Below are 144,179 nucleotides of genomic sequence, written 5' to 3'. Positions count from 1 at the left end.
CATTGGCAAAGACTCCACCCCTAACTGGCTCATTTTCCTCAGCTTCCACTCTTTGTTCCTTGCTACCTCTAGTGCATCTTCATATGTCCTAGGCTTCTTTAGCTCCACTCTCCACCGTATATTCTCCCAAAGACCAGCCAAGAACCTGTCCTTCTTCATCATGTCAGGCGGGGGTACCTGTGGTGCTAAAGCCTTGCACATTCGCTCCCATGCCAATGAAAACTTACGTATGTACGCATCTACTGGCTCACCTTCCTTTTGCACCAAAGCCTGTACTTCTTGCCACACTTTGTCAGGGTCTTCTATCTTCACAAACTCCACTTCCAATCCATGCCTTAGATTGTCCCAACTCAATCTTATAGGTGGATCAGCCATACGCAACTCCTCTTCAAATGCTTTGGACCAAGCTCGTGCATCACTCTTCAAACAAATTTGGAGAAGGCGTAACATTTGCGTAGGGTCATGAATCTGGTTGCTAATGCAGGCAACCTCCATCTTTTCCAAAAATTCTTCCACATCTTCATCACTTCTTCCATGAAACTCGGGATAAGAGAAAGCCATGGCTACCCAAATTATGATGCTTTGAGAACCCCTTCGAACACACGTGCAAGAACCCAAAACTTTTCACTTCCCAATCCCCAGAAACTTCAATGGAGCTCAACTTTAGATAAGGACAAACACATGCACATCAAATGAGTTTTCATAGTTGATCATCGGAATGACAACAGGCAAAGGACATTCCAGGATCTCTCTCAATCTTCTTGGCCCAAACATAAAGACTATGCGCTGCTGGAAAAAGATCTTCCTGGACACATGAACATTAATCTGAATTCTTTGCGTTAAATGAAAAGGAGTGAACTGAGGGCCATTTTGATCATCCATTAAAGCCAACCATGAAGCTCCCAAGAAGGCACACCTGACTCAACCTCTGATTTTGCCAAAATTTCAGCAGCATAACAGCATAAATGGCTCAAAATACCAAAAAACCAGCCATCATAACTTGGGAAAATTTCAACAGAGTTTCCCCAGAAGTAGAGCAGTAGGAACCCAAAATATAGACTGTCTATGTATGCATAAACTGTCAACAATAGAACCCGAGCATCAAGTAGGACTCACTAGTACATAGCCTATGGCGAGGTCACGAAAAGGGTGCTCCAGCTACCTGTATCACCGAAAGGATCTCCACATTTGAGAATCCCCCAGCTCAATAAAAACCTCACGCTATCGACCCTCACACGAAAGCTAATGCAAATCGCGTATAGTCAAGTCTCAGAAATGACTATCTTCCAGACCAAGTCTCAGAAATGGCTGGGACTGCCAAATAAAACCATATATGGCTCCACAAAGGCGTACAATGGCAGTTTCCACAAGTAACGTACAATCCAACAGACAATGCGCTCAAATAGGCGCCAAGTGATGCATTCCCACAACAACTGCAAGTGACATCACTGTACTCCAGCTACCTGTACCTGTGTGAATCACCTGTACCTGTCCCTGTCCCTGTTCCTGTAACCTGTAACCTGTAATCTGCAATCTGCAATCCCGAATCTCGAAGCTTGAAGCTCGAAGCAGAAGGTACTCGAAGAAGATCCTCAGTGGGGGCGCCAAAAGAATGTGAGCGGGATGAAAACACACACAGCGCCTCTATAACGACCCGACACACACTCTTGGGAAGATACACACACACACTATGGGGCACCACTCGGCTTAGACAACACACCTGGCCGAGACAGGGAACACACCTCTGGAGTGAGAGGAGAGAGACTATCCACTTGCCCACTCCACACAGACACACACACACACACACACACACCCAAAAACCTCAGCTCAAAAGAGGAGGATTTCTGATGTTTAGATACAATTGAGCTTGGGCCAACACCAATGGGGCAAATAGCTCACACAATATGGGTAAAATAAGCCAGATACAATCACAAACTAGAGCAGAAACTTCGCTCATAGGAGAAACTTACACAGAAAAACAGCAGGAAAAGAGTGAGGAATTTGGCAAAATGGACAGCGCCATCGCGTCCGGAACGGCCCAAAACCCCAGTCTACAATGTCAAAGTGCTCAAATCCGACCTCGGATGAGCAGTTTACGGCCAAAACAGGCTCCAAAAACCCAAAAAACACACCTGCGGCTGTTCCTCCTCTCTTCTCCACGTTTTTTCTGGTCTTCTCTCAGTTTTTTCAGTTCCCACACTTAGCTTTTTTAGTTGGGCACCCTTGGCCTTTTAGATGACCTCAAACGGACCCCGAACAGGCCAAAAACTGACCTCGCAGTGCATAGTTGTCACCTTTTTGCATCATTCGCACACCTGGCACTCAGCTTTTTTCCAATAATGCATCTCGCCACCACGTGAAGTGGCCCCAAAAAAAGATCCTCATGATGACCCTTCTGCATAATTCTCACAAGCAAACACCCACGTTGTGTCCGTCCTCATCTGCGTGCAAATATTGACCTCGTTCGCCCTCCTGACGCCACTAGATGCCATCTGACGCACCTGCTGACCTCACGTCGTCGGCCCGCGGATAGCTTCCTCGAGAAGTTTTACGCGCTACCAACTCCTCCTTATTGTAGAAAAACACAATGGTACTAGTAACGATGAAAATCGATGCACTATGTACATGGTGTCCTACCTGTACACATGTGGGTCCCACGTAACCACCTGGCTCTGGAAAATGGGCAATACTTTATTTGATGCACCATGCATGGGTATGTACATATGCGCAATCCCTTGCTCCAAAAAACTCCTGACAACGAGAACTGCAACCGCGTGCCAATGTTCTCCCAAATTGCCTTCCAAAACAAACTCATAAATCTGGGGTCTCTGTCGAAGACAATCGTCTCAGACGTGCCATGTAATCGGAAAATCATCGTGATCATTCTATATTCTCGGGAGATAAAAAAAAATGAAATCCATTTCAATATTTTCCCAGGGGCGGGTGGGTATGGGTAAAGGCTGTAACAATCCCTGTGCCTTATGCCTGTCAAACTTGACCTTCTGGCATACCAAGCAACTGTGCACAAACTCTTCCACATCCTTCTTCAGTCTCCGCCAAAAGAAATCTCTCTCTACCCCTTTCATGGTGGTAGCAATGCCGCGGTGACCCGTAAAAGGTGGACAATGGCAATCAGTCATAACCTTTTCCCTCAACGGCTGTGTAACGCACAACATAGTCTTTTCCATCAAGTAGCCTTCCCGAAGGGAGTATCCAGCTACTGTCTCCCCATCCCGTATCCGTGTGAAAATATCTGCAAAACCTGTATCTGTGGCATACTAATCGACCATATCCTCGAAGCTCCTATGATGGATCGCGGAAATAGCCAGAACCAACGGTTTCCGAGACAAAGCATCTGCCACCACATTCTTCTGTCCCTGCACATGGATAATCTGGAAGTGGAACTATGACAAGATGTTCGCCCACCGCATCTGCTTTTCCGAAAGCTGCTTCTGTGACAAGAAGTAGCGCAAACTCTGATGGTCTGTAAAGACAATAAAATCCGCTCCGAGTAGGTAATGCCGCCACTGAGTAAGAGCATGGATAACCGCCAAAAGCTCTTTCTCATAAATCTGTGCTGTCATCTCCGGCCTAGAGAACAAACGGCTCTCGTAAGCTATGACATGGCCTTCTTGCATCAAGACCGCACCCAGACTACGACCACAAGCATCACAATATACTTCGAATGACTTCTGCAAGTCCGGCAAAGTCAAAATAGGTCCCGTAGTCAATTTCTCTTTCAATGTCTGAAAGGCAGTCACCTCTGTGGGTCCCCACGAAAAAGGTACTCCTTTCTGTGTCAAGATATGCAAAGGGGAAGCAACCTCTGCAAACTTTCGTATGAACCGCCTGTAGTACGAACACAGTCCCAAGAAGCTTCTAACTTCATGGACATTCCTCAAATCGGGCCAATCACGGATATTCTCTATCTTGGCCGGGTCCATTCGCACTCCTGCTGCTGACACAATGTGTCCCAAAAAGTGTATCTTTGGTAGGAAAAAAATTCACTTTTCTTTGCATTAATCACTAACGTGTGATCTCGTAATGCCTGAAAGACTTGAAGCAGATGATCTCTGTGTTCTGCCTCATTCTTGGAGAAAACAATGATGTCGTCAAAGAAAGTGCCAACAAATAGCCTGTACTCTCGAAAAATCCTTTCCATCATCCGGTTAAATGTCGCAGGAGCATTGGTTAAGTCAAAAGGCATCACCAAAAACTCAAATAACCCAAAAGTCGTCCGAAAAGCTGTCTTGTAGACATCTCCTGGCGCTATCCTGATCTGATGATATCCACTCTTCAAGTCAATCCTGCTAAAGCACGAGGATCCCTGTAACCTGTCGAGTATATCATCGATCCTAGGAATCGGAAATCTGTTCTTGATGGTGATTTCGTTGAGAGTGCTATAATCGATGCACATTCTCCAAGATCTGTCTTTCTTCAAAACCAACAACACTGGAGAGCAATACGGTGAAGTACTAAGCTGGACAAGACCCTTTTCCAAGAGGTCTTTCACTGAGTTCATAATCTTTTCATTCTGTACTCGGCTCACACGATAAGGTGGCCGATTCGGTGGTGTGCTTCCAGATATCAGATCAATGGTATGATCTTCAGGCCCTCTCAAAAGCAATCGGCATGAGCGTGGAGAAAAAAAATCTTGGCGTAAGCCCTTCATTTATCAAAGTCGCTTTCTCGGCTCGGTAGTCAACCACGGCGTAGTTCTTGTGGTACCAAGGGATCCCGAGTAGAACGTCACTCACGTGCCCTGAACACCCCTGTCATTGCAAACGAAGTTTGCCAATGCTCGGTGTAATGGCAACATCCCATCCGGGTGCCAGTCGAACTACCTCCGCCAGTGGCGTCAGTCTGTCGGGCGCAGTTCCAAATCGAGCCGCCAATTCCAAGTGAAAAGAAGTTGGCCTTGGCTCCTTCAAAAGAGCTTCCTGATCCTTCACTTTGCCCCAAAAAAAAACGGCAAAGTTTGTACTTTCATTCATTTGATTCGGTGCAAGTCCCACGCCATGTGGTACCAGTTTTGCTTTTCTATCTGCCTTTTCTGCCACATTCCTCAGCTGCTCTCGAACTCTCAGACCTGTCGTCGTCTTTATCATTCTGTTCTTTCTGTGCCTTATCAGGGCACTTTGCGGAAATATGTCCATGTTTCCCGCATTCAAAGCACTTCCCCTCTCTGATGAAGCGAGCTCTCTCCTCAGGAGTAAGCTTGGGTCGTGCATCCTTTTTTTTTTCTCTGGGTTGCTCTTTTTCATTCTACTTTCATTCCCAGAAGTCTGTTTGGCTCGTTGTGTCATGGCCTCATCTGTGGGGTAAGTCAGACTGCCAGAGTGAATGGCAAAGCCCCGCTTCGCATGACTCATCAACTCCTGAATAGAAGCTGACTTCTGTTCCAAGCAGTGATCTCGGATCTCTGTAGGTAGACCCAAGGTAAACCGCTCAATTTGTTCTCTGAACGAGATCTTCTTGAATGAAGAGGCGGGTAGAAAAGAGCTCCAGAAGCTTTCACAATAAGAATTCACTGTATCGCTCTTGGTCATCCGGAGATGGTTCCAAGCAGCTCGTATATCTCGCTCAAACTCTTGAGTCAACCAAGAAGAAATAAAAAGCCTCTTGAATTTCAGCCATGTAACTGGCACAGTCTTGCTTAATAGAAGCGTGGACCACCAAGTACGAGCATTCCCCTCAGAGTAAGAGGCAGCTCTCCGAATCTTGGAGTGCTCTGAATAGCGTCCTCCTGCGAAAGCGATGTCAAACTGCTGTATAAAAGACAAAGCCTTCGAAGCATCGGAGTATCCCGAAAAAGTATCAAACTTAAGTGCTTGGCCACCTTCCTTAAACTCTCGAACTTTCTTGCTTTTATCTTCGAGAAAGTCATACTGGTTGGCTTTGTAAAAATTCCTCTTGTTTGCATAAAAGTTTCCGTTGTCAGAGTCTGAACTGTCCGTAGACGAGTCCTCTGTAGAAGTGTCACTCACTGGGCGAGATTTAGCCTTCTTTGCCTTTCCCTTTCCGAAGCTTTGTGTCTTGCTTCGCTTTTTGCTTTTTTCTGTCTTCTTCGCTCTAATCCGAGGAGCTAGAAGAACTGTCAGAAGAAGAAGAAGAAGAACTGGGTACTCCTTCAAATCGAACACGCTTCTTCCGTTTCTTTGCCTTGTCAAATGTCATACGACGACCCAAATATCCCGGGAAGTCAGTGCCTTTCTTCTGCTTTTTGCCGTGCTTTTTGGCTTTCTTTTGCGTGTCAAAAAGCTGAGCAATCCGTGCATCAACCACGTTCTCCAGTTCCTTCTCCGTATATTTCTTGGAGGCAGAAGGTTTCTTGAGAGCGGGTTTCGAGAGTGGTGTTGTGGTTCTCTGCCACTCTGTCTGTACCTCTTCCAAAGAGGTCTGATTCATAAATTTTGCCATCTTCGGGTCCTTGGCAAAATTGAGCATCATCTTTGTTGCATCACCAATCAATTGACGACGCTCCATCTCTCTTTGCTCCGCCTGAGTAGGCCGAGGCGGGCCATACTCTCTGCCTGAATCTTCGTTGTGATCCCAGCCCGCATCTCCAGATGCAGAGGGAGTCGACTGATCTTTGCCTGAAGCCATAGGTGCCGCGGAAAAAAAATATTCGGGGATCGGATTTCCCGTAGAAGAGAAATCGGCCGTGCTCTGATACCACTGTAACAAACTTGGACACTCCAAGTCAAGAATCAACCGCGACAGCACCAAATAACCACTTCAAAACAATTCACAGATCACAATAGATTTGCACTGGCCCGGCGGAGTTCCGTGGCTAGAGATATTGGCCCCAAAGACTGGCGCCCCTTTCGGTATTTCTTTTTGTATTAATCAATCATCAAAGTACAAGAGAGCGGTTAGGGTTTCACTCTCAGACTCTGCGTCCAGATGCTCTGAGAAGTGAGGCCCTCACCACTAATTTAAAGGTTACAAGGGATGCCCAAAAGCAGAGCCCCAAAAGCTTTTAAAATCAAAAGCATCAGTTCTCTCTCTCTCTTAGAGAGTCTTTTCTCTTTTTTTTTTATAAAAAAAAAAGCAAAAGCAAAATTCGCGTCGCTCATCATTTTCCAAATTTTTTATTTTTATTTTTTAATATAATAATCCGCCTCCGCGATTTCCGGAATTTAGGGTTTTTGGCAAAAATTAGGGTTTGCAGGAATTTTAGGGTTTTTGGCAGAAATTAGGGTTTCTGCTGTCCGCCACGTCATCACTTTGTGACAGTAGGATTGGTAGAGAGGTTTCTCTATCCTTAGAGATCTCTTTTTGGGAGTTGCTTTTGAGAACTGATTTGTGTTCCGAGTTTTGAGACTTCACAGGTGATGTTTTCCATGTTTGAGGTATGAGTGTCCGTTTGCAGGTGCACTCCCTCTATACGAGGAAGTAGGAGCAGAGGAAGGCATGAGCCTCTGCAGGAGAAAAGCCTCTGTGGAAATAGTGCCAGATCAGCCCAAGGGTTTCATATGTTGAGCTTGGAAGTAGATCCATGGATCTGGTAGTGGTAGACTCTCGAGTTGGGATCAAGGAGTAGAAATTCTTGAGGAGGGACTTCACATCCACGAAATCAGAGTTGTTGCTAAAATTTCTATGGAAGAAGACCCTAGGAATAGAGTTAGAAAAAAATTATAGGGATGCCATGCCCTAAGTCTGAAAGATGAGTTTCAGAGGTGAGAACCTTGGTTCTTGAGGATTTTGAGTAACGAACAGAGGTTCCTAGGACTAGGGTTTTGCCCTGAGAATTGGAAGCGGAGGCTTTTGACTACAATCGATTCCGATCTAGAACGGATGTGGTAATTCGTTTGGTTTAAGTGCTTGTATAAAGACTTCTTCCCAGTTATTAAGATACTTTTTACGGGGGGACCAGCCCATCCTCTTGTCCCTAGTACTGTGTCTCTCTCTCTCTCTATATATATATCAATTGGCTTCAATACTAAGTGAGAAATCCTATTTATCAGAGTAGATTTGATATTGTGATAGTGGTATCAAAGCATTGTCTCCTCTCTTTCTCTGTAAACTTTGGGAAGATACGGGAAGAAGCCATTTCAAGTCAAGAGAGAAGCAAGCAGACGAAGCTTCAAGACTTGCAAGAAAAGCGCACAAAGTTTGGAAAATTTTTCTCTGTAGGAAGTTGACAAGGCATGGGATTCTGTGAGAAGGTGACACTAGCACGATGCTCAAGAACCTAGAGAATCCAACGAGCGGAATGCTCGAGATCCTTCAAAACCGAGAAGTGAGCCAAATTCTTATGTTTCCATTCAATGAGGTGTGAAAGAACTTTCCCTATCATCCACAATTCCACCTCACTCCTCTTTCATAATACCCATGAACATCCAGTCCAAAAACATAGCCAAGAACATCCACCATTTCGGGAAGGATGTAAAGGTTGTCTCTCGACCTGAGAACACTCCAATCAAGTTCGATACTTTGACGAAAGGGGAGATGTCCCGAAAGCTACCTCTTTCATTCGACAGCTCGAAGTTGCCTTTGCCGTCGACAATTTCTCAGAAGAGTTGAAGATGAGACATGTGATGAGGCACCTCAAGGGGACTACGATTACTTGGTGGTAAACCAAAGTTCTACAAGGAACTCAAGAAAGACTTGGATTTAATTTTTCTTATAAATTTTTTCCTCTACACTTTGAGGAAGGCATCAGAGAAGATTGGGATTGATTTTCCCAAAAGGAGCTCGAGCGAGTCACAGATTACGCGAACAGGTATTAGTTAGGAGGTATTCTGAACTTAGTAGAGTTGTGCGCAAGAGATGAGACAAGCGCTTGAATGAAGATGGGTTCGAAATAAACTTTTAGGAAATGCGGTTTCTTTATGAGAAAGCAAGTAGCTCTTCGTCAAAGCAAATGCTTTCCTGTAAAGGAGTCTATGTTCGCATTGCATGTGTGCATAAGATTGCATCCAAGGACTTCTGGGTTGTGATTGTGTAAGCATGGTTTTTAGCTTATAAGATTTTATTGAGTTTTGAGTAGGTTCAAACCATTTTTGAAAGTGCTATTAAGTGGGCAGCATGCAGATAAAAAAAGCAGCAAAAACCAATCATCCCCACTCTCTCTCTTTTTTAGCATAAGGAAAAAGCGTTCTCTCTCTGTAACCTAGGCACCCCCCTCTATGCCCTATTTCTGCCAAGGAGGACCCACTCTATTCTTGCCGGCTGCTAAAGACTATAACTGATGGGCTCAAAACGTTGAGGGCTGTAGCGCTGAAAATACTAGGTATTGCTGGTACTAGTATTGCGGGTACTATTGGTGCTGGTACTGCTTCTTCCTTAGGAGGTAACCTCCCATGTCCTTCAAGTGGGTCGGCAGCCACTAATCCAAACCCACAATTTTTGACAAAGGCCAAAATGTCATTTATTATTAAAACAACCTAAGAGACTGTTGACACGCCTGACTTAAGTGAATGTTCGTATGTCTATATGCTGAACTGGGTGTGCTGTGCAAGAGAGGGTATGCAACCATGACTTGCTTGGACGTGCACGTCCTTCTAGAGGCGCACAAAGTGCCACGCTAGGTCCTAAGCTAAACTAAGACTGGCGGTAGACTGTAGTAGTAGCTTGTCCACGTGGCTCAATCGTAGTGCGCACATGACACGAGAACCTTGGTTTTTGAGGATTTTGAGTAAGGAATGGAGGTTCCTAAGAATAGGGTTTTGCCTTAAGGATTAGAAGTCGAGGCTTCCGAGTACCACGGAGTCTGATCTAGAACGGACGTGGTAATACGTTCAATTCAAGTGCTTGTATAAAGACTTCTCCCCAGTACACAACTCTGAATCGCTATTTAGCTACTCTTAACACATACCACCTTTGTACACTTTGTACAAGCAATATTTATATACATCAAGGGGTCCAAAAGTACTATTTTTTTTTTCTCAAAGTCTTCGATGTGGCTCGCATCATTCGTAAAAACAGGCTATCAAGAAGTGCGTAGTGCAGCTAGGAAAGCATCGGGCCTTTGATTGTGTGGTTCAAAGCAAAATCAAGTGAATAGTAGAACCTTTAAAGCTAAAGACACACCAAACCCCAACCATGAAATTATCACTTCAGAAAACAACCAATATCAACTAAAAACTCTTGTATGTCTGATGATTTGGTGTAGCCTCTTGCACAGATACGGTGCTCTTTTGCCTTGATAAAAACCCTAAATATATGCTTCAATTCTTGGTCGTGATCATTTCATGGGAGCTTCAGAACTTCATTAGATAAGCCTAAGTGATTATTTGAAGAGGGGAAACCCTAATTAGTGGCCTCACAGACTCGAACATGAAGTGGAAAGAGCACAAGACTGCACTGGCACCTTGACTTGGAACAACCATATCTCCTTTGTTAGATGTCCGAAAGAGCTCATTTTTGGCTCTATAAACACATCCTCAGCTTGAGCAAGGACAGCACTGTCGTTGATGTGGCATTTTGAGCTATTTTATGCTAATTTTGGGCCTTTTTTTTTGGCCATTTTATGGCCATTTCTAGCCCTTTTTAACTGAGAAATGCCGTTTTTTGTCCATAAAATGTCCAAACAAGCTTGGAAAAATCCTTGAATTTGTGGAAACATCTTATTGGGCTCAAATTTCATGTTGAACCTCATTTTTCCACATGGAAAGCACTATAGAAACATCTTTTATGGCCACGCAAGAAACTTGCTATTTTGGCCGAAATTGCCCGCATTGGCAAAACGAGCGTGGCATATTTTAATGTGAGTGAGCATGCCTCAGTGTCACGTCAAGGGCCTCGCCTCCCAAGTAAGGTATGTACATAATTACGAACGTGGCGTCCGTTCTTGCATATATCACACTATGTACATTGTAGCATTTGGTCTCATATATCAAAAACATTAAGAGTGAGGTAGATATATTAGTTTCACATTATGCATGTGCCACGGCGGTATTGAAGTTCTTGATCAGCTTCTATTTCCTGATTCTATCTCATGGAATGCACTACTTGCAGATTGCACTGAACAGGGGTGTACGGATGAGACACTTAACCTGTTTACATCAAATAAACCTACCACAAAATTGACAAGGCCCTTTTAGAGCATTTATCTAAATGATATATGTAGGTATTGTTCAACCATGTGATGATGATTTCCAGTGCTTTATTGTCACGAGTTTTCCGTGTAATTCAGCCTCTCGAGTGCTAGGTTTCTCCTTCGATCCATCCACTACACCCCATAAGATTTTAGTTTTACTTGCCAAGTTTGGAAGCATGCATCCTAAAAATTTTTAATGTTTGAGAGATCCTCTCCCTAGGGATCTAAAAGATCATTGGTTAGTGGCAGATTATAATTGCGCAAATGGCATCACTTTATCCAATTTTCCATGATTTCTCCATCTAAGTGACCAACTTAACAGCTTCGCTTGGTGAGACACGCTCAATCACAAATGGACCGTGCTTGAATTTTGGGATGTGTTGTCTCATGGAATAGACCAATACGAGATTTCCTTGTTTGAAAATTTTAGGCAAGTAGGACCAACTGTAGCAGCTCCTTTAAATGCTATTGAGGATATGCTCAAGCAGATGAACAAAGTGATAAGCAATATGCAAAAACCTATAGTGAGGGTGCCAAGACAAGGACCATCATAAGAACAACCATTGGGACCAACAAGCTTGGTGGTTTGCCAAAGTTCTAGAGGGAGCTCAAGCAAAGATTTGGACTCAGTTCAAGGTCAAGATTTTCGAGCAACTGGTACACTTGGGGCAGCCATATGGGAAGCTTACGAACATTATCCTTAGGAACTAACGTGCCATTAACTTCTTCCGGAAGTGAGAGAGAGTATTGTTTTCATTTGTCTCTGGAAGCCGGTATCAGTAGAGGATGCTTTTCAGGCAATCTCCAGATTAGAGGGGTAGAAATTGGGCGCCAGATAGAGAATCTGCTAAAGTGAGAAAAAGGTGATAGGAGAGGGCCCTTTTTTGTGCCAGAATGGAGGGATGGGGGGTCAATATTTTAAGAGTCTGCTTTTTGAAAGAGGGTGCGCCCAGTTTTGGTCTGCCCTTTGCTAGCTGTGGGCTGCCTACTTAAAAGGGGCAGCCGGATACATTAAAACTTAAGAAATCCTATCTGTTAGCATTATGCTTGCATATACATTTTCGAGGCATCCCCGGATGCAATCTCGTGCAATGATGCAAGACATAGACTCCTTTGTGGAAAAGTATTTATTTCCCGAAATTTACTGAAAAAGCAACTGCTGGCCTTGTGCACGCAACTCTTAACTTAATTTGGAATTCACTCAAAATATGGAATATTCTTCGCTTGGTGCTCATGTCACCTTGATGTGATGCACCCGGAATTCCCGTCATTGTCTCTCAATCACCGAACTTAAAGAACAAATCCTTCAAAGAATTTATGGAACAAAGCCTTAGCGATGCTCTATGCCCATTGTTATCCATTGCATGAGGCATCAGTGCTGTCCGTTTTGGATGGTCCAATACTTCTTCTTGATGCTCTAAGTCACCCATTCAATGTGATGCATCAGGTGTATCCATTCCTAGTGGCCGAGCAGATATTCGTGTTTAATGTGCTTTCATCATTCCTCTGGAGTGATGGTGCTCTGTCATCCTTTCGATGAGGCATCCAGAAAGCCCTCTCGCTTATGGATCCAGTTATTCTAATGATTTCCGTTTTGGATGGTCCAATATGTCTTCTCGATGCTCTAGGTCACCCATCCAATGTGATGCATCAGGTGTATCCATTCCTAGTGGGCGAGCAGATATTCGTGTTCATTGTGTTGTCGTCATTCCTCTGGAGTGATGCAGTAGGAATATTCGAACTCGGATGTCTCAAAAAAGATTTCGTCTATGATGTTCTGTCATCCTTTCGATGAGGCATCCAGAAAACCCTCCCGCTTATAGATCCAGTTATCCTAATGCTTTATATGGAATACGCACCTAATTTAGCAACAGGGTCAGTGCATCTGTGTGGGAACTCCATCCCACTGTCTCTCATCTCTAATGTTCACTTCTCTTTCAGGTTCAAGTATTGTTTCCAGTTCAGTTTGTGATGTTGTTTGTCTTTCCACCTAGTCCGGCGATTTGCCAGCTAGACTTATACCTTGTTGATATTACATAGGGCAGAGTCGCATTACAAGATACAACCCCTTCAAGATCTCTATGAAGCACAAAGCTGAGGGGGCAAACCAATGGAGTAGTTTAGATAGTAAGATAGGTGCAGATAGTGAGGGTAGGAAGCTGAAGATGCTAATTATTTAGGATAGGGCTCCACAAATCTTCCCAAGACCTCCTACAGCCCTAAGAGATATAGCGCTGCCAAGATGTCATGCTCTGCTATCTTCCCGGACTAACTAGTGGCGCACACCACCAATGGAGGATACCACTTGACCACCATACTGAAGCTCTTGAACGCCAAAGTAGTGGTTGCTTGAGAGAGGTTTAACAACAGATTGTGCATCAAAATCTTCAGAAACAATAGGGCAAGCCAAGGAAGACCAAAAGGAGAGAGCCACCAGAACTTGCATAACATTCAAAAAGTAGGAGAAGTCAAGAGTTGACAGGGCTTGCATGGACATCAGCTTCAAAGCAGGACAAGCCTACCCACACTTCCAACTAGAAGGCCTCCACCAAACAGGAGAAAAACAAAAAACAAGCAAAACAACATACACAGAACGACCACACAAGTCATACACAGTGCACACCACCCATAGACTTGCCACACACACAACATGCATAAACCATTGAACTACAAACAGAAGGAGAAACTACAAGCAAGTGTGCAGTCTCAGCATCATTTTTCTGCATGAATCGCTGATTTGTGTTTTTTAGACATGCATTAAATTACTTTCCTATTCCAGCCATTTTGGTTGCTTTGCATTGTAGGTCCTCTTTGGTCTCAATGATGAGGAGCTGAAAATGCTGGATGATTTTGAAGATGAGGAGTACGTGAGGCAGATTGTTGAACCTCAGGTTCTGGTAAGCCTGTGTTCTCTTTGCATATATGGGCCTTGAGGATAACATTAAGGTGGTATTATTGATCTGCTGGTTATGCAAACAGGAAGATGGTTCTAAGTTGCAGTCATATACATATGTTTGGGCTGATATGGACGATGACAGGCTTTTTGGTGATTGGGACTATGAGGTATTACTCCCAATTTCTATTATGGGACATGCACAAACACAGATTTGGGAGGCTGTAAATGAATCTGTAGGTAGACTACACACATGCACACACACACATGCTTGTTTGTAAGAATGTACGTGTGCTAGTACATATGTATGTGTGCGCGTGTGCATAAATACATGCGTGCACGCACATTCACGCACAGGTATTCTGAAGTCAAGGAGTTTTAAGGCATAGGCAAGAAAATGTGTAAGCTAGAGCAATGAAACAGCTATCTACCAACATGGAAGAAAGAATAACCAACTTTGAATTGAGAAGCATAACTTATGTGTCTGCAATTAAAAATTAACGAGCGAAGCGAAGCACCCCCCTCCCCTCGCCCCCCCCTCTCTCCTGAGTCCCAAAGATGAGATCAAACTATCTCTCTTAGGGTGGTTCTTTACCCATCATTAGTGAAGAATCCTCCGCAATTCATTTCTCTCCCAACTATCCATTGGGGAGAAATCTTGCAAAGCGTTTTCTTTATTGGTCTTCCTGGCCACTGCTTTATTTGTGGCAAGAAGGGCCATGCTGTTGCAATTTGTACCCGTTGGAGGATATCTCCTGACAAGAGGCAGTACGCATCAGAACAAGAAGCACTTCAGGCAAATGGGGGGGGGTTGGAAGGTGTTAGTAGTGTAAGGAGAAGAAGTGAAGCAGAAAAAGGAAGGAGGAAGGAAGCGAAGAAAAGAAGATGACGAGCTCGTAGGACAAAGGCTCCAAAGCTTGTGTATAGACGCAAAGTTCCTGTTACTCTTCCCTCTTGAGATACTTCTTCGACACCTTTGCATGATCCACCACCTGATCCTGAAGGCACCGATTTGGACATCAGCAACAATTCTGAAGGCATCGATTTAGCTACGAGCGACAGTTCCCTGCTTTGGCAAAAATTGCTAAGAAGTCTGCTAAGGAGAAGGCTTTGAAGACCTCTAAGCTAGGAGTTCGTCTAGGCTTAATCCCCATTCCTAGCCTTGATTTGAGGCAACCTTGTACCTTAGATTGCCCTAGGACTTTTATCTTTTAGTGACTATTTATGGTTGATTCTCTGTGTGTTACTTTGATGTAATTTTACCTTAGGGTCTGTGCCCTTGAGCTTATTTTTTAACGAAAAGATGTTCTTTTCTGGAAAAGGAAAAAAGAATAACCAACTTTGGTGGATAAGTATGAGTGTTATTTTGTGAAATAATATGGATCCCGAGTCATTCACCTTTCTTAGCTGCTTTGCCACTCCACTTGATCATACATAACTGGCATACATCTTAGCATTTGAGACCTTTTCAAAGAAGTTTAAAGGTTTTTCTCACTTTTCAAAGCCCATGGAAACAGAGTGGGTGCTCCCGCATTATGTTGTTGTGTTGTCGAGAGCCAGATTGTTTTAATTTCACAAGTTTCTGAGTGAGTCATTCCCCAATCCTATGGATCATACTTTTTGTTTCATGTAAATTTCTAGGGACAAGTGCACTTTGTCCTTCTAGATGCAAGCTTGCTTTCCACCACAACCAAAGGGGTGAAGATGGTGCACTTCAAATTACCTTAGGTAAAGCTCAAACAGAAACTCGTTCTCAAGCGATTAGTAATGCATTCGTTTGCAACCATTGAATGAGCAAAACACATCAATTGAAAATAATGGCGTTGTACTTGGAGATTGAAGTGAGGAAGAGGATGTGGAGCAGGATGCTCTTGCACAAGAGAAGCGGTGGCCTTGAAAATACGGCTCTTAGCGCCTCAAAGGTATTTCTTTATTAGTTAGAGAAACAATTATTATTATTGTGAAGTCAACTCGTCAGAATTGGCCACATGTATGCTTGTCGTCACACCTAGTTGAAAGAGTGGATCATACACCTATGAAGTGCTCAACGGGAGGAGAGGTATTTCTTTATTAGTTAGAGAAACAATTATTATTATTGTGAAGTCAACTCATCAGAATTGGGCACATGTATGCTTGTCGTCACACCTAGTAGAAAGAGTGGATTGTACACCTATGAAGTGGCCAACGGGAGGAGATGACAGTCCCTGAGCTTGGGGCTTCTTGTCTCTTTTATAAACACTAGTTTGAATCATTTTATAGTTACAAATTACAATAATATTTCGAGAAAGTAGCAAATCAAGGGATTATGTTGGCTATTTGGGTCGAAAATCTACTTTCGAGCAGGCATGGAGATTCCAAAAACGTGTTCACTTTGAGAATGATCCCAATTCTTCTTCGTCTTCTTCAAGTTCTAGTTCGAGTTCCAACGAGGATGAGAAAAGACCGTCGAAGCAAAGAAAGCATAAGAAAAGAAAATTAGAGAAAAGAAGCACAAAAAGCATTCTAGTGGTCCTCTTCCGCTTCTCACAGTGATACCTACACTTTTGGTACCTTTCTAGCAAGAAGAAGAATCACATGTTACAAGCTATCTAATGGGACAACTTGGAAAAGAAGAAGGGGACTAAGGAGTTTAAAGATGGTGGCCAAGTAGGAAAGTTCGATACTTTTCAGGCTACCAAGATGCTTATCTAGCTCTCTCCTTCATACAATAATTTGACATTGTATTTTCTGGAGGCAACTTCTTGGAAGCCTCTAAAGTACAAAAGGTGGCATCTTTTCTAAATGGGAATGTTCACATGGTGGTTTTCTCTTCTGCTTATAGCAAAGTACGGACGAAGTGGATGAAAATGAACAAATCTTATTCTTCAATGTGGTTGACACATCAGTACGAGGCTGATGTGATCACATTATGGGAGATCGGGAGAACAAAAGCTAAAATTATTCAACTTTCCTTACACACACACACACACACACACACACATCAAAACCTCTCACCATCTCTCCCTTTGCCAAGTAAAAACAAATAGACAAGGACACCACACACACACGCACACACATAAGAGAATAGATATGATAGTGATGGCCTGTAAGAGAAGAAGATGAAGACACAATTTTTGCACATAGCTTAGCATAAGAGATAGAGAGAGAAATCTTGCAAGAGAATGGCCTAAAATTGTAGCCCCCAAACTCCACGGCACATCTTGTGGAGTTGAGTAATTAATTTTATTATTGACTTATTTAGGTGCCAAAAATTTGAGGCCTCTCTTTACACTTTAGTTCATGTGTGTTACCTATTACTTATTGCATGATCCTACAGCTTGGAACCATTTGAGGATGCAGGAAGATGGTACTTTGGCTACCTATAGTCAACGTATTTGGGATACTTGTTTGTCGGTTGCTTCTTTTCAGAAGGTCTCTTTTTTGGAGCAGTATTGTTGTGGATTACACAAAGAGATCCAACAATATTGTTCGAAACAGAAACCCAAGAGCATTTACCAACTCATGGAACATGCGATGGACAATTTCTCCATGTACTCAGACTCTTTGACTAATGCGATAGATGAGCAAGTGAGTTTTCTAAGAAAGACACTTTCAAGGAGAAGAAAGAAGGCAAGAAATAGAAGAAATCCACATGGCCTAAATTGATAGCGGAGCAACGTGCAGAACAGTACAAAGAGGGCAAGTGCCTATGGTTGTGAAGAAGTTGGGCATATTCTAGCTAAGTGTCCAAAGAAAGAATCAAAGAAGATAGTGAAGGCTGATTACTTGGCTAAACTGTTCACATATTTTCTGATTACATGGCATGCCTAAATCTATAGTGTCAATTGAGATCCTAGATTCATTAGCTTGTTTTGGAGAGTAGTGTGGGAGAATATAGGCACAACTTAAATCCTCTTCGTTGTCTTACCCACAGACTGATGGGTAGTTCCAAATAGTCAATCAGTGGTTTTGGATTTGTTGAAGTCCTTACAACAAGACTTATTGGGAGAAGTATTTGTCATTTGTGGAGTTTGCTTGCTATGACAATGTTCACACATCTACGGGGAAGATGCCATTTGAGATTGTTGAGGGTGTCAAAAAGATGTCACCGATTGTGTCCACCAAGGAGAAATTTTTTGAAGCAGTTCAGTAAACACAAGATTTGGAAACTGCTTTTGCTAAGGTGAAGAAGGCTTTGGAGAAGTCTCCTTCGTCTCAAGCACGGAGGCAACGGACAAGCATTGACGCAACTTGCAGTTGAAGGAGAATGATTGGGTGCTACTTCGGTTTGAGAAAGCACGCCTATGGAATGGAAAGGGTAAGGAGAATCTTTTCCCAATGCTTGGTATGCGATGCTATGGGCTGTCACGTGCACATGGCAGTGCTACTTCGGTTTGGGAAAGCACGCCTATGGAATGGAAAGGGTAAGGAGAAGCTTTTCGCAAAGCTTGGTATGTGATGCTATGGGTTGTCACATGCACATGGCTCTGTGTGCCACATGGACATGCTTCATCGACTTCCAAAGCCAGTTTTCCCCTTCTTCGTAGATAGGGATGTCTAGAATCCTAGGAAGATTAGCATCAGCAATTTTGTGAGCCTGTTTGTAGGACGTGCATGCCCGGACAAGTCCATTAGATTAGGTTTTTCAGTTTTGGAACCTTCTTGCATAAATGGTTTGTACACGCATTTTGACAGATGTTATTATACTACGGCAGGCATCTGGCATTGTGAGTGCGCGTGCGGAAGCGTGAGAGAGGAGAGAGAGACAGTAGACACAAACGCCAGAGGTGGTGAAGAGGGGGCGATCAGCCCCCCATGACTACCATGAGCAGAAGACCCTCAGTACAATCAATATATGATCTTTGTGAAATGAGAGATATGGAAGTGGGTACCCCCTGGCCCTATAAATAGGTGCCCAAGGGGAGGTAGGGCAAGGCCTGATGTAAATCCCCACGACCCAACAGAAAAATGATATATGGAAGTAAATGTGGGCGCCCGAACAAAGTGGGCGGCCGGTCCCAACCTCGTGCGGCCGGACCAACTACAACCTAGACTATGGGTGGCCAGCCCGGAGACATACTAGCCGCACAAGTATGCCCTAGACCTGTGAAGCAGCAGAGTGGTGTAAGTCTAACACCCCCTCTCAGCACCGGATGCTGAACAAACCGCATGAAGTCGAAGATGTGAGGCAAAGGATGAAGATGTTTGCTGCCATGTCCACTGAAGGACAAGACTCCACGAGTGTAGCAGCAATCTGGGGTGTCACGACCGTCGAGAAATCTCCGTGGTAAAGTGCCATCACAGCGGTGTAGCAAATTGTTGTACTCCGCTAATGCAGGGTGAAGATACTGCGTGAAGGTTCCGAACTGAGTATGAAAACAACTCCTTGTCATAAAAGAAGTGCAAATAGACCTGCAAGTGTCTTGCTCAATAGGATTTGTGGTGTCTGTAGTCAAACCGTCTGGAGAAAGTGGGGAAGCCGAGAACAGTCATGAGAATGACCGGAAGCTTGTCGATGCATGGACCTGTAACCCAATGTGGCCAGGTGGCTAAGCAGTGTAAAACTCCAGGAAGGCCAGATGTAGTAATCTGCGCCATAAACTCCTCCGAATCAAGGAAAGCCAGACTAAACAGTCTGCACTATAGAAGCTACCGTAAGCTGCAGCAGTTATCGAGGGACGGCATGGACCACCACTGAATGGTGTCGTGTCAGTAGGTAGGGTAATCCAAGATGAGGGGAAAGCCAGACTCAACAGTCTGCGCTGTGAAGAGCCTCTGAGAAGAGGTGTGGTTAGACCAAGCTGTCTGCACCGTAATCATCCTGTAGAAGTAGGGAAGCCAGACTGAGCAGTCTGCGTTGTGAAGATCCTCTAAGAAAAGGAAAGGCGAGACCAATCTGTCTACGCCATCTTGCTTGTATCTCTTGCCTCCAATCCTCTTGTGTCAACCAGAACAGAATCCATGCCAACAACGCCACCAAACCGCATCTCGGCGTGGCTCTCAATGTGAATGAGCTGGGAGTGGCCTACTGCCCAGATCGAGGGATGAGTCTGCTATAAGGTTACGGAGGGTGAGTGTTAGCAACTCTGAAGGTAGCAATTCAAATGATCAAGAGTGTAGAAGAGAAACTGCACTACCATCCAAGCCAAGCTCCGGGTGACTCCGGATGTAGTCCCGTAATGCCTGATCTCCCGCATCTCACGGGTAAACTCTCCAAGAGAGTCCAAAGCACTAAAGTCCCACTCCAGTCTGTAGATCCAAGCAATGAACCTGTCCAAGAAGAGATCCAAGATTGTCTCCCTAAGTCCATGTAGATGCTCCTGTGTAAGCAAGTGATCTGACGTGTCGAGGTCAAGTGTTAAGTGTCTGTCCACCCAAGATGGTGGTGTCTTCTATGGGAATGTCGAAATCCCATATGCCATGAGCATGGCCATATCTCGTGTGAACTCCTCGGATGAATGCATAGGTGTGTCCATAGCAAACCACAAGTCACCACCCCCTCTCGAGTGCGCAACCACTGAATGATGGCTGGAATGAATGGATCTCCCAAGGATTGTACGCCCGTAGATGATCAAGCGGATGTCGAAGATATCGTGTGTTGCAGCAGTCACTGAGAGACCGCATGAACCACCATCGGATGGTGTCCTGGCAAGAGGTAACTTCATCCTCTGTAAAAAACACAAGCCATGTGGCTGCCGTCCACCCAAAAACGCAGCTGCGAGGTGATGATAACGCTGCTGTCCAGCGATTTTCAGCGTGCTCGTACGCTCCTGGCAGGGTCCGGAGCGGTGCATAGGGGTATGGGAAGGGTGGTGAATCACTGCCATTGCCCCAGATGGGCTGAAAACAGAGAAAACAGCAAGGGGTAATGGCTGAAATCTGATGAAGACGGAGAGGATACTCGCCGGCTTTGCACTAGATGCAAAGCCGGGTAGGTGGTGGCGAGATCTGGGGTTCAGAAGTTGAGCGCTGCCCTCGTGGAACTAGGCTTTATAGGGTTCTTGGGGAACTTCCAAACAGTATATAAAAAAGGTAATTTAGGCTGGCACTTGAAACCAAAAGACTTACAAAAATCTTGATGTTTCAAGATAACCTCTTGCATCGAAAGATCACAATCATTGTAAGTCTGAGAGTTTACTTCACCTAACAAGCATTCTAAATCGAACTTTTTGCACGTAACAACAAAGTTATTAGAGCACTTATCTAAGTAAGAGATTACAAAATCACGATGAAATTTCCTAAGAGCATCACGATCAGAAGGAGATAAGCTATTCCTTCCTGAAGAAACGTTCCTAGAGCAAGATGCTAATCTTTCTTGAGGACTACAGACTTCCAATGGGTAGAAACACCTTGAACTCCTAAAGACTCCTCAAACTTTACTACGAAACTAGAAAGTCCTTTCTCTATGGCTTCGAGAACAACTTTTGTCCGTTTTTAGGAACACGTAAGAGAAGCGAGAAAAGTTCAAAGTAAGAGCACCATACGTGAAAGTGTGAAACCCTTGTATGCAGCAATAGCAAAACATGGCTTTGAGTCTTTTCATTGTTTTCCCATTGAGCACATAGAGGGTAATTTTAGAAACTTAAAGAGTTCTATAAATTAGCGTGGCCTCGAGAGTTGTTTTGGATGAGAACTTTGCATACTGTTTTCCCTAAAGGTTTCAACTTGGAAGGAAAGTCTTTTTTACGTAAAAATAAGACAATTTACGATAAGAAACCTATGCTTTGGCGAAGGCATCCCAAACCCGAGTTAGTTCTCCCTTCAAGTCAGTTTAAAGGAACTTGGATTCCTAAAGGTTCTTGTTCAGATCCACCGTCTATCCCTGAAATCAATCCAGTTGTTTTGCACAACACTATTTCTAGTAGAGTTCAAGGTCTTCCTAGGGCTTTAATCTCTAGAATTGAGAGTGATGACCCTTCTAAACATAGAATTTTTGCTTATAGGGATTTCAAACGGATATTGATTTACCTATCTAGAGCCATGGAGTTGGGTTCTTTTTCTTATAAATTATTTGAAAGATTTAATATAAGGATCCTATTTAAGCTCTTGTATACCCTTGAGAACCACTCTTATGACGATTTGGAGCTAAGAGAGTCTCATAGTACTCAACTTCGAGTATTGTTAGGCAAATTTCTGAAGTCCAAGTGTCCTAGTTTGAAAAATCCCTTGGTTGGAAAGAAAGATTTGTTGATAACTATCTTTACCTCCCCTGACTTGGACAAGATTGGATTAAGCTCTATTTTGAGATCTCAAGAAGCTTTGGATGCTCTCCCTCCTTGTGTGAGAAAGGTATGGAACCATCTCGTTGTAGCTTTCAAATATGTGAAAACTCTATGACAAAAAGCTTTCAACTATAGTGACATTGGACATAATCTTAAAAAGCAAGAAAGGTTAGCAATCTCAAGTATTGATTGCCCTTGTAGTAAAACTGCCTTTTCTTCTTACGTAAATGGAGCTTTGGGTCATGTAGTTACTGTCGATTGTTCTATTCTTCCTTTGGATTCCTTGAAAGACCTTTTCTCAAGAGGTACTAAATATAGGCTTCCTTCCTCAAATGACTCTTGCCTTCTCAAAGCCGTAGAGAAAGGAATTTCTAGTTTCGTGGTAAAGTTTGAGGAGTCTTTAGGAGTTCAAGGTGTTTTTACCCATTGGAAGTTTGCAGTCCTCAAGAAAGCTTCTTTGAAATTAGTATCTTGCTCTTAAGAAATTTCATCGTGATTTTGTAATCTCTTACGTAGATAACTGCTCTAATAACTTTGTTGTTACGTGCAAAAAGTTCTATTTAAAATGCTTGTTAGGTGAAGTAAACTCTCAGACTTACAATGATTGTCATCTTTCGATGCAAGAGGTTATCTTGAAACATCAAGACTTTTGTAAGTCTTTTGGTTTCAAGTGCCAGCCTAAATTACCTTTTTTATATACCGTTTGGAATTTCCACAAGAACCCTATAAAGCCTAGATTTATAGCCGCTTCTTGTAATACCTCTTTGACTGAGGTTTCCAAATGACTTAGTTATTGTTTCAAAGCCATGTTACCTAGCGTAAATGAATTGTGGAAAAATTTGCTAAAGGAAGTAGACGTACCTACCGATTCAAGTTGGATCTTAAATGATTCAGTAGGTGTGATTTCTATTATAAAGTTTTTGAACTATTCAAGAAGCCTTAAGGAGAAATCTTCTCCTTTATGTCTCCAAATTTTTGACTTTACAACGCTATATACGAAGCTAAATTTGGAAGACCTTAAATTTAGAGTCAAGTCCCTTATTTCAAAAGTTTTTGCATACAAGCTTGAGAAGGATAGGTACAAGGCATTGCTAGTAGAAAAGTCAACCTTGAACTTCTTATGACTGAAAAGTAAGAATGTAGATGTCGGCAAAGGAAGAAAGAGATTCACCAGGATTGTAGATGACATTGACATCATATCTTGGTTAGATTTTCTTTTGGACAATTTATATTTAACCATCGGCGACTCTCTTTTCAAGCAAACAATTGGTATCCCTGTGGGCACCAATCATTCTGTTTTTTTTTGCTAATTTCTATCTTTTTACTTATGAGTTTGATTTTATGGAGCGTCTTGTCCTTGCTAATACTTGCCCAATATTTTTGCACAAGTTATGCAATGTAAGACACTTTGTAGATGATCTTTTTGTTCCTGACGTTCCTTCTTTTCAAGATTCTATGTACTTGAATTCGAGTTGTGTAGGCGAAGGAATTTATTCTAAGGAGTTTTGTGAACTTAACTGTACCACAAATAGTGATCGTTGTGCCTCTCTAGACCTTAACATTTTTCAGACTCCGTTGGGATTAGAAGTAGATATCTATGATAAGCACCTCGAACTAGAACATGCCAATCTAAATATCATCCATATGCCTCACATTTCTTCGAACATATCTCTTTTAGCTACGTACGGTGTCATTTGCTCTTAACTATTTAGATTTTCTCGTCTTTGTTCTAGTAAATCTTCTTTTGTTGTTCAATCTTGCCATCTTATTTCTTTACTAGTTGAAAAAGGATACTCATTCAAAAGAATCATGAAAAACATTCGTTCATTTTTGCATCGTAGTAAATTTATTTTTAATGTTTTTTCCTTTGGAATATTAAAGATAATCAATAGTAAATTCAATAGAAGTGGGGAGCTATAAAGCCCACTTATTGTTTGACTTTTTAACACCTTATGTTGTTGTTTTGATCCCTAGCGCTTCTAGTATTTTTACTATAGCTTGACAAATGCTAGCCTTTATCATGGCTGAGTATGCCCATTACCTCCGGACCTCCGGAGGGTGATAGAAACTCAGCTCGTTGGTTTTGTAGAGTACGTTCAAAGCATGAATGACCTCTATACAAACGTGCACCTACTCTTGGGCACTGACGATGCGTGTAGGGATGTCATAGCTGTTGTCCAAGCTATGCATGATAAAGGTGATAATCTTATTCTTCCTGTTTGGACAAGCAGTGAAGTTGAGGTCACATATTGTCGAGTTTGGATCTTTGCTCTTGGTAGGTTTGTAGTAGTAGTATTCATTCTTCGATTTCGTATTTAGCTTACATGAGGACTTAAGATTGTGTTCCTTTAGAAGTTGTTGTGTGAAGTTTGATTTTTAGGATTAAGTCTTTAAAATGTCTTATCCTTTTTTATTTAAAGTTGAGTACTTATTTTAAGCCAAGTAAGTTGCTTCAACTTATTTTACGCATGTCTTTTCTAAAAACTTTTTTAAGTTCATAATGTTTTGTTTTATCTAATTTTGTTTCGTAGCAAACAAAGTGATTTAGTTAGTTTGTTTGTTTTTGTTTTTTCTTTTCTTTTCTTGTGTCCCTTGCTTCTATAGTTTTATGAGTGCTTTATTCCCTCTTATAATTCGTGAGTTCAGACTATTCTGAACTTATGAAGGATATATATATATATATATATATATATATATATATATATATATATATATATATATATATATATATATATATATATATATATATATATATATGGAAATATATGTGGGCGTCCGAACAAAGTGGGTGGCCGGCCCCAAACTCGTGCGGCCGGACCAGGTACAACCTAGACTATGGGTGGCCAGCTCGGAGACATACTAGCCGTACAATTATGCCCTAGACTTGTGAAGCAGCAGAGTGGTGTAAGTCTAATAGGCATGACGTGCATGTAGTTCTAGGTTAGAGGAATCCAACGAGCCATTCCCCGCGTCGATCGGATTCCCGGGTGGACAGATGCGCGACAGTTTCACCCAAACGGACACCCCGTGGCTCAATTTTAATAAATCAATTTATTGATTTATTTGTTGGGTAAGTTGGTGGACAATTGCCCTACCGAAGGCCTAATAAGCTTATAACTTGCCAATTTCACCGATAAAAGGGCCCAAGGAGTTAGCACTAGAGATCAATTGGAAAAGCGCTGAGTGAAGGAGCAAGAGCAGCCAGCGTTTTCTGATTTCAGCCCTCAAGCCAGCGTTTTCAGATTTCAGCCAGTGGCGCCCTCAGGCAGCAGCAGATCAGTCTAGCGTTTTCAGTTTTCAGCCCTCCTCCCCTCGACGGAACGGCTCGAAAACTGCTCCCGCATATTCGCGTTGCGGTCCGGTACTTCGGCAGCCCATCGAGCCTCCCCTTGGCCATTTCCTCGTCTGCATCGAGTGATCCATCGCTGTCCATCATCAGCATCGTCGAGGTCTGCGTTTTTAGCCCTTCATTTCTCTCACATCGGGAGTGCAAATCAGTGGCCATCTGCAATCCCACATCGAGAAGGATCCAAGGTGCATCAAATCAGCCCCGGAGGTGCCTCTTCCTAAGGAGTTACCGCGGCGATAGTCATCATTCGATTGAGTATCGTCTGCATTGAGGTATTGCATTGTGTGTACATTCCATTTATGCAATCTAAAGTGAATACCACATCGGCAACGGTGTGGGGGGCCCTTGAGAGGGTTGGTTGGGACCCCATTGGGTATCGCTCTCTTCTTCTCTCTCTCTCTCTCTCCCCCTCTACACACCTCTATTGCATTCTCTCAGCCCCTCTCTTCAAGGGAAAAATCATTGAAGCTAAAAGGAATCACTAACGCAAGGAAAGAAGTTGAAGGATTTGTGGAAGTGTAAAACTAGATCTTCACCATATTCAATTCCGTTGCACCTGACGTTGGTATCAGAGCTTTGAAGATTTTTCACTAATCAACTAATTTTTGGAATTTTTTTTTCTCCTTGTGTTTGAGTATGTGTTGTCGCGTTTTGCCCAAGGACGCTTCTCTCACTCAAGGAACTGCAAGACCTGCCATTGCGTGTAGGACCGTGCGCCTTGAGCGTAGAAAATGCAAACACTGTATACCGGTGGTTACAGTTGTGGTGCGCCTGCGAGAAGATAGTTGACTTGGTATGCGCGCTCGACCACCTTGACATTAAAAAATCCTAGCATCGATATTTGCATTTATAAATTCTTCGACATGACAAATCACACCTATTGAAGACATGGATTGGAAACCTTAAGATGTTGATTGCAAGTATGAGGATTTGTTAGCGGCCTATGACGACAAAGGAAGGTGCCATCCAGATCATCCTATGAGCTTTGGAGTCTTAGTATTGTTTGAAGAACCATCTCTCCCATCTGCTTGGAGAATCCCATCATTCCAGAGGAGGCATTGCATCGTCATTGATTTGTACACATCTTTGGTAGCACATTGGGTCCACGCCCTCTGCATTTCCTAGCAATCGGTAGCCATCAATTCGGAGCCAAAGGGTTCCAATCCGAGGCAACTACCGCAGGAGTTCGCAGGCATTGTGAGCCTACATTCGCAGCCACATCCGTTGCAGAGACGAGGATTCATCTAGAGCTTCCATCATACGGCTCTAGTCAAAGCTCCAAGAGGAGCCTCTATCTTTGAGGAGTTACTTGGCGGTTTCATGAGACATCATAAAGAGGACTTGCCATGGTTCGAACTTTGTGGGCATTCCAAAGAACATATCCATCTTCATCTTCCATTCGGCGTTGCTCTCGCCAATCTTTCCACGTAGGGGCAGGCTGCAGCATAGGTTGGCCGGTAATCTTTGTGGACATCGGCGTTTGCATATCCAACCATTCACTCTATGAGCATCCATGCGGTTTGCAGTTTGGTTCATACCATCCGAGTTGGGGCAACAAAAGTTGGCCGGTAACCACCAAGGACATCGTTGATCCAAGCCCGTTGTTTGCGAGTAGATGCATCATCACCATCCTTGTGTTTTGGACATTTCCACATCACCCACGGGAACCTCTCTCAAAAGTCTTCGTAGAGGACATCATCTAGAAGGAACTTCATCCAAGACCATCTTATGGCGTGCATGGAGTTCGGTACCAATACCTCACCTTAAGCAGGAGGGGTTGTCACGTGCACATGGCTTTGTGTGCCACGTGGACATGCTGCATCGGCTTCCAGAACCAGTTTTCCCCTTCTTCCTAGATAGGGATGTCTAGAATCCTAGGAGGATTAGTACCGGCAATTTTGTGAGCTTGTTCTCAAGATTTGCATGTCCGGACAAGTTCAGTTTTGGAACCCTCTTGCATAAATGGTTTGTACACGCATCTTGACAGATGTTATTATACTACGGTGGGCATCTGGCATGACGCGCATGTAGTTCTAGGCTTGAGGAATCCAACAAGCCATTCCCCGCGTCGATCGGATTCCCGGGTGGGCAGATGTGCGACAGTTTCATCCTGTTGCATGAATTTCACACCATTTAATTGTAGCTCATCTTCGGTCCACTCCCTGGCTCAATTTTAGTAAATCAATTTATTAATTTATTTGTTGGGTGAGTTGGTGGACAGTTGCCCTACCTAAGGCCTAATAAGCTTATAACCTGCCAACCTCACCTATAAGAGGGCCCATGGAGCTAGCGCTAGAGATCAATCGGAGCTAAGTGAAGGAGCAGGAGCAGCCAGCGTTTCTGCAATCAGCCCCACCATTTTCTAATTTCAGCCCTCAGGCCAGCGTTTTCAGATTTCAGCCACTAGCGCCCTCAGCCAGCAGCAGATCAGTCCAGCGTTTTCAGTTTTCAGCCCTCCTCCCCGCGACAGAACGGCTCGGAAACTGCTTTCGCATATTCACGTTGCAGTCTGGTACTTTGGCAGCCCATCGAGCCTCCCCTCAGCCATTCCCTCGGCGGCATCGAGTGATCCATTGCTCTGTCCATCATCGGCATCGTTGAGATCTGCATTTTCAGCCCTTCACATTGGGAGTGCAAATCAGCCCCGTGGTGGCCATTTGCAATCCCACATCGAGAAGGATCAAAGGTGCATCAAATCAGCCCCGGAGGTGCCTCTTCCTGAGGAGTTACCGCGGCGATAGTCATCATTCGAGTCAATAGCGTTTGCATTGTGTGTGCATTCCATGTACGCAATCTAAAGCGAATACCACATCGGCAACGATGTGGGGGGCCCTTGAGAGGGTTGGTTGGGACCCCATCGGGTATCGCTCTCTTCTTCTCTCTCTTTCTCTCTCCCTCTACACATCTCTATTGCATTCTCTTAGCCCCTCTCTTCAGGGGAAAGTAAAAGGAACAATCATTGAAGCTAAAAGGAATTATCAATGCAAGGAAAGAAGTTGAAAGAATTTTTGGAAGTCTAAAACTAGATCTTCACCATATTCAATTCCGCTGCACCTGACATGGGCCCTTCCATATCCATGAAAAGATCAACAATTTATTTTTTTGACTGAAGTTGCTAGTTACTTGTAGGATTCACAATGCTTTTCATGCGAGTCTCTTGATACCTTTCAAGGTTGAAGTGCGAGAGAACTGGGAGCTAGAGTAGCAACCGTAAGTGGAAGAGATAAGAGGAGATTCTCGTTCCAAAACAGGTCCTAGGGCACAAGGAAAAGAAAGTGAAAGGTAAGTTGGTCTATTGATATTTGGTCAAGTTCATGAGTTATTTAGGTCTTGATGCAAAGTGGATGGAGGAGGAGGGCTTTGTAGATACTCCTCGGTTACTAGAGTTGTACCTTGAGGCTTTTGGTTTAGCTCCAACTATTCTAGAAGTGTCGTCAAATCAATGGGTTGGATTTAAAGAGGAGTCACTCCACTCCTTTGTCACAGATTACCTAGAAGGAATGAAGTCAACTAATATCTCCTTGAGATTTTAGGGTATTAACAGGTTAGTATTCTGCAAAATGACTTTATGAAAAATGCACATTGAAAATGGAAATTCCTAAAAAGAACTTGTTACATGTACCCTCTCATTTGTGTGTGTTTGAGTATGTGTCGAAAAGATGAAATTACTACAACATTTTATCTGTTCACGTGACGGGTGAAATGAGTATGATAGTAACGAGGTTTAGTAGATCAAGACATTGGTGAAAAGATCAGTGCGGTCTATATGTGGTTGCTAAATAAGTTACAATCATTTTGATTCATTTCTGTCAGGTTACAAGGGCAGTTTAGCGTGGCGAGCGATAAGTTACTACCCGGAGGAGGAAACTCTGAAGAGAAGACCGAAGCAAGTCCTGCAGTACCTGGGCCTCTAACGAGAGGTACTTGGTCGTTGTCACACCCATAACTAATCAGCGAGATGGGTCTCTCAAGGACACTGCCCTAAGAGTGTAGATAATCGTGGCCTCTTGGGGAAGCAAAGCCTCACGTAGTCCAGAGGAAACTAGTGACAAAAGCGTCTGCCCTAGGAGCCTAGGTGCATAGTCTTGGTCGTTCTTCTTGTGCACTTCTTTGGTGTATGAGGGGAACGGCCGGGAGTGCCCAACCCAACTCCTAAAACAAAACAAAAAATTTCATATCTGAGATCTCAACGTGTTCAAGTTTTGGCATCTCAAGTGAACTGCCCAATGTGATCCCATTATTTGGTTTTGCTTTTAGGTATTTATTTTACTTATTTGTCAAAGTCTGGGTAGGGCAATTCACTGAGGTTGCTATATAAGCAACCCTCAGCCCCCATTGTATTATCATCAGCTCATTGCCAAGGTTGGTTGGTTTGTAGTCTCTCTCTCTCTCTCTCTCTCTCTCTCTCTCTCTCTCTCTCTCTCTCTCTCTCTCTCTTTCTCCCCTTGGTCTATACGCTTCCGCATCGTCGACTTTGACATGGTATCAGAGCTACGTGCTTGAAGGACCTTGGGCGAGCAAGGCAGCTCGGAGAAGAGAGCCAAGGCATGAAGAAGATGAGCTCACAGTGACACTCTGCCCTAGCGTTAAAATTAAAAAAAAACGTTGCATTGCAGTCTCCTTGGCGTTTCCTGGCGGGCTTCTCTCTACGGCAACGTTTTGAGAGGTGCACCATTGTGGCACTCAACGACGTTAGCTCCCACAACGACCAAGTGTGCTGCCGATATTGTTTTAGAATGGTGCCCCCAGCAATCATCCATCATCTGTAGCGGTGCCACCTCCTCCCGCTTGCGTTTTGAGACGCCCCACATGTCCAAGAGCTTGAGAACGACATCCACCTTCTCTCCTTCCTGCACGCGGCGTCTTGAAAGGCTGCGACTCCCCACGACCTTCAAGCTCTGCGCGACGACGTTCTAAAACGCTGTCCCCCAGCCACCTCCCCTCCCCTGCGTTTTAAAACTTTGTGCTTTGAGAACCTTGTTGTGCGCAACCACAAGCAGCCCATTTGGTCTAGGAGGAGACCTCCCGCCCGGGGTGGATTGTCATAAGTATTTCGAAGTGGAAATTGTGGAGACTCTATTGAAGAAGTCTCGAGAGGGTGTGGATTAGCTTTGGGCATTGGAGGAGCTTCGAGAGTTCGGAACCTCGGAGAAGGGCATCGTACGAGTTTTCCTCTAGTGTGACTTGGAAGCGGTGACGAGATTGAAGCTCAAGAGAGGGTGAGGAGCGGCTTGGGAGTATCAGAGGAGTGGAATTGCTTGGAGATTTTGTGCGGCATGGTGGATTTTTGCGGCCCTTGGAGTGCGAGGAGCAGAAGAAATCCAGATCTTGCTTGAGCGCCCTTGACGACATTGACCAAAACCAACTATCGGCTATGGACAACAGATCAACCATCTAGTTAGCGGCCTATGCATTAACAGAGTCCTCAAGGAAACCGACAAATTGTTTGGCTCGAGATTGTGAAGCCAAAAGCAAATGCACGAGTTCGCTAGAGGACAACGGCAAAGGCAAGCTTGACATGGATGGCAGTACCAGTACTCAGTTAGCTCCCTTGGTACCCACGAGGTACGACCATAGTTGTTATGAATGTGACTCGACGCTTTGTTTGGCTCAGGAGTTTGAAGCCAAAGGCAAAAGCATGAACTCATAGATAGACAAGGATAAAGGAAAGCTGGACAGAGATTACAGTAATAAAGATTTGACAGAGGTGATCGGCATGGCACACGTGGCGGCGCCACAGTGGCCTCGAAGTTAGATTTCTAGTCAAAGTGCAAGTGCCACCACTAGCTTCAGCCAGAGAGAGGCTTGTGAGTGGCAGAGGGGCAAAGAAGTGCTCCGTATAATTAATTTAAACCCTTGTGTTGGAGTTCAAGTTATCAGTGTTGGGACCGGTAGGTCAGAGTTCAATCTGGCAAGGAACCAATCAGACGTATCTAAAACACTATGGATGAGTGCACCAATCCTTTGTTGTTGGTCGGATTATGGATAGGATGTGTTTCAAAGTTCAGTATCTATAAAGTATTTTCGGACGTGATGTGTTCACAGTTTATGAATGGGGATTTTTGGACGTAGTGTGGTCTACAATTCAATTTTCTAAAAGGCAACCGATGCTCAAGATGGAATTCTTCTAAGGAGGAAAGTTGAGGGAAGCAAATCCGAGGTGTATCCAATGGAGTGTACAGCTGTTGGGGTGTCCATGGTAGCTTCTTCATCGACTTGGTCTCTCTATTAATGTCCACTATGAGCTGCAGAGAGGGTGTTGGGAGTTTTGGCATCTTAAGTGAACTGCCCAATGTGATCCCATTATTTAGTTTGGCTTTATGGTATATATTTTACTTTTCAAAGTTTGGGTAGGGCAATTCACTAAGGTTTCTATGTAAGCAACCCTTAGCCCCCATTGTAATATCATCAGTTCATTGCCAAGGTTGGTTGGTTCGCAGTATCTCTCTCTCTCTTTCTCTCTCTCGTGCTTTTTTCCCTTGGTCTATACGCTTCCGCATCGTCGACTTTGACACAAAGGGGATAATGATGTGAATGTGACGATGATTGTTTAGTGACGTGTTGTCTTTGTGCAAGAACAAGATTGACAGTCTAGTGCATGTGCGTAGAATCGGTGTCTATTGAGCTTTTTTCTGTCCTTTGTCTATCTCGCAGGTGTAATTGAGGGCTTTCAAAACCGACTTCTTTTGATAGAAGTTGAAGTTGTTGGGTTGGACTTCACGATTGTTACAAGTTGTCCACATCATCCTTGGGCTTGTCCACGACTTTGTCCTCATGTTCTTGCTTGCTAGGAGGAAGTGAATAATATTTGCAATGCTAGGTTTCTATTTGCCCACAAGGGAGACAAGGGTTTTGTGTAGCTTACGATTTGTGCAAGAGCTAATTAGGTAGAGAGTACTAGTTGTGGGATTGGGGGAGAGAATGGTTGTGTAGCCTTGAGGTTATGACATGCTTAATGAGAGTGAGAGGCTCCCAAGATCGAAGCAGGCTTGCAGCAAATCGATCCTCCAGCCTCTGCGCATCTCTGTAAAGATCCACCTGATGGAAGGGCTCCAAGGGCCTCCTGCATGAGGGACTCGAGCTCGAAGCTGCTGAAGCAACAACTCCTTCCAGGGCTCCTCCCCTAGAAGCAGTCCTCTGACAACAAACTTCCCAAGAAGGGTTGCTCTGTTGTGTTGGGTCTATGATCCCCAGCCCCCCCCCCCCGAGAACACGGTAAGGTGATGACCTGCCAGGCTACTTTGGCCCGGGCTAACTGGGTGTCGCGCCTTGACCAAAGAAAGTTCCCGATCAGCCTCTCTAGCTGGCTGATACTGGAGCTCGAGAAGATCCAGCAAGACGTGATGTACCACATAGTAGCCAACAGCACCTAGTTGCACTACAACTCTGCTTGCCAAAGAGAGCCGTGTCGAACTGCAATGCAGCAACTTCCTCCTAATGGGAGTCAAACCATCCTCCCCTAGACAACTACCTTGAGGGAGTGCTCTTATGGCCTCATGGAGCTCCTCTAGCTGGAAGGCAATCTCAAGTCTTTGTCGCATCTCCTCAGTAACAAGGCAAGGCATCCGTGCTCAAACTTGCTCTCTGCATGCATCCTGACGCTTTGACTGAGGCTCAACTGACAACAGATTACGATAAAAGTCAGTAGCAACTGCACGCATATCCTTAGGCTCTGAAGCAATTGATCCGTCGGGTCTCCTCAACTGACTAATACTGGTGTGCGCATGGTGTTGGCCCCACCGTCTCAAAAAACTCCCCAGTAACCTTGTCACCCACTTCGGTCCACTGACATACCTGTCGATGGAAGGCAAACTCATGACGCTGCTCCTCAATGCTAGCCAACTCCTGTATAGCTTGCTACATTTGCTCCTCCAACCAAGGACTGTTTGGATGTTGCTTCTGCATTCTCTACAAGGAAACAATGCCCCGTTGAAGACGCTTCTCCTCCCCTGGGTTGCAGCCAAGCGAGCTGCAGACTCCTGAGGAAGAAGCGACTAAGCTCAGTGAGTCCAAAGGCCACTCTACCAGTAGGGGTGTCCTGCATGTCCAAGCTCTCTGTTCAAAGTGCCTCCACTCGCTCTCTACGCTTTGGATCCAGCAAGATCCTCTCAGGGATGCGTAGCATCGCACCCCCCCCCTCCTCTGTCTGTCTGTCACAGCGAGAATCACTGGCGCATGGTCAGGAGGCGCATGGTCGGAAAAAACAGTCCCTGCCAGGATTTAAACAAATCCCCCCATGTCACAAATGTGGTCATTGGCGTAGAAGCGATCTATCCAAGATAGATTCACTCCTACTCTATGGTCAGAGCGAGAGAAACACAAGCTGTTTGGGGGCCTCACAAAGCTCGAGTGCTGCCAAACATCAAAAACACTAGTCATACATAGCCGCTCCCAAGTTGCCAACTCAGCCCCGTGCACAGTAGCATGGCCACCTCCAATCCTTTCAGAGGGGTCCTCCAACATGTTGAAGTCCCTGGCCACCTCCAATCCTTTCAGAGGGGTCCTCCAACATGTTGAAGTCCCCCCAACACACCACGCGACAAAGACTCAACAATATGAGACCAAAACTCTGCTCATGCACTTGCCACATTGGGCGTATATAAGTTCAGAAAACCCATGAGGCAACCCTGAACCTGCATAGTAATCCACTGAGCTCTGCCTGGGACAATAATACCTCCGCCCACAATGGCTTGCTGCCATGAGTCCGCAATAGTCATGCATACCCCTCCCTGGATACCTCCAGGTCCAAATGCAACTGACCAAAGTGTCTCATAGGGACCACGCAACATCTGACCACATCGTCTAATGTGGCTTTCACAAAGATGATGCTCTTGTAACATAAGAATATCAATCTCAGCACCCACAAGGTATCACTGAAGCTCTTGATGCAACCGACCCCTCTAGCGTTGAAACTGGGGCCCTTCTAATCCTTGCACATTCCATGAGACGATCCTCATGGAGTCAATGAGAAAAAACAGATCTTGCAGCAGTAGCCAACCTCGCTATCTTTGATGCCAGTTTGGATGGGGAGTAATCCGTATCCGAGCGACCTCTAGACAAACGCCTCTGAAGTGGCTGTCCCACCCAGGCCCAAGCCGAGCGTGCAGTTCGTAGGGCTACATCGTTTGTCCAAGAATCCTCATGTATAAATACATAGCAAGGGGGCTGTAAGTGTCAATAAACAAGTGCACCACAATGTGCCTGCAACCTGTTGCATCCGGCGGCGTCACACTAAACTTGGCTAAAGGCCAATCTATACCAGATTTAAGCCATTTGGAGTTGTCAAACTGCACTGGAATAGCCCCAATTCCATGAGAGGACCCTTGAAGGCCAAAATTATGCTCTTATTCAACACGTGCTCACAAGCATGAGATTATGTCTATAACTTGCAAGTGACTTGGAAACTACTCCTTGAAGGGCATTCCATTGTTTTGTAACACTAAGTACTAACACTTGGTTTTTACGAACATAAAAAAGGTCATCTCTACAAAAAGATACAAGAATAAGATTTGTTTGGATTTTTCGGCAAAACAGCTTGAAATTTTATGAAAATTTATGACTTAGAACTTAACTGAAATTCTCTCCATATCTCTACAAAAAGATACAAGAATAAGAATTTTTTGGATTTTTTGGCAAAACGGCTAAAAATTTTATGAAAATTTACGACTTAGAACTTAACCGTAATTCTCTCCATAAGGCTTGTATTTTGACATCGAAAAAACTTCAATGTTTTCTTTCCCTCATAACGAACCTATGGTAGAAGCAAGGTGTAAAAAAATTCTTTCTAGCTTGACAAATAAATTGCCAAAACTTGGTAGGAAAGCAAGACACTTTGGTGTCTTAGGACACTGAGTGTCCAATTACAGGACTAGTGCTATGCCAGAGCATGTGGGTTGGTGGGCTTACTTTGATGAGAAGGGAATTCCCATCTCAGTTAAGCACTTCCTACAACTTGTAATGTGGCCCTAGTGTAACCACCCATAAAAGAACTAAAAAGATCACACTTGCACTCGTAGACGCCATGAGAGTAGTGAAGTTCTGCCTTAGAGAATATTGGCATTGGCCCTCAAGTCAAGCGCCCTTGTGAGCATTTTTTTATATATTCATAAAGAGATTACAATTGTGTGCACCCATGCACTCGATTCCATTTACAATTGAGGTTAGGTCTCCTATTTGAAGGGCCTAGGCTCTAAAAGAAATTTTTTAAAGCATCCTAAAAATGGGCTCCAAAATCTTGTACTTGTAATTACTTCCCAAAAAGTCAAACTGCTTTAATAGCAGATCCCAAAAATCTTTCCAGACTCAACAGTGGCCGAAAATTTGTCCTTGCGTGTGAAGCTTCAACGCCAGCAATTTCGTACGCTCCCATGATTTCCACGATGATTTTTGGTGAGATTCATACGTTGCTCAGTTGAGATTTAGGTCTTTTGTCCAGCGGCCTCTTCTCCTATTCCATTGGTGCCATGGCACTGACTTGCTACATTCTTCTACTTTTAATAACTTTCCAAAAAGTCATATAATCCGGTTCTAGGAGGTCAGAGGTTGAGAGAGCTCAGAGAAGCAGAGAAGAGGAGAAAGTGACAAAGGCAGACTGAGAAGCCTTGAGTTAAACAGGTGTACAAGCACATGGATCCTCCACAAGATTCACCTCTTTAGGTTAGCTCTTCTTCGGGAGCGATACCTCTGGTTTCTCTTGGGTTCAAGAGGGCTCCTAGGGATATTGTTGTACCTTCATGTAGGTCCCATATAGATGATATTCCTTTTGATGTGCTCATGACATAGTATGAGGGAAAAAGAAGGAAAAGAAAAAACTGTATATATATATATATATATACACACACACACACATGCGCGCGCACGCGCACGCTTATATAGACGTGTGTGCGTGTGAGTGTGTGGGGAGAGAGAGAGAGAGAGAGAGAGAGAGAGAGAGAGAGAGAGAGAGAGAGAGAGTTCTTTATCACAGGAGTGGAGAAGATTGCACTTCGATGAATTCTATTCCATGTGCATTGATTTCGCCAACGAGATAATCCCGTCAAGACCAAGAGATTAAGGAAACTAAAGATGCTTTTGTAGTATTTATCAAATGCAGTCATACGAGCTCCGCATGGTATACATGGTTGAAGTACAAGTGACTCCCATTTTTTGCAGTACAAAACAATAAAAAAATGTGGTTGTAATAGAAGCAATGTGAAGGTGTGGGACATGAAGTTATGTTTCACTTCTGAAGTTTCTAAAAATGTTATCCATGGTTCGAGTACGAGTGATTTGGTGTTGTGCAATACCGAAGTGAGTAGTTATTCTAAAGCTTTAATTGATAGAAAGTTCTCATACTCCTCTCTTTTTGCTTTTGAAGCTTTGCAACATGTTATTCATGCGTGGCATACTGAGTAATCTACTTAGCTGATTTCTATTTTTGAAAGATTATGATTAAAAAGAGCTCATTAGCATCTAGCCAAACCCTATGCTAAACACCGTTGACAGCTAGGAACCTTATAAGAGAATTATTTTCGATGATGTGCTTGGCTTAATTAGCCAATAGTAGTGTCAAATTGTGGGTGACACCGCGAGAAAAGATAAATTTGTAGAGCATATAGGTGCAAGATCATCTACTATATCAAATCTGATTAGGGACCTTAAATGACATTTTATAGGTGGAAAAGAAATTGTATTGAACACAAATTGAAAATGATGGTTAAGACGAAGGCATACCCACAATGATTATGGTAGGACTTCTTGATATATGCATGATAACGCATTTAAAGGCGTTTTGGACACTTCCCATTTTCCAGCTTTGTTGATTTCCTAATAAAGACTACTAATCCCTCTTATTAGTTTGTGAATATAATTCTTGCACGATCTTTATGTATGAAATTGGAAGGATGAGCGCTGGAGGGCACCCACGTGCGCCTACAAGAAAATGGCCATGAATTTTTGAATTTTTGTTGTGAAGGTTTTGATATTGCAAAAGACCATTCTAATTTTTCTTGTTATACATTCAAGTCGTCTTGATGGTTATGAAATATGAAAAATATAAGCTTCCCTTCTCAATAATATCCCAAATTGATTGGTTTTCACTGTACAGAAACTTACAGAGGTACTTCTATGTCCTATTAAGCTAGTGTTAATTTTGGTAGCTTTCTATTATCTTCTTGTAGTTACACAAGCAGTTCTAAATCTTGGCTATCGGTAATTAAAAGTTCTCAAAAGAACATGAGAATGGACCTTATGTATCAAGGATAAGGGGGCGACTTGGTTGGGATGGTTGCCTTGATAGCCAATGTAATTATGGTCCTTGGATGATGTCATGGCTCAACATGAGCGTGACAAGACATTGTAATTTTATGGGTTGATTAATATAATTCACTCACAATTGTGAGTTTTGCACCAAAAAAAAAAAGATAGTCTTGGTTATTGTAGTGTTTTGTGTGAGGGTGTTTCAATGTTGCCACATAGCCCATCGCTCTTTTGATTGATTACATCTCTGTGAGCCCCCAATATTGCCTTTTTTACAATTGTATATCTCAACTATGGGTCACTTTTATTATGACCAATGGCTACTTGACAATGATTGTAAAGTTGGTTTGCTTTTATTACTGCCACTAGTTAAAATCTATCTAGATGGTCACTCTTCTGATTTGGGATTGGCAAGAGAGACATGCTCTCTCGGCTTGATTCCTTTTTTGACCAAGCCAATGTGTACAAGGAAGAGCCTTGCGTGGTGCTTGAATGACATCTTCCATCCAATATCACGGGCATGGGGTTGCATAGATGTGATTCAAGCATGCAAAAGCTTTAACTTGTCTAAATTGTGATTTTGAGGTAAAATTATTGCAACTACCACTAGGATCCATAACAAAGGATAAGCAAATAGCCACCCAAAACATTGCATAGACACATTATAGTCTATAGAGCGAACTTTTGATTGGTGCCTTTTAGAATTGGAAGACTCATATATAACATATTGATGTAGATGATTTTTGTTGTCTCTGAAACATCAAACTTACAAAGGGTATATCAATATTTTTGCTTGTAGTCTTGAATTTTCTCTCTCGTTGTGATGATCCCATCATGACATTTAGCAACACTCAAAAGGGGCAACCCAATGTGATGGTTTTTCAAGGGTAGAAGCATGTCAGTGTCTAAATAGTTGGTGTCCATGGACACCTGCTATCAAAACATGATGTTGTATTCTCTATATAGGTCTATATCCATTTCATACCATACTATATGTAGCTTGTCAAGACTAAAATCTAAAATTATAATGCTTGATAACTTTTAGTTTTCTTAATAAATAACTATATGCACATTTCAATACTTCGCTATTTGAAAGCACAAATAGCTATATACTATGACATGCTTTCCCCTTAAGCTTGAATCATAATTTACACTCGATTTCTAGCATCAATTTACTTTGGACTCACTCTGGTAGTAGGTACAACCCCAAATAAAAAAAAGAAGCTCGATCGAAATTCACATCCCACCTAAATACTAAACAAAAATGAGGGTGTTCTTTGTTTTTGCATCCATCTCTCTCTAGCTTTCCTACTTGTCCAATAAAAGTATTTACCTTTTCCTCTCTAGATTTGAAGTGGCAGTGCATTCAATTGGACCTCCAACTATATGCTTGTATAAGTAGGAACACATGTACCTGTGTATGTGTACGCACATGCACGCGTGCTCTCTCTCTCTCTCTCTCTCTCTCTCTCTCTCTCTCTCTCTCTCTTTGATGGGATTTTACAATACTACATCATGATGGGACCACATATCTCCTTTGTCCTTCTTTTTGTAGGGCCTCCCTTTGATTACGATTATAATTTATCTTGGGTCCCTCCCAATCATATCCATTGATGGGACTGCCAATTGGTTATTCACTATTTCAACCTACAAGGGTTTCTTAACATTACCTTTTTGTTCTTAATCTTGGTATTTGACTTATTATACTCTTTTCTCATTTATTTGGGGTATGTAAATTTGTTTGCTTCCCCTAATATTTAGGGAACCTTTTTTGTGAGACTTAAGGGAAACAACTTCCTCTATCTTTTTAGAAGCTCTTTTTGTTACTGTTGACCTAAATTCCCCTTCTTAGATTGTTGAGTGTTATTTGGGCTCATTTCTTGGGTTCATGTTATCTACTATTTGGTGCCAAGATGCATCTACCTTTGCCCTAGCCCTGCCATGTTTCACCTATCCATTGTGAGACGTTTTATCTCCTTATAGCTATCGACCTTGAGGGCTTGAATGTCATCAACTAAACATACTCACAATATAAGTGCTTGCATCTTCAGGTTGCTCTCTATCCCAATAAAACATATTTGATATGGTTGATTTAGCACTTGTATGCTTCCTTTTGGGTTAAACTATCCTCGTTGTGTCAACACGTAATTGAAGAATCTTATGTGGTTTTCCTTCTTATTCTTTAATCCAAAGGGTTATGAGGTTTTTTGTCATTGTCATGTCACAATCTATTTTATTTGATTATTGAACTATTTTCCTTGGTTTAGGATTTGGCAGGATATAAAAGAAGACCATGTGGTATGAGGTCCAACCTTGCATAGAATGGAGATGCTTATGATTGAGATTTTTCTTTCTTATTCTTTAATCCAATAGGTTATGAGGCTTTTATTTTCCTTTTATGCTTATTTTCCTTCTTAGTCTTAATCGAAAGGGTTATCAAGGTTTTTTTCATTGTCATGTCACAATCTGTCTTATTTGGTTATTGTACTATTTTTCTTGGTTTAGGATTCGGCACGATATAAAAGAAGGCCATATGGTATGAGGTCAATGCTCGCATACAATGGGGATGCTTATGGTTGGGATTTGGCAAGATATAGAAGAAGACCACATGGCATGAAATTAGCACTCACATATGGGGATACTTAGAGTTGGATATGAGTACCCTCTGATGAGAATATATGACTAAAGATAGGGGTAACCAAATAAGGCTAAACTACTCGTCTTGAATTGTGATTTTGAAAGAGCTATCTATTTTTCCTTGGTGGTGTGCTATGCCGTCTTCACAGAGGTCTAGGATTGATAAGTTTTGAAAAGTAGTGCTTACTCTACTAAGGCTTGGGGTTGACACCTTGCTTTAGTTGCTAGCTAGCCTTGTTCCTTTCACTACTAACTTTCTTACCACTCTGTTTCCTGAGCACCATGCTATTAAACCTTGTTGGGTATAATTGAGTATTATCATCTATTTTTTTGCTTCCTTTAATGGTTTTATTCATTAGGACATCCTCGAGCTCTTTTGGAGGGCCTTCTAGTAGAGAGAAAAAAGAAAGGACCAATGAGAGGAAGGCTAATGTTATATAGGCTAATTGTTCTCTACTTGCCTAGGATAATAAGCAAAAATTATTTTCCTAGGCATTCAGTGATGGATCTCTTTTTCAAAATTGTCACTTTCATTGGGGGTGCACAAGAAGGACTAGGAAGCTAACACTCTAAGTAAATCTAACATAGAGTGTTAGCTTTCGGGTCTTCTCGAGAGGGAAGTCACACCAATTATTGGACTTTTTTAAATTAACAAATTTTGGTGCATTTTGGAAAAAAAATCTATATATTTCTTAAGAAAATGGGGTTGTTTTATAACCAAAGCATGTACATATATGAGTTTTTTGAATACCCTTTGAACATATGTGATTAAGTGATTTCTTGTAAGTGACGACACCAACCATCCTTGTCAATTAATCAATTGAGTATTTACCTTCCGCCTCTATTTATGATGAATTGGTTCAATTTTACAAGAAGAAAAGAAATCTAGAGAAGATGAGCGACTATGGGGTGAAGATTAATAAAAAATAAAGAGCAATCAAAGAGCCACAAGTATAACTTTTTGAACTGTTTCTTTAATGGATTTTTTGAGTGCTTTGTTGGCTTTGAAAGGGAGATAAAACATCACGTCACTTATTCAAGATACCCTCAAATCACTCATCTTGCTCATGAAGCCTTCGAAACGTGATTGCTACAGGAAAGTTTCATGCACAATGCATAATTTTGAAAGGCCTTTTTTGTATTTACTTAGAAAATTAAAATTTAGTAACTTTCTTTCTACTTAATTAGTGGTTGAAGTGGACTTCTACTTGCATGAAGAGTGTGCAACAAATAATTACTTTATTTCAACTACTTGCGAGAAGCAAATGAATGTTTACATGTGTGAAATAACAAATGATAATCTAATCGCCTAAGATTGTTCACAATAAATAACTTGGTAATAATCCTATTGAATAGAGAGACATGTTACCAATTTACTTAGTTTGGACAACCTTAGGCATCCAGACTATGATTTGTTCAAAATAAGTAAATTGGTAATATAAAGAAAGGGTCGAGGATGCATAGAAAGATGTCTTTTCCTTTTCCTCTTTTTAGTGTTTCTCTTCTTTAAGCTTCAATAACTTGATACATGCAATTGGACCATGTGTTGATTATTTGTCTTCTACATGTCTTGTTAAATTGAGAGTCTCTTTTGATTTTTTCTTCTTGTTATTGCAAACTGACATAATACCATTCTTCATGAGAATTTTAGAGGAAGAGGTTATTTCTTGCGCTTGAATTGATTAGTGATTTATGCACGGGGAAAAACCTCCTACTGAGGAAAAAAATGCCTTGGCGGTCCTAAGTGTTCACACACATCACTACCACACATATATGGTAGCAAATCCGCCCTTGGAGTGATGTGCTGAACAAGAGCTGATACATAGAGTATAGGGAAGTTCCATGCCCTGAGGACATGATCAGTCCACAAATGGGAGTAAGACCAAAGCTTTGCGGAAAGCTTCAAACTTCTCACGAAACAATGCCTTTGTGAAAAGATCTGCAAGGTTGTCCTGTGTTGGCACATAAGCCAAGCTAATCTCTCCTGTTGAGAGTCTCTCCCTGACATAGTGGTAATGCACCTCAATGTGCTTTGTGCAAGCATGAAAAACTAGGTTACTCGCAATTGCTAAAGCACTCTTATTGTTAGTGTAGATAGTGTTGGCAGTGTCCTGTCCGAACACCCAAATCAGCCATAAGGCGTCTAAGCCATACACACTCAACCATAGTTATGAAGAAAGCCATGTACTCAGCCTCACAACTGGAAGTGGCCACAGGAGTTTTCTCCTTGCTCAACCATGATAAGCATGAGCTGCCAAGCATGAAACAAAACCCACTTGTGGACATTCGTGTGTCAAAACAACCAGCCCAAACTGAGTCTGAAAAAGCATGTAAATCTAGTGGCAATGATGACCCCTTGGGATAAAACAAGCCAAGATGTAAAGTGCCACTCAAGTAGCAAAAAATCCTCTTGACAACCTACCAATGCTTAGACCCTAAGCTATGCATGAATCTGTTGACCTCTGAAACTACAAAGTGAATATCCAGCCTTGTGTTGTATACATAAATGAGGCAACCAACAACAATTTGGTAAAGAGTGGCACTGGCAAGATCACCAGCATCATGAAGACTCAACTTCAAACCCGTTTCCATGGGAGTGGCAATAGGTTTGCAATCCTCGAGTCCAAACTTACATAGCAATGTCTCTATATAACTTTTCTGACAGAAGGCAATACCATCGTCACACTGCTTAAATTGTATACCCAAGTAATGATGCAGTAGTCCCAAATCTTTCATCTTGAAAGTAGCATTCAAATCAGCCTTAAATTCAACAATGTGTCTCTCATTTGTCCCAGTGATCAGTAAATCATCCACATAGAGAACAACAATGAGAAGTACATCACCCTCACGCTTTACACACAGTGTGCTTTCTGTTGGACTGTTACAAAAACCTCGTTTGACCAAATGAGTGTCGGCCTTCTCATACCAAGCACGAGGAGATTGCATCAACCCATACAAAGCTATCTTACATTTGCACACTTTATCTTCATGCCCTTTAAGACAAAACCGTGAGGCTGTGTTACATAAAATTCCTCAAATATATCACCATTCAAGAAAAAAGCAACAATGTTTGACTGATGTATATCCCAACCAAAATGAGTTGCCAATGCACATAGAAAATGGACAACAGTCATACGACAAGTGGGAGAAAAAGTCTCTTCATAATTTATGCCTTTTTATTGTGCATAACCTTTTGCAACAAGTCGAGCCTTATTGCAAGCAATCTGACCATCCGGCTTGCGTTTCAACTTGTAAACCCACTTTGTACCAATGGATTTTTTGCCAAGAGAAAAATCATAAAAGTCCATGTGTCATTTTCTATAAGTGAATCATATTCTGATTGTGGCAGCCATCCAATTTTTTGAATTCTGTGCTTCATCAAAAGATAGAGGTTCCTTAACATCATGTAAACTAAACAAAGCAAGAGCATCACAATCTGATGCATAAGATGCATGGTGAGAATCTAAACGAGTACGACTAGACAAAGGTGCATCCAATTTACTATCACACAAAGTATGCACCAACCATTTAGGCATACCTTTAGCATGCTCATTCTCATCCCTTTCCTCATCAAGTACATCATGTACATAAACATTAGTAATAGGCTGATCTGTAACATTTTTAGAAACCCCCATACGCTGTACATTTCCCTCATTGGAATTTATATCCAAGCAATGTCATGTGAGTTTACATTACTATCTCTAGTACATGACAGCAAGGGATGAACAAAATCTTCCATAAACACAACATCCTGTGAGACCAAGATACACTTTGTTTGCGGATGATAAAACCTGCAACCTTTGCTTTTAGCCCTATAACCAAAAGGAAAAACATTAAACAGCCTTATCATCCAATTTCTTGCGTTGCGTTTGTGGCACCAAAGCATATGCCAAACATCCAAAAACATGCATGTGCTCAATAGAAGGCTTTCTATCATGCCATGCTTCATATGGAGTCATAGACTACAAAGCTTTTGTAGGACACCTGTTTAGTACATAAGTGGCACACATGATGGCCTCAAGACAAAACAAATGCAAAAAAACTTGACTCTTGACCATACATCGTGCCATCTCCGTAAGTGACCTATTTTTCCTCTCAGCAACACCATTTTTTTGAGGCGTATAAGGCACTATACATTGGTGTTTTATCCCACGAGTAGCCAGAAATGCATTAAACTCATGAGACATATACTCCTTCCCTCGATCGGAACGGAGGGTGCCCATAGTACATTTCGAGACATTTTCAGTCATAGCTAGGAATTGTTTGAAGCACATAAATACTTTGAACTTTGGTTTAAGCGGATATACCCATGCATTCCTGGAGTAATTATCAATGAAAGTTACAAAGTAAAGGTAATTGTCCAATGATGGAGTTTGCATGCGCCAACAAACATTACTATGCACAAGCTGCAATCTGCATGTGGCCCTAACTGAACCACCTTTGGAAACTTTGAACGCTACATCTTACCTAAAATACAGCCTTCACAAACATGTTTGATAGGTGCTTCAAGAGGCGGCAAAGAAGCAACCATATCAAATTTTTGCAAACGCAGCAAACTGCCAAAATTTAGATGCCCAAAATGTGCATGCCAAAGTTTTGCATCTGAAATAGCCTTAGAATCCACGATTGCATTTGAAAAATTCTACCCACACTTGTCATATAAAGTGAGCTTATACAGCCCATGGCATAAAATGCCAAATGCAACAATTTCATCACAAAAAATGAGATCACGTATTGTACATCTATCCTCCATAAATTTGACTACAAGACCAAGTCTAGCAAGTGCAGATACAGACAATATATTCTTCTTGATCCTAGGTACATACAATGCATCAACAAGTGTGAAAGAATTGCCATTTGCAGCAACCAACACAATATTTCTAACTGCCTTAACAGGATAAGAGGCATTGTTGGCACAAGTGACTGAATTCCCATGAGGGACATCCTCGAGAGAGGTAAACAAGTCACGATGAGAGGTAATGTGCTTTGTAGCACCACTTTCAAAGTACCACACTTGAGCATTTGCAGCAACTGACGAACAGGCATCATGGACAGAAGGATCATAGGTGCACTCTGCACAAAAAGCCCATTCTGGATCAACATTAGCATCACAGTCTCCTTTCACAGAAGACTAAAAAATGAGCTATATTTGTAGTGGAACCAACATTAGTAGTGGAACTAGCCTCTTTGACCTTCAATGTAGAACAATGCTTGATCAAATGATCATTAGCTTTACAATTATGGCAACACATCTTCTTTTTGCCCTTTTCACCAAAATTCCCAGACGAATTGTTTCTATCAGAAGCATTAGGAACATGTGATTTACCACTCACAGAAGAACCTTGAGAAGTGGCTACATTGTTGTTACCACCTTTTCTTTGAGCAACAATAAAGGCCTCTTCAATTGCACGCTCTCTAGTCTTGCTTTTTCTGGAAAGTGACTCTTGCAACAGCAATGTGCATAATGCATCAAGGTTGAAAACTTCAGGATTTCCTTGGTTCATAAGTCTCCAAGTACTAGCAAAAGTCTGATAAGAATCTGGCAAGGCATCAAGAACAGTCTTCACAAGGGAACTGTCTGAAATGACCTCACCTGCAGAAATAAGTTGTTCATTGATATCCTTGACACCAGCAAGAAAACTGTCCATGTCATCTTCCTCATGCATAATCTTTGACTCCATCTCTTTATGCAGTAGTGCAATTTTTTCCTCATTGCGACTTGCATAAAGACAACCAAAATATCCCAAGCCTGTTTTGCAGATTTTGCTGAACGAATACGGGGGGTAATATTGTGCTTCACAGACAACGTACTTAATGCATGAGCCTGCGCTTCTTTTACATCCCAAGAAGCTTGCTCAATCGTAGGCCTAACAGCTCTAGCACCAGCAATCCTACCACCAAAACCTGCAACATCCTCAACATCGCCGACATCCTCAGAAACAAGACATACATCAATGTTCCAAATGCCCTTTGACGCAAGGACATGTTGCATCATGTAAGCCCACATAGGGTAATTTTCCCCATCCAATTTGTCCTCAGCAGACATCAAACATCTTAAACACATCTGTTTTGTTGTCAGTCATGGCGAATGCTGCACTGGATGTGAAAATTGTGCAAAAAAGAGGAGGAATACAGTGGGAACAATGCATGCTATATAGCACAAACCGTGGAAGATTGTATGAGACCTATTATGCAAAAAATGGCACTGACAGAAGTTTTGCACAAAATGACGACACAGCCTACACCGAAGGCCGAAATGAGCCCAAATTAAAAATCTGAGCAAACCAATCTCTACAAGCTACCCCATAATATTTGTTGACTTGTGAACACTCGCCAAAGTTCACAAAAATCAAAGAAAGTGTGCTGGAGTTGCTGGCTACTAAGCCCGGGAGGATGCAGCTTGCTCTAATAGCAATTTTTGGAATTAAAAAACACACACACAGCTTGGAGAAGACAAAGGGAGCTCAAGGCACACAACAGAGAGTGTATAACTTAGTGTGCAATGAAAAGATAAGTTAGCTCTAGAGTGATGGGCGTATATATAATGCACGTGTGAAAAAACCTCCCAGTGAGGGAAAAAATGCCTCGACGGTCCAAGTGTTCACACACATCACTACCACATGTATATGGTAACAGAGAACTTGGTAGCTAGTCGAGGTTAGGTATAAGGTTCTCATCTTGGGTGTTTTCGTTTAAGAAACTAAAAGAATTTTCCCCATGATGGTGATTCTTGGCTTGGTAATTTTTGGATAGTATGGACCTTCAAACTACTATAGTAGACACTTAATTGTTGATAGGTGGAGATTTTGCTCTAATTATACTTACTATAACTAGAGGGGATTATATTATGCTCCATTTGAATACTTGTGTTTGTTAAATACATAAACTATTGAATAAACACTTGGCTAGAAAAGATCGTTACCATCTTGGTCATCATTTGGTTTACAGATCATGCATATTGTTTGTCATATACACAATCAATTTTTAGGTTTAAAGTGTTTTCATATAGCAATATTTACTTTTTTTAAAATTTCATGCCATGTTGGAAGAGATTGAAGGATTATGAAAATGACTATGTCATTGTTGAAGCTCCCTATATGGTTTTTTATAACAGTTACTCAGGTTCCAAAGGAATTGTATCTATACAATGGATTGCATTTATATTTTGGGGATGAGTAAATATCTACATTCATCAAGATCTATGATTCTTATTTCTGTGGTTGGAGCTTATGTATTATGGTAAATACCTGCATCAAATGGAGTGTTACTTTCCTCAAAGTGCCTTTTTTTAATTGTTCTTTTTATATTATTCATAGCTCCTCACCCACAACAAGACCATGCAAAGACATGAAGAAGAAAGGAGTTGAAGATCATGTAAGTGTATGCGCATGCATGTACATGCATGTGCACACACGTGCGTGCGCGTACACACACACACCACCAACAAATTTTGATCTAAATCTTATATAAAAGAGAAAAAATTTAAAATGCATAGCTCTTGAGTTGCACGGTTTTAGCTCCTTATTCTCTATACACACACACACACACACACACACACACACACACACACACACACACACACGTGAATGTGCATGTGCACACACAAAAGCACATAAACACTCCCCAAAGCACAAAACATTAAGAAGGTAATTTGACTAATATCTTACTCTAACATGTATGTTCCAATGGAACTTAAAGATGCAAGCCCATAACATATCTCATTGCATAATGGAGTCATGGAAAAGGGGACATGTTGAATCCATGGCAGGGAAACACATGTTTTTAATTCTACATAATTGCACGTGTGCATCCTCCTAAAGCTACCACATTGGCTACTAAAAAGTGTTCCCATAATCAAGCCTAGGAGTAATTTCAGGCAACAGCCTCTTCAAGCGCTTGATTTGCAAGTGGAATATCTCTTCACACATCCATATTGTGGAGGTATAAACAAAGAAATTAATCTACTATGTATGTAATAAGATCGCTCCATAGGAATCATAAAGTTCAGTATGTGTTATATTCGGTGAAATTGCCAAGTTGATTGCCTACAATGTTTCAAATTCTAGATTGCACCTACCCACCTACCTTGGGAGAAGGATAAAAGATTGTACAATCCATCTCTAGTTGGATTGGGAAGTGAGGCATTTCCACAACCTACCTGGAAAATCCATGGGACTCACTCAACCTACAAAGCTATAGCTATACTAACATGGCTAATTGTACATGCCTATAGTATAGAAAGTTGAACAAAAGACAATTGGAAGCAAAGGGGCTGCAAAGAGTTGCTACCTACTAGATTTGAGTGGTGTGAGCTAGGCAATTCACCTGCATATGGATCCATTGTAACAATAGAATTTACTGAGCTCCTTATCTATGCCATTAAGTCTAGGGAATAGCCCAAGTGATAGTTAGCACTAGTTGTGGGCTAGCTGATAGTAGCACGATCACTATTTAGCACTCACTCAATGGTGATGTAACACTAGCTTATATACTAGTTAGCATAGCCATTGCTAGTTTAACTTGTTGAAAGCCCCCACTATGCTAAGAAATTTTGGTTCAAGTAGGTTTTTGTTAGATAGCACTTACTAAGCTTGCAAGATAATGTTCTTTGAATTCAATAAAGATGTCAATGTTTTACATATTAAGTCTCTCCCATACTTGATATTGGTTTCATATCCGTCCTCCCTTTCCCTATTTGTATTTTCACGCTAATTTTCTTCTGTCATGAGGCTAATACGGGCATATATTTTTGAGAGAAACCTTTTTAATTCAAGAGATAGAACATGCAATTTAGGGCCCACTATGCATGTACACAGAAAAAGTGTCTACCCGGTTTCATGTGAGTGTGCATCAAGATAAAAACTACACAGGACCCTCATATAACGGCCTATACGTTGTCTATCTATGGACATCAACTTGTTTTGCATGTGATGTTTTTTGAGGAAGACATAATTGGATGTCAGCATTTGCAAACCATCTTAACCATCATAATGTAAGATGTTTTGACTTAAGATGGAAGATGATGGCTTTAGATGTAGCCCGGGGGATTCACCATGGAAAACTTATCGCACCATGTAAGTGCAAGGGAGGGGTTTTTTTTTACAAGTTACATAAGCGTATAAGTTAGGGGAAGGTCCCCAATAATTTATCTCCCAAGCTTAAAAATAAGAGGGAAGTATCATATTTACGGGGGGAACCTGATTCGGGTTGATTACTTGTAACAATTGGTCACCGGTGTGCACTAGAACTCGAATAAATTTTGGGGAAGTTTTTTATCATGTCACACATCAAATTTTGCATCAAACCGGTCATAGATAAGGGCCGATTTGGAGCACCTCACGGGTTGATTTCCACCAGCTTTGGATGGGTTAAAATTGGATGAGTAGCCAGAGTGCAGGCTGATTGGGCACATACTTTGAAAGTCAAACTAAGACACATTGAGGGTACATCTAGTTATCAACAAAAGTGGTTCCTTAGTACATTGCCAGTCACTATGCTACACACTCTTTGACTAGTTTTACTTAGTGAGACCTAAATTCTATAAGTAAGATAGGGGTATGATAGTTTTATTCATTGATTTTCATATAAGCATAGAAAGGGGGGTCATAATCCCTAATATGAGTTTTATATAGAGGTTTTATCAAAGTTGTGCGCTTGTAGATTGTGTCCCATTTTGTACATAGAGTGAATCCCTCGGGAGATGATGTAGACACGCTTGGGTTGGGACCATTAATTTACACACACACACGTGTGCACAGACAAAGAATTTTTCCACTCCATTCAATTCTTTGCTGTATAATCTGATTAGCTAAAAATTAGACTTTATAGTAGGGAATAAATATAAATAGATTATAGCATTGTATGATATGTGATGCATACATAATTCGCATTTCTAGATTAGACGTGAGCCTAATTACTAGGTCTATTATCAAGTTATGTGGAGTGTAAGAAAAAAAGTCATGCTTAAGATAGCTTGAAACTAGTACTTATGTAGACTTAGCACTAGGGGAAAAGCGCCCTCTAAGGAATTCCATGCTATCACCTCCCCTCAAAAATTGGGCATCCAGTCATATTTTTTAGAACAATCTCCAAAATTTGCAGAGGTAGGTGATTTAGGTTCTACTCATCAAGAGCTATTTTGTGATATATAGGTCGATAGGTGTTGGAAGTGGGAGCTGGGTGCTACATGGAAGATTCCAATCTTCCATGTAGCACCCACCTCCTCTCACTTCCAGCACCTATCAACCATCTACTCTTCGTTGTAATTCCTATCCTTATTGACCCATACATCAGTGGATAGCACGTCATGTATATGGGTTGATAGGGTCTGGAAGTGGGAGGTGGGCACTACATGGAATATTAGAACCAAAATTACCAAGGTTGACTTTAGTGGCCATAATAGAAGCTTCCATGTACGGCCCACCTCCCACTGCCAAACCCTATCAACTCATATATCGCCATTCATGCTACTTTTGTATGTTGGATGCTGGGATGTTCGACAAGGTATGTAGAACAAGACACGTTGCTCTCATATTTTCCTCCAATATATGTCTAGGAATATAATCAAGCTTGTTCTTTCTCTTTATGACATTAAAAAAGTCTACAATACTACATGTTATTATTGACATCAAGTTTTAAGGAGGTTGTTATTGAAAGTAAGTTTCAAATTAGTAGGTCTTTATTGTAGTATACTAATAATAGGTATATCTCAACTTTTTTATTTTAGTTGGATACATAGTTATAATTGTGTGTATGTTTTTTGGTGTATAAGTGTTGCTTCTTATATTCCTAAGGGTGAAATTTTTGTAGAGCCTGGTATGCAATGGATAAAAATTGGTCTTCTTTATCGACACCTACAATATGCATTGACACAAAAGGTGTCTAACCAGGGTTTTATGTATAAATGTAGGTAACAACTAAACTCTTTGCCTGCTAGGTTCAAGAGGATCTTCCCTCTTGAATACAACTTCCTTTATTGTTTTAGATAAAAATGTTACTTGATGTATGCAGACTTATATTACACAAGTAGGATTTGATTCTAAAAGATGATTTGTTGTAAAAAGCATAGCCTTCTCAAGCCTAAAAATCTCTATCTATGGGAATGACTGGAACGAGTTTCTAACATTGTTGGTCCTTCAAGGCATTGCAGACTAAGACTAGCATGAAGAGAGGGAAGATGTAAATAATTGGAAACCAATCTCCACGTTTACCTTAAACCTTGTGTCAATCCATCAGAGAAAGTGCTTTCAAATGTGTATTATTGGTGATTAGCTAAAGCAATGCTTTATCCTAGAAAATGAAAGCAGTAAGGGTGATCACAAAGGGTAAGGGAACAAGTCAATGTGAAAGTAGAAGATCACAGATGAAGGGGCTTGCACATTGTGGACAGGAAGGAGAAAACCATAAGGGGGAGTTCGTATTGAGAGATTTTGGAAGCTTGTGATGGAGGTGATTCATGGGTTGCAATCTGGTTGAGATTTAAAAACCATAAGGGGGAGTTAGTATTGAAAGATTTTGGAAGCTTGTGATGGAGGTGATGCATGGGTTGCAATCTTATATCAAAAGATGGAGATGGCTCATTATAAGTGCAATTTCACCCCCACTAAAACCAAAGCTAAGCATCTCAATCATGTCTGCAATAAAACTTTAAACTTGTAGTTTTGAATCATGTTGATAGCTGCTTGGTTTGAGAGGCAATGTCAACCCACTCAAATCAAAGCTAAGCATCTCAATCTTGTTTGCAATTAAAACTTTAAATTCTCAGTTTTGAATAATGCTAATAGCTTCTTGATAGTCCCATTCCCCTAATTGGTATCAACTAGAAGAGGTATATGGCAAAGGCAAAGTGTAGGGAGAAACTATGCCCTTGTTGATGTAGAGTAGAGTGAAACAACAATTTCAAGATTGAGGGGTGTTATTGATGAGGCATCCTTTATTAGCTTTGATCATAAGACAATTGAAAAATAGCTATGGAAGAAACCCTTGAATGTCCTTGAACTTTGGATCCTTGGAGCCCAAACTTTACTGCTAATGAAGTCTAAAGATGAAAGGGTATCTATTGATAATATGTGTTTCCAAGTATGGTTATGGATTTTTTCCCTCCTCAATGGAATGTGCAATACAAATAAGAGCTTCATGACTCATGCATAGTGCTTAGGGCGAGTATGTTTGATAATTCATACATGCACTAGGCTAAGAAACAAAGATTTCTACTAAGGGAATGGTAGGATACACCTATCTACACTAGAAGCCTTTTGTGTACATATGAATTGTTATCCCCTTCGACTTGTGCTGCATCTATCTGGTGCACTAGGCTGAGAAGCAAATAATTTCACTAAGGGGAGGATAGGATACACCTATCTACACTAGAAGCCTTTTGTGTACGTATGAATTGTTGTCCCCTTCAAATTCTGTTGCATCCATCTGGTGCTAAGATAACAAGAGAGTTCGAACTTACTAAAAGATTTTATGTTACTTCCACCTTCATCATTATGCAAGCCTACTTGGAACACATGATACCCAAGATGCGTTACCTCTACCCACTTACCAGTTTTGCAGTAGGATCGTCTTTACATTGCCATTGTTGTGAACTTAAAGGTAATGACTTCCCCTCTCCATGTATGAATAATCCAAAAAAAGAAAGTGACACTTTGATATCTTAGACCATTTTTCAGAACGATTATCTTTACACCACCATTTTTGGAAACTTGAAGGTAATGACTTCCCCCCCCATGCATTGCGGATTCAAAATAAAAAGAGACCCTCCAATATGGGAAGATATTAGAGGGTAGAGAACCATATCATGACCCTTCAACATTGCAAGAGAAGGCAAGTATACGGGGGGAGGGCAATTTCCCTATGGTTTATAAAACTAGGTGAGACAACCTCACTACAATATATGTGTATGGTATTTATTATTATTATTATTATTATTTATTTGGGGGGGGGGGACAAGCATGGGTGTAAATACAACATGGAATTGCATTATAAAACTAAAGTTATGTAACATAACTTCCCATTAACATCCTGCAACACTTCTTTCTTTTTGTCAGGAGAATGAAAGAGCTTTCACAAGTGATGCACAACATCATGAGATCTGAGCTATTGCCTATAAAAGAAATCATTGGAGCATCACGATTGACTTTATTTGGAACTATTTTAAAGTAACCTAAATCTAACCTCATCGCATGCATGCTAAATATTACCTATAATAGTTTTTTGCTGGCACTAGTTTGGGAGTAGTCTAAATCTAATCTTGTCGCATGCATGCTAAATATTGTCTAATAGTTTTTGACAACTAAGAGAGAAAGAGAGAGACTTATGGCTTATGCACATATGTGCTCTTTATTTGCATCATTTATCAAACCATACCACCCTATGTATTTTTTATCCTGATATTTAGAGAAAGAACCTGTTGAACCAATCCAAGAGGCAAAGTTGTAGTGAAAGGTAGGAATCTTTAACAACATGCATATCACTTAGAAGAGGAGAACATACAATGTGATGATTCCTAGATACGGTTTAGTCACAAGAGAAGTGCTATGTATTTTAGATTTTTGATAGTAATTAATCAATGTCTTTTCAAAACAGCTCTACAATTGTTTTCGCTAACGTCCCACTATTAGATAGGTATAATAGCAAAAACAAACAAGGATTTTGATGCGTTTTAGAGAGAAATGCAGTTCTTGCAACGCAAGTTACCAATGGACTTGTAGACACAAGTACTTAAAACATGTGAAAACGAGCACAAGAAGAGCTAAATGTAGAGCAAATGGTCTCATGAATATAAATACACTACCTACAAACCAAATCTAAATGACAAATGTCCTAAAATCTAATTGAACTTTGAATTGATTTAAAGAAAGGAATAGATACAAGTGCCCCTAAGGTAGGATAGAGGCTATCCTAGCCAAAAGAAGGAAAGCATGAGGGAGAGGGTAACATCAAGCAAATGAGGAAAAAAGGAAAAGTATCTAAGGATAACAGGTCTCCATCTTTGCCACCTAAGGACTTTTTGAAGCTCTTTTACCTTATATTGAGAAGCATCAGAAACCATACCATAAATCTCCTCCATAACAGCAAAGAGAGAGGCACTGCTCAAGGGGAATGAGGAAGATGAAAAGAAGCTTTGTTTCTCTCCAACCATATCTGCCACAAGAAAGCCCCTCTAAGACAAGTCCATATGGGTAGATCTCAAAACCTACATTCTCCCAACAATAATGACTTCTAGGTAAGCTGAGCAATATCAACATGGTAGGCTTTTCGGAGCTCTCCTTTAAACAAGATATTGAGTTTGTAGTGACGGGAGCAAAGCGAACCCCGAACCCCCGACGGCCTCTAAAACACCGGGGACCGAATGGCGCGCCTCGAGCCTGTCATGGTAAAGCAAACAGGGGGCACCACCTAGCTTCAGCGGCTAGGACGCAAACAACACACCACCATAACAAAGTTTTCATCCAAGAGAGATGGATGCTTGGGAGTAATGATGAAGAGGAAGGGAAATGAGATCAAGTGAGAGAGAGAGAGAGAGAGAGAGAGAGAGTGAGGGAGGGGGTATAGCAGCTTAGTACTTAGGCACCACAAAAGGATGGCGAATCCGCACACCCTTCACACATACACAAGCTCACTCCAAACACAAGACTAGGTGGCGATTCCGCACACCTCACATGGGCAAAACATTGCAAGAAAACATACTCACAAAACCTCAAGCTTTATTTAGAGAATAAGGCGATGAAATGGGGAGCATAGGGTAGGGGAATGAGAAGGGAGAGCGTGGTAGAGCACATGGCGGATAGGTGGGAGTTGATGGCGAAGACTCGCACGAGGGTTATGGCCATCATCCTTCATTTAGTTTCGCTTCATCTTCCATAGCCCAAGGGTGTAGAGGTCATGCTCAAGACGAGCATGGTGATTGCGGTGATGGTGATGGTGTGGGTGTGTGTGTGTGCACTAGGCACACACAGTGCATAGTGTACTCTTTGGTGATGGTGTGTGTGTGTTTAGTGTGATAGTGACCCCTCTTTATATAGGGGAGGAGGGGGGAGGAATTCTAGAATTTAGAAATGAAGAAATCATTATCTACATAGGCCATGTGACTGTGGGCCCCACTTGTCTGGCTGTGTGTATATGTGCCAGAACAGCAGTCTCATGAGAGAGAGACTAAGAGAGAGAAATGGGTTGATGAAAAAAAGTGAGAGGTGACATGGAGAATAAAGTAATTACAAGAGGGGAGAGAGGGGAGTGTGTTCAGAGGTGAATCTGTGTGCAGATGTGTGTGAACACAAGAAAAATCAGGTAACCACCGGGTGGGGATGGGTTTGTGGGCACCTTTTTCAGTGAAACTGAGTGTGTGTGAGTGTGGGGGAGGTTATTTAGCTACAAGACAAGAGACATGGCGCCCTTTAGAGAGAGGGGGGGTATTTGGGTCATGGGATATGATAGGAGAGAGAAAGAGGGGGTGGGGTATACTATTTTGGAAGATAGGGTAAGTTGCATGTGAGTTAGGGTGCATTATTGGTGTGTTATAATGCATTATTGGTGAGAGGTGGGGTAGCTTGAGGGGAGAGAGAAAGGAGAAAGGACAAGGGGAAGAGAGAGGGGGTTGACCTTTTGAGTGGAGGAGAGGAAAAGGGACACACGGCGGGGCAACAATGAAGAAAAAGGAGGCAAGGTGGGGATGGGCTGCCCCGCATGTATGAGGTGGCCTATTTTACCTTTCTTATATATTTACATAATCATACTTTATTTTTTTCTTACTTTTTCCAATGTCTTTTATCACTCCCTCCCTAAGAGGGGGTTTTCATGGGGTGGGGACGAGAGAAGAGGGGTATGGGAGCTTGGCTTGTGAAAAGCCCCCATCATTAGCCCTCCCCTTTTGGCTAGAGGCATTCATGCTTCTAGCTCTGACTCCGATTCTTCTTCCGCTTAGCTGTAGGATCCGATATCGAGTTGCCTTTTGAACTAGCCATTCTATTTGGCCATTGGTGAGATTTCTGGGATATTCATGAATCTGTAACAGTTCCGGGTGATAGCTTGTTCCTTGGAATAGTGTCGGTTGATTAAAGGGGAAGCCCATGGCTTCCAGAACTTTGTGCCAATGTCCTCCTGGATTCCAAGTGAAAAATAGGATCATTGTTTGCAGTGTTCGAACAATAAAATTTGCATGCCAAATTGGATCAAATTTGTAACCACCAGTAGCGAGAGGGGAAATGAGAATCTTGGCTCCTGCAAAGACAGAACTGAAAATTATGATTCCCAAGAGTGTACCAAGAATCCACCATATATGGCCGCCTTGTTGGTGTGGTGAGCTCAAGTTTTCTTCAGAATCCTGCTTACTGCCATGACTAGAAAAAACTGCAAGCATATCATGCTTCTTTTGGGTGTGCTCAAACATGTCAGCTTCCTTTACTGGTGCTAATAGCAAGCCACCTACCTTGCGGCTTAAATACAAGCGTAATCCACTTACCTTTCTCCAAAAAGAGGATGCGCTATTTGTAAAAAATTGTACCAAATTGCGAATGAGGTCTTTATTCTTGCATTCTATTAGGCTTTTGTCTATCCATGGCTCCTTTGCTCTTATCTCCATGCTGATCTTCTCTCTATATGTTATAGCGGCTAGCCATAGCCATAGGTTTGATGCATCCCATGTAAACACAATGCTGTGTTGTGGAGGAGTTTGGAACATCCTTAAAAGGTTGGCAACATATTGATCATCAAACTTACTATGAACATCCTCACATAAACTGGAGGCATTACCCATCTCCAAGTTTATAACACCCTTCAGTAGACTAGAGGCATTACCCATCTCTAAGTCTATAACACTACACAATAAAGTCTTGCTCGGCTGCCAAGCCTCTGGAGAAATATCCAACTCCAAACCTTCAGTCATACTTACCTCTTCGTTATGGTCCTTAAGTGAAACTGCCTTGATGCAAGATTCCTTTAGCTTGCTACACTGTCCTGGGTCCATGGTGGTGCACAGGCTTCCGTTTTCAAAGCCCTCCTCTTTGCTTGATATGTTGTCCATCTTCTGCAAAGCCTTGCTAGCAGGCTGGTCTTCCTCTTCTCTTGTATCTTTCATGCCCTTTGCATTCCTCTTACTCTGACGAGGCCTAATCAACACTTTACACCTTCTTACCCTTACTACCCAATGCTGTCGATTGATCGCTTTGGTGCCTATTTCATCCAAGGTTAAAGATGTACTCACATTTGTAACACAATTTTCTTGACTTACCTCCCCCACCTGGGTAGCATCTTTTGATTCTTTAACCTCTTGTTCCACTGCTTCAGTTCTTTGAATAGTCTTCTTACTTAATCCTTCTTCTGTTACACTCATCTTGACCTCTTCTGCAAGACCAATGATACTTGGTGTGCAGGTACCAATTGGTGGTGGGCGTAGGATGATTGTAAGTGGTGATTGTGGTGGTGGTTGCATTGGTGACTGGCGTCGAATTGGTGTGATCAACTGTGGTTGCACGGCTGGTGGTGTGATTTGAACAGGTGGGATTGGTTGCCTGAGTGGCGGTGGTCTTGCTCTTGGTGGAGAGATCTGATTCTGTCTCCCCCCTCTATTGAAATTCTGCCTCCTCGGGTGTGGACAGTAGTACATTTCATGGACATCTTCCTCGTAGTTGTAACAATGGTACTCTGGGTTCTGCCTTCGTTGTCCTCTTCCTTGTTCTGGGTTCCTGCCAGGTGCATGCCCTTGCTGCACCAAATGCACAGATAAACTCTCTAGTTGGGTGGTGATACGACTCAGCAGGTCTTGCTCTTCTGATGCCTCCTGTGGTTGGACTCTATGATTGGCTGTTGCAGTAACTGGGGTTGGTTGTATCGAGCTTGTTTCCTCTGACTCGTTTACTCTTGCTTGCATGCGTAGCTTCTTGTCTTTAAGGCGGGCTACTTCGACTGCCAACTCATATGTTCCAGGAAACCTTCCCTTCACCTTCTCTCTCAGCGGCGACCATAGACCAGCAATGAAACGGTCCTTCTTTAGGAAATTAGGCTCTCCTTCACCTTCCTCCAGCGAGGCAACCCATCTCTCCCATAAGTCCACAAATTTGGACTCGTAGGTGGCATACTCCAGCAGGCCTCCCTGCTTTAATTATGTCAGTAACTGCCATAGCCTCTCCGAGGTTGTGCCTCCACCAAACCTCTTTACAAAAGTAGCCATTAACACATCCCATGCATTCTTGGTGGCCTGGGGCAATGCATTATACCAGGACTTGGCCTCTACTTTCATCAATAGAGGAAAAATTCTAAGTTGTGAAGCATCGTCATCTTTGTTGGAGACGATACAAGCAATGTCGAAATCATCCAAAAAGTCGGTGGTGAGATCCTCTCCCTTCTTTCCACTGAACGTGGGGAAAGAAACACTTGCCATGGTAGTGACTCAGGAAATTACAAACCTCTTTTTTTTTTTTTTTTTTACATTACATTAACAGTGCGGCTCATAGCAGCTTTTTTACAAGGGTGGGTGGATAGGTTAAAACAAGATAAAGATAGAAACATTAAAGGAATGATGGTAATCTAATATGGGGAGAATGATAGGGTTCGGGGAATTGAGGATTTCTCCTAGTACCGCCGCACCGAATAGGTGTACGATCTTCTGTTGGTAGAAGACTTTCCTATCTACATAGATATTCACATGCATATGCTGCAAGAATCTGAACGGGAATGCCGTTGGCCTGTTTTCCATCATGCACAGAGGATGAAATACTTACTTATACTCTTATCGTGCCAGTGTTGATGAGTCGGCACATCCACAAGAGGTCGTCGCCTTTCATGGGCTCTACTTTTCCTTCGTTGCTCAGCACGTACGGGGTGATGGCGACGTGTCTGACCACTCCCACCCTCTTGGCTAACAACAATTGCAAGTAATTTCCGTAGTCGGCGTGTTGCATGAATTCTACTCCATTCAGTTGCAACTCGTCCCCAGCCCACTGGGTTTCTCCCGTGGTAGAGAGCTTCTTCAGGATAAGTTGTACAGGGAGAAGAGGAAGATCCTCCACTCTCTTTCCAAAACAGCGAGAGCAGTAGCCGAACCACTCTTCTCTAGGACATGGGAATCTTCTTACCACTTCTTCTTCCGGATTGTCGAAGTGGATTGGTAGCACTCGCATGCGTCGTGCAAATCGGTAGGCGACCTTTCACTGCTTAGCTTCGGATGACTTCCTCTTTGGCAAACTGGGTACAACCCGGCTTTCTGAGCTTGAAGCACTTGCTTGGCCAGATGCTTCTCCCTTCGGGGTCATGTGTTTCCAGACTGGCTTATCTTCTCCTTGCCTTTGGCTCGAGCAGCCCCTTTAGGCCACTTTGGAGTTATAACTTTGACTGTAGTTTCTTTAGGGAAAAGAGGTCTCACCGTTTGCTTCCCTTCCTTGATGTGAATGACTTCTTTGCGATGAAAGTCGATGTAGATGACTTCAGCCCTTTCGCTGCCTTCGTTGCTGGCACTCATTGACAGTGTGCCTTGGTTGACAACAGTGATGGCACTTCCCCGACCTCCCACCTGATGCTCTCAATTTATAGTTAGAACGAGCGACACAAGATGGAGAATTTACCTCTTGAATGCTGACGACACTGCAGCCTGGCAGTAGCACCTCAATGAAGGCGGCTAGTGCCTCCTTCGTCTCTTCTTCTTCCGTCCTCCAGTTAAAAAATTCCTTCAGCCATTCGTCCATGATTGATAGTGGGCGTCACTTTCAGCATTGTAAAATGAAGGGTCTTAGAAAGCCCTCCTCAGTAGGGGCACCAAATGACGGGAGCAAAGCGAACCCCGAACCCTCGACGGCCTCTAAAACATCGGGGAACGAATGGTGCGCCTCAAGCCTGTCATGGTAAAGCAAACAGGGGGCACCACCTAGCTTCAGCGGCTAGGACGCAAACAACACACCACCATAACAAAGTTTTCATCCAAGAGAGATGGATGCTTGGGAGTAATGATGAAGAGGAAGGGAAATGAGATCAAGTGAGAGAGAGAGAGAGAGAGAGAGAGAGAGAGAGAGAGAGAGAGAGTGAGGGAGGGGGTATAGCAGCTTAGTACTTAGGCACCACAAAAGGATGGCGAATCCGCACACCCTTCACACATACACAAGCTCACTCCAAACACAAGACTAGGTGGCGATTCCGCACACCTCACATGGGCAAAACATTGCAAGAAAACATACTCACAAAACCTCAAGCTTTATTTAGAGAATAAGGCGATGAAATGGGGAGCATAGGGTAGGGGAATGAGAAGGGAGAGCGTGGTAGAGCACATGGCGGATAGGTGGGAGTTGATGGTGAAGACTCGCACGAGGGTTATGGCCATCATCCTTCATTTAGTTTCGCTTCATCTTCCATAGCCCAAGGGTGTAGAGGTCATGCTCAAGACGAGCATGGTGATTGCGGTGATGGTGATGGTGTGTGTGTGTGTGTGTGTGTGCACTAGGCACACACAGTGCATAGTGTACTCTTTGGTGATGGTGTGTGTGTGTTTAGTGTGATAGTGACCCCTCTTTATATGGGGAAGGAGGGGGGAGGAATTCTAGAATTTAGAAATGAAGAAATCATTATCTACATAGGCCATGTGACTGTGGGCCCCACTTGTCTGGCTGTGTGTATATGTGCCAGAACAGCAGTCTCATGAGAGAGAGACTAAGAGAGAGAAATGGGTTGATGAAAAAAAGTGAGAGATGACATGGAGAATAAAGTAATTACAAGAGGGGAGAGAGGGGAGTGTGTTCAGAGGTGAATCTGTGTACAGATGTGTGTGAACACAAGAAAAATCAGGTAACCACCGGGTGGGGATGGGTCGGTGGGCACCTTTTTCAGTGAAACTGAGTGTGTGTGAGTGTGGGGGAGGTTATTTAGCTACAAGACAAGAGACATGGCGCCCTTTAGAGAGAGGGGGGGGTATTTGGGTCATGGGATATGATAGGAGAGAGAAAGAGGGGGTGGGGTATACTATTTTGGAAGATAGGGTAAGTTGCATGTGAGTTAGGGTGCATTATTGGTGTGTTATAATGCATTATTGGTGAGAGGTGGGGTAGCTTGAGGGGAGAGAGAAAGGAGAAAGGACAAGGGGAAGAGAGAGGGGGTTGACCTTTTGAGTGGAGGAGAGGAAAAGGGACACACGGCGGGGCAACAATGAAGAAAAAGGAGGCAAGGTGGGGATGGGCTGCCCCGCATGTATGAGGTGGCCTATTTTACCTTTCTTATATATTTACATAATCATACTTTATTTTTTTCTTACTTTTTCCAATGTCTTTTATCACTCCCTCCCTAAGAGGGGGTTTTCATGGGGTGGGGACGAGAGAAGAGGGGTATGGGAGCTTGGCTTGTGAAAAGCCCCCATCAGTAGCAACTGAAAAACAACTGTGAGAGCAACTCTTCATGCACTTTGCACCTGCTACATATTCCATCTAAGACACCAATTATCTTGCCTTTTGCACATGTCCATATTCCCTGATGGATGATGACCCAAATGAGATAGTTGTGTTTGTGATAGACAAAGTATATGCGCATATGCATTTAAATCTGTAAGACCATTGTTTGGTATTCCAGGGGACTCCCCATTTGGTATTCATATTAGCAATCAAGGGTAGATCCATCTTGGAGACTTCTTCGTCAGCTGTAAAATTCTCAGACAAACTTTAGATAGAGAAAAGGGTTTCCCTTTAAAACACCTTTGCAAATTGACTTGAAAACTTTGCACCCTCTCTAAAACAAATTTAGCACAACCTTGGGAAATGTGGAATTGCTGAATCAATTCCTAAGCCAGGCTCCATCCCTATACACATCTTCCTAGATTCTAATGCGTGATTTGAAGCATTTGTATGCCCTCCGGACATCTACTGACCCAATGAGTGACCACGCCAGCCAAACTAGATAGAGTCTTGAAACCAGTACCCAGTAGAGAATGCACAGACCTTTGGAGGTAATCAAGTAGCTTGCAGTTCCAAGCATTCCAAAACCTACAAACAAGATCAAACCCATATGAGGGAGATTAGCATTACAGACTAGAACATCTTCTAGTGAAAGACCATTCCAAGCTTTGTAATCCCTAAGCTGAAAATTTTGAACACTTCTTTTGATCAAAGTTTCCCAGAAGTCAATATATTGAGAAGGAAACCAACAAGACAAAAACAAGATCAATGAGGAAAGTGGATAATGATTTATAAAAAAAAATCTTCCAGAAGATTAGGCCGATGGTTTTGCCATGAAAACATTTAAAAAAAAATATGTCCAGCATCCACTTTCATCTTTGGTTAAAGGAGACCTTAAATCCCATAGGAATGCCTTGAAACCTGAAAATCTAACCATCCTCAATGGTTTTTCATTTAGCTTGGGTGATAATTGTAGGGCATACACCTTTAGAGACCTTGAACCCTATTTTTTCATGGTTGATGACAAATACAATGGCCAAGCAAGAAAAATTTAGGCATTCCCAAAAGTTCTCAATTGACTATGTATCATTTTTACTAAAGCACTAGTATCACTTGCAAATTGTTGCAAACAAAGCTGATCAATAGAATATTTAATATTGATAGCCTTCATTTTACCCTATTGAAGCAGATCTTGGACCAACCAGTCCAATGCATCATAAGAAATAGCATAAAGCAAGGGTAGCAACAATGGGCATCCCTGTCTGATGGATTTGCAAAGAGGGATTTCTTTAGTCAAGGTTCCATTTGTAGATATCCTAGCACATGAATTGCCAAACAAAATGTGGACAAAGTTGATAAACCCTTTAGTCAAACCCATGTCATGCAAGCTTTGAAGGATGAATTCCCATTCAATTCTATCATATGCATTATCAAAATCAAATTTAAAGAAGATAAAGTTATGTTATGTTTCCTCTACATACTTTGGCATTCCTTCCTAGAGAGAGATTATAGAATCAAGAAAGGATCTTCCCTTAATGAAACCCTTTTTCTCTTTCATGTTGAACTGATCCATAAGAGGGCTGAGTCTTCTAGCTAAGGAAAGGGAAAAGATCTTGTAAACATAATTCAGACATGTTATTAGCCTCCAGTTGTACATATCCTTCCTTGAGCCTTTCTTGCAAATTAATTTGACCACACCAGCATCAATTGAAGGGGAGAGAGCTCCTACAGCTAGGGCTTCTTGCTAGACCATCATAAAAAAAAGGTGTCAAAAAGTCTTGCTAAAGACAATAGAACTCTTTAGGGACACCATCCATACCATGAGTTTTTCTAGACTTCAAGTTTCCAAAAGTTTCTCTTATCTCCTCTTCTAAAAGGGGTTGATCCAATAGTTGAGCCAAGTGGAGAGGCACTGTCTTCTTTCTTACAGTAGAAATCCTTGCTGTAGCATTTGTTATATCCCTATTTCTCAAAGGGAGAGGAGAGAAAATATTGGAAGAAAAAGTCCTAGTAATGTCAACATTTTCTGTATGGGAGGTGTCTTGACACCCATCTTTATTGTACAAGAATGGGATGAAATCTCTACATTTTATTTATTTTTAATAGTGAAAACATGTGAGGGTAAGGCTTATCAAATTTTTCAGCCCAAAATTGTCCGGTCCAAGCAAGGGCACCCTGGGCTTCTAGGAGCTTCTCTTTTCTTAGTTTGTCCTTTAGATTACTCAGCTCAGGGGAGGGTGAGTCAACTAAGGTATCGGTCTCAAGCAAATAAATTTTCTTGCCTATTGTCATCCTTCTATTAGACCTGAATTTCTTAGCCTTTTTCTTGAACCGAGTTAAAGCATTCTGAGCTTTCTTGATGGCAACATCCCATGCAATAAATGCATTCCTATGATAAAAAATGCATTTTCAAAGATATTATGAACTTTATCTTTGTTACCATACATATGTGGTAGTGATGAGTGTGAGCACACTTAGGACTACCGGGCGATTTTTCCCTCACTCAGAGGTTTTCCCCTAAGCATTGTATATACGCCCATCACTCTAGGGCCAACTTATCTTTCCATTTCACACTAAGTAATACTACTCTCTGTTGTGTGCCTTGAGGTACTTCCTCTTCTCCAAGCTGTGTGTGTTTCTCTGCAACCCTATTTCAAGATTTAAGAGAAGATAGCTTTAACAATGAGTTGTCCAGATGTGGCCAACCAACTTTGAAATTATGCTCCCCTTTATGTAGCTCAAAAATCAAAGGCTTATGATTAAACAACAAAAGAGAAGATTCAAACTTGCAACTTCTTGGAGAAAGTCAACACTCATATACACTATATCCAATCTAGCAGACCTAAAGCAGTCACCATGCTGATATTTGATCAAGTGAAACTAGAGCTTTCAGAGGCATTCACCACTGTGTGCTTGACTCTTCCTAGCTGTCCTTTTCCTTTCCTTGAATGACTTGACCCAATGCCTTTCATCTATCATTAGAGAGAGGTGACCATATTAAAATCACCTATCATCAGAAGAGGGTTAGCAAGCTCACTGACTTCTGCCCAAGTGGAGATCCTTTAGAAATGTTGTTAACTTGAAGAGGGAGAGTTTATTCTTTTTCTTGAGTCATAAGGATGTCCATTGAGTTCAAAGGTGACTAGGTAAGCCTATGTATTGCCATGCTCTTGCTGCTCTTTACTCATCTCCTTCAAAATTGTTATTGAATCTGACTTCCCCCAATTTAATAGTTGCAGATTTGATCTGAGTGGCACAGACACTGTGCATTAGGGAAAGTTTAGACTCAAATTTGGTCCTTTCAGTGCTAGACAGAGAATGCAATGCGACCAATGGATGGAAGACTATCGTAATGGTAGCTCGGATTTTTCTTGTTTTTATCTCAAATTTTCGCATTTTCAAAAAACAATTTTTAGTTGCATAAAAAACCTTAACACAAATATACGTTGTGATTTGCTCGAATCTTTCTTGTTAGAACCGAATATAGAACAAATGTACCATAACTCGCACTCAATGCAGTTGTGAGCACTTTTTCAATAGGAGAGACTTCATAGTATTCCCACTCATTCTCATTCATTTGCGCTCAACTAACTATTCTGCTCGCATTTGATTGTGTTGTGTTTGCGCTCACAAACACTCCCCCTCTCACATCTGTGTTGTGCATCTTGCCATAGAAGAATCACTAATGGAGAACAGAAGACCTCATTCGCAAGTATTAAGTCTGTCAAAATTTTCAACATCTTCGATTTGGACAATGGTCGATGTCTTTCCACCACCATTACAGTTGGAAGATGGGTTCTCCTGTAGACCAGGAAGAGAAAGCGCATAGGCAACGAGTTTGTGAACAGTTATAAAGGTAGGGTAAAAAACTTTCACTTATCACAAACGGGCAAAACAGACAAAGAGGTTTTCATTGAACACGCATATATGCACTCAGAGTTGCGTCTATGAACAACGCCGACAAGATTTCCAACAAACCGACCAAATTGTAAGTTTTCTTACATCCCCACAATAGATTTCACTCTTCACTCGTGTATTGTGCGTTTAACCTACCAGTTGTAGATGTTTATCCTTCCGATAAAGAAGACTCCACATTTTGCGCTTGGCTTTGGCACACTAGAATATCTCTTGGTTCCTTCGAAGGACAATCCAGAGTGGTCAGTCCCTTCATCTTAAACCTCTGAGTTTTTCAAACTAAAGCTCCATCAGAAAATACAAAAGTGCTTAAAGCCAAATATTGCTAGTCGATTGGTACGTGTTTCAATCTTCATGCCCATACATGTGTTCATCAACTTTTTCCATGATGAAGAGATTAGGAAGACTAGAACTATGCTACTCTGTAAGACAGAGAAATGCCTCTATTTTTCTGTACGAATTTTGGGATATCCATGATTGTGATGGCATCTTATGCAAGGTAAATAAGAAGTCTATTGTGTGTAAGTGCATAATAGCTTCTCAAAATTTCATAGCTTCCTTCAACTACATAAGGCGGCATCGAGTGAACGGTCATCTGGTAGCTTTGAACCAAGATTTAACTGATGACCTGAACAATCCTTTGAGTATGCTTGAGGTATGGTGTGGACTTGATCTGCTAAATGTTCTTATCATTAGAGGCAATGTGACTCTACGACAAGTGCACGAGGATTTGGAGAACGAGGTTAACCTCAGCCTGCCTCCAAAATCTCTTTTCCAATGTAACATGTGAAAGGTAGTATGTTTTGTATGTAAACATTAATGTTGTGTTAGTTATTTCCTTGTTGATTATCATCACCAAATATTGGTCTAATTTAATTGTTCGTACAGGTGCCTCAGAGAAAGGAGGAGAAGACATTGTGCACAAAGATAAAGAATGACCGACTGTTTCTAGTGCAATGCAACTCTTGATTGAAGAAGGCAGCTCACACAATATATCACATTGCTCTGAACTGCGAATATCAAAGAAAGTTGTTGACAACAAGCTTGCAATCTATATTCATGTGAAAATGAATTGTTAAGCAATTTCTCGCAAATAAAGTTTGAGAACAATCATCTTTTCAAAATTGACTCAGGTTTTCTTTATATTTGGTTTAATAATATACATTGTAATGTCCAATTAAATCCATTGATTAGTAGCTCTCATTTACAATTGAGGGGAGCTCTCTCGGGCTTGATTATCATGATTGGAATGTAAAGGCTCAGGAGACGCTCTGGGGGTTGGGTAAGGGGTTTGGAGTTGAGGAAAAGATTGTGCAGCGGCCTCGTCTTCCTCGATAAAATCGGGTATCACAAAACTACTAGAGGTTGAGTGGCCAGAAACACGAGGGGAGGCAGGTCTAGGCGCTTGGTCTATCGTTGGTTGAGGTGCTGCTTCGTATCTCTGAGGTGGAGGCCGAGGTTGTAGTCGTGGCAGCGACGGTGGTACGATAAATGCATTGGTGGCTCCTAGAGGACATGTCTCCACAAGATTGATCATATTCTGGATCATCGTCCTGAATGCCTCCACATGGACGTTCGAATAATTTTCCAGGTTCCTTGCCTGCAAATGAACTCCCTAGCTTTTATATATAATTCAAAGAAATCATGTGTGCAAGAACTAGATAGGGACCTTCCATATCGAGCCCGAGAGAGCTCCCCTCAATTGTAAATGAGAGCTACTAATCAATGGATTTAATTGGACATTACAGTGGTTATATAAGCACCAAGGACATCATCATCATTACTAAACGTGGGATATGCATGTGGTGACGGCCATAATTAATTGAGTCGCTCATCATCATTGGGAAGAGTGCATCAGCACACGAAGGACACGTGGCATACTGCATGTCGACTATGTGGTTGTCGTGGTGCAACGCGATATGGGATGGGCCTTGATCAACCAAACCCCCTCCTCGCGTTGTGTTGCGACAAGAAAAAATGTAGCGGCACAACGCGAGAAGGGGGAATGTGGAGTAGCCATACCTCCTTATTGCGTTGTGGTGCGACACTCTTGATGGCGCTCCACAATGCGATAGGGACCACCTATATCGTGGACGCGTCTCCCTATCGCGTTGTGACACAAACACGATAGGGACCACCCATATCATGGATACGCCTCCCTATTGCGTCGTGGTGGGACATTTGGATGTCGCGTCACAACGCGATAGGGACCTCCCATATCGTGGATGTGTCTCCCTATCGCATTTTTGCGCGACATTTGGCTGTCACGTCACAACGTGATAGGGACCACCCATATCGTGAAGAGAGCTTCCTATCGCGTTGTGGCGTGATATTTTTCTATCGCTACAGAGGGCGAGCATATCAACAACTATGTGACATAAACCTCCCACTCGGACTGTGGTGCGACACATTTTGATAAAAGCTCTTCCTTCATAATGAGTAACCAAGAAAAGAAACAAAGAGGTAGAGACACAGGAACGAGATATGAAGACATTCACATTATCATCAAGGACTCCATTACACAAGACTAAGAGGTGATGGATGCACTATCTTGTTTGTCCATTATAATTGTTTTTCTTCCTCCTTTATCGTTAATGGTTTCTTGTCCTCGGTATTTGCAGTACTGGTTTCCCCATCCTTTGCCTTTTGGTTTTCTTTGTTTTTCTTCTTCAGCTCCTTTCGAAGAGCTTTTGCCTCAGCTATCATTTGCTCGACCTCCTTCATTTCCGCCATCATCTTTTGGGAAAGCTTCACCTTTCCTCTCTTCTTGTCCTCCATACCTGCGTTGTGTAGATGTGAGCGATTTTTGGAGTGTGCAATCAAGGTGCTTTATATAGCTACAGTACTCAACCAACTAGGACACATGTCATAGGGATGGTTGAGCTTGCCTCGGTCTTTGTGCTACATTACTTGCACCATTACTAATGCAATCATAAGGGTGGCTGTAATGACCTGGTTGAGTTTTCTAAGGAGTCTATGTATAGAAGGCCTATCATTCCTCCCTTCGTACTCCCTAGTGTTAGCCGGTGCCTTCCTACCTTTACCCTAACCAACAACCGAGGTTTTCTTACCTCTCTCCACAAATGGATCCCTTTTAGATCGAGATAGAGGAGGAGCTGCCTTGCTCTAACGAGGCACCCAAAGACAAGCTGTATCATTTTCTCTATAGAATTGGGCTTCAACAGAGGGAGTAGGAATTCAAGCTTGTTTTCAACCTTGCCTTCTCATTGCAAGAGTTTTTAGCTTTTGCTCACATTTCCTTGCAGAGTTTCTTCAGACATACGAGCAACAGACAATCAGCGGCACATTTGAGTTTAAGGGTTGTCGATATGTTCATACGAAGGATATTAGTTTTGATCGTTTAAAAAAAGATATTTTCTACAGGAGCAGCCTCAAGTTGCCACTGTAGTCTCGCTGACATCAGGTGTCCCGTACATAATCGAAAGTGTCGAGTTGCAGAATAGTATGCTGGGTTCATACTCTTTTTGAATATTAATCTGGACGATCATCGGGACACAGTAGAGGAGGGCGAGAGCAGTCACCGTTCGGTCATTGGTGACGTGTTGGTGCAACCACCAAGTGGTTGTGTTTCAAAAGGTGTTCAGTTGTCATAGGGGGACTTTGCCAACATATGTGCTCCCTACCATCCCCATCGGTGATCATCATTATGTAATGCTTAATGACATCATGGAACTACTTGACTTGAGAGAGGACTACTGCCTTGCTATAGTTGCTCAAAATCTACAAGAGGATGACAATATAATTGACCCTGTCGATGACAAGTATTTTGTCATGGATGCTCATGTAATAGCGGGTGAGTTTATCGAACCAACAGAGGCACTAGCAATGATATACAAGGATGCAGCCACATGTGCCGCGATGCTCCCAACGGAGTCGGAGTTCAGGGCGGTACAGGAAAGGCTTGGAATCACAGAGATGGGGAGAATTGCTCCATCAACGACATTGACGCCTTCCTCATCCTCTCCAAACAAGAGTACACTTGACTTATGGATTGCTGCATAACTTGAAGAAAATAAAAATCAGAAGGTGTACTACTGTGTAAATATTTTTTCGCTTCCCCATATGAGAGTTTCATGTGTATATACCAACACTTGGCTTTTATTTCTCGTAGTCGTAGTCTATGATGATAAGTTCATTCCTCTTTCCCGTGGATGAGGTAAAGGAGACTTGGGAAAGAATTCCTTCCTTGGTCAGTACTTGGAGAATTTGAACGCTCCAAACTTCCTCTGCTTCCATTCTAGCTTCTCGAATCTCCGAGGACAAGGCTGAATTTCCTCTTTTTGTATTGAAGACACTCTCAAGATATCTAGGAGGTATGGCCATTAGATGGAACGCAGAAAAGGTGATGTTTCTAGACAAGCAAGCAGCGATCTCAACTTTTGGTGTAGGGCCTGGCATGTATGGCCTGTGCAGTCGCTACTTTTTATCACATGCTGCGTATGGTCTAGCTTGTGGAATCACAGACCCATGCCAGTTGCCACAATATGGAAAACATGATCTGTTGAAACAAAAGAATCAAATCACTTAACTTATAGAAGAGGCCCCATAGGTTGAGGCATCTGAGGAGACCTAATTGCTCGACCTCAACGTGCTTGCGACGGATGCTGATGACGAAACACGTCATTCAAAGAGACCAAGGCACGAGGAATATGAAAAGCTGAAATTACATCGATTCTTCTAGATACATTAAGTTTGGTATTTGGATCTTGCTATGGCTGAGAGTTATGGCATAACTTGCAACGGTGTTGTCCAAACCCTTCCAACGCGCTGTTTTTGTAGATGCCAATCCGCATGTTGTCTAGCCACATATGATAACTCCTATATCTCATTTCTTCACTGTTTTTTAGCTAATCTCACCGCATGGCCAATCTGACTTTGTTTGACTTGTTCCTTGTGATGTAGCCTATGCATTAGTTTCCAATACGCCCATTGGTGTAGCTCCTCTAAGCTATTTGTTTTGTCCGCACCACCTCCATGTTGAGTGTGACTAAAATAACCATCGTAGTGGGCTTTTTCTATGCCCTGTGTAGATCAAACACTCAAGCTGCCATATTGCCTTGCAAACCAAGGCATGTGATTACAGATAATGTGCTGCACACAAAGCATGTAGACATTATAAAGATGAGTATTTGCAATTCAAAATATTAGCATGTCATCAAACCAATTACAGTACCATGTAGTGACTAATATGTTGATTTGTCCATGCACTTATGAATGTCTTGTGAAAGGTCTCCACAGCTTCTTGGAGAGTTGTATAGCCACCATCAGTCCATGAGTTCAATTCACAGAACTTGAATATTGCATCCAAGGTTTTCTATACCTTCACTTTGTGAGTCCTTGATGCACCATTGTCTGCATTGTCAACTACAGCATTGTGCATATTTTTCCACCTGTTATATCGTAATTCTTGTCTTTCTTGTGCACTTTGGCTTTTGCATTATCGTCCAGTTGTGTGCACTGAAAGGAAGAGTCAGGCTTTCACACCACCAATGGACATCTTCTTTTAAACATTCCAGCCATTTTTTAATGTCTTCTCATCCTTCTCTATCTTAACATGTCCTCTGTGCAAACCCATTTCTGAGAAGGTCGTCTCTAAGGTTGAAATTGCCCTTTTCTTCGCAGAGAGAGGTCGAGTGGTCTAGGCAAAACAGATGTAGAGAAACATTAGTTTTTCTATTATTCTACAAAGTGCATGCATTGTGCTGCATATGTGTATTGTAGATAGTGGGATATCCAAAATGGGTCGTGCAAATGCCTATCCAGAGCTCTTCTCCAAAATGGTTTGTCACGGATGTGAACCCCTCCCATGCAATACAAGCAAGGGCTTTTTCTTGTTGCTCCTTTGAAAACATTGTACATGCATTTCAAGGTTTTTGCGTCTCCAGCCATGTGCCACTCTACATTGTAGGATCCCCTGTCCTCCACATCCAACTTCTTTCCATTTCTCTGTTTGCTTATTGTTTCTGTTATGTTTGTTTGATGAAAAACCCAATTCAATATATTGAGTTCTCAGTGGGCACCTGAAAGGATAATTTTGAACTTATTATAATGCACATTCAAAAGCATTCAACTGAAACATAATGATAAATTATCTTAAACATAACTTCTATGCACCTTGAACGTCGTAAGAAGAAGGAAAATGTTGTGCTCAGATTGCACACTAAAGTTTCGAGGATCATCTGGTCCAATGCTTGCATCCAAAGCTCTATTTATAAGTGTGATTATGACTCGCTCAACCTTTGTCTCCTTTACAAGATCGCACTCATCTAGCTTCATGACAAACTTCACGACGCCATTGCACTCTTCAGGAGTAATATTGAACAACTGCAATGTATGACTGTAGCGTGATCATATCATAATATATATTGTTATAATTGTCGTAGATCATTTCTTCTCCTTTTGGCGATCTGTATGTCGATTCAATGTGGAAAGGACTTCCTAGCTTTTGAAGCACCTCCTCATTGACTTCCCGTCTTGTCTTTTGAATAGAGAAAGGGTTTGGAAGTAGCGTGTGCTTGATGCGGAACTTTTTGACTTGTATTTGCACAGATCTGAGTAAGAGGAGTTAGGAATCAAAACCCTTTTCTAGTGGAACAACACTGGAAATGATACAAAACTCTTTTCTAGTGGAACAACACTGCAAATGATGCTACATACTTGAAAATGGCAGCATATTCCTTATTGGATATACCAGATTCATCCAAAATTGATTAAACGTCCCGTGCAGAGAGTTGGTTCTCCTGTAAAAGGCTGTCAAGTTGTTTAGCAACGATCTTACCATAGCGCTTATCATCCAAGAGGCCAGCTACGTTTTTGCGATTCAATATGAGCCCGTAATGGGCCGAGGAGGTGGTTGTGATGCGCTCCACTTCCTAAGCCATGGTGGCCATCTCTGACATAGTTCACTAAGGATGTAATATCCTTAAAAGGTGGAGTGGATTTTGTGACGGGATGTTTTGGATGCATTCTACCCTCTAGTCAAAGGTCCACACTTTTCATGCCCTGTGATCTTAAGTTCTCCTTCAAAGCTTCAGAAAGCGTCTGCTCTATGTTTTTCTTGCAAAGGGGTTCATACTCTCGTGAGAGCTCTATGTGCATATGATACACATCTCTCCTATTCCTCGTAGAAGTTTTTCGTGGAGAAGCTACAAGTGTCGACTCAGACATGATTGATCGAAACTATGTACAGCAGGAGGTGGGGCGATAGAAGAATGGCAATTTGAATATCGCACGCACGATAGAAGAATGGCAATTTGAATATCGCGCGCGTGAGAGAATGCAGGAGGGAATGGGGGGGAAGAAGGAGGCAAGGAAACAGAGGTTAGTTTTCAAAAACGCAGAAGATTGAGATATTCAGCATTGAATTTAGTAGCCATCGCACACAATGAAGTGTTATCATAATTGGAATACTTTTTGGGTTTTTTAATAAACGTACCTTGCATGAATAAGATATCCAGATTTTAGAAAACATGTATGAAAAAGGGTTAAAATGAATTTTCTATTATCTCTCTCTATGCTGACATGGCATTTCTTACAAGGCCCAAATTTGAGTCCAAACTTTTCCTAATGTTTTCCCTCATCAAAGTTCTCAGAGTTAGTGGCATTATTTGAAAAGCTATCAGGAAGAATTAAGATGTCAATATTAACAAGAGTCTTGACAGGTTCAGGTTTGGGAACTTCAATGCCCTTTTGTTCTTCATTAGAGGTTGGGAGGTGAAAGCATTATCATCTACATCATCAGCTCCATCTACAATAGAAGGATCAAACACTTGATACAGAAATGCACCAAATTTGTTAATATACATGTTGCCATTATTTGTTACAGGAGGTCTATTTCTACTACTTCCTCTTCTATTACCTATTGAAACCCAAGATTGTTGTCCTCTGTATCCTTATCCTTGTCGATTTCCTTTTGTATCTTGCTGGCAAGATCTAGAAAATCCTTGATCAAGTGACCCTGCCTAAGATAGTGAAAACAGGCGTTTAGGAAAGTTCATATAAACAATTTTTTGAGTATGCAATAACTGACCCATTTGGTTCTTTGATAGTATAGAATTTCTCAAGAGAGCATCAGTATCCACCCCCATCAACAACAATTGAGGGTCCCACTTGGGATTGATCCCATTGGAAGGTTTCTGTCCCAAAACCTTACCAATGTGGGCACTTATCTGCTTCAACCAGGGAAAGAATTCAATAGCAAAATCTGGGAAATCTACCTATACAGGCACTTTTGAGGGTTTTTTGTCCTTGGGATCAAAACTCTTATGCCATTTGAAAGCAGACATTGGAGTATGTCTAATGAGCCATTGATCTCTACTTAGAACTTGTAAGGCATTGTCAGCATCATCAAAGAAGAAGAGATAATAATTGTTAGGCACGTATTGCACATGGTTTGGGAAGACTCCCACTCTTGTGAGACGTGGTAACAAACCAATATATAGTCTCATACTCAAATAAATTGACCAAAATTTACATTAATGCACAAATAACCCCAATTTTGATACAGATTTAAAAAATATCTAGGGGTTTACACATGTTTGTTTCAACCAATTATCTAGATCATAGCTCCCACCATAACTTCACCTTCTCCTCCAGATCCCATATTAGGAGCTTTATTTTTACCGTCTCCTTCCAAAGGAGTGTCGGATTTTTCATTACCTGCTAGCTCTTCCCTTACCTCAATATGATTAGGAGCTTTCTCATTATTTTCTCCTTCCAAAGGAGTAATAGATTTTTCATTACTTGCTAGCTCTTCCCTAGTACTTCAGTATGATTAGGATCATAAACATTCTACAGTTTATCTACAATTGGTTATTGATGAATATGATCCCTATTCTCTAAATCCTAAACATTCTAGGGTTTATCATCAGTTGGTTATTTATGAGTATGATCCCTATTCTCTAAATCTCCTTGCAGAGGATTGTAAATATTTTGCTAGACATTGGAGATGAAAGAAAAGTAACCATTGTGTAGAGGAGATCAAACATATAGTTGGTTGGTTCTGTGGAGAGAAAAAAGATGGACCGGTAAGTCGGTGTAACGTCTCGCAGGTCTCGGAGTCGGAGAGTTGAAGAGGTCATGTTGGTGAAGCTATTGCATGGCAGAGTTTGGGTTGGGAGCTGGCCAAGCATGCAAAGCATGCGTGTAGGAGATGGGCCCTTGAGTAGTGGGCCTATGTTACACAAACTGTCCGCCAGACCTAATATGATGAGAGGGGCTCTGGTTAGTGGTTCCCCTAGTGGAAGAAGATGAGTGATGCAAAGGATTTGGGTGGTTGGGACCAGGGTGCCCCTCACTACAAGCAATCCCGTTGAGAGCAAAGCGTCATGAAGTGCCATGCTATCCCCCACAAAGGGGAAGGGAGCAGGGGGAGGTCATCACACAAAAGTGGTCGAGCCAAGACATAACGAGCAAGGGGAAAGGGCGATGGCACAATACATGTGCATGCCTTGGTCCTTGCTCCCAGGACAATGCTCACAGCTCCTTCATGATTGGAATGGGCTTGGTAAATTGAGTTGTTTCTTGAAAAGTAATCAAGGCACACTAGTTTATAATATTGTTTCTTATAGCTCTTTCATACAGGAAGCTTGGCATGGTTATGTTGAGATCATGTTTCCTAGAGCTCTTTCATATGGATTATGTTGGCGCTGAAAAGTTGCAAAAGCAACAGGTGCTTGTCTTCTTCTCCCCACATTTGCGAGCTGCAGTGCCATGAATCAGAGAGAGAAACGAGTGAGAGAGTGGTAGAATTGGCTAAGAGCTGTGGTCCACCTAGCTCAGAGAATGGCTGCAATCCATCAAAGAATACATGTTCTACATGTGCTCAAAGCTGTCACACGTACAATAATTGAGCATTCATAAGGAGTGCCAAATTTCCCCTTGCTTTACGCAATTGAGCCTCGGATTTTTTTCCAAATTTCATTGGTTACCTGCTATTACTTTCATTTACGGCTTGATGTAACCTGTTACAACGAGTCCTTGAATGTTTGCGCTGTAACATTCTGGATTGAAGCTCCTCTTTGTAGCGGCTACATGGCATGTTCCTTTCCTCTCGAAGCGTTGGAACCACTCTGCGTGACCACAATGTCCAGCAATTGTAGCGCTTCAAGCCCCCATAAGAGCTAGGCGTGACGTGGCTCTAGGGTAGAGGAGTTAGTAAGGAGATAGGTTCTAGTAGCAATAGAAGTCACCCCCTAATTTTGAGACTATTGAGCGTGAGTAGTTGGAGTAAAATGGCTGACGTGTAGACTGCAACGTTTTCAATGCTTGAAATCTTGATTTAAACGCGGTCATGGACAACTCAGAATTGGTCCATGAATGTCTCAGATCGTTCAAATGGGTGCATTTTAGTGCTCGAAAAACACTTTTTTCCAAAAACTAAGCAAACCTACATATGTGAAACAACAGAGGTAAATTAACAGAATTTGAAGGTTTTTACACCAAATTACACTAATTTTTCCAAAGTTTTCTCACCTTCGAATATAAAATTTAGAGGTAAATTTCAAAATTTGTAGGTGGGACTACACTAGACCTAGGTTTTTTTCGAGCACTGCATTTTCTTCGAAAGTCATGCTAATCCGTCGAAGAAGCTGCGTGCAACATCTCCCTCTCACAGTTCGAATCCATCCACCATAGCTCAAGCTTGGCCCCACTCGATTTCGGCGTCACTAAATTGAGACTTCTACCCTAACTGCGCCAAAATTGGCGTAGTTGAGCTCGCTTGGGCAAGGTTGTGTGTGTGTGTGTGTGTGTGTGTGTGTGTGTGTGAGAGAGAGAGAGAGAGAGAGAGAGAGAGAGAGAGATGACAAAGCCTCGTTGACGTTATCAAAAACATTACATTGTGAACGTATGTTACAAGTAAAACTTGTTTTTTTGCGGGGCAAGTGACAAATTTGTCCACCTTTCCTTGGTGGTTGCCATTAGAAATGTGTGCATTTGAATCATGTGTGAACGAGGCCTTAAAGGTTCTAGCCTCTCCTAAAAGAAAAGTGGATAGATGCCACTTTGCCACGTCAAGTGCCTCTGCCGCTGTGCGGTGGCTCACAGCGTGAGTGGGGGCTGCCAGCTCAGCGCGCTCTCAATCCGTACAGACGTCCAAGCGTGGGCCCTGAGGACGCGTACGCTTGCTTGCCTCTACTTCATTTTCCTTGAATAGCACCAAGGAAAATCTAGATATTATTTTGCTTTCTTTTTAGTATTTACCCCGGCTAAGTCTATAAAATTAAATGGTTTATTGAAAGGTGGGCTCTTTAATATCTATTTTTCTTCTTTCAAGAAAAAAAAAAATGTACCCGTCCCGGGATTGGGCACCTAGGAAGGTGGAAACGCAGGTGACTGTGTAACTCTGGTTTAACAGAGGCTAGATTGAGAGAGAGAGAGAGAGAGAGAAGAGAGAGGGCATAAAGGCAATCTCAACTAACTCGCTCTGATTGCTGGGAGTGTGTGTGGACAGTTGGCAAGGGGGGTGCTTTCGTATATGTAGGCAGAGGCCTAGAGAGAGAGAGAGAGAGAGAGAGAGAGGCCCGAGGGACAGATTCTGAGAGATTGTATGTGAGTAGAGCGAGTGTTGCTGGTGCTCACAGCTCACTGCCCACTGCCCATGTTACAGTTTCAGATTCTCAGTGCTGCTGCTGATTCGACTGTGTAGAAGAGAGAGAGAGAGAGAGTAGAGGGAGTGAGTGCTGTGCGCCAGCCATGGAGGAGGATGGGAGACGAGGAGGAGTGAGGTGGTGCAGGAGGGCTGTGTACCGCTGCACACTACTGTGGATTTGGATGTGGGCAATTGCAGAGGTGACGCGTGGCGTGCAGGGAGCGGATCACATCGTGGGAGCCAATAGAGGGTGGCAGGTACCGGCAGATGCAGGCCCGGATGCCCATCTGAACTACACGGTCTGGGCTTCCAAGGAAACCTTCCTTCTCGACGACGAACTCAGTAAGGGCTCTCTTTTTTTCTCTCTCTCTCTCTCACTCACAGAGGAAAGCTCGGGAATCGAACTCGGGGCTTGTTCAGCTCTGCCGGTCTTCACTAATGTGTGCTTACGTGTATTGCAGCTTTCAACTACCAGAGGAACGTACACTCGGTCTTTGAAGTGAACTACTCAACGTTTGTGAATTGCAGCTTCAGCATGTGGTATGGCAACGACTGGATCTACAATTGGACCAACCGCGGAGGCAAAACCAAGCTCATCCTGAATGAGAGCCGACCATACTACTTTGCATGTGGCATGGGCGACCATTGCAGGCAAGGCATGAAGGTGGCCATCAACGTCACACACAACACCACCAAAAACTCCACATCCAATCTTTCCTCCAAACCCAAAGACACTTCCTTAGCCTCTTCTCATATGCCTCTCTTGGGCACCCTAATTTGGTCCCAACTACTCCTCTTCCTTTTTGTTAGACTTCTCTACCCTTCAATCTGATCCCCATTTTTAGAGAAGCTTGCCACATTTGGCTCTATGCGTTCTTCCTCCATTTTCCCCTCTAGATTTGGGAGTGGTTTCACTTGCATTGTTCCAATGGCTTTGCCTTTGGCCAAGGATTTTTCTAACATGGGCCCACTCTTCAAGACAAGACAGAGTGTTCCTCTTTTCTTTTTGTATTCTTTATCGGTTGAGTAACTAGAAGACATGTCAAAGATTCAAGAAAATCCTTGGGGGGGGGGGGGGGGGGGGGGGGGTGGTGCTTTCATTTTTTATTTAAATCTTTGGTCTGTAAAGGTTGTACTTCTTGCAGAGAGGGTGTGTGAGGTCCAGTTGGGCAATGTTGACTTTACTTAGGTCTAATTTGAAAACCTTTACTTTTTTTGGGTGATTTCAGAGCACTCAAAATGGAATGGTCTGAGGTCTCCCCCCCCCACCCCCAAAAGACAAAATAGATAGAGAGAGAGAGAGAGAGAGCCTGCGCACATGCGGAGTCCCTGCCGTTCCTCCCACCAAGGAATCTGCACTGGTCGTAAGCATCATCTCACAGACATGCAGGGCGGCAGCAGCAATACCGGCAGCCAACAGTTGCTAGTTAGCGCACATGCGGGCCAACAGCAAGGCAAACGGCGCCTTAACTTGGCAGGGGAGTTGTAGGTTGTTGACGTAGGATGATGCACATGCTAATCATAGGACGCCCCCATCTAGGCACCGTTGCAAACGGCTAGGGGAGACGTTCACTTTTCGTTGGAGCGGTAGTTGCACGGAGGGTTGGCGATTCACCCAGTCCAAAAACGTGGTCGGACATCATGGAATCTCCATCGGTCGGCGTCCTCTTCTTGGTATGTGCACCCTAAGAGAGAGTGAGAGAGTTCATGAGTTTTCTACCTTTTTATGGTTGGGTTCACATTAGACTACACTTTATGAGATCTTTCGAACGCAAAGCTTCAAAACGTTCTCTTCCACCATCCATGTTTTCACATTGATGGCGCAGGAAAATGTGAGGCAATATTTTACCACCGTCTTATATGAATGCTTGTGAGTGGGGGCGGAAGACAGAGGAGGCAAGTGTCAACACAAAGGGGTGGGAGGTTTAGCTTAATGTGACTGGTGTCAACATGGTACTTTTTGCCAAGGTGGAGGGTGGAAGAAAGAGCTTCCGGTGGTGGGGGGGGGGGGGTCGCAACAAATCCCCTTTTTCTCTTCCACGATGTGGCACTCTTCATCTCACTTTTCTGCCGCCCCAAGTAATTGGTATTTTTTGCAATTTAACTGTACTTTCTTAAGGTTTCCAAGTAGATTCTCTCCTTTTCCTCCTCCCTTCAACTAGTTGTTCTGCTTTTTCATGTGGCTCAAGGCTAAGCTGAAGCACGCTTTTTTGAACATTGACAAGGCTAAGTTCAATTGCTATTGACCAAAGAGTCAAAAGTGAGTTCGATGAAAGAGAAGTCATTTTGGTCACTTTTGTTGAAAGGAAGGCCACTTTGGTGACTTTTACACTTATGTCTACTTCTCACTCTTGGAGGATTGGCTACCCCCGTAGACTTGTTTTGTAGCAGTGACGCTTCGAACACAACCTTTCTTTTGCCTAGACATTTGTACATGCATCATGGCAATCAACACCATCCTCATTACTAATGAGTAATTAACAAGTTTTTTTCTCCAAAACTAAACCTCAACATTTGAAGGGAAGAGATTAACTCGAAAAGGGGAAGGCTTGAGATGCACATCTTTGTGTTGTCGTCTCACTGTGCCTCCTTTGAATAGCTCCTTGAATCCCTCTTCATAGAATCCCATGGGCTAGTAGTCTTCTAGAACCACCACCCAATTGTCCTATATATAGACCCATTGCTTGCTAGCTTCCTTGAAAGTGTTGTCTCCCACAGAGTTTGTATTGTCATTGTTATCCCCCTTATGACAAGAGTTTTCATCCTTGAAAAAAAATAGAAAATCTCTTTTAATGTTTTCCCTTCCTCAAGTCTCAAACTTATCTTTCATGGTAATCCAAAATAAGTTTTGGCTCATGAGGTAGAACAAAAAGTTCAATGAAATCTACTAGCAAGCGTGTCTCAAAGTGCATTGTCCATTGATGCACCATTTCCTTTAATGACTTACATGGTTCACTCGATGGACGTGCAACTTAGTAATTGATTATAGCTGGGTTGCCTTCTTGAATATTGGGAAAGGTCCACAATATTTGGGAAAGAACTTAGTGATTACATGTACCTCCATGGAGGAGTGCAATCTACTTGAGTGAAGATTTGGAGTGGACTATAAGTACATCCAAAGAGGAGTGCAATCTACTTGAGTGTAGATTTGAAGTGGATGTAGAGTGTAGGTATCCACCACTTCAGGTTAGCATTTGTCATGCTAGAGCAAAAATACTAGAAGCGCTATCGATCAAAACATCAAAATAATGTGTTACTAAGTCAAACAATAAGTGGGCTTTTGAGCTCCCCACGTTTATGAGTGTAGTATTGATTATTTTGAACATTCCAAAGGAAGAAAAATTGAAGATAAACTTACTACAATGCAAAAATGAACGAACGTTTTTCATGATTCTTTTGAATGAGTATCCTTTCTCACTCGAGTAAAGAAATAAGATGGCATAATTGAACAACAAAAGCAGATTTACTAGAACAAAGACAAGAAAATTTAAATAGTTGAGAGAAAATGAAACCATACTTACCTACAAGAGAAATGTTCGAAGAAATGTGAGGCATACGGATGATATTTAAAATGGCATATTTCGGTTTAAGGTGTTTATCATAGATATCTACTTCAAATCCCAAAGGGAATTTGAAAACTCTTGAGGTCTAAAAAGGCACAACAATCACTATTTGAGGTACAATTAAGGCACAAAACTCCTTAGGATAAATTTTTTCACCTACAAAATTTGAATTCATGTACATAAAATCTTGAAAGAAGGAACGTCGGGAACAAAAAGATCATCTACAAAGCGTCCTACAGTGCATAACTTCTGCAAAAAATTGGGCAAGTGTTAACAAGGATAAGACACTCCATAAAATTAAACTCATACGTAAAACAATAGAAATTATTAAAAAAAACAGCAGAAGTGGTGCCCATAAGGATACCAATTGTTTGCTTGAAAAGAGTCACCGATGGTTATATATAGATTGTACAAAATTCTATTACTATTGGCTTTGTATTTGGAGAAATTTGTCTCTGTCTTTGAAGATAAACAAAGCCTCCCTTGGGAGGAGGCTTAACTTTCAACATTTTTATGGCTTATTAGCACTAGTTTGGTGACCTAACAAGACATAAAAGTATTATATTAGGGTTTTGGAAAAAAGTGAAGTACTCCTATTTTATGTATGTGTTCGTAGGAGTCCTTACTTCAGCTAAAAGCTAACACCACACTTTTATGTGGGAAAAATAAGACACAATCTTGACTATATCTTCATGAGGAGCTCTCAAAGCCAAATGAGTGCTCAATTTCACATAAAAGAGAATATTTTCTAGGTGAATCCCATTTTACACAAGGTATAAAAATCTCCGAACAACGAGCCTATTTTTTCCATGAACATCAATGAGTTTATGAACAAAGTATATGGTTGTTGAAGGCCCATAAAAAAAGATATAGAATTAAGTACAAAAAGGATGTTTTTTGCACTATTCTGACATATCATCGATCTTTCTATGCATACCTATCAGTACCTTTATAAATGCTTTGAGTTTACACAATTTAGTTCTTTACTTTCATCTTCAAGCATCGAAAGCATCAAAAGAATTAAAACATGTCTCCCAATGACAATGTGGAACGCACCTATGAAGTATAAAAACTGCACGAATGAAAAAATGGCTTCCACAATGTGACCTTCCTCATGGCATTTAGATCTATCAAGTCGGTGCCAAATTGAAATTGTATGCTTAAATTTGGACCTAAGCTTGAAATGTACCATTCTTGTTGAGTGAAATTCAACAATTTAAAAACATAGTATCAAAATGAGTGATTTTAGTAACATGGGAAATCACTCTTGCTTTTGTGTAGGGTATCAAGTGTCCCAAAACTCAAGGAAGAAGAGATAGAGTGAGAACTTCATAAACACACTCAAAATTTTCTTTTGATTACAAACACACTTCCAACATATTCATCAAAATGTGAATTTTACTAGCAAATAAGCATATAGAGAATTTCTTATGAATGGGCCATAACTTACAATACATAGGCTTTCCATTTTTTAGAATCATATCATCTTTAGAACTACGTATGTGGTACTTTAGAGGTCACTAAACTATGTTTTAGGGTCATCTAATGTCAATTTCATGAAAAATGGACAAAAGCAACACTTTTTTTTTTGCTTTTAGGTTTTAAAAATGTATTCAAACTGAACTTTGAAGGTGAATCAATAGCCCAAAAAAATTCCAAAACTTTTTCAAGTCATAAGCTAGTTTGTGGATATACAACACTTTAGGACCTCAAGCAAAAGTTCTAGAAAGTTGCCGAGTTGAGAGGACATAAAAGTGTCCAATCACCAATCTAGTGTTAATGATACGAAACTATAGGAATCCAAGACAACATGCTTGAGAGAGTATCTTTTCAGAATCTCTTCCTCATACAAATATATATATATATATTTTTTCAAGTCATAAGCTAGTTTGTGGATATACAACACTTTAGGACCTCAAGCAAAAGTTCTAGAAAGTTGCCGAGTTGAGAGGACATAAAAGTGTCCAATCACCAATCTAGTGTTAATGATACGAAACTATAGGAATCCAAGACAACATGCTTGAGAGAGTATCTTTTCAGAATCTCTTCCTCATACAAATATATATATATATATATAGAGAGAGAGAGAGAGAGAGAGAGAGAGAGAGCATATACATCTAGAGATAATCTCTAGGTGATTAGCACAAGCCTCTGTGCGTGTGTAATTTTGGAGGGAGGAGGGAGGGAGTGCTTGACATATCACGACTTTTTGAACCATAACAATGAAAACCAAAACTCAGGGCCCAACCTAAGCACTGCTACTATCAAATCACGATGTAGATCAAGGGGTGCTTATGTGGGAGTGATGACGTGTGGTGTGATGTACAAACAAGTTGAGACGCTCATTCTTACAATAAGAAAAGATTCTGGGTGCCTTACTAATAAAGCAAATAATTTTTTATGCAATTTTGTTTTCAAAATTATTCATATTGGAAGGTTTTTATGCTTTTAGGACTTCTATACCAATACCATGTGCTTTTTTACTGCTTTTGGTTCTTTTGGGTATAAAAGAGATGCCATGATGCCACTAGTTCGACGATTGTGACTGGTTGGATCAAACAGTGTGTGCAATTTGCACCATTGCGAGCATCACAATTCATCAACATAAAGAAATACTACCAATAGCCCTTAGTTGAAGTGTCTTCGCTTCCAAGAGCAAAACCCTGCCACTCTCATCTTGTCTACAATGAATTTTCAAGTTCAATTTGTTGTAGCATGTGGCAATGTCTTATCACTTTGTCAAGTGACTTGCCCATTTGAGAGAGAGGAAGAGAAGAATGACTTTGACAATGTGGAAACAATCCCAAGAAACCTCAAAGATCACCCGACTTACGTGCGCACGAGAGAGAGAGAGAGAGAGAGAGAGAGAGAGAGAGAGAGAGAGAGAGAGAGGTGGTGCGTTCTTTTGAGTACATACAACATGCACACATACATAACCATGCATACATAGAAAGGCTATAAGATATGGAAAGTTGAATAAGCACGGATATCACCTCTATATCCACGTGATGCTAGATGACATGCAACATGAAAGGAATAGAGAAATTTGAGACATACACCAGTAAATCTTGGATGGATTCCCCTTTATCCCCCTTGACTTTTGTCTAGCTATCTACATGAGTTCTTGTATATTATTTACAATTTTGTTTGATAGAAATTTATCTTGGCTCTCTTTCACCTTTAAGACCTCCAACTGCGCGTGTAATGCACTCGGGCATGCAGACGTGAGAAAGAGAGGCAGAAAGTAAGTAGGTTGACCATTGCCCACTCACAATTTAGGTGCCACACATTTGTGTTCTCTCCACTATCGGAGGGTAAGAGGCAGAGCTCAAACCATGCTTCTCTAGTTTTTGATATGCAAGAAACAAGTAGGACAGTATGCATAACATATATGGGATAAATTTAGTACAACGCAAACCCACCCTAGTACCCATAACTAAATTGGGATTCCAATTCTTAGGACCAAATCTGGTCGTCAGACAGACGCACTAAAAGATTTGCAGTATTCTTGAAATGCCAGAAGGGGTTTCGAACCTTCCACCTCGCAACTCTCATTCACCACCCTCTCCAACTTTTTACCTTGTCAGCAATCTCCCTTTGCAGGCAACTTTTTCCATACAAACAGCAGCTGTACTTTCAAAGAATCATTCATTTTCCTATTTCCTTATTGCATTTCTTGGGAAAAAAATAAGGAATTTTGAGATTTTACACTATAGTGCCATTCCGCATAGGAACGGTAGTCAACGACAGCTGGGCATGGCTGGACAAGAATATTTACAAGGCTTTTACAGACCTAGAGGTCAGTCAAGAACCAGCCACCCAATCAGCCACTCTCCTTAACAAATCTACATCTGAGTCATTTCTAGATCCCAAAGGCGTCACCGATACCTGCATTGCGAGCAACAAACCATACGTTAGTTTGAAGAAGCCACTCGCATGATGCAAATAAAACAAAAAACAAGAATGGCAATCCCAAACATACAAAACCATCTTGCAAAGCTCCAAAATCGTAAGAATCATCCTCTTCTCTGACCATTTCTGCAACCTAGGGTCCATGGTTAAAAGAGGAATAACACCCATGTCAATTTCAAAAATTGCAGCACAGATTAGAAAAGTAAAAAGCTCAATAAAAAAAAAAACAAGGTTCGAGTTCACACACCACACCCCCACCATAGATGAACCAAGAAAAGCCTAAAACTCAACTGTGAAGGAGTGCAAGAGAGAAGATTATGGTGACATCCAACCATTGGGGCCACCATGCATCGTACTGACTGAATTCTATGACATAATGCTCATTGCTATGACATTTTCATCAATATGCTACATTAGATATCAAAACATGCCACATACACAGAGTTATAATCTGTAATGTGGCATGAAGAGGACCAAGAGATCTTTCTTCCCTAGTTCAACTGATAATGAGGAAGCATTGCAACAAGGGAAGCTGCAAGTTTCAACACCGCAAACATGATATCTAGCTGGGCAGCCTTTGGGGTTAAGCTCAGGTGCATGCCAGCTAAATGTGGAGATATGGCTATTTTATTCCTCATCTATAACAAGTCAGGAAGCGTTCAGGTGGCTTTCACAGTTTGCAAGAGTGAACGAGAGTTCCTGTCTTCTCTCATTCTTGTCTTTGTAGACCATTGGCTGAGCTTAGAGTACAGGCGTAAAATCGAGGATAATTACTCTTATTTAAAGGGGGCCGGGGGGTTGTGGGGGGGGGGGGGGGGGGGGGGGGGGTACGTCACAAATTGATGACGTGTCAGGACATTACCCAAACCAGTGTAACAAGAAACGTTTCGTCGTTTCGAGGCGTTTCGTTTCAAAAATGCCAAGAAGAAACACAATACAAAGCACATATATTTCTAGAGGATATAAAAAACCTAATAATTAAGAGTCTAGTAGGTGGATACATCCTATATACATGGTCATAGAAGTGGTTGCACGTTATACACTATATGGCTAATTTTGAATTTTGAAAATTAGACCCTTTTTTAAAAAAACCCGAAAAGGACGTTTCATCCCCACTTTTGAGTTTGTTTCAAAACGTTTTGACTCTCCAGAGTTTCGTGTTTCGTTTCGACGGATGAAACACGTTTTCATGTGACTATGAGGTCCCAAACAAACAGAGGAGAGAGAGAGAGAGAGAGAGAGAGAGAGAGAGAGAGAGAGAGAGAGCGAGCTTGCTTTATTTACGTCTTCTAAAGGCCGAAGTCGGCCTATGAGACAAATCAATGTACATCTAGTGGTAGTCCGGGTGTCTGGAAAAGAAAATACTGAAAATAAAATGCTGAAATGAAAGCTAATCTAGAACCGGGATGTGCAGTGTGGTGGTATGATGGTAATGTGTGGTGGTATGGGTATATATGGCTCTGGCACCGCAGATACTGACCATATGAATATATGGCTGTGGATGTAGCTCTGTCACAGCAGAAAATGACTACCTCGTGCTGAGTGAAAGTAAAAGTGTGAGGGCATACCCGTATCAGAGCTGGCTAATAGTGTGTAATGGGTGATGGGTATAAAAAGTGGTACATGGGGGGGAGGGGCTGAAAAACCCGATGTAAGTGGGTGCTCCAATGTGTGGTGGAGCGGGCCCTCTCCAGCTGCTGCTCATGAAGTGTACGGATCCTCAGTATATCCTGCTGGTATAGACGGGGCCGTCGGTATCCTGACTCCCGGGGTCGGCGTCGTGCTCGCTGTGCCTCTGCCTGCTCGAGTGTCAACCCAGTCGTCGTCGGCGGTGTGGGATCCCCTGAAGTCATTCTCTGGAAAAACTGAGTGATCGTCTGCTGAACACCTCCAGTGTCATGTGGTCGTGGTCGTGTAGACTCCTCACGTATGTGGAGTGCTCCTGTGATGAAATGGCCCACATGAGTCTGGTCTCTCCTCCTCATGCATGTCTGGAGAGTGCCCTCAATCCCAAATCTCTGTCTAAGCTCTGAGTAAGCTGGGCATCGTAGCATGAAGTGCTCCTCCGTCTCCACCTCTGTCTGACACACTGTGACACACTGGGCAAGTCCGGTTCTCTCGTGGTATGCCTCTGGCTCTGCCCCGCTCAATCTCAAGCTGGTGTGATGAGACTCGGAGCTGGCCGATGGCTACCCGTAGGTGATGTGGCATGTACTGCTGCATATACTGAGGGGTGTCTATGAAGCCCTGATCTGATATCTGGAGAAAATGCTCATGGTAGTGGAGCATTTTCGTCGGTAGTGGCTGCCTGGGGCTGATCCATGTCCTCTCAATGTAAATATGCGAAATCTCGTGCCTGATGATCCTATTCCTCTCCTGATGAGTGAGAGTATAAGTAGGTGCATGGATGTCATACTGGAGGGGTGGTAGTCGATCTATATCAAGCCCATGTCTAGTGAACCACTCGCTAGTCTGTGCATACCAAGAAGAGGCATCTCCCGCCAGTGCCATAGATTGTGATGCCTGTAGTGCTCGATAGGCAATGCGGTCCCTATCCATACTCCGTAATCTATGTAACAAGCAAACCGTCTGAAACAATGCCTCTACTAGCATAGGTGGGATTGCTAGCTCTGCTCTGACTATATCATGTGGAACGGACGGCTTGCTACGGATCATCCTGGAGATCATCAGTACTTGTGGGCGCTCTATCAAAGGCCAGATCGAGTCTGCCAAGCCAGGTCCCCATATGGCTGCCCCATACATAAGAGCCGGTGTAACCAAAGTGTCAAAAAACCACCCCTTCGTACGGGGCTCCTGAAAGTGTGCCTGGTGGCACTGTCTCTCCATCTGTGCGAGTGCGGAGTACCCCCTGGTCAATCTGTCTCTGGCTGCCTGTGTCATGGAAAAGGCCCCTGATGCCGCGGTAAAAGTCACCCCCAAGTAGACATATGAGCCTACAACCTCGATACTGCCCCCTGCTGCTGTGAAAGAGCTCTCTCGTATGATCCGTGCTGACGTATGAAAGATGAGAACCTTGGTTTTCCCAAGGTTCACTGAGAGCCCTCGCTGCGCACAAAAGTCATCAAGCCCAAGTAGATGCTGACGCAGCCCCTCTGCTGACTCTGATATGAGTACAATATCATCGGCATATAATAGTATATGGACTGTGGTGCCACCCATCTCCACCCCATCACCTCCTCTATGCTGAATAAAATCCACTATCTCATCAATGTAGAGCCCAAAGAGTGTAGGGGAGAGTGGACATCCTTGTTTCACACCAATGGTGCTAAACAAGGTCTCTGTAGTGCCTCCTGGACATCGTACTCGCCCACATACCTGCTCATAAAGTGTATATATACCCCATATCATGTCCTCCTCAAGCCCAAGTGAGAGTAGTCGCCTGAAGAGTCGCTCACGTGGCACTGTATCAAATGCTTTGCGAAAGTCCACAAAGCAACAGTAAATCCTCCTCTTCCTCACTCGTGCCTGGTCGATCAAGCAGCGTAGCGTGAAGATATGATCGATGGTAGAGTATGTGCAGCGGAACCCAGCCTGTCCTGCAACTCGGATGCCTGCTGCCTCTGCTCTGGTGCTAAGCTCCTCCTCTAAAACCGCGCCATAGAGCTTGGCCAACATGTGGCCAATCATAATAGTCCTGTATGTGTTGGGATCCATGGTGTCTCCAGACTTGTGTATAGGTACAATGATGTGCTGTGTCCACGAGTCTGGAAATCCCTCCACAAGTGCGCGGTTAAAGAGATGAGCTATGAAAGGTGCCAAGGTCTCTCTCCCATAAATCAGATGCTCGGCCTGTAGCTCGGTCTAGTCTCGAGCTCTACCATGTTGTAGATGCCAGATGGCTCGAGCTACCATCTCTGATGTGAAGAAGGACGAAGTGGTGGGCCGTGGTCCCTGTGGCAGGGGTATCGGTGGCTGTCCTGGTATCTAGTAAAGGTCCTTCGCATAGCGGTACCATGTGTCCAGGTCCTATGTCGGTGGCCTGCGCTCGTGGATGCGGCGCCATGCCTCTGCACTATCTCGGCTCATGAGCAAGTGATATAAGTCCCAGTATTGCTGCTCCTCCCATTCCCGCTTTTTACGGCAGGTGAGAGACTGCATTTGGCGCTGAGCCTGGCGGTGTGTGAGTACCCCGCAGGCCTCATCCTCTCTGAGCTGACGGCGTAATGCTCTGCAATCATCGTCATACCAACTGTTCCGTGGCATGGAACCTGTGCGGGGTGCATGTGTGCGTGTGTGGTGAGGGAAGCTCTGAATGGCAGATGTGTGAATCATGGAGGTAAGATCTGATGTGAGTGATTCTAGGGGGGCATGTGGGTCGAGAGATAGGAGATGTGTGCGGAGATGGTGTACATAGACATGAGAGAGCTCGTATGTAAAATGAATAGTGGTATGTGGCTGTGTGAGTGGGGTGGGTGTGTGTGACAAATGGGAGGTGAGTGTGAAAGTGAGGAAAGTGTGGTCTGCGCCGATAGGACGTCTCCCGACACTGAAAGATCGGAGAAGCTGGCCCCCAGAAGACTCCCAAGAATGTAGTCGACAATACTCTCTCCCCCCCCGTGAGGGAAGCAAGTGAGCCCACTCGAATCTGGCCACCTCTGCATCCCGTTATAAATAACGAGATGATGTCGGCTACCAAGCTCCAATAGGTGACTGCCATACCCGGTGGTATCCTGCACTGAGTCTGCTGACAGTCTGCTAATCCCCATCTCCTCTGGGTCTAAACTGCTCATAATCTCTGGGTGGTCCATATCATAGAGCTCGCACTGCCTGGTCTGGGTGCGCCTGTTGAAGTCTCCCATAAGGAAGACCTCTCCGAGTGCTGAGTAGCGGAGTATGTCATCTGAGAGTGGTGTATAAGGGGAATCCCCCTCCCATGCATGCCCATCGGTGCTCGCATATGAGGAGCCTCGTGGTGGAAAGTAGCAAATGGTGATATAGACCCCGAGCCCTAGACAAATGATGTGGCAGTACGGACCGACATGAATCACAGCGGAAAAAGCGGGAGCCGTACGACGCTGACGTGGCAGGCTTTTGGACGCCAGTTATAAAAGCAGACAACGACATGCTTTTTGAGGCAATTGTTTTTAGTAGTTGAAGCTATTGGAGGCGCCTTGCTTTTGCAGTTGTTGCTTTTGTAACCTGATCCTTTAAATATGTGCCCTAGGGTCACTTATATCAGATTAGTGCATTGTCAGGTGCAACGGAAGAGAAAAAGGATTTGCTCGGATCTAGTACTCCGCACACAAACACGAGGGACACTTTACTTCACTTGAAAGAACTGAACTGAAATGAAAGAAAGAGAGACGAGAGAGAGAAAAGAGACGACATAGGGATGTCGGGTCCCAACCCTCAAGGGCCCCTTGCTCTGTTGCCAAAGCAAGTACTTTCTTTATTCTTGCACAATGCTACTACAATGACTAAATGATGAGATGTTGATGCTAACGGATACTGACGCTAGTGATGCTGGGTACTGGGTATTGAGGTACTGAAGGGTACTGAGGTTCTATGTCGAAGATGATGATGTCGATGACGGGTACTACGGGTTCTATGTCGAAGACGGGGAGGTCGACGACGAGGTCTATGTCGAAGACGATGAAGTCGACGACGAGGTACTAAGGGTCTATGTTGAAGATGGTGAAGTCGACGACGGTTTTGTGTCGAAGACAGTGAAGTCGACGACGGTTCTGTGTCAAAGACGGTGATGTCAACAACGGGTACTGTTGGTCTACGTCAACGACGATGATGCCGACGACGACGACGATGGTGACTGTGCGACGATGACGATGGTGTCGTCGTCAAGTCCGGGACTGCGATGACGATGACGATGACGAAGGTGTCCTCGTCAAGATAGGGATCTACGATGACGATGGTGATGGTGTCGTCGTCAAGATAGGGACTTCAACGACGATGACGATGGCGATGGCGACGACGACGATGGTGTCGACGACGACAGCGTCAAAGCTGAAAACTGAAAACGCTAGGCTGTCTACTAAAAACTGAAAACGCCACGTTGATATGGGTCTTCTTCTTCTTGAGAAAACGCTAGGGCTCCTGTTGAGGTGTTGCCAATTTGCCATGGCTACTTTTCCAACAAACTTACAAAAAGAATTCAAAAAGTCACTTTTGATAAAATGACTTATAAGAGGTGGTTCACGCCGTAAAATGCCTGCATGATGAAATGAATGTTCTTGTGCAAGAGAGGGTATGCAAGTGTGACTTGCTTGGACATGCACGTCCTGCTAGAGGCTCACAAAGGTGCCAGGTTCAGTCCTAAGCTATGACTCATGCTAGATTATTGCAGAAGCGTGTCCACGTGGCGCAAGTGAAGTGCGCATGTGACATCCCCCCCCCCCCCCCGTTAAAAGTGAGGCACAGTTGCCAAACTTCTATCTGTAAATCGGATGCTAACTGATGAATGCTTCTAATGCTGTGGATGCATCACCGATGAAAATTCCTCTAAAACCAAGGATTGTGTCACCAGGAGGTGTATTTTTCCTGTTGTCTTCCGTAAATAAGTACTAGATATTTTTATTTATTTTATTTTTACTTGTTTTCCCCGGAACCCTTGAAAAGGTGCAAGTGGACATTGCATGGCCAATGTGAAACGGCTGCGACCGAATAGGTTTCTCACAGTGGGATTCTGGGTCGGTCAGTCTGGGACTGGTCGGGCCAGTTAGCATTGAATTCTGATGAGTATGGAAGCCTGTGTGCGCCAAATGAAATCTGGGCCACTCGGAAAGTCACTTACAACTTTATAAGTCAGTGGGAACTAGAGAATTAACTCAAAAGGGGCAAACTGGACACATGGCGGCTCTTGGTGCAGTTTTCCACTTCCATCAGCAAGAGGGGGCGCCCAATTTGAGAGGGGAGGCTGATTTGACTCATAAGTGACCTACAGTGTGTGTGTGTGTGAGTAGTGGGTGCAGGTCTACAGCTTTAATTTGCTCTCGTGCATCTCTCTCTCCCCTTTGGCACATATGGTAATGCCCCACTAGTTGGGCTACTCAGTTGAACATGTACAGTTCTCGGGGTTTATGCGCGTTTGCCAAGGCAAGAGCCTTCTGAACAGGAACCGGATTAGCTAATTGCTAATCCCCCACAGGTACGCACAGTTCCATCGCAAAAGATTGCGAGTTCGGAGAGTTTTCTCGCGTGAAAACTCGTCCAATTCACAGGGGAATTGTCCCATTGCATGCGGGAGCCCTTGGGACACGCGTAGGCGTGTTCGCTCCGCTAAAAACGATCCGAAACAGCGAATTACAGCCTGCTGTGTTTTTCTGCAGGTTTAGGGTTTCGCACCTAAACTGCAAGGGAACAGAGCCTTGGGATGCGTGTACAGGCTTTTGGGCCCCCGGCAGTGAAAAACAGGGAATTACAGCCCGCTGAATTTCTGTGACAGCTCACCAGAAAGCTTCCAGATAGCGAGGGAATCCGTCCTAGACAAGTGCTTTTGACCTACAAGGGTTTTTGCGCCGTTATGCTGCCAAAATCAGGTCGAAAACCTGCGTTTTCAGCCCTCGCCAGGTTTGGACAGCTTTGTGAAAGCTTGTGCGAAGTGGTCGGATCGTCTACCTTAATTTGAATAAAGAAATACTGAAAGGGGCACCAGTCTTTGGGGCCTACAGGGTGTCGGTCTTGTGTGCGCAGTGACATTCTAGTCGTTGGACGCAACTGTGTTCTCTTCCCTTCTCAGTGCTCTGTGTAAAGTTAACAGGTAATTGAAATAGTATCGCCCTCTACATTGTATAGGCCGGTTATATGGTTCCATCGACGGGATAGTCACTTTTTCTTCAAAAAGTGCAGCGTGGATTGTCGTGGGTGAAAGCAACACAGAGCTTGTCGATATGGCAGAGAAGAGAGACCAAGTACCTGAAGAGGGATCTTCCTCACATGGCACGGAGAAAGTTCCTTCAACTCTTCAAGAAGAGGACAGGTTGTTTAGAACTCAACTGCGTTGCTGCATGGACATGTTTCAGCAGTTGGCTGACAACCCAAGGATGCAGGAGTTCTTGCAGGCTCCGACACAGGGTTTTCAGCCTCCTACACAGGGCACGACTAAGCCGTTGCAGGAAAAGGAGATTTCCAATGCGCAGAGGACTCATGATGCTCGAGGGAAAGCCCATGTGGTTGAGCAACTAGCGGTGTCCAATGATCCAAAGCAACTTGCTTTAGCTGGAAAGGAACCGTTTGTGAATGGTCAAGGGAGTAATGAACACGCTATGCGTCAGACACTTCCATTACCTAATACTTATCCTGGTTATTTTGGAGGTGGTTCAGTGTTTCAAGCTATGGCTAGACCTTCCACAGGTTATATGCCAGGGAATGTGTTTGGGACAATGCAAACAGGCATGGGTAACCCTATGTACGCGAACATGGGTGTCCAACCAGGTTTTCAGGGTGCCTATGGCCAGTTTCGAGTGCCTGGAACACAATTTGGTATGGCTGGTTTTTTGCAGCCATACGTACCAAATGCAGACACCACAGGTAAAACAGTTGATGCGAGTGCTGGAATGAACAATCATGGAGCACCACTGTTACAAGCACTTGTTTATGATAATGTGGCTCCTTTGAGTCAACTTAAGGATTACAAGGAAGGTGGGCAGGGAGTGAAGTTTGAAACTTTCAAAGGAGCTGAGGATCAATTGAAGGCTTTGACCTTCATACAGCAGTTCGATGCAGCTTATGCTGGAGGAAACTTCATGGAATCTTCAAAGATACGCAAGGCTGCCACTTTCTTGAAAGGGAATGCGCTTCAATGGTGGACCGCATTGTTGAACCAGGGTCAAGCCCCAACAACGTGGGTCCCATTCAAACAGCTTTTTGCGCCTGCATGGTTGACTAACACTTTTGAAGTGGATGTGATGACAGAATGGCACGAGTTGAATGCTAAACAGTGTGCGAACTTGGAAGAGTACAATAAAAAGTTTTGGGCCGCGCTGTTGCCAGTCACCTTTTACAAGTTTGTGCCATTGTCAGAACAGATTGAGAAGTACTGTTGCGGATTGCCCAAGAAAATCAGGGACTACTGCACAAAGACTACTGTCATGAATATGTTTCAGTTGATAGAGAATGCAAGAGTGGCCAGCAATCTGTCGAAGGGAGATTCCCATGGATTTAATAGCCACAAGAAAGGGTCCCAGGGCAAACAGTTTTCAGCCAAGGGCAATGTTGCAGCAAAGCCTTCTGAGCCTCCCACAAAGAAGCCCTCCACTGAAGAAGGTGATACGTCCAAGAAGCAGTCTAAGTCTTCTTCGGGACGAGGACAAGGACAAAAAAGGCATTTTTTTGGCAAAACTTTTGAAGAACGGCAAGCTCTTAGGGAGGCCAAGAAATGCTATATTTGTGAACAGGAAGGACATTTTGCAAATGAATGCCCACAGAAGAAGTCACAGGATAAGGATGACAAGTCAGACCATAGAGGAAAGACTCATGTCCTTGATGTAAAGCTTAAAGGCGAGTTTGTTCCAGTTGTTTCTGCTTCTGCTATTTCATCTGTAATAAAGAATCATCTTTCTGCGTACTTGATCTTTGCAAAAGAAGTACCCCAAGTTGTATCTAATTTGTCTACCTTAGATAAAGATAGGTCAACTTTTTTGAGTGGTTTCAGTGATTGTTTTTCGGACTCTTTGCCAGGGGAGTTACCTCCTGAAAGACCTGAGGATCATACTATACATCTTGTGCCAGGTTCTAGTCCACCGAATAGACCACCATACAGGGTTAGTGCAGCCCAGCAGAAAGAGATTATGAGTCAGGTCAACGAGCTTTTAGAGAAGGGGCTGATTCAGCCCAGTTCATCCCCTTTTTGTTCGCCTGTACTCTTAGTGCAAAAGAAGGATGGTTAATGGCGCATGTGCATTGACTATCGCGCCTTGAATAAGAATACTATCAAGAACAAGTTCCCCATACCGAGGATAGATGACATTCTTGATCGGCTTGAGGGAGCGTCATTGTTTACAAGAATAGACCTAAAGAGTGGGTACCATCAGATACGCATTAGACCAGAAGATGTTCATAAGACTGCGTTTAGGACAACATTTGGTCTCTATGAGTTTCTTGTCATGCCATTTGGTCTCACAAATGCTCCTGCCACGTTTAATAGAATGATGGACATAATTTTTAGACCACATAGAAACTTCGTGGGTACCTTCTTTGATGATATGATTGTCTATTCGAAGTCTGAAGAGGAGCATAGGGATCACTTGACTGCAGTTTTCAATGAGTTACGTAAGTACGGGCTACTCATTAATGTGAAGAAGAGTGAATTCTTTTTGCAAGAGATTCACTTCCTTGGGCACATTGTTTCAAAGGATGGGGTACGCATGGATCCCGCTAAAGTTAGATCATGGCCAGACTTGAAGTCCGTACATGACATTCGAAGCTTTCTAGGCTTATGTTCCTACTACAGGAGGTTCATCCGAAATTTTGCTGAGATTGCTTCTCCACTCCATGCACTACAAGGAAAAGGAGTTACTTTCAAGTGGACAGCCAAGGAAATTTTAGCGTTCAAACACTTGAAAGAGAAGCTGACTTCAGATACGGTAATCATTTTGCCAGATCTTTCAAAACCTTTTGTGGTTCAGTGTGATGCGTGTGGCCATAGTCTTGGTGCAGTTCTAATGCAGAATGGCTGAGTAGTCGCATATGAGAGCAGAATTCTTTTGAAGACTGAAAGGAACTTGCAAGTCTATGAGAAAGAATTGCTGGCAGTAATTCATGCTCTCACTAGTTGGAAACACTATCTGCTAGGGGCTGATTTTGTTGTCCAAACGGATCATCAAACCTTGCGATATTTTTTCACACAGACGAAGTTGTCTGAGAAGCACATGCGATGGGCAAACATCTTGTCAATGTTCCATTTTCAGATTGTGCATGTGCAAGGGAAAAAGAATGTGGTGGCTGATGCGTTGTCACGAAAGCCCCAAATTTCAGCAGTGTCAATTCCGTACCATTGTGAACTAGACGAAATGAAGACACAATATGCTGAAGATTCAGATTTTGCAAGGATCTATGACCAGCTTGTTGATGGCCAACATCATGAGCACTATATGCTTAAGAATGACTTTCTCATGATGCATGGAAAGTTATGCGTTACTAAACAGTTACGGCCCAAGATTTTGATGGAAAGTCATGCTCCACCTTATGCTGGGCATCGTGGAATTGATGCGACAGTGAAAGGGGTTGAGGCATTCTTCTATTGGCCAGCTTTGCGTCAAGATGTTGACACATTTGTAAGATCATGCTTAGTATGCCAAAAAGTCAAATTTGACAGACAAAAGCAACCGGGATTGTTGCAGCCATTGCCCATCCCAGATAGGCCATGGGAAAGCATAGCAATGGACTTTATCTTTGATCTTCCAAGGGCGCAAACAGGCAATGACGGAATTTGGACTATCATTTGTAGGTTCAGTAAGCAGGCCCATTTCATTCCTGTGAGGAAGAAGATAAAGCCAGAACACATGGTCAAGATATTCATGAGCAATATCTTTAAATATCACGGGATGCCTCAGTCAATTGTCAGTGACAGGGATCCACGTATGACGAGTCTTTTCTGGAAGGCATTGTTTGAGAACATGGGCACTACGCTAAAGTTCTCTTCTTCGTTTCATCCGCAAACTGATGGACAGTCAGAAGAGGCAAATTCTACTGTTTTGGACCTGCTCAAATGTTATGTGTCAGAGCACAAGGCAACTTGGGAACACCATCTTCCATTGGTTGAATATGCTTACAATAACATTGTGCATACGTCAACAGGTAAGGCACCATTTGAGATAGTGGAAGGAGGAAAGAAAGTCCCGCCCATTTTGCAGACTAAAGACAAGATTTTTGAGGCAGACAAGTATGTGCAAGATATGGATGAAACATACAGGAAGATAAAGATTGCTCTTGAGAAGACTCAGGCTAAGCAAAAGAAAGCTGCCGATCGTCACCGTCGTGAACTTGTATTTTCACTTGGTGATTGGGTGCTTTTGCGCTTTGAAAAGGCTAGGTTAAGGAAAAGGAAAGGCAAGGAACGCTTGTTTCCTAAGCTCAGTATGCGATATTATGGTCCTTTTCAGATTTCAGAAAAGATCAGCGATGTAGCTTACAGGTTAAAGCTACCAGAAGGCTGGAAAATACATAATGCTTTTCATGTCAGCCTTCTAAGACCCTTTGTCGGTGATGTGCCAGAGAATATGCTTGATGAGGAACAACCCGAAGTGGAAGAATTGGATGAAATCCTTGTTCCTGAACAGATATTGGCACATAAAGAAAGAAAGGTTAGAGGAAAGGTTGCAAGACGCTATTTGGTGAAGTTCAAGAACTATCCATTGTTGGATGCCAAATGGATGGAAGAGTCTGAATTGGTTGATTCACCTCAGCTATTGCAATTGTATCTTGAAGCCTTTCAGATGGAACCCACAGTGACTTGATGTAGCCTTTTTTGGAGCAAGGCAAGAGCATGGTTCATGATGCTCAAGAGAGTAGTTAAGCAATTGTATCTACTCTTTCCATACAGAATTTAGCTAGAGAAGTTTGTGCTTGAGAGTACACTAGAAGACTTCTATGCTTGATATATGTGTCGTAGCCAGGTTGGTGGGATTGTTTAATCGTCCAACGCTACATTTCCGGAAGCATGTATATCTTGGATTCCCATCATAGAATATATGTGATATCAGGAGATATTGCATGTATTATTGGCATGCAAGCGAGGTCGCTTGCAGTATTTCAAGGGTCGGGTGTGTCACCAGGAGGTGTATTTTTCCTGTTGTCTTCCGTAAATAAGTACTAGATATTTTTATTTATTTTATTTTTACTTGTTTTCCCCGGAAGGTGCAAGTGGACATTGCATGGCCACTGTGAAACGACTGCGGCCGAATAGGTTTCTCACAGCGGGAGTCTGGGTCAGTCAGTCTGGGACTGGTCGGGCCAGTTAGCACTGAATTCTGATGAGTATGGAAGCCTGTGTGCGCCAAATGAAATCTGGGCCACTCGGAAAGTCACTTACAACTTTATAAGTCAGTGGGAACTAGAGAATTAACTCAAAAGGGGCAAATTGGACACATGGCGGCTCCTCGTGCAGTTTTCCACTTCCATCAGCAAGAGGAGGCGCCCAATTTGAGAGGGGAGGCTGATTTGACTCATAAGTGACCTACAGTGTGTGTGTGAGTAGTGGGTGCAAGTCTACAGCTTTAATGGAAAGCTTGCCTTCTCCTCTATCTCATGTAGTACGATGATTTGCTCTCGTGCATCTCTCTCTCCCCTTTGGCACATATGGTAATGCCCCACTGGTTGGGCTACTCAGTTGAACATGTACAGTTCTCGAGGTTTATGCGCGTCTGCCAAGGCAAGAGCCTTCTGAACAGGAACCGGATTAGCTAATTGCTAATCCCCCACAGGTACGCACAGTTCCATCGCGAAAGATTGCGAGTTCGGAGAGTTTTCTCGCATGAAAACTCGTCCAATTCACAGGGGAACTGTCCCATTGCGTGCGGGAGCCCTTGGGACACGCGTGGGCGTGTTCGCTCCGCTAAAAACGATCCGAAACAGCGAATTACAGCCTGCTGTGTTTTTCTGCAGGTTTAGGGTTTCGCACCTAAACTGCAAGGGAACACTGGGGGAGCCTTGTGAGAGCCTTGGGATGCGTGTACAGGCTTTTGGACACCCGGCAGTGAAAAACAGGGAATTACAGCCCGCTGAATTTCTGTGACAGCTCACCAGAAAGCTTCCAGATAGCGAGGGAATCCGTCCTAGACAGGTGCTTTTGACCTACAAGGGTTTTTGCGCCGTTATGCTGCCAAAATCAGGTCGAAAACCTGCGTTTTCAGCCCTCGCCAGGTTTGGACAGCTTTGTGAAAGCTTGTGCGAAGTGGTCGGATCGTCTACCTTAATTTGAATAAAGAAATACCGAAAGGGGCGCCAGTCTTTGGGGCCTACAGGGTGTCGGTCTCGTGTGCGCAGTGACATTCTAGTCGCTGGACGCAACTGTGTTCTCTTCCCTTCTCAGTGCTCTATGTAAAGTTAACAGGTAATTGAAATAGTACCGCCCTCTACGTTGTACAGGCGGGTCATAGATTGATGGTACTGCAAGTGCTGTGGGTACTGTTGGCGATGCAAACACCGTGTAAGGGTCACTGTCCAGCCTTACTACGATTGCTGAATATCAGTCTGGGCTGTTTACCAGATAGTGCTGACTCTGCCTGCTATAGCAAGAGTTGTTCCCCGAACACTGACTGTGGTGAAAACATTATTGGTGCTGATGGACTGAGGTTTGGTTCCGGAGTCCTTTCCAAAGGTTCAAAGACGAGGGAAATGGATGCACACTACATGCGAATGCGAATGCACAAGAGGTTAGGGATCCTGTCTCCAACTCCTTCCATATCCGCATACAAAGCTAGGAGATCTTGGTACTCAAGATCTCGGTTTTCGTGTATCCGATGTCGATCTTTCTTCAAAGGTATGGCAATGAAGATGGGATCTAGTAAGTCCATGGTCGGGACTCAAAGATTCTTCAGGAAAAAAACTGGGAGAGGTTCTTTGGGTTCTTGGTTCTGCTTGGGTTCTTTGGGTTCTTTTCTTCTACTTGGGTTCTTGTTTCTTGATGTTTCTTGATTCTTTTGAGGTTCTTCTTCCCTCGAGTTCGCGAAGCCGAAGCACACACAGAGCTCTGATACCAATGTCAGGTGCAACGAAAGAGAATAAGGATTTGCTCGGATCTAGTACTCCGCACACAAACACGAGGGACACTTTACTTCACTTGGAAGAACTGAATTGAAATGAAAGAAAGAGAGAGATGAGAGAGAGAAAAGAAACGACATAGGGATGTCGGGTCCCAACCCTCAAGGGTCCCCCTTGCTCTGTTGCCAAAGCAAGTACTTTCTTTATTCTTGCACAATGCTACTACAATGACTAAATGATGAGATGTTGATGCTAACAGATACTGACGCTAGTGATGCTGGGTACTGGGTATTGAGGTACTGAAGGGTACTGAGGTTCTATGTCGAAGATGATGATGTCGATAACGGGTACTACGGGTTCTATGTCGAAGATGGGGAGGTCGACGACGAGGTCTATGTCGAAGACGATGAAGTCGACGACGAGGTACTAAGGGTCTGTGTCGAAGACGATGAAGTTGACCGCGGTTCTGTGTTGAAGACAATGAAGTCGACGACGGTTCTGCGTCGAAGATGGTGATGTCAACGACGGGTACTGTTGGTCTACGTCAACGACGATGATGTCGACGACGACGACGATGGTGACTGTGACGACGATGATGTCCGGGACTGCGATGACGATGACGAAGGTGTCGTCGTCAAGATAGGGATCCGATAGTGATTGGCAGAAGCGTGCCCACGTGGCGCAAGTGAAGTGCGCACGTGACATGTATGGTTGCAGAGCGACTCCCCGGCAATCGTACTCCGTGATTATTAATATAAAAAGTATAATGAGAATAAGAATGCAAAGCCTAAAGTAATATGATTCCAGATGTACAAGGGGATACACCGCATTAAGACAAAGCAAGAGTTGTATGCAAAGCTTGGCACACCTTAAGGATCAACCCGCTTTCTTTATGTTTGATGATTGTGCAATTAAAATTTTTATATCTATGTAAATGGCGGATGCTTTGGGTATTAAAGTAATTTTTACATGCATACGAGGATTGTTTTGTCGATGAATTACCATACCCGGGTTATGCGTCTAACCAACCCAAAGATTTCAAAGATGGCGGCACAACAGTCAGATTTTTCACTTTTTCTGGGGTGAGAGATCGCAAGAAAGCATTGCAGTTCCTACAACAATTCAACAACATCTATGCTTTAAGGAACTATACAGAAGAATCCAAGATTTCTCGAGTAGCGGGATTTCTTAAAGATAATGCTATGCAATGGTGGAGTTCAATCGCGACACGACTGCATGCTCCAAGGACCTGGCAAGCTTTCAAGACAGTTTTCGCACATAGTTACATGACTTCTATGTTTGAAGTCCGGATTTTGGCAGAGTGGGGCAACTTGAAAATGTTTGCCACCGAAACCATGGACGAATATAACCAAAGTGTTTCTCGACATGTACCTTCAGGTGTCCTCCTTTAGATCTGTTCCCTTGGAGGCCCAATGCGAGCGATACACCATTGGACTACCATCACCATTGCAGAAATATTGTCTATCCAAGCAAGTCTCCATCAGGCAAGAACTTATGGACCATGCCGCAATCGGCTACAAACTGATGAAGTGAAAGCTAGAGTTTAACACAGAAGAATCTCCGACCACTAACCACAACTCTCGCCAACAAAGAACAAATTCTCGAGAGTCTCGTGAAAGTCAACCACAAAGGCCTCGTTTGACACCTCAACAACGAAACACCTTACTACAAGAAGGCAGATGTTTTGGATGCTTTCAAACAGGACATAACTATTTTTGTTGTCCCCAACGCACTGACAGACCCGCGGAGCCGACTCCCGCGTCGACGGTCGACAGAAACCCAGGACCATCTCCAACCAAACGAGCTAAACCGGCCATTGTATTAGTACCCGAGGATTAGTACCTGACATCTATGGCATACGCCTTGAAAGTACAAATGAATTGTGTCGAGCATATGGCAAAGTCAATGGCTTCAAAGCCCTTATTTTCTTTGACCCCGGAGCTACAAAGAACTCCATCCATCTAGAATTCTTAAAGCAGATGCACTTTGATTATGATGCAGAGGGTGGAGAAATTGAAGCTGAGCTAGCCACGGGGCAAACTCAGAAAGTGGTACCGCTCATTGGTGCTCTTCCAGTGACTATTCACGATTATCATGGAAAAGTTGATTTCCACATCATGAAGTTGGGCAATTGTGACGTTCTATTAGGCATGCCTTAGCATGACAAGAATGATGCGACTCTCCAGATTCGAAACCGAACCATCACCATGATGCAGAAGGGCAAGCCAGTCATCCTCAAAGTTCGGTTGTCCGAACAAAACCCTGAATGAACTCTCTAGTTGTTTTATAGTTAGATACTTTTGAACTTTGTTTGAAAAAGTATTGTTTGAAACTTTGTTTGAAATCTGTTTGAAATGGATGGTATCTGTTTTGAACCTGTCTTGGTGCCGATTTGAAATGTTTGACTCTGGTTTTAATACTGGTTTCAAAGATTGGTGATTTTACTCTCAGTTGGAGGGTGAGAAATGATGTTTGAGAATGCTTGTTCATACTCATGGCCCGGACCCTTGTGGTTATTTGCGGAGGGAGTATTGAATGATTAAAAAGTGTTGTTTTTACTTATGGCCCGGACCTGCATGGTTATTTATGGAGGGAGTATTAAGAAGTCTGAGCAGTGGTTACTCTCAACACCTCCAAACAACGCAAGCTGCGGTATGGGGGGCGTTTGGTTGTAAAAGGCCTCTATATCTCATGGCCCGGACCTTTTTAGGTTATTTGCGGGAGGAGTGATGAGGGAGTGGTTGAACAGCTCATGGCCCGGACCTGGATGGTTATTTGCGGGAGGAGTGTTCATCGACGGCTTTTTATTTCTATGTCTTGTAACATACATATGTGAGCATTTGTGTTGCATTGTGATGTGCCAACCATTGAATATTCCTATTGGATGAGATTGCCTGAGTACGTAATTTTAGTGCATCAAGACACCCGTGGAGATCAGTACGGTCTGGGTGTGATGGCTAATTTTACTACGCCAGAATATCAAGAGTTCTAATCTGGACGAAAGGAGAAGCTAACTCCTTAACAAAAAGAGCAAACTGATTGTCCCTCGGAATGACCCTTGGAAATTTTTTAGCTAACTTGAGTTGTTTTGCAGATATGCTGTAATCGCGGACAATTACTCTCTTTCAAGAAGGGAAGATGTCACAAACTGCTGACGTGTCAAAGCCCTGAAGAAGGGAGCCAACTTGCAGATGTGGGCCGAGGGGCCTAAACCCTAAGTGAAGAGGCAGAGCAGTAGAAGATGAAGCAAGCCCATCACACACACACACACACACACACACACACACAAAAGATACGCGCTGGTTTGCTGACATGGCACAACTCTACGAACAGTCCTAAAATTCTGTTGACTGCTGACGTGGCAGAATTGTACGGATTTCTGCTTTTTACGTTGACAGTGTTGACGTGGCAGGACTGTACAGTGCTGATGTGGCAGGACTACGGATTTCCGTGAATTACGCTAGCAGCTTTTTGGCATTGCTTTTTGACCAAAAGCTTTTGAGTTTTGAAGGCTTTTCACTGTAATTGTTTTTCAGGCCAAGGGCCTTTAAATATGAGGTTAGGGCTCATTCTCTGGCATGCTTCCTGGAGAAGGTGCACAATCTGGAGTACCAGCTTGTACTGTGTTGATGCAATATAAAGAAATACCGAAAGGGGCACCAAGGTTTGAGGCCAATACTCTCTGGGCTGGAATTTCGCCACTCCGTGTCGTGTGTCGTCTCTCTCTTTCAGTTCAGTTGTTATTGAAGTGCTAAAAGTTTGTTCAGTCTGTTCTTTTCTATTGGCACGTGGTGCCCGTCTTATGACATTGTGTATTCTTTGATGACATTCTTGTGTTTTCCAACAATGAGCATGATAATAGAGCCCATTTAGAAATTGTGTTTGAAGAATGTCACTGTCACAAACTAATAATGTGGCGTGGCCTAGCTGGCACAACCAAGGCGAGGGGCCTAAATCCTAATAAAGAGAAGCAGAAGAAGTTTTACCAACTTACAGAAAATGACTGAGAGGCCTAAAGGGGTTGGGTTTTTAACCCTTCCTCCCAGCTTGCAAAACTTGGCCGAGGGGCCTAAAGCCCTTAAAAATATAAGGATCCAAATCTGCATAGAGCTTATGACATGGCATTGATGTAATCCACTGGTTGCTGACGTGGCACTGTACGGATGCCCACGTTTCACGCTACAACCCATGGGGCGCCAGATTTTTGGGTGATAGCTCTTGGGACCCAGTGCTTTTGGGAACAACGCTTTTCATGTATAAGTTTGGCCAAGGCCTATAAATAGGTTGCCAGGGCCTCTTCTCTGTAGATTCGCTTGGGAGCACTGCGAAGAGAGGACCCTTGGACAATGTACCCTTACAAAGCAAGAATAAAGAAATACCGGAAGAGACGTCAATCTTTGGGGCCAGTACATCTTGGCTCAGAATTCCGCCATGCAGTGTCGACTTTCCTCTTCTCTCTCTCCCTCTATTCAAGTTTATTCAATTGTTTGCAGTTTCCCTCACGTGTGTTGCAATTGATCTTTGATTTGGAGTGTCCAAGTCTATTACAGTGGTATCAAAGCTCAGACAATTCTTCTTCTACGAAGGATCCAATCCCTTTTCCACAGCACACATGGATTCTGGTAGTGAATTTGGCAAGGAGCAAATTGTTCCACCTACTCACATGAGTGAAAAGACCAACGGAGGTTCTAGCGGGAGCCGACCTCTTTCCGAGGAATCGGGAGCAGAGTATGGCCCAATTCCACCAACTAACCTCGACAAGATGGAGTATCAACATCAACTGCACGTTGACACTTGTGCTAATCAGATGCTCAAGTACTCCAAGGATCAAGTTTTTGAAGAATCACCCACTTAAAGATTCATTCGCGATGGCAAGCTGCAATTCACTCACCCCTCAAGTCGGCCATGAAAAAGAATGCAAAGCCGAGTGCAGACAAGCAAAAACTGTACTCACACGATGATTTGACGTTGTTGTTGAGCAACAGGTCAATAAAGTAATGAAGACTATGAGCTCTCGGAGAAGAGTCGATCAACAAATTATCCCGGCTATTTGGGTTGGAAATCTACTTTCAAGGCAGCTAGCGAATCCAAGAAGCATGTGCTTTTGCGGACGACCCTAGTTCATCTTCAGCTTTTGAAAGCTCAAAGAGTTCCTCTTCCTTCGACTCCAGCGAAAAGGAAGCACCGGAAGCCGAGAAAGACTCAAAAGAGTAAGAAGAACGAGCGAACCAAGAAGAGCAGGTCCCACAAGAAATCTCGGAAGCATCAGAAACACTCTGACAGTTCCGATGAGGACACCTCATCCTCTGATTGTTTTGACTCTGATAGTCAGTGTTTGGAAGGAAGAGAAGACACCGTTACCGTTTAAATCAATATGACTACCTCGAGAAGAAAGGAGGGAAGATCAAGGATTTTAAAGAGAGTGGGCAAGGACTCAAGTTTGACACATTTTCAGGCTATAAGGACACCCACATAGCTCTTCCATTCATACACCCATTCGACATCGTCTTTTTGGGAGAACCTTTTCCCGAACACTCCAAAGTACGAAGAGCATCATCTCATCTGAAAGGGAATGCCCAAACATGGTGGTCAACCCTATCGAAGCGCCTACAAAGTGGTTAAAATTTAAACGGGTTTTCACTTCTGTCTGGCTTATGGAAGAATACGAAGAGAATGTCATCACAGCTTGGAATCATCTTAGGATGACCAAAGAAGACACCTTGGACGACTATTGCCAGAAATTTTCGGATATTTTTTCACCAACCTCTTCTTTTAAGAAAATTACCTTCAAGCAACAAGTTGAGCGGTTTTGTTGTAGTTTACACAAAGAGATACAGCGATATTGTCTACAAAGGAAGGCTGACTCCATTCAAAGACTTATGGGTCATGCCAAGCAAGGATCTAGTATGCATGCCGGCACATTAATGTACCCTTCAAACAGGCCAATGTCCGCTCAAAAGGGGCAAACTTCATTCAACGGTAACAAGGAAAAGGGTAAACAACAGAAGAAGAAACTAACCGGCCCAAAATTGTTGGTCGAACGACGTGCTTAGTACTACAAAGAGGGAAAGTGTTACGGTTGTGGAGAGCAAAAGCACATTCTTGCGAAGTGTCCTAACAAAGCGTCAAATGATCAAGCAGTGGACAAACCAGAGAGTTCCAAAGCGACACAAGAGCGTGCAAAGAAAGGGAAGACAAAGGCAGGACATGTTCTGGATTTTGTGAGGACAAACCCAGAGCAGACATACAAGAGTATGAAGCACTATAGAGTGCGCGGCAAGGTACGTGATTAGCAAGTCCTTATATTCTTAGATGGAGGAGCTGTCACAAAGTGATGACGTGGCGGACAGCAGAAACCCTAAAATTCCTGCAAACCCTGATTTCTGCCAGAAACCCTAATTTCCGGAAATCGCGGAGGCTAAAAAAAAATAATAATAAAAAAAAAAGGAAAATGATGAGCGACGCGAATTTTGCTTTTGCTTTTTTTTATAAAAAAAAAGAGAAAAGACTCTCTAAGAGAGAGAGAGAACTAATGCTTTTGATTTTAAAAGCTTTTCGGGCTCTGCTTTTGGGCATCCCTTGTAACCTTTAAATTAGTGGTGAGGGCCTCACTTCTGAGAGCATCTGGACGCAGAGTCTGAGAGTGAAACCCTAACCGCTCTCTTGTACTTTGATATGATTAATATAAAAAGAAATACCGAAAGGGGCGCCAGTCTTTGGGGCCAATATCTCTAGGCACGGAACTCCGTCGGGCCAGTGCAAATCTATTGTGATCTGTGAATTGTTTTGAAGTGGTTATTTGGTGCTGTCGCCGTTGATTCTTGACTTGGAGTGTCCAAGTCTATTACAGGAGCCAAGGCCAACTTCATCTCAATTGATTGGCGACCTGACTTGGAATCACGCCAAAAGATATGGGACCACCAATGGAGGTAGTTCTAACGGCACCAAGACAAGATTTATAACTGCTTCTTGTAACACCTCTCTGACAAAGGTTTCCAAATGGCTTAGCTATTGTTTCAAAACCGACTTAGCCTAGAGATTTTGCAATAAAAAATAACAGCGAACTTTGACAGCCAAGCTTTAAACATGTAATTGTCCCCCACATGTGGCCATTACACCTGTCATAGGCAAACTTTGGTTGCATTGCCAAGGTATTTAGAGTACCGAGGACTTTTACATCATGCCTCTCGAGGAGTGTAACGTCCTTTTGAAGATCCCTTGGTACCACAAGAACAACGTCGTGGTCGATTATCGAGCAAGAAAGCCCACGTTGAAGAAAGAGAAGGGCAAGGAAATTATTCTTGATGTAAAATTAAAGGGCGAGTCTGTCCCACTTGTATCGGCTTCGACTGTTTCAAAATTAATGAAATCCAATCTCTTTGTTTACTCAATCTACCTAAATGAACTCCATGAAAATAAGAAGTCCAACATTTCAGATTTAAAGAACGACAAAGAAGCAAGCTCAAGCCGATTGTTTCTCTGAGGGTTTCCCTAGATAGCTATCTCATGAGCAACCTAAAGATCATACAATTCCCCTGAGCCGGCCACCTTACACAATAAGTAGAGCCCAAAATGAGGAAATCATGAACCAAGTGAAAGCACTTCTTGAAAAGGGTCTAATCCTGCCTAGTACATCACCTTATTGTTCACAAGTGCTTCTAATGTTAAAAAAAGATGGGCTACATAGCTCTGGACAAAATCACCATCAAGCACAAGTTTCCAATACCCTAGATCAATGATATACTTGGCACGCTACAGGGCTCTACGTGTTTTAGTAGACTCGATCTGAAAAGTGGCTATCATCAGATTATGATTGCTCCTGGAGATGTATATTAGACCGCATTCAAGACCTCCTTTGGATTGTACAAGTATTTGGTGATGCCTTTTGGTCTCACTAATGCTCTTTCAACCTTCAATAGGATGATGGACACTTTTGGTCTCACTAATGCTCTTGCAATGTTCAACGGGATGACGGACAGGAGTTTTAGAGAGTGCACGTCATGCGTGGAGTAGAACACAGACACCCTTCTCTTACAGGTTTTTCCGGCACCACGGCAATAGATTGGTGGTCAACAGAAAAAAGAGCAAGGCTTTCAAGTTTCTTGCCAGAATACACTTCTGGGGACACATTGTCTCCGTAGAGGGTGTACAGATAGACCCAGCTAAATAGAACCATCAGATTTAAAAAATGAACATGAAGTTCGAAGCTTTTTGGGCTTATGTTCGTACTATAGGTGGTTCATTGGAAAGTTTGCGGATATTGCTTCTCCCTTGCATATCTTGAGTCAGAAAGGGATTCCCTTTGCTTGGGGACCATAAAAAATTACGGCGTCCAAGACTCTTAAGGAAAAGTTAACAACCGGTTTTTTATCGATTTTACCAGAGTTGCAGAAACAATCTGAGGTTTACTATGATGCGTGTGGACGCAGTCTGGGGATGGTCGTAATGTACGAAGGACATGTTGTAGCCTATGAGAGTGGAATGTTTTCTAGACCCGAGCGGGTTGCTCAAATCTACGAAAAGGAGCTGTTAGCAATAATACATGCTTTGACTCAGTGTAGGCATTTCCTTCTCGGAGCAGATTTCACAGTGTTTACAGATCATCAGTCTCAGATACATCTTGTCCCAGAAACAACTTTTGATTAAGCAAATGAGATGGGCGAACATTTTGTCGCAGTTCCATTTCCAACTTGTTCATATTACAAGGAAGAAGAATTCAGTGGTGTCTGCCATTTCAGAGATACATCATCAGAATTTTGAATAGATGATTGATCAGTACGCTAAGATCCAAATTTTGCAGACATCTTTGACCACTTGCAGAATAGGGAGACAGTTGTAGGCTATCCTCTAAAGAAAGGTTATTTAATGCGAAAGACCTTATTGTGTGTCACATAGGGGTTGAGGAACAAGGTCTTGATAGAGAGCCACTCTCTGACCTGTTCTTTCCAGAACAGTGTTCTCTTTCCTCGCTCAATTTTCTCTTCCAAAGAATCCTGGCAAGATTTCCACCTAAAACAAAGAAAATCTTTCTTTAGACTTTTTACCTGTTTTTCCTATCTTTCTTTTAGTGTCCAAAATGCACTTGCTTTGTGCTGTTGTTTTGAGAATCTCTTTTTCTGTTAGGGCATGAGTGTGAGTGGGGGCTAAAAAGCCTAAGGCCTTTGAAAAGTTTTGTTTTGCTCTAGCTTTTGGAGGGTAGAGCCTTTGTAAGAGCTCTAAGAGGAGGCACTTGACACACACTCAGAGGTGCAGACTGTAGGAGGACTTGCACAAGTTGAAAATTTGTACCAGCATATTTAAACAGATACCCAACCATGGCGTTTGCAGTTGCAGTTCTGGACCACTGATCCCACTTGTGCAAAAGCTACCTGCTCCATGCACCTCTCTCTCTATTCATTCTTTTGTCCTATTTCGTTTATTTCAAGTTGTGAAGTGCTAATCATTGTATTGCTGCCAATAGTAGCAACATACAATATTTTGACCCAACAAAGTGGATACATTAATAACAGAGCTCAGCACTTTGCTTGCGAAGGTACCATCCTATCAATACATTGATATCAGAGCTCAGCACTTTGCTTGCAAAGGCCTTTTGGCAACCAAATGTACGATCCTATCAATACACTACCTTTAGGAAGAAGCTAAAAAAAATTGTTTTTCTCCCACTCGAGATATTGGAGATTCAAGAGGAGGATTAGTAGAAGCAAAAAAATTGAGCTGAGAGCCAAAAATCAGACATTTTCGACCTAAACATGATTGAAGACGATAAAAGGAGGCTATTGAAAGCTATTTCACCAAATTGGACAGGTTTGGCCTTGCATTGGCCAAGGATTGATTGGTGCAGACAAGCATCGAGAAGTGTGTACAAACACGGAAAATTGTTTCTATTTTAAACAAAGCTCTAAAATTGTCTCCCATGGTAAAGACTTTGCAGAAGGAAAAATCGATGCTTAACCCACGCAGCATTCCTTTCACATTGATGTGACAGGCACGAGCAGAGGAATACAATTGGCTACGAAACATGTATGAGACACAAAGGCGAAGAAGGTTTCAGTTTCAAAATGAATCCTGAATTAAAAGGATTGATGACAAAAAGGAAGTGGATTTTTTTACTGTATGTATGGTATGAATGTGACTGTATAAAATAAACGAATTATAAAATGGTATGGACAATGGCATGCCTTTGTCATACTAAGAGATGGATGCTCAAACAATCGCATACAAAGAAATAGCACCCAATGGATAACATAGCTGTGGGAGAACAATCGCATTCAAAGTGAATTATTGATCAGACCTTTCAAACCCACCCAAGGTGTCTGCAGCCAGCGTACACTGTCACCACATACCATAAGAGCGCATGACTGCTTGTGAGCATCCACTACACCTCTCTCGACGTATGTATGTTATTTTCTTCTCTTTAGACTTTTGGCTCTCTATTTTCCTTGTCTTCCATGATAAAGAATAATAAGTGCCATGTGATGGGCTTTAGGGTTTATGTATCTACGTCAAAGATGCGATTGGGCATTGCGCCCACCATCTAGCCAATCACTCTCTCGAAAGGTTGTCCATACTAAACTCTGAGTCAGAGCCAGAATTTTCATATGCTACGCGCACTCTCTAGCTTCTCTCTCCTCTCCTCCCTCTAGAGATTAGAAAATTTGCCTCTATATGTGGTTTCCTCTCTAGACTGAAATCCCTCTCTAAAACAGCTTTTTCTCCTGACAAATTTTCTCTTAAATTTGCTCAGTTTTCTCTCTATATTAATTTTCTCTAGAACAGAGCTGATTTTTTAATCTCTAGAACTTGAAAATTGTTCTTCCTCTCTTGCACTCATTTAAATGTGCATTCCTCCCAAAAACTATGAGCGGAACTCTTCTCTGGACATTCACTGAAAGGAAAAAGATTTGCATGATACTAAAAAAGTGGGATCTGAATAAAACCTCCATTCGAAAATGTTGTTTTTTTCTGGTAGCGGGGACATGAGAACCATTTGTAGGACCTGCCACCGATTCAACTTCTACATTCTTCAATGAGGAATTTGCTCTGCGAGCTGCAGCCTGGGAAAAGTCCATCCCTAGATCAGCCAATTTATGAATAACAAATTAACTTGAGAACACCTCAAAAACACAATACATAAATGGTCCCACCACAGCAGATGCAGCTAATCCAAGTTCAGCCACACGGACGCCTATCGCATTTTGTTTACATGATCCCATCCCAAATAGACTCTTATGGGAAGGGACAGCTCGCCAATTTAATCTCGGTCTTGAAGTTCCCTGTTTTGTAATCTTAAAACCCTGTAAAAGAACACATTGACTATGGTCTTCAGCAAGTTGAATAGCCAGTCAGCGAAGCAATGTTCGGAAGTTGGTGAAAGTCCAAGGTCCAATGTTACCTTATGCTTTGAGAAAGGTGTTGGAAGATTAATATTGAGAAAAAATCCATTAAGGAAGTGGCCAGTCTGACTATCAGATACTGCAGCATGAATTAAAGGCAAGCAAAAATCAGCAGCTGCAGCGAACTCATCCTCATGGCTTTCCATATCTTTCCTGAAAATGAAACTCTAAAGCTTCAGTGCACTCATCACATAGCCATGCCCGAGATGGCAAGCTGAAACAGAAAGTATTGAAAACAGATGAATGCACTTCACCAAAACCAAGCAGGTAATATTGATTATGGGGCACATTCTAGTCGGTATTGTGTCTTTGTTTTAAAGTGTGCCACTCCTTACCAATCCAGTGACAATACAAGTGAAGGTACACCAGAGACAAGAGCTTGACGAGCTCCAGCAATTGACAAGGAAGAGAATCTGAAATAATGCGACAGAAAACTTGATTAAAATCTCAACAACAACAAACACCCTTCAAAAGAGAGGTTCAATTCATGTAAATGTGCCAACATACATATGAAAGCCACAGTTGGAGCCTCTGCTTATTCCACATATCACCTGCAACATGACTTTTGCTTACAACCAACAAGTAACACCAAAGGCACCAGCCAGCCATGCATTATAAGCAAACCCCCACCAAATACAAGAAAATCTTAAAAGAAGGAACATGCACATGCATTATACTTGAACAGAACAAGGTTAAACAGGCCTAGAGAGAGTAATTAAATTCTACAAGGTCTTCAAAATTGAAGGGATGTAATGTAGAACATACCAAACTTGGCTTCTTTGAAAACAAAACCCCTGATAAACCAAGTGAGACACAGTCGATAGGTAGGCCTGCAATGAAACTGAAACAGTAAGAACTTGGCAGCGAAATGAAAAATCACAAAACTCAAAAGAGTGCTCACCCGAAACTTCAAAAGCTGTTGCTCCCTCAAAATCGACATGACACACTTCAAGGGTCTTTTGCTTTGCAGTGGAGGTGCTAATTTCCGTGTCTTCGCTGAAACCACAAATCCAGAAATTGTAAACAAACAAAACCTTTTGGATTTCCATACAAAAATGGAATTCAAATACATGTATAGCACACTAGAACTTCCACAGTTTGCTCAAGACCTAAACATGCCATGATTGTCAACCAAAATGAAAGAAACATACACACAAAGTTGGTTGAATGAACTCTAGTGCGTCCTACATGGCTTGCATGTTCTAGTTGAGAAAGACATGAAATTCGCACTCCACCAGAGCCAACAATATTTCTAGAGTCCACCCTGGATACGTGGGATGGGAGATTGGGGATGGAAACTGTGACAGGAAACAAAATGGCGAAGACTAATGGAAACAATCAAACCAGTTTGAATGGGATCAGAGACCCTGTAATGTGGAAAGGGAGAGGAGTTTCTTCTTTTTTTTTTGGGGGGGGGGGGGGGGGGGATATATGGAAACATGTCTTGTGCACACAGGCTCCATGTCCCAAGTGGACATGCTACTACGACCTCGAGCAATCTGTAGACAAGGTAAGCTTAGGGAATCTGCTATTGGCACCTTTGTGAGTCTCGAAACAAGGAAAGAGGAGGGGACGGCAGTGGAGAGAGGAATTTATTTTGGCTTTAGGTATTTATTTCACTTATTTGTCAAAGTCTTGGGTAGGGCAATTTGCTTAGGAGGGTACTTAAGGCCCCCAAGGATAGTATATAAGCACCCCAGACCCCATTGTATTTCATCAATTCATTGCCAAGGTTGGTTGGTTCAAAAGTCTCTCTCTCTCTCTCTCTCTCTCTCTCTCTCTCTCTCTCTCTCTCTCTCTCTCTCTCTCTCTCTCTCCTCTGCGCGCGCCACTGCTGCTGCTGCTGAACCCGTTGTGGCTGACCTGTTGCGACTGCACGCTGCCAAGGCTGTAGCACTTGCCGCTGCCTCACTGTTGCAGCATTACCAAGTGCACCAGGCCCGCTGCCCCCAATCTCACACACGGATACATACCCACACACACACTACACACATACACGCATACACACACGTACTCCCTCTCTTCCCGTTCTCCCCTCTTCTTCACAATATGAAGAGAGGGTAGTTACGAAGACAACCATGTCTTCCCCCATCATCAAGACACTGGCATCGACAATGAAGACAACCTTCATGCTCACAAACAAGAGGCTTGCACAATTGGAGAAGGACATGAAAGAATGGCGAATGGAGAGAGAGATATGGGAGGAGGAGAAAGCCACCTTCATCGAGCTATGGAACGAAGAGAAGGAGGACATGAGAGCGGAAATCCAAAATCTCAAAGAGGAGAAGGAGAGAAGGGAACGGGAGAACGAGAAGGAGAGGGAGAGATGGAGGAAAGAGCAAGAAGAGATGAAGGCACAAATCGATCTCCTTCATGCTTCCATCACATCCCTCACCCCCGAGGAAGGAGATTAAAGAGGAGGCTAAGGAAGCCCTCAAGGAGGAGATCACCAAAGCCCTCACCGCAAGCATTGAGGACAAATTAGAGGCCACCAAAGAAGGATGGGTCGAAGTGGTCAAAAAGAACATCAAGAAGGTAGCAAGAGAGGAAGCCCAAAAAGATGAGGTACTCATCGTACACACAACCATCGAGGAGGAGAAGATGCGACAAGCTCACCGTCTCAATGTGCGAGTGACCGGCATCAAAGAAGAAGAAGGGTCTACACCCGAGAGCGATGGGAAAGCTTTATGCAAGAAAGTGGGATACAAGGAAGAAGAGATCCCTTTCTCCAAAGTTTGGAGAGCCGGCAAAGATCCAAAGAAGAGAGCTCTCATCCTCCAATTCGCCTCCGAGGAGTCTCGAACTTCTTTCCTCCGAAAGAGGGTCATCTTGAGAGGGCTAGAAGGCCCCCCGATTTATCTTGATGATGACCTCACAAAGATGCAACAAGATCACCGTCGCGCGTGCATGCCTAGAGTCCACCAAGCCCGCAAAGAAGGGAAGAAGGCAGTATATCGAGATGGTAGGGTTATCATTGATGGCAAGACCATCGCATAGGGACTCGCGGCCTGTGGGACACACGAGGAGATTCATGTCACGGTTTGGAATTGCAATGGAGACCTATGGACACACCCAGAGAGACTTGAGGAGGTGATGAGAGGTCGAGACATCATTCTACTTACAGAGACACACGAGAGCCCAGAGAGAGGGTTACCACGGATACATGGATTCCAGTGGGAGTCTCTACATCGGGGATGTATGCGCCAGCACACCACTCGCGGCTCAGGAGGAGTGGCCATACTCTTTAGACAGGGGCTTCACAGCAGACTACAGATTGTTGCCCGGGACCCACAGGCCCGCTACATGTGGATTCGCCTCGAGCTCTCACGAGACAGGATCGTCTACATTGCCCTTTGCTACTTTGCTCCCACAGGCTCCAGATTCGCCCCTATTGAGCAGGAGTCACCGTACGCATGCCTCACGGAGGAGATTATGGAGTACTCCACACTAGGTGAAGTCTTCCTTATGGGAGACTTCAATGCTCGTACGCGCAGTGAGCAGTGTGAGGCATATGACCACGAGGACCCAGAGGCACTACACACTCTAGATGAGGAGGCTACTATTAGAGATACAGCAGACAGAGCTCCAGTCACAGCCTACGGACGACATCTACTTCGACTTGGCTCCCAGCACCGTCTCGTTATTTATAACGGGATGGTCCAGTGGCCCACCTCAAGGGGCCTGACTTGTATGCCACATGGAGTTGCAGAGGGAGGGGGGAGTACAGTCGACTATATTCTGGGACCCAGGGAGGCTACACACCTTATCACATCCTTCACCATTCCACCCATACCCCTCGGAGCCGACCACACATACCTCTCTTTCTCCATCACCGGAGATACCATCCCACACAGCTCCACAGCACACACTCCACACACCACCATCCATTTCACACATGAGCTAGCCTCTCTTTACTCGGCTGAGGTCGAGCATGGCCTATGCCTCCTCCACCCATCCACACCACTCTCAGTTCTCACATCACATATCTCTTCCGTTCTCCACACTTCAGCTATTAGCTCTTTTCCACACACCACTCACACAGGACGCACTCCCCCCCCCCGGGACTATGCCTCAGAACCGCCGGTATGATGATGAGTGTAGAGAGCTATACCGACGCCTCCGTGCACGGCAAGCCTTAGGAGAGATCACAGAGAGAGAGGCCAGACGGCATATGAAGACGCTGACACGCCAAAAGCGGCGAGCATTCGAAGAGGCACAGGAGCTTGAGCTATACCGCCTATTCATGAGCATGGATAGCGCGACGGCATGGCGCACCCTGCGCGAGCCACGTCCGACTACAGCTATTGAGGATCCACAGATATGGCATGATTATGCAGAGCGACTTTACGAGGTGCCAGGGCAGCCTCCTATCCCACAGCCACACGAGCCACACCCCACGTGCTCCTCCTTCTTTACAGCAGAGATGGTAGAGAGGGCCATACGCCGCATGCAGCACAGACGATCAGCTGACCATACTGGATTACAGAGTGAGCACATCATTTATGCGGCCTCCACCATAGCCCCGTTGATTGCACATGTCTTCAACCGGGCTATAGGGGAGGGCTTCCCAGAGGAGTGGACACAGCACACCATAGTGCCTATCCACAAATCTGGCGACACCCTGGACCCAGGGAACTACAGGACTATCATGATTGGCCACACGATGGCCAAGCTATATGGAGCAGTACTTGAGGCACAGCTTAGCTGCTACGCAGAGATCGAGGGTTTACGAGCTCCAGGCCAGGCAGGTTTCAGACGAGCTTTCTCCACCACTGATCACATCTTCGTTCTGCGCTGCCTCATTGATGGGGCAAAGGCGCGGAAGAAGAGGCTTTACTGCTGCTTTGTGGATTTCCGCAAGGCCTTTGACACAGTCCCACGCGAGAGACTCTTCCAGCGCCTTCACAGCATTGGGATACCAACAGAGATGATTTGGGCCATATATGCTCTCTACGAGAAGGTGACGGGTCGAGTTCGTTGCCCAGGCGGTTTTTCAGAGACCATTGCTAGCACCATTGGTGTTAAGCAAGGATGCCCACTCTCCCCGACACTCTTTGGGCTCTACATCGACGAGATCTCCGACTAGATATTGCGAGCAGGAGGAGAGGGGAGCGACTTGGCAGGTACTCCGGTCCACATCATGTTATATGCTGATGATATTGTGTTGATTTCAGAGTCACCCGAGGGCTTGCAACGCCATCTTGAGGCCTTGGACGAATTCAGCACACACAGGGGGTTGACTGTGAACCTTGGCAAAACCAAGGTTATGATCTTTCACACATACAGTGCAGTGAGGAGCGCTGCCACCTTCACAGCAGCAGGAGGACAGGTTGATGTAGTCACCTCCTATGTCTACCTTGGCATCACATTCACCAGCCTACCAGGACCCTTCACTATGAGGCAGGCTGCTGCTGACAGGCTCACCCGAGGATATGCAGCTCTGGCCATGCTAGAGCAGAGATGCCACCAGGCACACTTTTAGGAACCCCGCACGAAGGGGTGGCTTTTCGACACCTTAGTCACCCCGGCCCTAATGTACTCGGCGGCAGTATGGGCACCAGGATTGACAGCTGACCAGTGGACACAGCTTGAGAGGCCACAGGTATGTATGATCTCACGCTTGCTCCGCAGCAAGAAGACAGTGCCACATGACATTATTAGAGCCGAGCTCGCCACACCACCTATGGTGGTAGAGGCACTATTCCAGACAGTCTGCTTCATCCAGAGGATGAGAGAGCTACCTCCTGACAGACTTACTCGTAGAGCATTTGAGGCAGCTATACAGCTATCAGAGAGTGGGCATGAGAGAGCATGGTACTCACAGGTCAGAGCGTGGTTTGAGGGACACGGTCTTGACATGGAGAGCCTACCACCATTCCAATACGACCCCCACTCACCATATGTTCACCTCTCTCGCAATGAGAGGAACTTGGTATTGAGACAGGATCTGTGGCAGCTATACACTAGGAGAGTCTGGGAGTCACCTGGCTTGGGGACGAGGATGTCAGATTAAAGAGACCACTTTCTCACCATATTGTCTGGGGGGTTCATACAGAGACCACGCTACATGGACACATATATGCCACATAGCTCACGGGTGGCGATTGGTCAGCTGAGAGTGGCTTCACACAGGTTAGAGATTGAGATCGGGAGACATACTGGTGTTCCCAGGGAGGAGCGAGTCTGCAGAGCCTGCACAGAGGAGGTGGAGAGTGAGGAGCATTTTGTATGTAGATGCAGAGCATACACTGAGATCAGAGGCAAGTATGAGGCCTTATTCAGAGGACAGCCCACTCTCCGAGAGATCATGGACTCTCGAGATCAAAGACAGCTCGGACGGTTCTTACTAGAGATACAAAGCCACCGGGACACACTACTACAGCCACACACAGCTACACAGACAGAGGGGAGACAGTCGCAGCTCACAGACTTCTTTCAGAGGATTGCCGCCCCTCCCTCACCAGACACTCAGAGGGGAGTGACACTCCCACAGGCGGAGGTGAGCCGAGCTAGACGACGACCACGAGTCACAGGCTACAGGGGCGCGAGCTCCCACCACCGACAGATCGAGGAGATCCGAGCCCGGGAGCGCAGTGCCACTGAGGAGCGAGTGGCCCGGATAAGGGCCGACCCGACAGCTTTCATCCGGGTAGCCTTGGCACCATACCCGCCCATGTACCACATCTTACATCCCCCCATTAGTACAGGATGGAGCTAGATAGCTTGATGCATTCTCATGATTGTACTACCTTGAGCATATAGACATGCATATACCCCTAGAGATAGAGCTCCATCCCTCCTCAGATACCCCACTACCTACATTCAGTTCAGTTTTGTATCAGTTTTGTTTCATTTGTCTTTCCGATAGACGGATGACATACACACCATGTACATTTGATTTGTCTCATAGGCCGATTTCGGCCTGACATAGACGTTAAAAATCTTTCTTTCTCTCTCTCTCTCTCTCTCTCTCTCTCTCTCTCTCTCTCTCTCTCTCTCTCTCTCTCTCTCTCATCGCTTCCGCATCGTCAACTTTGACATGGTATCAGAGACTTGGAGGTTGAAGAGCACCCGTTGAGAAGAAGGTGCTACTCCTTGCTTGCTTCCGGGAAAGGCCCCCACGGATGGCACTCTAAAACACTAGCATTTTCCAGCCTTCTGGAGTAGGCAGCTCGGCGCTCCTCTCTTGGCAAGTTAGCGACGGCGTGAGGTTCCCCTGTGACAGCATGTTAAAAGGCCATCAACGGCAATTGTCCCTTCCCCCCCCCCCCCCCCCCCCCTCTTCTTGCGATTTTCTTTTTTTACCTTGCTTGCTGCCAGCGTTTCAAAATGCTGCATGTGGCCTTATTTGGGAGTTGGAGCTCAGAGAGGAGCGTCAAAGGAAGTTCTTTTTTATCGGCTTTGGAAAGTGCGAAAGCGGCTTGGAAGGGCAATAAAAGTCTTTTTGGAGCAGCTTGGAAACTATGCAGCCTTTTTGAAGTGCGAGAAGGAAGACGAGTTATCTCTAGATCTTGTACCTGCAACATGGGCCGCCCCCCCTTGCTCGAGCACCAGCAACAAACTGAACAGTGATAATTACGCTCATTGGAATTTGATCATGCTACTCTGGTTTACGCGAAAAGGCTTATGGGATATAGTCGATGACTCATAGACTCGTTCTACAAGGGATACCAACTGTGAGAGAGTGTCACAAGATGGGCACCACGTGCCAATAGAAAAGAACAGACTGAACAGACTTTTAGCACTTCAATAACAACTGAACTGAAAGAGAGAGACAACACGCGACACGGAGTGGCGGAATTCCATCCCAGAGAGTATTGGCCCCCAAACCTTGGCGTCCCTTTCGATATTTCTTTAGGGTTTAGGGCAACACAGTACAAGCCGGTACTCCAAACTCTGCACCTTCTCCAGGAAGCATGCCAAAGAATGAGCCCTATCCTCATATTTAAAGGCCCTTGGCCTGAAAAGCAATTACAGTAAAAAGCCTTTAAAACTTCAAAGCTTCTGGTCCAAAAGCAATGCCAAAAAGTTGCCAACGCAATTTACGAAAATCCGTACAGTCTTGCCACGTTAGCACCACCAGCGTGAAAAGCGGAAATCCAAACAGTTCTGCCACTTCTGCAGTCATCGTAATTTCCGAAACTTCCGTGCAACTGCCATGTCATCAGCTTTGCGTGAGTGTGTGTGTGTGAGTCCTGCTTTATTTTAATCCCTTTATGTCACTCAGGCCCCATCGGACAGGGTCTCCATAAGTTGGTAGGACTTCTTCTTCTTCTCCTACTTCTTCTTCTTAGGGTTCAGGCCCCTCGGCCGGCATCTGTAAGTCAGCTCCCTTCTTTAGGGCTTTGACACGTCAGCAATTTGTGACATCTCCCCTTCTTGAAAGAGAGTAATCGTCCGCGATTACAACATATCTGCAAAACAACTTAAGTTAGCTCAAAAATTTCCGAGGGTCATTCCGAGGGACAATCAGTTTGCTCTTTTTGTTAAGGAGTTAGCTTCTCCTCTCGGCTCTTTTGATCAAGGAGTTAGCTTCTCCTTCCGTACAGATCGGAACTCTTGATATTCCGGCGTAGTAAAATTAGCCATCACACCCAGACCGTATTGATCTTCCACAGGTGTCTTGATGCACAAAAATTACATACCCAGGCAATCTCATCCAATTAGGAATATTCAGTGGTTGGCACATCATAATGCAACACAAATGCTCACATATGCATGTTACATGACATAGAAACATAAAGCCGCTGAAGAACACTCCTCCCGCATAGCCTAACAAGGTCCAGGCTGGGAGATATTCAACGACTCCCTCATCACTCCTTCCGCATAACCTAAAAAGGTCCGGGCCGAGAGATATAGAGGCCTTTTACAACCTAACGCCCCCTAGACTGCAGCCTGTTGCGTCGTTTGGAGGTGCTGACAGTAACCATTGCTCAGACTTCTTAATACTCCTCCCACATAACCATCCAGGTCCAGGCCGGGAGTCACAACAACAATTATTTTACAAGCATACAACCAAACGCTCCCCAAACATCCCGTCTACGTCGTTTGGAGGTTCAAACAATAGCAAAACAACATTTCTCACTACTCCACCTGAGAGTAAAATCACCAATCATTGAAACCAGTATTAAAACCAGAGTTAAACATTTCAAATCGGCACCAAGACAAGTTCAAAACAGATACCATCCAATTCAAACAATTTTCAAACAATACTTTCTAGCTATAAAGAAAAAAAACAAGTAGAGATTTCATTCGAGGTTTTGTTCGGACAACCGAACTTTGAGGACGATTGGCTTGTACTACTGCATCACGGTGATGGTTCGGTTCCGAACCTGGAGAGTCGTATCATTCTTGTCGTGCCAAGGCATGCCCAAGAGAACGTCGCAATTGCCCAACTTCATGATGTGGAGATCAGCTTTCCATGATAATTTTGAATAGTCACTGGAAGAGCACCAATGAGCAGTACCACTTTCTGAGTTTACCTTGTGGCTAGCTCAGCTTCAATTTCTCCACCCTCTGCATCATAATCAAAGTGCATCTGCTTTAAGAATTCTGGATGGATGAAGTTCTCCGTGGCTCCGAGGTCAAAGAAAATAAGGGCTTAGAAGCCATTGACTTTGCCATATGCTCGACACAATTCATTTGTACTCTCAAGGCGTATGCCATAAATATCAGGAACTAGTCCAATAGCAGGTCTAGCTCTCTTAGAAGGAGGTGGCGTTGGGGTTCTGTCGATCGTTGGTGCGGGCATCGGCTCCTCTGGTCTGTCAGTGCGTTTGGGACAATTAGAATGATTATGCCCTGTTTGAAAGCATCCAAAGCATTAGCCTTCTTGTAGTAAGGTGTCTCGTTGTTGAGGCGTCAAACGAGGCCTTTGTGGTTGACTTTCACGAGACTATCGAGAATTTGTTCTTTGTTGGCGAGAGTTATGGTTTGTGGCGGGAGTTTCTTCTGTGGTAAACTCTAGCTTTCCCTTCATCAGTTTGTAGCCGACCGCGGCATGGTCCATAAGTTCTTGCATGGTAGAGACTTGCTTGGATAGACAATATTCCTGCAATGGTGATGGTAGTCCAATGGTGTATCGCTCGCATTGAGCCTCCAAGAGAAAAGATCTAAAGGACACCGAAAGGTACACGTCGAGAAACCTTTGGTAATATTCTTCCATGGTTTCGGTGGCAAGCATTTTCAAGTTGCCCCACTCTGCCAAAATCAGGACTTCAAACATCGAAGTCATGTAACTACGTGCAAAAACTATCTTGAAAGCTTGCCAGGTCCTTGGAGCATGTTGTTGTGTCGCGATTGAACTCCACCATTGTATAGCATTATCTTTAAGAAATCCCACTGCTCGAGAAATCTTGGATTCTTCTGTACACTTCCCCAAAGCATAGATGTTGTCGAATTGCTGTAGGAACTGCAATGCTTTCTTGCGATCTTTCACCCTGGAAAAAGTGAAAAATTTGTTTGTCGTGCCACCATCTTTGAAATCTTTGGGTTGGTTAGGCGCATATCCCGGGTATGGATAATAAGGGTATCCATATGGACTCCAACCATTGTAGCCTAGTGGCGGTGGTGGTGGAGGTGGGAGCAATGGCGGTGGCAAAGGCGGTTGCACTAGATCAGGGTCAGATGGCTGCAACATATTCTTGAAAACTCCCCCGATCGGAACAAACGGTTGAGAAGGTTGCGTACTTTCGGGTGCCGGAGGAGGAGGTACCACCTGGGGCATCAGAGGGGGTAACATGTCACCATCTAGTGGCAATTCCATTTTTGTTTATTTTCTCTTTCTTTGGGGAATTTCGTTTGTTTTACCTTTTGGAAACATCCCTCTGGAAATCTAATTGCCCTGCATTGCATAGCCAGTGTGGAACTGTTCAGAGAGAGTCCAGGCTTGAGGGCTAAAGAGCACTAAGGTTGGACAAGGACTATGGTTAGCCAAAGTGGGGTCATTGGCCAGCCAAAGCGAAATCCTTTGCTACATAGGCTACATTTCAGTTCTGGATGTGGCTGCAGTGTACAAAGAGGGTCAGATGACCTAGAAGAATGTAATGGCAGAAACTCCTAAATTTTAGGGACTGCTATTTTTGGACGGCAAAATGTCTTCGCGTCATTACGTGCAGTTTGACATGGGGATCATTTTGTTACTCTGTGGCCAAGTCAACAGAGGCTGTAGCTGAGATATTTTTAGACCCAAGGATCTAAAGCGGGAAAATGCACAAATGAGTGACACTTGGCACTCTGAGGCCAGTTTACTACTTAAAGAGAAGGCAAAAACGTGATTTTCAGCTGAGCTCGTTTTTGAGTGCTGTCACAGGTGAGAGAGCTTCAATGGAATTCTGGCTTACCCTCTATGTACAGTGAGGTGCAGGATGTCACGAACTGCACACCTCTCACTGCTTTCTCTCTCCCTTATTCTTTATGGTTATGCCCCTCTAGTGGGCTCATCAGATTGACCAATGTACAGTTGTGTGGGTTCATGCGCAATTGCCGAGGCAAGAGCCTCTTGCACAGGTACTGGATTAGCTAGCGGCTAATCCCTCGCAGGTACAGGTGAATTCGGAGAGGTTTCACGTGCGAAATCCCGTCCGATTCAAAGGGCAAGTAGCCCTACAGGTGCGGGAGCTCGAGGACTTGCTACGGATGCGACCGGCACGCAAAACGAAGCCTGAAACAGTGAATTACAGCCTGCTGTGTATTTTTGCAGGTTGAGGGTTTTGGCCCTAAACGGACCCTAATACCCCCAAGAGGTTAGGGGACGCAAGGGGACCGTTGTACAGGTGATCTGGCGCATTTTCGGGGCAGAAAACAGAGAATTCAGCGTGCTACAGATTCTCGCCAGGTTTTTTAAAGTGTCTGTATGCGTCGGGAAAGTCATCCAATGCGTGGGAATACTGACTGTGAAGGGTCCTAGTACAATTATGCTGCCGAAATCGGGCCAGAACAGTTGAAATTCAGCCAAGATTGTGCGGGGCAGCTTGTAGGGAACCACAGCTTTTATTCCCTCTTTTAAAGAATAAAGAAATACCAAAAGGGGCGCCTAATTTAGGGGCCAGTCTAGTGTCTGACTCGCATACAGATGCATTCTAGCATCTGTATCCCGTTCCCCTCTCTTGTGTCATTATAGCACAGGTAGAATAGACGACTAATAATGGGTGAAAGCTAAATCAAGGTTTGAAGCAAAGTCTACCGCCCTTTTTTAAGTTAACAGGCCGGTTACAGGTTCCATCGACGGGATTAAATCACTTTTTCCTCAAAAAGTGAGCCTTGGTCAATTTGAGAAAGACACAGAGAGAATTTGGGATGACCTTGAAAACACAGAGTTTGAAAGTAGATCGAGTGGATTTACAGGTGAGAAAGGCTACAAGAGTCTTTCTTTGGATATAGGTGAAAAAGGCCACGAGAGTCTTTCTTTGGATACAGGTGAGAAAGGCTACGAGTCTTTCTCTGGATACAGGATGGATGGCAACAAGAAGAGGGTTCCTCTTCAGAGGATAGACAGCCTATTCCAACTGCACATGAAATTGGCGAGAGTTCAAGCCAAGCAGAGAAAGCTTTGCAGGTTGTTACTGCCGTGACCATGTTCAAGCAATTGATGGAGAATCCAAGATTTATGGAGTTCATACAATCTTCATCAATAGCACATCAAGTTCAAGGCAGTTTTGGCATGCCAGGAATAGTGTTTAGGGGTATGCAAGGCATGGTGCCCAACCCCATGTATGCAAACATTGGTTTGCACCAAGGATTTCAGGGCACACAAGGTCAGTTTGGGGTGTCACAAGGCAACTTGGGTATGGCTGGTTTTTCAATCCCATCAGTGAATATGACACCTGGACATCAACATGTTACTGGCCACGGAGTACAGATGGCTCCCACAGGTGTACCCATTATGCAAACTGTCTCTTTTGACAATTTGGAGTCAATGGATAAGCTAAAGCCATACAAAGAAGATGATCAGTGAGTCCATTGACACATTCAATGGCTTTGATGAGAGGACAAAGGTTTTCTCTTTCCTCGAACAGTTTGACAAAGCATTTGTTGGAAGGAGCATTTAAAGTCAGGAAAGCTGTCACTTTTTTGAAAAAAAATGCAAGTCAGTGGTGGAATACACTGTTGTTACAAGGACAGACTCCTTCCACTTGGAATGATTTTATACAGGTACCGAATTAGCTAAAGGCTAATTCAAAACAGGTACAGGATGATTTAACAAGATTTCTTGCGAGAAATCTCGTGTAAATCAAAGTGCAAGTAGTCCTACTGATGCAGAAGATCAAAGGCTACGAATTGGTGCGATCGGCACGCAAAACAGAGCCCGAAAGAAGAAAATACAGCTTGCTGTATTTTTCTGTAGATTTAGGGTTTTGATCCTATTTGATGCCTTTTTGTTCCAAGAGCTTCGGGAAAGCTAGAGGACAGTAATATAAGTGATCAGGAGCATTTTAGGAGCTAAAAACAGAGAATTCAGCGTGCTGAATTTCCACGACAGGTTTACAAAAGTGCTCTATTATGCGTGGATAATCACTTGGATATGTGGATTTTTGGTTGTGAAGGTTTCTACTACAGTTATGTTGCCAAAATTGGGTCAAAAAGAGAATTCTCAGCCCAATAAAAGTGACAGCATAAGATTAGATCACAGGTTAATCTCCAAAGATCAAGATGAAGAGCAGAGAAAGATTGTTTTCGATGCTCAGTATGCAAATCAGTGATATTGCATAAAGGCTGAAATTGCTTGAGAGTTGGAAGATTCACAATGCGTTTCACGTGAGTCTTCTCAGACCCTATGTGGGTGATGTGCCAGAAGATATGTCAGCTGAAGATCAACCGGAAGTCGAGGAACTTGACAAGATCTGGGTCCTAGAACAAATTTTGGCACATAAAGAAAGAAAAGAAAAGGCAAAGTTGCAAGGTGCTGTTTGGTAAATTTCAAAAGCTATTCACCTCTGGATGTCAAGTGGATGGAAAAAAGTGAACTTGCAAAGTCACTAAAAGTATGGGAACTTAAAACCTTGGTTTGCAACCTACCTTGACCCCTTGAGATTCAGAGCTACATGGATTGTCAGTGTGACAATGGCTTCTGAAAGAAATGATGTACATGTTACTTACAGTGAGCTCAAATGAAGTGCATGTTACATGAATGTTAGAGCTGTACAGATTGTCAGTTTGGCAATTGCTCTTATGGAATGTTCAAAAGTTTGTTTAGTGCTATAGAAGTGAGTATTTCTTGTCAGTTTGTCAAGGGTACAGCAATTATTTCTATTGAAGAGTACATGTGTAACTGCATTCTTAAACTGTCGGTTTGGGTATGCTCGAAAGGTTACTGGATCCAACGTGTACTAAAAGACAGTGGTAAAATGTGACGCTTCCATTTTGTCATTGGAAAGGTATGGACTCAAAGCAATGGCAGAGTGTGACGCTTCCACTATGTCATTGGGACAGGGTTCACACGCAGGCAATACATGTGTCAACGAGGTGTTGACTGTGAGCATGTATGTGTCGTACATGTGTCGACACGGTGTCTGGACACCCGAGTGCTGACTGTAAGCATGTACGACATAGGTGCAAACGAGGACGTTTGAGATTTTAAGAGGGGGGTATGTCACCAGCTAGTGGCAATTCCATTTTTGTTTATTTTCTCTTTCTTTGGGGAATTTCGTTTGTTTTACCTTTTGGAAACATCCCTCTGGAAATCTAACTGCCCTGCATTGCATAGCCAGTGTGGAACTGTTCAGAGAGAGTCCAGGCTTGAGGGCTAAAGAGCACTAAGGTTGGACAAGGACTATGGTTAGCCAAAGTGGGGTCATTGGCCAGCCAAAGCGGAATCCTTTGCTACATAGGCTACATTTCAATTCTGGATGTGGCTGCAGTGTACAAAGAGGGTCAGATGACCTAGAAGAATGTAATGGCAGAAACTCCTAAATTTTAGGGACTGCTATTTTTGGACGGCAAAATGTCTTCGCGTCATTACGTGCAGTTTGACATGGGGATCATTTTGTTACTCTGTGGCCAAGTCAACAGAGGCTGTAGCTGCGATATTTTTAGACCCAAGGATCTAAAGCGGGAAAATGCACAAATGAGTGACACTTGGCACGCTGAGGCCAGTTTACTACTTAAAGAGAAGGCAAAAACGTGATTTTCAGCTGTGAGCTCGTTTTTGAATGTTGTCACAGGTGGAAGAGCTTCAATGGAATTCTGGCTTACCCTCTATGTACAGTGAGGTGCAGGATGTCATGACCTGCACACCTCTCACTGCTTTCTCTCTCCCCTATTCTTTATGGTTATGCCCCTCTAGTGGGCTCATCAGATTGACCAATGTACAGTTGTGTGGGTTCATGCGCAATTGCCGAGGCAAGAGCCTCTTGCACAGGTACTGGATTAGCTAGCGGCTAATCCCTCGCAGGTACAGGTGAATTCGGAGAGGTTTCACGTGCGAAATCCCGTCCGATTCAAAGGGCAAGTAGCCCTACAGGTGCGGGAGCTCGAGGACTTGCTACGGATGCGACCGGCACGCGAAACGAAGCCCGAAACAGTGAATTACAGCCTGCTGTGTATTTTTGCAGGTTGAGGGTTTTGGCCCTAAACGGACCCTAATACCCCCAAGAGGTTAGGGGACGCAAGGGGACCGTTGTACAGGTGATCTGGCGCATTTTCGGGGCAGAAAACAGAGAATTCAGCGTGCTACAGATTCTCGCCAGGTTTTTTAAAGTGTCTGTATGCATTGGGAAAGTCATCCAATGCGTGGGAATACTGACTGTGAAGGGTCCTAGTACAATTATGCTATTCTTGTGTCATTATAGCACAGGTAGAATAGACGACTAATAATGGGTGAAAGCTAAATCAAGGTTTGAAGTAAAGTCTACCGCCCTTTTTGAAGTTAACAGGCCGGTTACATAACATGTAGTTCAAAAATTGTTGAAAACTTTGCAGCATCGGAAGATTCTGCTGAGGATGCCGCGAAAGAATGTCGTGAAGCTCATTGAGAAGAAACTGCAAATATTCTGTTGAATCCATGAATTCCAAGTCTTGGGTTCTTTATGGCTTATGCCTTGTAAGACACAGGGATGAAGACGGGAGCATGCCCGATGCGCGATGAAGTAAGGATGGGAGTGGCTAATAAGTCCGGGGTCGGAGGCCGAAGATACCTCAAATAAAATTCCAATAGCTCTGTCTGCTCTTATGTAGGACCGGTATGCTTTCAGAAAAGCACACGCCTGATGCTCTGATACCACTGTCACAAGAGGGGCACCACGTGCCAATAGAAAAGAACAGACTAAACAGACTTTTAGCACTTCAATAACAACTGAACTGAAAGAGAGAGACAACATGCGGCACAGAGTGCCGGAATTTTCCACCCCACAGAGTATTAGCCCCCTTTCGGTACTTCTTTAGGGTTTAGGGCAACACAGTACAAGCCAGTACTTCAGACTTTGCACCTTCTCCAGGAAGCATGCCAGAGAATGAGCCCTATCCTCATATTTAAAGGCCCTTGGTCTGAAAAGCTATTACAGTAAAAATCCTTTAAAACTCAAAAGCTTCTCGTCCAAAAGCAATGCCAAAAAGCTGCCAACACAATTTACGGAAATTCGTACAGTCTTGCCACATCAGCACTGTCAGCGTGAAAAGCGGAAATCCGTACAGTTCTGCCATGTCAACAGTCAGTGTAATTTCCGAAACTTCCATACAGCTGCCACGTCATCAGCTATGCGTAAGTGTGTGTGAGTCCTGCTTTATTTTAATCCCTTTATGTCACCGGGGCCCCATCGGACGGGGTCTCCATAAGTTGGTAGGACTTCTTCCTCTTCTGCTACTTGTTCTTCTTAGGGTTTAGGCCCCTCGGCCGGCATCTGCAAGTCGGCTACCTTCTTCAGGGCTTTGACACGTCAACAATTTGTGACAGAGAGCAACGGGGGGGGGAGAGAGAGAGAGAGAGAGAGAGAGAGAGAGAGAGAGAGAGAGAGAGAGAGAACCCAAGCGTGCCAAACACTAGAGGAAGTGAGAGGAGAGAGTTGAAACGCTAGATGCAAAAAGAGAATTGAAATGCTACAACTATACACTCTCAATGCACAATGCACAATGTACAATACACAACCCCAAGCAATCCTTTTATAGGGAAAAATTGTGTAACTGGGTCAAAAATATAAAAGACCATAAAATGGCTATAATATGTGTGTACCCAGCTAGGCTCAAAGATGACCGGCCAAACACATGCAGAAGTGCTCGGCCGTGCAACCTACGTGATGTACAACGAGTGGCCAGCCCAGGACAATCACTAGCCGTACAAGATGTCAAAGCAGCAGTGGTGTAACTCTAACACCCCCCTCTCAGCATCGGATGTTGAGACAACACATATGAGTTGAGGTGAGAAGCCAATGTCCTTTGAGGTACAGCCTTTGTGAAAATGTCTACTGCATTGTCCAGACTCCATGGTAGGGACATACTCCAAATGAAGATCTCCAACCAAAACCCGCTCCCGAACATAGCGGTACTGCACCTCAATGTGCTTTGTCCGAGCATGAAAGATAGGGTTCTTGGCAATGGTTATGCAGCTCTGATTGACACACAATAGATGTGTAGCAGCAGTCTGGGGAAAACACAAATCTCCAAGTAATCTCCGTAGCCTTATGGCCTCACAAGAAGCAAAGCAAGCTTGCTCTGTACTCCGCCTCTGTGGAAGATAGAGCAACAATGGGTTGCCGCTTACTACTCCATGATATAGATCCTGAGCCGAGTGTGAAAACTACTCCTATAGTAGAGCGCCAAGTATCTGGATTTCCTACCCAATCTAAATCACACCGACCAAGCAGGGTGCAACCCTTGGAGCAACCATAGAACACACCATGGTCCAGAGTGCCACTGATGTACCGCAAAGTACGTTGGGCACACTGCTAATGTCGCTGACGAGGTCGGGTGCTAAAAGAACTAAGGACAAAACGACTCCTATGGTAGAGCACCAAGTATCTGAATTTCCTGCCCAATCTGAATCACACCAACCAAGCAAGGTGCAACACTTGGAGCAACCATAGAACACACCATGGTCCAAGGTGCCGCTGATGCACCGCAAAGTACGTTGGGCACTCTGCCAATGTCGCTGACGAGGTCGGGTGCTAAAAGAACTAAGGACAAAACCATGTAGTAGATGTCTCGTCAGGAATCAGTCAGCCATACGAGGCAGCCGACAACATTCCGGTACTGCTCCAGGTCAATCCGTGGGAAAGAATCATCAATCGATATGTTCTCCCCATGCTCAAGAGGAGTGCCGATAGGTCTGCAGCCTATCAAGGTTGGTTGGTTCAAAAGTCTCTCTCTCTCTCTCTCTCTCTCTCTCTCTCTCTCTCTCTCTCTCTCTCTCTCTCTCTCTCTCTCTCTCTCTCTCTCTCTCTCTCTCTCCATCGTCAACTTTGACAGGTTCATGGTATCACAGCAAGAAGGCTGAAAGCAAGAAAATTGAGGATCCCTTGGAGACACTATGACACACTTCAAGAGCCTTATACAAGAATTATATTGCAATAACTTGTTTCAATTTGTTGTGTTTTCACATCAGCCTTAATTACAAGGGATTTTCACCAAAAACCTTGCCCCCGCACACTTGTGCAGCTTTCTTCATCGCGGATGTGTTTCGGGGAGTTTGTTCACGAGAAATCACAAAATAAACGTTTTTCTTGTAGTCCCTTCACTATCGCGTTTTTTGCAACTATCATAAACTCCAAAGCAACCTCTCCTCTTGCTGAAATTTCTGGACAACAGCCAGCTCTAGCCTCTCTATACCTTAGCAATCCCTATCTAGAGGTGTTTTTCAAGGTAGCCATCTATGTTTTTTTGGGGCAAAGTCACGGTTTTTACAAATTTTGTGGTCATCCACGAGTCCAAAGTGACCCCTACAAGGCACATTCCATCTCTTGAGCTCAAAAATTGACAACATATGATAATTGGAATTGAGCAATGCAAGAGTGTGGCCTATCATTGTGCAGCCTCAATCGACCTCCCGAGATTTCATGGAGTCTCAAGCCATTAATCTATCTCTACCACCAAGCTCACAAAGCTTGAGAAGGAATTGGATGAGCTTACTATTGCAAAGAGTCACCACTATTACCTCTTCTTCTACATCGTGGGACTTTTGAGTGTGGGTTGGGCAACCGAGGAGGGTTCCTACATCCCCCCCCCCCCCCCCCCCGGGGCAAAATCGTATGCATCTATTGCCGTTTTGCCAAATAAGCCCGGATGGTAAAGACTCTTTATCCTCAATAGGCAGCGATATTCAAGAAGTTGCCCTTTGTTGAAAACATTAACTATGCTTGTCAAATGCACATCTTCCCAAACAAGTGGATAGCGTGCACTTATGACGTTTAAGAATCTCCTCATCCTGACTGGGCAGCAATTTTTAAGAAGCTTCATTGTGTGCCATTCTTTCAAAAAACTAAGATATGACTTATATTTCTCCAAAATGAGAATTTTACCAGGCTAGTATACAAGTACACAGGGATAGCATTTATAAACATTGTATGTATATAAGTCTCTTCGACTTGAGTGGGCAGGATTTTCAAAGATGATCCATTATTTGCCCTTCTTTGGAAAAAACAATTAAGATGACACAAACATTGGAGGCTCCTTAACGTCCACCAGACGCCTTTCCTTGACACCTTCATTCATCCAGACATGGTACTCACAGTGCGGCTGTCAAAGCCCCATGTGTATACAACAAAAGAGATGATTGGCAGAGGCCACATGCGACAAGAAAATGCAATAGGCAGAGGTCAGGTGGACTCTCTCTCTCTCTCTCTCTCTCTCTCTCTCTCTCTCTCTCTCTCTCTCTCTCTCTCTCTCTCTCTCTCTCTCTCTCTCTCTCACACACACACACACACACACACACACACACATGCGCGCGCACGCGCATAGGCAAGCATGCATGTGCACTTTCGTGGACACACACACACATATGGGTGAATTTACGATTTGAGTCATACCTCTGGGGGGCGCAGACATAGACATTGCAGAAACCCCCGCTACGCAAAGATCGAACCAGAGCTTTCAAACCAGCAGAATGGATACCATTTTCATTGGTAACAAGCACGCAGGGAAGATCATCTGCGTCCACAGAAGAATGAGGGCCAGCACAATTACCTTCTACATCTTCTCTTGCAAGCCGGCCTTTCAAAGCCTCTTTCAAGTTGGAAACCAGAGAAGGGGGAGGCGCAAACCCGCCCTCTGCTGAAGAAGCCATGGGCAAAGCAATCAGCAATGAAAGCCAGGCTGCGTTCGTGTGTGTGTGTGTGTGTGTGTGTGTGTGTGTGTGTGTGAGAGAGAGAGAGAGAGAGAGAGTCTGTGTTTTAGTGTGTGTGCGCGCGCCTGTTGTATGTGTGTGATCACGCAGTCACATTCACATCTTGCACTCCTCGCCTCTATAATTTCGTCGCTTCCCTGCTAAAAATTCCCTCACGCTTATCGCCCACAATCGCGTCTTGCAAAATGCCAGACGCACGTCTCGAGCCAGGTAGAGAGAGAAAGTGATACAGAAGCCCGTGTCGTGTGTACACTGTTTACTGGATGTGGGGAGAGAGGGGGGGAGAGAGAGAGAGAGAGGTAGCCATCTCTACTTGGTCAATGGATATATATAAATGGGTAGAAGATCATGCTTTAGGCAAAATCCAAATCTTTTCTTTGAACTTTCAAGTTTTCTCCTTGCTAAAGTTATTATACTACCTTTGAGATAAGGTCCTTCAACAGTAACAGTTCGCAGTGAAGGCCTACCACAATGTGGCATGTGGTTCAGTCTTTAAGAGGGCACCCCCATAGGCCCTTCACCCAGTGGAGGAACCTTTAAGTTTGAAAGAGAGACATGTTCTAGAGTCCAAAAGATGCGGGGACATTGACATGCAAGAAACTGTAAACCGCCTAGTTATATCGATAATATCGTGAAGTTAATACAAAAAACCTGCCCCATGTGATTGTATGAGTAAGGAGGTGCTTCAACCAAGCACCCCAATGAAAATGCAGGGGAGCACAATAGGTTTGCTATATGAGGGCCCTCCATAGGTGTCATTAGCGGGCTGTGGGGGAACTCCTGTATGAGGGGACCAAGGATGATGCTTGATTGGCCTTTTACCCATTCTTTACGAGTAAAAATGTGCATTGCCCTTGAAAATGTACACTAAAGTACCAAAATATACATAGGATATTAAAAATTTGTTAGACAAGGGTGACCGTCAAGAGGGGACTTTTTTTTTGCCAAACTCACAATGTGATTGGATGCATTAAATTATTCCAAAAGAAATGTACATACAAGGTAACTTCAAGCTCGCATCGAGCCTTGAGGAATCACACGATACACCAAAAAGCTACATGGCCCCAGACAGAGGCAAACCATAATCCATGAACTTGTTACCACATTCCAATGCTTATTATATTGCAACGGAGGACTAAAATTATACCCAAACATAATGTATTTAGCAAGCTAAATGACCTTGCTTGCTTCCATAAGGACATGCATTCGAATTATCACTCTTCTCCATTGGGGTGCAAGGGGTAAGCAATCCTCCAAGCCATGTGAAAGTGTAGTATTCTTTTACTAATAAACCTAGTAAATTGGGTTTGTTCTCTTCATCACTTAGCCATGTGTTTGTGTGAATCTCAAGGGGTTATATGGAGATCTTCTATAGCACCTTCCCTCGAGAGGTATTTATAAAACCCTCTATTTTACATTTTTTGAGATATATAGAGAGTATTTTTCATTCCATTTTTTTTAATACACTGTGTAAAGCTCAAGAGAACATTAGCACTTGTGCATAACAAAGCGTGCCATTCCAATCTACCACCGATAAAGATAGTAGTAGTGATTCTTGAAGCTCAACCTTGAGGACGTTATGCAAGCATCCCTCCAATTAGAGAGATCATCCCATGATATTAAACAAGCGCTATTGTTGCTATTGCATTCGTTGTTGGTATTACTATTCACTAAGATTTGGGATTTAAAATGTTTCTCTTATTCACACATAAACTTTGTCAAAAGAGTCCATGCATGGTATCTCAACTACAAAACTCAAACCATACTATTGGTTAAAAGATAACCAAAAGGCTATTTTTTTGAAGTGCCCTCTAGTTCACGTTCTTGTGATGATCTCTCTCTCTCTCTCTCTCTCTCTCTCTCTCTCTCTCTCTCTCTCTTTGTGTGTGTTCCTTCCTTTGTCTCTGAATAATGTCTTGGTAGAGGGGAATCACATGCAGAGGGGGTAATTGTTTTGAGCCCTCTCCCCCCCCATCCCAAAAAAAAAAAAAAAAGTGAAAGAATCATGATGGCTTTCTAAAATAATTACAACGTGGTGATAAGATCATTAGGTTGAGTTTAAATAGAATCTGTGTTCAAGAAATGATTGCCTCAACTTAGCCTTGAGCCAATTGAAAATAGAGACTACCTAGTTGCAAACCATAGTAAAGGAAAGAGAAACTGGTGAAATATGTGAGAAAATAATTCAAAAAAATTTCAAATTTAAAATTTATGCTAGTATTTCGAATTAAGTTATAGAATGTAAGAAAAGTCAAGCCATGCGAAGTGTGAAATGAAAAAAACTCATTAATATATATATATATGTGTGTGTATATCCATAGAAGTTACTAGAATTATGCAAGTGACATTTCACTTTAAGTGTTTAACATTCTAAAACAATAAAATGCAAAAAAAGTCACGATATGAAATGAAAGTGAAATAAACATTCAAAGAAAGTAAGTGTCCATCATGCACTCAAAACAATGAAAATCTCCCTAACCCAACACAACACTAAGGTTTCTTTTAGAAAGCAAAAACCCATATAATTCCACCATAAAAGGGTGCATTTGCAAATTCCTCTTCTTACCTCCCCTTTGCTCTCCTCTGGATATGTGAACTTTGAAGCCTTTCACTCTTCATGTCCAATCAATTAATTCTTATAAATTGCCCCCTAGTGTGGGGGTAGCTTGCTCTTATTGTAATGTGGCCTAAGTAGGGGGAAATTTTGGATGGGAGAGAGATTAAGTTTTTGATAGTCTTAGGCTAGAACACTAGAGCATATTGACACTCATTAAAGTATAAACAAACATCTAGAGATATTGCAAGTAAAGCTCTTCAATCGATTAAGGTGTTGGTCACATGAGGGTTCGTTATCAATATTTTAGGTAGATAATTGAGTTTGCAAAGTGTTCATGCGTATCCTATTGAGCCATTTCAATACTACCAAACATAGCCTTTTGTAATTGTGTCGATTTTTGCATAGTTGCACTAGAGGGCATTTGTAATATATTTCATATGGACAGTTTTCAAAGGAATCAATGTTCTTTTTTCTTCTCTATCTGTTAGCAAAGGTAATATCTTTCATGTAGGTTTTGTTGATTGCCACATGTAAACAATCGTTGATAATTGTGCTCGCGTGGGACCATGACCATGGCTCAGTTATCACTCATTCAATGTGCAAGAAGTTTAGTAGCCTCACTTACCCATACAAATAATTGATCCCTCACGTGACCATAGCCTAAGTTACAACTTTTTAACTTCACATGTTATTTGTTATTGCTTTTATCTTCACTCTACAAGTGTACCTTTCATGGAGTAAATTATGCAACAAAAATCTTTAAATAGCAAAGCACAATGACAATAATGTTTTCTCAATTTTTGGACAAGGGCAACACAATTTTTGCTAATAAGTTGTATGTTTCAATTTGTACCTTTAACTTGGAGGAACTACAAGGGTTATGTATTTAATTCATTCACTCACACTCTGTGAGTTTTGCCCCAAAAAAAAAAAAAAAAACTTGGAGGAACTACAAGGATTAATTGCAGCATTTATTGTGCAAAAGAGTGGAAAAGAAGGTATGTTTAATGCCTTCTTTAATCCTTAATAGGCGTCAAAGATCATTTTCAGGTGCTTGCATAAGGAGGAATCTCAAGAGATCCCTCCTTAGTAGGCGAACGATTTTAGGTTGTGGTTGTTGAAGGGAACTTTGTGCGATGCCTTGGGGGGTTCAAAAAGAAAAGGCAAGACATGTGGAAGGTGGCATACGAGGGAGCAAGAGCAAGTAGAGAAGGTAGGCGGCATGCAAGCCAAGTGTGGGTGCCATGCGACACACAAGGAAGGGAGGGGCGAGGTGGCCAACAACAACAACAACTTGCCCATTGCCCAGTGTCTGTGTGCACAGAGGGGAGGTGTGCACATGCTTTTTCTTTTGCTTATTAATGCACACCCCATGTCAGCAATGACAGAATTTGTTCAAGTGGCTTAGGCTAACGCTGCTAAGGACATTCTAACTCGTGAGAGTTCGATGCCTAAACTCAAACATGAGTTTTAGAAGGGAGTGGGATTTGGAAAATAGATTATTGTCCCTTAAGGGCAAATGGAATTTATATGAGATTTTGTCTAATGTACTTGCAACATTCGTGTCACAAGCTTGTTAAATTCATTTGCACTATCTTCTAGAAGACTACCTTGTCTTGAGCAAAGTGAAACATACATGGTCGGTCCATTTAGGCCCGTGTCACACAAGGTAGGAGCAATGTCACACTATAAAAATCTTCTTACTCCCAATAGCCAACTTGCATTAGCCAAGTGGTTGTGTGTCAAGCTCTTAAGCTGGTGACCTATCATCCTCATTTCCACCATGCCTTTTGCAGTTAGCCTCTATTATATGAAAAGTTGGGTGGAAGGGAAAGGCCATCGCTCTGACACACGTGTGAGTCTATCTTCCCTTTGAATGACAAATCGATGTTGCCCGCCTTATCGGCATCGCCCCAATGTGACACCCGCCTCAAACACGCCTTATTTTATCAAAATGGTTGGATACTTTTTATTTAATTCACAAAGCAAATACAACTAAAGTGGAGCCATATAACCTAAATACACCAACCCTAAATGAAAAAAAAAAGGATGTGGCTTGTATAGAGTATATGGATTAGGATAGGGGCATTTACCAAATGTTAATCAATGAGGCTGATTGGTTCGCTCCTTTAAACAAGCAGTGGAAGAAGCAATGGTTAGAGGCTCGATGGGTAGAGGTCACAAAGGACATCTAGAATCCACAAAGGCCTCAGTTTATGAAGATATTTTTGTGGAAAGTATTATGGGGGGCCTTGTCGATAGGCGTCAAGATCCAAGTGTGTGGTATCGGACCCGACAGATGTTCCGGATGCAGATTAGCTAGCGAAGACCTTTGCCACCTTTTCATGGAATGCCTGAGGCCTTGCAGGAAAGATGTGGATGCAGAGGACGTGGAAGATTGGGTATTTCAAGAAGGATTTGTGCCTTGGTGGCAGACAGTTTCAAAGTTCTGCACTACTTATTAGTACTCAAGTTGTCAGATACTGCTTCCTTAGTAACATCTGGAAGGCCAGGAATTGTCGTGTCTTTGATAACAACCTTTTGGTGGCTAGCTTCTCAGAGATTGTACAAGAAAGCAAGGAGATAATATATGTGATAAGTAAAAGGTATAGCTCGGATGATTGGCTTAGGACGTCTCTCGCCATCCAATCGTGCCCTGCATATTAGTTAGCTAATAGGTACTTGTAACTAAGCTCGGTTGTAACCCTCTGTCCCTCAAGGCTCGGCCTGAGCTTGAGGCAGATTTGTAATCTATTGGTGACTCTAGAATACATTCACTCACAATTGTGAATTTTGCAAAAAAAAAAAAAGGATAGGGACACAAATGATAATAAGAGGTCATACTCACCATCTTCTCCCTAGAGAAGGAAGCCGCATCCAAGTGAGTTCCTCGACATAAGCCCTAAATGCGCTTCCTTGAGAAATTATGGTTTTGTCTTGAAAGACAAGCATCGATTATAATAGTAGATAAAAAATAACCACTATCATCATCATCCAAAAATTATGGTTTTTTGGAACTACTTTTGGTCCTATCCCTATGGCCCAAAAATGTACTCTCTTTGCTTTATAATATCAACATCTGTGCAGTTATAGTGAGGTAAAAAATGCATTGAATACGTCAATAACATCAGTTCATGGTGTGGCTCTTGAATGAGAAGCAATGTTTTATCAGAGAAATAACTAGCCTACTTCAATAGGCCAAAAAGGGTGGACCAGAGTCTCTCTCTCTCTCTCTCTCTCTCTCTCTATATATATATATATATATATATATATATATATATATATATATATGTATGTATATATATATATGTATGTATGTATGTATATATATATATATATGTATATGTGTGGATATTGATTATATAAGTGTGTGCTATGTATGCATGACAGTGTTCGGGAAAAATGTGTCTCATCATAATATCGTGCCGTTTTCAATTTCAAAAATGCCGATTGAAGGCAAGGGAAAAAGGAGAAATTCCGTCGCAAAATAGAAAAATTAGTGTAAAAACCCCAAAAATAAACCTATTTTCTAAGATTCACTCTTGGAAAATTCAAGAGAGGGAATTTTGTATGTTTGGAAAAATGATTTTTCCCGAACACTGATGCATGATCAAAAATAAAAAGAACAAGGTGAATGGGGGAGGGCACTTAAATGAAGAATCGCCCTCATCTCCACGTTTCCTTGTGAGTGTCACTCTTGATTTTCTTAGGTAGGATGAGGGAATGTTCACTATTGAGTTAGTGTCGTAGTTGTCTCATGTGTGCCTTTGTCATCATGATGGCCCTTTTTTGTTGTGCTCAATTACAACAGCATTCTTCAAGCATTGCTCGTGGTTATGGTGTCCCTTTCATGTCTCTCTTTAAGCTTGTACACATGGCGTGTGTCTCCCTCATTGCCATTCTTCAAGGCATGTGAACTTTGAAGGCTTTTGGTCATAAGTGTGGAGTGGTGAGTTTGATCTTTGATTCACTTTAAAAGTGTCAGCCTTTTTGGCCCTCTCTTTTCAAGGTCTGCCTTGTCCCTTTCTTTTGTGATCCCTTTAGCATAGCTTGATAAATGTGTCTATATTTGAGAGTTTTTTTTTTTTTTTTTTTGGGGGCAAAACTCACAATTGTGAGTGGATAGTATTAAGAATATCAAAAATATACACCAACCTCAAGCTCGGACCAAGTCTTGAGGGTCAAAGGATTACAAGTTACTGCTTGACATAGAGACCACAACTACTCTAGGCTATATTTGAGAATTTCTTAACTAGATTTTTCCAACTTTGTAGGTTTCCTCACAAGCTACTCGGATATTTAGAGGCATCCTTCTGTATTGCACTAAACTTAGGTTTTTCTAAGTATTGCTTTTTTTTTCTTTTTTGCAATACTCACATTAGGTCCCCACAATTTGGGGGGGGGGGGGGGGGGGGGGGGGGCGGGGGGTGGGGGGAAGAAACGTGTACATTAGAGGGATATTCAAAGATAATAAAAATACATAAATTGACTACTTTAACCTTAGAGAGATCTCTAATGGTATTGGAAATGAAAGGTTGAGAGTATAGAAAGTCAAAATTCTTCACCTAATCATTCTTCCACCCATTTTATTGGCTTTCTAAAGGAAACCTTAGTGTCGTGTTGGGTTAGAGAGACTTTCATTGTTTTCAGTGCACGATGGAGACTTACCTTTCATTTCACATGTGATATGTCTTTACTTTGCTTGCATTCTATTGTTTTAGAATGTTAAAAGTGAAGCTTCACCTTGTATAATTTTAGTAAATTTTACACACACATATATGCTTTTTTTTTGCATTCTATTGTTTTAGAATGCTAAAGTGAAGCTTCACCTTGCATAATTTTAATAAATTGTATACACACACATATATTAATTAGTTATTTTTATTTCACCTTTCATTTCACAACTTCACATGGCTTTATATTTCTTGCATTTTATAGCTTGATTTCAGTTAGTGTTAACATTCGAGAAAGTCCCTTTTATTAAGCGGTTGCTGTTCGAGTTTCCTCCTCACAAATAAGAAAACCGAAAATACTAGCAGAAATTTTGAGATTTGCAAAAATTTTGGACGACTTTCTCATATATTTCATTAGTTTTTCTTCCGTTTACCATGGTTTGCAGCTAGCTAGTCTCGATTTTCGATCGACTCAAGACTAAGTTGAGGCAATCCTTTCCCAAACATTGATACCCGTTTAATGCAACCTAACAATTTTATCACTTTCTTATTGTTTTTGAAAACCGTCGTGACCCTTTCACTTGTTTTTTTGTAGAGCTATTAGGAGATCCATAGTTAATTTGTAAAAAACAAAAAGAATTACAATAGATCCATGCACAAACTGTGCCATGGATGCACATAAAGCGTAAATGTTAGGTTGTACCAAAACGGGACACTTAAGTGTCATGTCTAACATTTTATCAAAAGATTTCTACATCTCATGCATTATAATATTGGAAAAAACCTTTTAGGGGTGGCTTATACACTTATAAGGCTTGCAAAAAAAAAATTAAACGTTGAAATAGCCAAGTAAAACAATGTCATTAAGCCCCTTGAAGAGGGGGTGATACAAACTAGCAGGTTTAGGTTTAGAATATTGTGGTGCCTGCTAAAAAAAAAAAAGCATCGACACATGACGTAAATTCTTGGAAGTTCCTGACAACCAAACAAAAGACTCATGATCAATCTCTTCCTCCAAAAAAATCATCATCGTAAGGAAAAAAATCAATTTGTTTGGTTATACTCAACAAAACAACAACTCAAAATATTTGGCTAACTACACACATATCGCATGTACTAACTTCTCAGAAATCATGGTTGAATCTAGCTACATGAAACTTCACTTGCCACATAGAGAAGAAATGCATTATAAAGACCCATAAATCAACCATGAAATTTTCAAAATGAAAAATCATCCAAGGGATAATGAAGTTGAATCAAGAAGATATCTCCATGTAAGATTCACACTAGCATAGGGTAGTTCTAGGATCTCACAACTCCATGTGTATGCAAACAAACTTGAACATAACCGGACATCGTGAGGTATTTATCTAAGAAGGCTTGATACACAAGGGTTTTTTGCATTTTGACAAAAAATGGCAACTCTGTTCACAAAGCAAAGTAAACAAAGGGTCTAGTGAATATTGCTCAAGAGAATTTGATGGAAGCTAACAAGGATTTCAAGACCACTTCAAAGAACACACATGAACGTAATTTGTCTCGAGCTAGCAAGTTTTTATAGACACACGCTTGCAAAGTCTACTTGAAGTTTATGTCGAGAATCCAAGCACACTCAAATTTTGCTATTCACAATCTAAAATATTCACATAGTCCAACAAATTGATTATCCACAAGCTGCTCTTGTAGTCTTACCATGAAGGCAAAGCGGCTTCGACCTTTTTTCCCATGTAGACATCTCCAAATTATGTATGCATTTGCAAGCTCTAAATCTATCATGCCCCAAAATAAGGCATGCCACCACTTCCATTCATGAATACTCATCTCCATGCTACATCCAAAACCTGAAACCCTTGAGTCAAAAGATATGTTGTACTTGTTGTATTGCAAAAAGCAACATCTAGGCATGTGAGAGCAACCTTATGACCGTTTCCAACTTGCAGTTGGACCTCTTGTTTCGTCATTCCATATACATTAGAAGCAAAAAATATTGTTTTTTTATCCATCCATGAACATGTTACAAGCCCTTTGCGTGCATCAAAAGCAAAGCGTGATGCTCCACGCTCACTATGATTCATATGTAACATATATGCATGTGGAAAGCTCCTTCTATTTGTCATGTAAGTTCATGTAGCACCATATCCCTCATGCGTTAAATTCATCAACAACTTCACTGAAGTAAGCCAACAATTAAAAAAATGTGGTGCCCTCTTTGTTTCATTATACCAGCCTTGACACAACATGGAATGACAAATCTTGGCACGGCAACTTGTCGTATATACGAAAAGCATAATTATAACCTGTTTCAGAATCAAATATATTCCATAACTGTATGCCAAATTTGTGTGGCTTTTTTGGATTGTATACTCAATAGGGATTCAGCTGGGATTATCCTCTTGTCCACACTCACAAACTTCCCGCAATTGAAATGCAACTGAAACGTAGAATTAAACCTTTTGTCTAGAGTCAACACTTGCCATAACTTATAATCTCATGCGCCCTTTACAAGTAGTCGCTATGAATTATCATGCATGTGTAAAAAAATCTAATTTGCTGATATTGTGTCTACCCCATTTTATCAGCATAATTAGGATACGGAACTACACCACAAGTCTCATGCTTCCAGTAGTAGTTCTTATCCGACATAAATTGCAAAGCCATACCAATTGAAACACCCAAGAAGCGCATAAAAGAGTGTCGATCTAATGCATTCCACTTACACATAGACTCATGCTCAGCTTGTACTTTGTCATGTTTTTCCATAGAATACCAGTTAGTCTCTTCCACAATCATGTCCACTGTGTCAAGCGGAAAAAGAGACAAAAATAGTTGAATTTTTGTGAATTTCCTTGGAACTTGTCCCAAGTCCGGACCCACCATATGCACAAACAATGGAAGGAATAAAAAAGTCCCTTTAGGATCCTCATTAAGCTTATCCCCACTTTTCCATGATGGCATGGATACATTGGACCAATCAAATTCATCATCTCACTATCACCTAAGACAGGTCCCTCCACCTCTAGGAGCTCATCCTCACACTCATCTCCTTCACCTACGGATGCATGTTCATCTCCGGAATCATCGCATGCTTCCATGTCAGTGGGTCTACCTTCCTTTATATGCTACTTTTGAATCTTACCCCATTTCTTGAGCTATTTGTGCTTCCTCAAAGACACATGGCTACTTACAACAACTTCATTTTGAGCATGGTCCACAAAATGTTTGACAACTCTGTTAGAAGCATTATAAGCATTGTTTGCATGAGATGCATTAGCTACAACATCACCATCACAAGCAAGAATAGCATCATTTCCATTAAGATTATGGCTACTAGAATGCATTAGCTACAACATCACCATCACAAGCAAGAATAGCATCATTTCCATTAAGATTATGGCTACTAGAATCCATTTTGCATGCCCTTTCTTTGGCCAACCTCTACCCAAAATGACACGCTTTGGAGGTCGACCTCGTTTACTCACCGTAGGAGGACCACTAGATGTCCCAGCAAGGGGAAGGCAAGCAGCACTTGTAGTTGTAAACAAGAGAAGAGCTTTGTCATGCATAGTCCCTCATGCATTGACATTGCATGCATAGTCAACACGATGTCCATAGCGTCCATTGCATGCACTATGTGCGCATCGTTGCAACCAGAATCAACAACATAAAAAACAATTGGAAACTCCTCATCAAGCACTACATTGAAGATTCTTCCTTAGTCTTCCCCGTCTTTTGGCATGCTAAACACTTAGACAATGAAAGCTCATCATCAGCATCAAATGAACTCGGCACATGCATATCAAGAGTTGAATCCTACTGAGGAACAATATGTATGCAAATACATTCCCAAGGAAGAATATAGTGGCTTTCATCCCCATCAAATGTTACATTTGAAAAGCTTCTTATGTACATTGTACGCATCAAGCAAGCCTTGAAAAATATTGTTGTCCCAATCAAGAGAGTGAGCTTGTTGTGCCCATTTAATGTCAAATCCAGTTGCTTGGTAGAGAAGCTTTTGGCCTTCTAAAGCGGCACAAAAAGCATTAGAAGGAGTAGTCGTGATTTGTGAAGCACTCTCCATGGTTGGGGCCAAGATATGCACAAGAGAGGATTGTGTGTAGTCACATGTAGATGTGCTTCTCTGTTCGGGTGTATTCAGAAAAGTGTGGCATGTTTGTGCTATGATCTCACAAAGAGAGGGAGCACTTATGGTTAGGGCATTCATATTAGGTGCCCAACATTTAAAATTGGCCCTATGCTTGGGCCTTTGGTCCTTCTCTTGAGGCTAGGCTAGGCACTTGCCCCTTGCTACCTATAACAATCTCCCATAGCCAAACTGCAAAATCTATGTGAAAGACCATGGAATTTGTATGCAATCAAGAGAGATTCTTATTCCAAAAAAAAATCATGTATTTTTAAGGCTCAGGGGATATGTACAATTTATTTCTGTTTATTGTAAATAAAAAAATTCTCATAAGAAAAAAATTGAATAATTTTTCTTGTTATAGGACACTAAAGTGTCTCAGGGCGCTTAAATGTCAAATTACAGAACTAATGTTAAAGTTTTGAGCCTTCAAGACCATAGAAATCAAGCATAAATGAATTCTTTTGTCCTTTTTCCTTCTAAGACCTAAGCATCAAGAAGAGTCCTTTCTTGGCTTTTTACAAAAGTGTGAAGTGTAGCGGTTGACTAACCTTGTTGGGCTTGGTTAACACTAATTTGGGAGCAAAATTGTTATTGTTGAATGAGATGATACACTCATTAGGAAGTATCTGTCATTCAACTTTGTGGAGTATAAATACTAGGACAATGGAAAAGTGCACTTGAAATCATGAATTTTAAAGCGGGTAGTGTAGTGTAATGACTTTCAAAGATGGTATTCTTAGTGTCTTTTTCACTTGTTTGGTGTTAACGAGGATTATAATCAAATTTTGAGAGAAGTTGTTGGAATTAGGGTTGTAGGGAAAACACACACAGCTTGGAGAAGATGAAGAAGCTCAAGGCACACAAAAAGAGTAGAATTACTTAGTGTGCAATGGAAAGATAAGTTAGCCCAATGCACGGGGGTAAAAACCTCCTCGTGAGGGAAAAAATGCACCGGTGGTCCTAAGTGTGTTCACACACATCATTACCACATGTATATGGTAACAAATCCCCCCTTGGAAGTGATGCGGTGAACAAGAGCTGGCACATAATGTAAAGGGAAGTGCCATGAGTGCATGATCAATCCATAAAGGGGAGTAAGCCCAAAGCTTTGCGAAAAGCTTAGAACTTCTCACGAGGCAATGCATTTGTGATAAAATCTGCAAGGTTGCCTTGTGTTGGCACATAAGCCAAGCTGATATCTCTTACTGAGAGTCTCTCCCTGACATAGTGGTAATGCACCTCAATGTGATTTGTGTGAGCATGAAAATTGGGCTCCTCGCAACTCAATGTGCTCTGACTGTCAATGTAGATGATGTTGGTAGTGTCTTGTCCAACACTTAAATCATCCATAAGGCGTCTGAGCCATACACACTCAATTGTAATTATGAAGAATGCCATGTGCACAGTCTCACAACTGGAAGTGGCCAGAGTAGGTTGCTTCTTACTCAACCATGATATGCATGAACTACCGAGCATGAAACAAAAACCACTTGTTGATACTCGCGTGTCAAAACAACCAGCCCAATATGAGTCCGAAAAAAGCATGTAAATTTGGCGGCAATGATCCCCCCTTGGGATAAAACAAGCCAAGATGCAAAGCTCTACTCAAGTAGCAAAAAATCCTCTTGATAGCGTGCCAATGCTTAGACCTTGGACTATGCATAAATTTGCTGACATGTGAGAGTGAAAATTGAATATCCGGCCTTGTATGGC

The 144,179-nt window shown here is 42.9% G+C and overlaps 3 protein-coding genes and 1 pseudogene across 4 annotated transcripts in view; 3 read left to right on the top strand and 1 right to left on the bottom strand.

The window, feature by feature from the left end:
- The window catches only part of LOC147442454 (AIG2-like protein D), a 52,674-nt gene extending 15,924 nt beyond the window's left edge, over positions 1–36,750 (top strand). For both annotated transcript variants that reach the window (XM_086528615.1, XM_086528614.1), the window contains exons 3-5: positions 13,852–13,944; positions 14,027–14,110; positions 36,457–36,750. In XM_086528615.1, coding sequence (XP_086384741.1) covers positions 13,852–13,944; positions 14,027–14,110; positions 36,457–36,543 — 264 coding nt within the window. In that variant the 3' untranslated portion in view covers positions 36,544–36,750. The remainder of the gene's footprint in view (positions 1–13,851; positions 13,945–14,026; positions 14,111–36,456) is intronic.
- LOC147442455 (uncharacterized) lies at positions 18,295–24,061 on the top strand (annotated as a pseudogene).
- A 40,392-nt stretch (positions 36,751–77,142) lies between the features above and the next one.
- Positions 77,143–78,317, top strand: LOC147442453 (stellacyanin-like). Its single transcript, XM_086528612.1, has 2 exons — positions 77,143–77,600; positions 77,720–78,317. The coding sequence occupies exons 1-2, from the start codon at positions 77,363–77,365 to the stop codon at positions 78,088–78,090; spliced, it is 609 nt and encodes a 202-aa protein (XP_086384738.1). The 5' UTR covers positions 77,143–77,362; the 3' UTR covers positions 78,091–78,317.
- A 6,133-nt stretch (positions 78,318–84,450) lies between these two features.
- On the bottom strand, positions 84,451–131,400 carry LOC147442452 (uncharacterized). Its single transcript, XM_086528611.1, has 10 exons — positions 130,776–131,400; positions 111,725–111,819; positions 111,589–111,653; positions 111,331–111,374; positions 111,159–111,236; positions 110,823–110,976; positions 110,575–110,724; positions 110,368–110,484; positions 84,804–84,866; positions 84,451–84,709 (listed from the first exon to the last, which is right to left on the bottom strand). The coding sequence occupies exons 1-10, from the start codon at positions 131,030–131,032 to the stop codon at positions 84,626–84,628; spliced, it is 1,107 nt and encodes a 368-aa protein (XP_086384737.1). The 5' UTR covers positions 131,033–131,400; the 3' UTR covers positions 84,451–84,625.
- Between the last annotated feature and the right edge of the window lie 12,779 nt (positions 131,401–144,179).

The sequence above is a fragment of the Adiantum capillus-veneris genome, chromosome 14, assembly GCF_014529385.1.
Source record: "Adiantum capillus-veneris isolate H3 chromosome 14, ASM1452938v2, whole genome shotgun sequence".
NCBI lineage: Eukaryota > Viridiplantae > Streptophyta > Polypodiopsida > Polypodiales > Pteridaceae > Adiantum > Adiantum capillus-veneris.
Note: the sequence above shows the minus strand (reverse complement) of the source record. Positions and strands in the feature narration are given on the sequence as shown.

Coding starts and splice junctions, on each gene's coding strand:
- LOC147442453 (XM_086528612.1), top strand. CDS start 77,363: ATGGAGGAGGATGGGAGACGAGGAGGAGTGAGGTGGTGCAGGAGGGCT. Junction 77,601..77,719: donor CCTTCTCGACGACGAACTCA/GTAAGGGCTCTC, acceptor CGTGTATTGCAG/CTTTCAACTACCAGAGGAAC.
- LOC147442452 (XM_086528611.1), bottom strand. CDS start 131,032: ATGGCTTCTTCAGCAGAGGGCGGGTTTGCGCCTCCCCCTTCTCTGGTT. Junction 111,654..111,724: donor AACAGCTTTTGAAGTTTCGG/GTGAGCACTCTT, acceptor GTTTCATTGCAG/GCCTACCTATCGACTGTGTC. Junction 84,867..110,367: donor AACAACATTTTCGAATGGAG/GTTTTATTCAGA, acceptor CATGGACCCTAG/GTTGCAGAAATGGTCAGAGA.